This window comes from Cryptomeria japonica, chromosome 2, assembly GCF_030272615.1.
Source record: "Cryptomeria japonica chromosome 2, Sugi_1.0, whole genome shotgun sequence".
Classification (NCBI taxonomy): domain Eukaryota; kingdom Viridiplantae; phylum Streptophyta; class Pinopsida; order Cupressales; family Cupressaceae; genus Cryptomeria; species Cryptomeria japonica.
The window spans coordinates 247063488-247207666 of record NC_081406.1 but is presented as its reverse complement, the minus strand read 5'-3'; the positions used below and the strand labels follow the sequence as shown (position 1 = coordinate 247207666).

At 37.1% G+C, this 144179-nt stretch overlaps 1 protein-coding gene across 2 annotated transcripts; it reads left to right on the top strand.

Moving 5' to 3' along the window:
• Positions 1-50534: 50534 nt before the first annotated feature.
• On the top strand, positions 50535-130690 carry LOC131035025 (amidophosphoribosyltransferase, chloroplastic). Of its 2 annotated transcripts, none has more exons than XM_057966665.2 (3): positions 50535-52702; positions 71833-71977; positions 130293-130690. In XM_057966665.2, the coding sequence occupies exon 1, from the start codon at positions 50909-50911 to the stop codon at positions 52613-52615; it is 1707 nt and encodes a 568-aa protein (XP_057822648.2). In that variant the 5' UTR covers positions 50535-50908; the 3' UTR covers positions 52616-52702; positions 71833-71977; positions 130293-130690. The 2 variants fall into 2 exon arrangements, with proteins under 2 accessions (XP_057822648.2, XP_057822647.2); XM_057966664.2 differs by lacking the exon at positions 130293-130690 and adding an exon at positions 129752-130077.
• Positions 130691-144179: the final 13489 nt, after the last annotated feature.

Sequence of the window (144179 nt, the reverse complement as noted above, 5' to 3'; positions counted from 1 at the left end):
TGAAAGTGACACATGTAGTAGGTCTACAATAGGGAGATCAACAAGAGGTCAAAAGATTAGAAGAAAATTCAATAAACACATGAAATTTTTCCTTGCTCAAGGGGGGTCATGTTCTTATGATCTTGAGACCAAAGGTGACATTGAGGTGCCACTGAGGTACAAACATCTACAAAAACAATGGGTTCCCAAGGAACTTCCTCCAATAAACACCGATTTTTGTGTTAACGATAGGATATATCGCATAGCACCTTCGTCGTTACATGGTTTAGGCTTATTTTCCATGGACGGCATAAAGGTCTATTACAATAAAGTTGTTGAATTGATGGAGTTTGTTGGACCTTGTTACAATTACAATAATTGGATGCAGATTGTTAAATATAAAAAAGTATGTGTAGGTATGCACTATCAGCAAATTATATACAACAGAAAGATAATGATCAAAGTAAATGAGTGGCTGTATACATTGATGGTCGGCCAAAAGCAACAGGGAATATCGCAGGTTTTATAAATAGTACGCGACCTGGGTCAACTAATAAACAACCCAATTGCATATTTGAGGCGCGTGAGGGAAATCATGTATTTGTATGTGCGATAAAATCAATAAGTGTAGGCGAAGAGCTTCTAATCGATTACAGTTTGAATCGTATAGATACAAACAAAGTTAATATCATGGGGGTGGTACGTACTATATACCATTTAAATTAACCAACCTCCAATTAATGAATCTAATATACCATTTTATTATGAAGTTTTTTTCCTAAGTCTATTGGTTTAATTTTGCTAACGTTTTTTATATTTTTTCTTTGTCACGGGGCAACATGGATCCATCACATATCGCAGACAGGGATATAGGTTGCGACACTTCTACCGAGTAGGTAAACCTCATTGTAATTGTACAAATTAGATAAAAGCAAATTGTTACATTATTATGTTCTTTTTTTTAGTGATTTAGACTAGTTTTGTAATTGTTAATGATATTCTTGACACAGATGGATGTTTGGGGAAAGGGAAAGGGAGTTGTAGTACTTGAGCACCTCTCTAGGGATGTGGAATCAATAGGGTTAAGTGATGATGACCCTGAAGATTCCACACACCCTATGGAATTCATTAAAAATCCTCGTAGAAAAATTACTAAAGAGATTGTTGCTTTGGCAGCCATGCATCCTATTACTGATGAGATACGAGAGAGGGTAGAATTATTGATTCAGACAGCAGAAAACTTGCAAGTAAGCAGTAATGAAAGCTTTAATTATAACAAAAGTTCAATAATGGTTTATATTTTATTCTCTCTTATGTCATTAACTAAAATATATATGTATTGTTTTTATAGCAATTTATCCGCCCTCATGAAAGTCGTTGCCATGATCAGGGTGTTGTGGGTTCTTCAGGTGATGACGATTTTCTTATATTATCGCTTGATTGGCTTATCACTCTGAGTACCCAAAACACATCATACTTGATACTGTCAATCTTCAAAATAAAGGTTCATCCTTGTTTACAATTCTTGCACTTTTCATATATTTAATGTTTGATATATTTAATTTATTATTCTTTAGGTGTTGTCAATGTTCCTGTACAAATGTCGTCACTGCCTCATCAGAGGTTAGCCTCACCTATATTTTTTACTATAATATCGGCAACACGTAGCATGCAGACATCCTCTACTACACGTCATATTGGCCCACCCACTATTGGTAGATCCCTCTTTTGCTCTATCTTTTGTTATATGTTTATTTCCCTTCAAGCATTCTTTCTTGAATTCTAAAGCCATTTCAAAGTGGATTCATTTTTTGCAGGAGGAGATGCACATGAGGATGTGCCAGAGGTGACTACTACTGATAACATACCATCATTTCCTGGATCTTCTCGTATTGCTAGTACGGGAACATTGCAGGCCACATTGGTGGTGAGCGACGAAGAAATGATTCCCTTAAAGATACAAAAGGTTCCAGGTACTTTAAAAGTATTATTATATATACTCTAATTGTAATTTACTTTATGATCACTCGTTTTGGACTAATGATCCCATGATTTTTTTGCAGGCAATGATATTTTCTATAAACATCTTAGTGACATTGCATTGCAGATATTTGGGCTCACCATACGTAAAAGGTGGTACATCATATGTGAACTAACCCTAATCCACTATTTTGATTTCATATCATTGCTAGAATAGTTTTCCTTTGATCCATTTCTTGAAATGTAATAAATGTAGTTTCAGTTCATTTCTAAATCTAACAGGTTTGTTTTTGCTTTAAAAGGTGGAATGACCAAGAAAAAAGTCTAAAAGATGAATTGACAAACCAAATGGTTGAGTGGTTTGGAAATGACACCTTTGACAAAACCAAGCTTCTTGAAAAAGCTGGCACATATCTAAAGTATGTGAGGGACCAATACAGGACCCATTTAGAGAGGAACCTAAAGTACGAGCATCCCCCCATGATTCCAAAGAGGGAGTGGAAGGACCTGATTTTGGATGCCAAGGAGAGAATTGAAAGGAAAAAAGGAAATACACCACCAGACGCCAGAAGAAGGTATGGGATACTATTAAGAATGTAATTATGTACTAATTAATTACTCTTTATATTTATATAATCTAACATATTTCAAACTTTTTATAAACAAAGTGACACGTCAAAGGCAACCAAGGCAAGACAAGAAAAGCATGGGCAACACAAACTCGACTCTGATGGTTATATGAAACTTGTTACACAAATTGTAAGTATCTCATGTAAAAGAAATATTGCATCAAAATATTAATAAATTGCAAACGATTTTTTTTAATCAAACAATGCAAGCAAAATTCACGGTACCAAGCAAAAATTCGGGGCTCTGAATTCAATAGAGTGCCCACAAAAGATGACAAGAGAATTGCCTACCAGCAAGGCTATTCAGCCGTGGCTGGTCGGCTATGAGAATTGAGTGGGCATACACAACATTCGAGTGCATCCGTCACACAGGTAAATATGTTAAATGGAAATTGTTTCAAATGGAATACTCTACCAATAATCTAATTGATGTTGAGTTCCAACATAAAGTGACTATATTTGTTTTAAATAAGCAAGCAATGATAACAATGTGCATGACATTGGAATGCAGTCTACTAATCGTGAAACACCACCTGCACATGAAGGTCCGGATGTGCATCCTAGTAGTGGAGGTATTCATTTGCTATTCAAATTTATTTATTTAGCTATTAATACAATTAAACATCTTAATTTGTAATTAGAGTAGTAATTAATGTAACCTTTTTTGTTAATATTTTAGAGCATGTAGTCGGTGGTGACCAAGTGGAGCATGATCTGGGTACACAACATCAGGAACGTGATGTTCCCCACTCAGGTAAAGAGGACCACTATTATTCCTTTAAACAAATATAATTGCAATTGGTGTTCAGCATTAATGCAACCTTTAGTATTTCAACTCTAGATGATCTAGAGGGTGTTCAGCATGTTGAGTTTGAGGCTAGACAAAATGATGTGGCCCCATCAGGTAAAGAGCACAACAGTTATGTTCTCTAAATTAATGAAATACTTGTAACAATAATTTTTTTTTTTTTAATTTAACCCATTTCTTTGTTATTGCAAAGGACCCCCCTTCGCTTCAGTGTCCTCGTCCTCAGTATAGGACTAGGCATACATCGAGATCACAAGCAGTTGGCGAAACATTTGCAGAGGAGGGAAATGATGAAGAAACTGATGTTCCACTTAGTCTTTTCATAGCTTGAAAGAAAAAATAAGAACAGAAATGGTTGTAATGTAACTTATTTGATAATGACTGATTTTTATGTGTTAGTGAATGTAATTATGTTCTAATTAATGGTTATGGATGATATGTGTTAATTAATATTGATGAATGTTGCGTGTTAATTAATGTTAATCAATGTTATGTGTTAATGAACGTTATGTGATATTAATGAATGAATGCTATATTTTATTAATGATAGAAAGATGAATGAATGAATGTTATAAGATGTTAATGGGGAATTTAGAGTGATGTTAGGGGGGAGGGAGGGGCCAAATGAGCTTCCACCTTCACGTGGTTGGCCCTGTTAAGTAGATAATATTAAAGTATTCTTGAAACCAAGCAAAGCTCAACAAGATAACACACTTTTCAATATTTCATTATGTTGCACAGTTAATCTTATTGACTAATGTATATTGAATCTTAATTGCAGGGTCCAACAGAGCCAACACGAACAACAACACCACAAGTTGTTGGGTATAATAAACTCCCATATTGTCTTGTATGTACCCGAACAATATGAGTTGCTTCTAGTGTTGATATTCAAGGCGAGACTACAAAAGTTATGAATATGCCTCATCCTTGTAAGTTTTTTTATTACTTGTCATTTTCTTTAGCATTTTGTTACTTCATGAATGAGATGTTTTCAGATGTCTATTCCATGAATACCTCTCTATTATATGCTTCATGATCTCTCTTTTGATTCAACTCTTTATATGTCCTAAAATTGTATGAGCCTAATAGTTTCTACTCTTGTTGATAGTTTGGTGGCTCTGAACAATGGCTCCTTCGAAGAAGCGTGATCCTTGTAATTTTGGCCTTCCATGATGTGAAAAAGAGGTTACGTTATGAATAATGGTCCAGATGATTTAGGCATTTCTTATTATGTTGAGTATGAGTAAATATGGGCTTCCTTGGCTATGGTCACTATTTTGTACTAACTATTGTCATTTAGTGTGATTTGAGAATGGACTTCAAGTAATCATGAGGGTGGAAACAATATTCAAGTGTAAGGGGGTATGCGGCCTTGACCAAGGGATGAAAGTATCAAGAAAGTACAGGTGATTCATGTGTAGATCAATGTATCATTCACCTATTAATTCCTAGCAACATTCTCAAATAAACAAGCAAAGAGGTATGTTGAGTGCATATATATATATATATATATTATGTTGTTATGATATAAGTAAGATATCAAACATGTAACTTAGATTGATTTGCAATTTCATTCATAAATATTAGATCTTCCTTGCAATTTCATTCTTGGTATCTCTATCAATCATGTTTCTAAATGAAAATCCTAAACCTGTCTCATTGATGCATGGACATATAGAACATTAATGTTTCTACACAAAGGATTGTAGGAATTGCTTTCAAAAACTATCAAAAAATTGTTAAACCTTAATAGTCTAAGAATCCCTAAATTCATTGGTGAGAGACCTTCTCAAGTGAAAAATTCTAGTGAAGGTTGTGTAACATTATTTTGAGAATGTATGGCAGTGCATGAAGGTTGTATAATAGTGTTGGGAGAATTGATAGATGATTGACAATAATGACTGTGACAGCCAAGTCACTTAGGACAATCGGCAAGATATGATTTGTTTCCACTTATTAGGGCCTCCAAACCCCTTTAAAAGTTTCCAAGGATCACTACAACCCTATCTCAGATGTCCACCACATAATAAGATTATTCATTTCATCATACTCCCAAAAACGCAGTCTTCATTTGTTCACTTGGACAGCCACACACTATCTAGGGACAGTCATAAAGGTCTTGATGATTTTCCCTACCCAAGGGCCACAATAGATTGTAAAGGGTCTGCACTAACCCTCTGCACCCCTCACTACCTTCCTCCAAACACAAAGGGGGTCTATCTTGCACTTACAACTTCAAATATGCCCTTGATGTTGCACTAGGTCTGATACATGACCAATATCATACCAACAGTCACCATTTGCATGTGCCACTGAATCTTGGAGACCTACAAAGCATGAAAACATGAAAGATAATACCAATATACATGTTCTTTTGCTTTGGAGAATATGAAGTATTGGTAATCACAATGTACACAGATTGGTTTTAGTAGTAAATCCATAGAAGTAACCTTTCAAAGTAGTGCAGTTTCATTGTAGTCTAGTATGGCAATGTGAATATCACAACCTGTATGTTTCTTGCAAAACCTCAAAAGCATAAGTTATTACATTCAGATATTTGAAAGTTGAAAAGCCAGAAAGTGAAAACTTATGTAATAGTTGTGCAGTTCTATGAATTTGTATTACAAGCTTGGGGAAGCATGTTGAAGTTACTTTCAGATACTACACATGTATTCTTTATTGTATGCCTTTACTATGATACCACAACTGCTTCCTTATTTGAACAAAAGTTTGTTTAATCTTAAGGAAATGAATATGAATTGTATGAGAGGGCATCTGTTGTTTTCTTTACTGTATTTCTAAGAAATATTTTTACTAGTGTTTGTATGCTACTATTGCTTTGGAGGGGTCCTCATTGTATAGGTTCATTTGGAACTAGATTAGATTTGCTTTGGTCTTTTTGTAAAATTCAGATTTTGGTCTAACCACTTCTATTTTAGAAATGATAGAGGATAGATTTACTAATACAAACTCCTTTATCCTTTCATCCTCTAGACTTGTTGTATGCCTCCTTTCATCCAAAATGTCAGACATACTTTTGGGAATCATGGATGATAGTTCTATCAATGCCTTAATGTAAACATCCATGTACTCAACAATTGCTTCTTCTACAACCCTCTAATCTTTATCATCAAAATTTTCATAATATATAGGCACATTCTTCAAATTTTCATCTTTGACAATTTCATCAATTATTTCTTGCAAAGTCATTGGGGGAAAAATTCATAAGTACCTTCAATTTTGTTGGATTTCAGATCTTCATCTATCTCAAAATTTTGCTTCTTTCTCTCTCTGGCTCTACTAGATGAATCAACTTCATCTCTTGGCTTCTTGGTTAGTTGGGCTCCACCAAATTGAGGCTTCTTCACCACTCTAGAATAAGTGGTTGTCTTCTTTACTTCTCTGACCTCTTCATCAGATCCAGTTTCTTCCTTTGCAGCTACATATTTTCTTGTTGGTTTTTCTTTCTTTCTCTTCTCTGCTCCACCGGTTGATGTTGTTTGTGGCTTGGATGGAGGAAAAGGCTTCTGCACACAGGAGGTAGGTGCAGACTTACTATGTCTTAGCTTGGCCTTCTTGGGAGGAGTGGAGACTAGTTTAGTCGTGGGATTAACCATGTCTTCCTCCTTCAATCTGATTTTCTCTCTAGCCCTTTGCACAACCTCCTTTGATAACTTCCTTTCTTACTTTTCTTCCTTGTCGGTTTAATAAATTTCTTGTGCAAGTCAAGATCCTTCTCTTTGTATGTTTCAAACCTTTTTTTTCTCATCTACCGGCTAACTCAACAGGTGTTGAGTATATGCATCGAGTGTATTTGCATACACCTCATACACCAAGGGCATGGTCCAAACAGTTCTCGGCTCAGCTGCCTCCATATGACATTGGTCCTTATCAACCATAAAGAAGATTGTTTTCTCATATTTTTCAACTATATCTTTCAGAATTCTCTCTTTGTTTTGCATCATGGCTTGAAAGGATTTAAAGTAACCCCACAAAGCATATTTTTGCGCTACATTATCACCCAAACCCTGCAAACCATCCTTGATTTGGACCGCCATTGGTCTATCATAAGCCCATTGAACCTTTCCAATTTCAAGGATCTCATTCAAGAAATAAAGTGCTATATAAACAATCAGAGAACCAAATTTGAAAACATGTTTATTGTATTTCTTTGTCTTCTTCAGATTGCTCAATAGCTCACTGAGAAGCACTCCACATATATCATACTTCTTTTCCTCCTTAAGCATTTGATAAGCTGCAAATATGGCAGTATCGAATACTAAGTTTTGCATGTTGGATTGATATACCTTATATCTCATTACCATTGAAGTGAATCTCACATCATGCTCTATTATATCGTTGATTGTCATCAACCAGTTGTCATATTGGGATCTGGTAATAGTTGTCACTATTGTGTTCTAAACTTTCCTCAGACCAGGCATCTCATCGGTTGCATTCAAACATGTTACCACTTGAATGGCTTGCTTCATGATCTTATAAGGTCGGTCCACCCATATGAACTCATCATGGATTCAGGTCAATTATATCAAACCAATTTGGGTTCATTAAACACCAAAAAATGAATAAATTGAATAAAACCCTTATCTTCAATGTCTTAAATTCGGGCTTTAGATTTCCCATTCCATCCATCATATGCTTGGTGTAAAGTGATAGAATATACGTATTTCCAAGCTCCTTGATGTTGTAGTGGATGTATTGTTGGCATAACTAAAGGTGTTGGCACAATTGGTTCATTAGTTAGTATTGTCATTGATCACCAACACTTACCAGTGAATAAGGCGAAGCTCATAGGCAAGAAGATGTGGTAAACCTCAATGATTTACTCATGGTTGCAAACAGTATGGAGGATTCAGTGCTTCCCATATATGCATCATTGACACACTTAAGTAGTGTGTTGTTAGAAGGCTAATCGGTTAAAGGGAAAACAAAGTAGCCGATCGGTCAGTCAAGCACCCAATATATATTGAGATCGGTTTCTCCAAACTAGCAGATGAAATGATGATGCAGTCACAAGAGGTGACTCAGATTGTAGTTTAGTAGTCTTATGCACAACCGGAACACTCTAGACAGATAGGTGATCAGTCTAATTGATGATCAGTGACCGATGGCAAAAGGTGAAGAGTTACACCAGTGAATCGGTGATACAGGTTGAAGGATGATATCCTCTGGGATTCTTAGAGTGGTGACCGATAAGCTGGATGCGATGACCAAAGGTGAGTCAGTCATAGAGAGATATCATTAAACAAACGGATAGTGAATTTTACTACAGTCAACAATCAATTAAGGAGATTTGTGTGGATTTTCTAGTTCATAATTAAAAAGACAGAACACGACCCAGAGGTTGGTGAAATTATGAGTTGTAGAGGTAGTTAAGGATGAGCCATTGGCGAAATTGATGGAGAGCACGTAGAGAGAGTGCGGGAAGATTTGGAAAGTTTTGAATTTCAAATCTACTGAGTTTTGTATAAAGGTTTCTGGCAAAAACCAAGAAGATTGATCATAAAAATTGTGAAGTGCAATTCTGAGGAGAGGCAATCTAGCAAGATGAGAAGAGGGCATAACTACTAAGTGAATAGTAGAGTGGCGAAGAGAGTGTGAAGAGATCGAATAGAGTGAAGAGAAGAGAAAGAATGCAGAGCACCAGAAGAGTGCAAAGCAAGTGTGATATAGAACATCGGTAGAGTGCAGAGCAAGGGTAACCGGTGGTCAAACTGAAGAGCTTCATTTGGATCTGATTAAGCTAAGAGTAGCTTTTATAGCAGATCATTCTCTCTATTGTTTTCTAATAATACAACAGTTAAATCCCTTAACTAGGGTGGACTTTAATAGGTATCTTTGTTAAATCTCTTAATCGGGTGACATCTTAAATGATGATTCTAAGTCCTTTAACAAGGCTACCTCTAATAGGGTAAAGGTTCTAACTGGCCTTAAAGAAAATCCCTTAATCGGGTGGCACCTAACAGTGTCTTTGTAATCTCCTAACAGGGATGGCTCCTCACCGGGCATACTCCAAAAGAGTGCAGATTTTGTGAGTTTTTGCTCACACCGTGGTTCTCTCCCTTTTGGGTTTCCACGTGATAAATCTTGGTAGTCTTGTGCGTTACATTTTTTGTGCATGTTTCTTATCAATACTACTTACTGATAAGTGTTAAGTTTGATTGAGAAGTTTTGATTAAGGTTAAATCTGTAATAATGAGTATAGTGTTGATTCACCCCTCCCCTCTCAGCACCAATTGGGACCAACAATTGGTATCAGAGCTCTAGTCCTTAGATTCGGAAGATCTTAACAGCTTAAGGAAAGATCCAAGATAACATTGCAACTATGGATATGATTGCTAGTACTCTATCTGATAACGAGTATGTTGAGGTTCAAGATCTGAAAATAGCTTATGAGATGTGGAATAAGCTAAAGACTATCTATGGAGGAGATCCTCATGTACAAAAGGCTAAGGTGGACAGTCTGAGAGGCAAATTTGATGAGATGAGGATGCAAGAAGGAGAAAATATAGAACAGTACAACAAAAGACTAAATGATGTGGTAAATTCCATTAGCAGTGTTGGAGGAAAACTTTAAAAAGATGATGTGGTCAGCAAAATCCTAAGAACCTTGCTATCACAATATGCCATAAGGGTTTCCGCAATTCAGGAACTCGGATCTTTGGGAATAGTTAAAGTTACACTTGACTTCCTAATCGGTAAGCTAACTGCCTTTGAACTTAGCAACTATTATAGCAATATGCCTAAGATTGATGTTGCCTTCAAATCTTCCAGGTCACTTGCTCCAACAATGAGAAGAAAAGAAACTAGAAGTAGTTCTATTGCAAGAATGGGTCATTCTCATGAACATGACAACTTGTTATTTGAAGAACAAGAACAAGATGAGCTTGAGGCCTTAATAGCAAGAAGGCTTCCAAGAGGAAAAGGAAAGTACAGAGGTAAACTACCCCTGAAGTATTTCTCATGCAATAAAATAGGTCATATTGCATCCAGATGTCCTGAAAATGATAGGAAGGATAACTTCAAAAGATACAAAGAGAAGAGCAAGGAGTTATATCTTGCAGAAGGAGTTACCGATGAAGAATCAAAAGGATCTGATGGAGAAGGGATTGCATTTGTAGTGGTAAAGGAAGATAGTGTTCTATGCTCAAATTCATCATTGCTAAATAGGAAATAAGGAAAATCATGAATCCCTTAACTATCTAAGCAATTCAAACATAAAATCAATGAAATAGATGCAAAATAGGCTAAAATTAAACAATATAAAACTCCCTTTTGTGCATCATGGCTTCCATTGTTCTTCTCTTCTTTGTGGTATGATGGCTCTCAGATATTGCATTGGCAACCTGTAATTGACACAAAGATTCAAAGTTCGTGATTGTTGAGAATGGAGATTGAATGCTCAATTTATAGATTTTTGGAGAGGATTGATTGAAAGGTGGAACAAATTGATCAAGAGGTGGAACTTAGGTGAGCTCACATGTTGATTGATAGTTGAACTGTTGATTTAGAGGTGAAAAGAATAGATTGAATAGATTAAATTGAGTCAACTGGTTGAGAAAATGCTAACTAAAAGAAGAAAAAGAATGATTGGAGGAAATTAAGAAGATGACAAAGAAAGCTTTATTTAGAAAAGGCTAACTAGAAGATGGAACAGAGATTGGAGAGATAAAGTTTTAAAATAATTAATTGATTGAATTAATTAATTTAGCATGTGCTTGCACTTTGACTTAGATTTTCAATTTAATCTTTGCATGAGATTTTAATTCAAATATTGAATTTATTTTATTTAGTATTTGAATATATTTAGAACTTGACTTTGATTTTCAATTTAATTTTTGCAATCATGCACATGTATTTGAAATTAGAAGAATTTGAATTTAGAATTTGAATTTAGATTAGAAGAATTAATGAAATTAGAATTTGGGGAATTGGAAGAATTTGAAGAATTAATTAGTTAATTAAATAATTTAAAGAAACTATTTAATTATTAGAAATGAACTTTAATTTAATAATAAAGATTATTTAAATTAAAGGACTAAAATCATAATTAATTAAATGATTAAATATTTAATTAATATTAAGAAAAGGGTTGAATGATTAAATGACTAGAGATAGAAATTGAAAATTAATTTATTTAAATAATAAAGATTATTTAAATTGGGGAATTAATCATAATTAATTAAATAAATATTTAATTAACACTAGAAAAATGGTTAAAATGATAAAATGATGATAGAATTGAAAATGAAACCAATTAGTAAGATGATGAGGAAATATGAAATTAGAAGAATAAGATTAATTAACTTAATTAAAGAATTAAAGAATTATTTAACTAATTAGAGGAATAATTAGTACATGATCAATGAGACATTTTTAGGTGTCTACAAATAGCACAGAGGAAAGTGATATGGCACTGATTACCAGTTCAAATTGGTGTGGAGATTGGGTAATTAACAGTGGTTGCACTCACCACATGACTCGTGACAGGAAAAAATTCCTCAGCATGGAGGATTGTGATGGAGGACTGGTGAGATTTGGTAATGATGCTCCCTGTGCGGTAAAAGGTAAGGGATCTATTGCCTTAAATGGAAAAACCAATTGTGAAGATGTTTACTAGGTAGAAGGGCTAAAGTATAGTTTGTTAAGTGTTGCGCAACTTAACAATAAGGGTTACCGGTTGGAGTTTAATGAAGGAATATGCAAAATAAGTGATCAATCAGGAGGTCTAATTGCTACCGGTAAACAAACCAAAGATAATATGTTCTACCTAGACACCACTGTAGGAAGTTGCCTAATGGCAAAGGTAGAAGATAGTTGGTTGTGGCATAAAATATTGTGTCATGTTAATTTTGATAGCATAGAAAAGGTTAGTAGAATGAAGTTTGTAAGAGGTCTGCCTGACATTATGAAACCTGAGAATGCTATGTGTAAAGATTGTCAACTAGGAAAGTGGACCAGATCTAGTTTCAATAGCAAATCTTATTCATCTGAGAATGTGCTGGACCAAGTGCATAAAGATTTGTGTGGTCCTATGAGGACTAAGAGTTTCTATGGGGACTGGTACTTCAAGTTGTTTGTAGATGATTTCTCAAGAATGATGTGGGTTGTATTCTTGAAAGAAAAATTTGAAGCCTTTCACATGTTCAAGGTCTTCAAGGCTAGAGTGGAGAGAGGAACCGGTAAGAGTCTGAAATGCTTGAGATCAAATAGAGGAGGAGAGTTCACCTCTCAAGAGTTCATAGATTACTGTGAAGAAAAAGGGATTATGAGGCAGATGTCTGCACCTAGAACACCTCAACAGAATAGAGTTGCTGAAAGAAGAAACATAACTCTAATTGATTGTGCAAGGACTCTGATGATACAGAAGGATATTCCACATGTTTTCCAGAGAGAAGCAGTGAGTACTACTGTGTATACCTTGAACCGGATTCAAGTGAAGAAGGGGACAAATAAGACTCCCTATGAGTTATGGTGTGGATACTCACCCAATGTGAGTTACTTCAAGGTATTTGGAAGTAGGTGCTACATCAAGAGGGATGAGTACTCTAGAAATTTTGATCCTAAGAGTGATGAAGGAATCTTCTTAGGTTACTCCACAAAGAGTAAAGCATACCGGTGTTTGAACAAAAAGACTAATAAAATTGTGGAGAGTGCAAATGTCAGAGTGGATGAGTTCTCTAAGAAAAATGAATAGGACAACAAGAATGAACCAGAGGACTATCAAGGATTTGCTTACACTATACCAGACGAAGCTGTTGTAGAGAATCCTAATGTAGCTACAAATGAGGAAACATGTGAAGTAGAACTTGCACAACCGGTAGTAGATGCCCCAAGAAATGAACTAGTACAACCAAGGTATGTCAGAAACAATCATCCTACTAACAATATTATTGGTGACAAAAATGTGGGAGTATTGACTAGAAGAAAAATAAGGGAGAGTATATGTATTCTCTCTAAAATTGAGACCAAAATAGCAAAGGAGACACTAAAAGATGAAGACTGGATCAAATCTATGGATGAAGAACTAGAGAAGATTGAGAAAAATGAAACTTGGATCCTTGTGCCCCGATCGAGAACAAAAATGTAATAGGCACCAAGTGGGTGTTTAGAAACAAAATGGATGAAATTGGTCAAGTAGTAAGAAACAAAGCAATATTAGTCTGCAAAGGGTATGCACAGGAAGAAGGTTTGGACTATGGAGAAACCTTTGCACCGGTGGCCAAACTGGAAGGAGTCAGAATCTTGCTTGCTTATGTCACCTACAATAAGTTCAAGGTCTACCAAATGGATGTCAAATCAGCATTCCTGAATGGTGTTCTAGAGGAAGAAGTGTACATTGAGCAACCAGAAGGGTTTGCTTCAAAAGATGGAAGAGATGTGGTCTGCAAGCTGAAAAAGGCTCTGTATGGGCTAAAACAAGCACCAAGAGCTTGGTATGAGAGGCTACACTCATACCTGATAAGTATAGGGTTCATTAGAACCAGTGACAATAGTAACTTGTATTTGAAGACTGGACAAGAAGGAAAACAACTGATTGCAAAAATTTTTGTAGATGATATCATCTTTGGAGGAGATGATGAAATGAGAAGAGGTTTTGCAGAAGAAATGAAGAAAGAGTTTGAAATGTCCATGACTGGTGAAATAAAATTCTTCATCGGCCTACAATTCTCTTAGGTAAAAAATGGTATATTCATTAGCCATACCAAATATATAACATAAATTTTGAAGACCTTTGGAATGGAAGATTCCAAACTTGTTGGAACTCTAATGGTTACATGTTGCAAGCTCTCAAAAAATGATGAGTCCAATGAAGCGAATGAGACACTATACCGATCCATGATCGGTAAGTTGCAGTATGCAGTGCACAATAGACCAGATATAGCACAAGTAGTTGGCTTGGTTGCTAAATTTGTTGCAAATCCAAAAGACAATCATATGGTGGTGATTAAGAGGATATTTAGATATCTTAAGGGGACTGATGAGTATGGTCTTTGGTATCCACATAAGGGAAATTTCAACTTAAGTGTCTTCACCAATACAGATTGGGAAGGGAACATTGATGGCATAAAGAGCACCAGTGGAGGTGCATTCTTTCTTGGAGATAGGATTGTGTCATGGATAAGCAAGAAACAAAATCATATCTCTCAATCCACAGCTGAGGCAGAGTATGTGGCTACTGCAATCAACTGTACACAGGTAGTATGGATTAAGCAAATCTTGGAAGGTATCCAAGAGAAGGTGACTGAACATGTGGTGATACACTGTGACAATACAAGTGCCATTAACATATCAAAAAACCCGGTAATGCACTCTAAGACCAAGCATATTGCAATAAAATATCATTATCTTAGGGAACAAGTGCAGGAAAAAGAAGTTAGACTGGAATATGTGCCAACCAAGGAACGGGTTGTAGACATATTCACCAAGCCGCAACCTAAGGATACTTTTGAGTATCTCAGAGGTAAGATAGGGGTAATTCACCTGCATACTCTAAGGTGAGTGAAGATCATAACAACATCAATCCAGTATGATTTTCTTGAAGACTCTATGTATTTGGATTGATGATTATGGACTACTCTTGTTAGGGGGAGCAGTCATTGTAGTATGTGCATTAGGTTATCTTGATCACACCTTTGGCATTGTTATCAAAGGGGGACTGAAGTCAAATGGAACATGAAGGAAGATGAAGTCATATGTGACATGAATGGAAGCCAGTGAAAGGGGAGTAAGATCTTTACTCAAGTATAGCGGAAGCAGAAGTGATTGTTTGTTAAAAGAGAAGTTTGAAATGTTTCCATCAATGCAAAAGGGGGAGATTGTTGGCATAACTAATAGTGTTGGCACAATCGGTTCATCAGTTAGTATTGTCATTGATGACCAACACTTAGCGGTGAATAAGGCCAAGCTCATAGCCAAGAAGATGTGGTAAACCTCAATGATTTACTCATGGCTGCAAACAATATGGAGGATTCAGTGCTTCCCAAATATGCATCATTGACACACTTAAGCATTGTGTTGTTAGAAGGCTAATCAGTTAAAGGGAAAACAAAGTAGTCGATCGGTCAGTCAAGCACCCAATAGATATTGAGATCAGTTTCTCCAAAGTAGCAGATAAAATGATGATGCGGTCACAAGAGGTGACTCAAATTGTAATTTAGTAGTCTTATGCACGACCAAAACACTTTGGATAGACAGGTGATCAGTCTAATTGATGATCAGTGACCAGTGGCAAAAGGTGAAGAGTTACATCAGTGATACAGGTTGAAGGATGATATCCTCCAAGAATCTCGGAGTGGTGACCGGTAAGTTGGACACGATGACCAAAGGTGAGTCAGTTATGGTGAGATATCATTAAACAAATGAACAGTGAAGTTTACTACAGTCAACAATCAGTTAAGGTGAGATTTGTGCAAATTTTCTGGTTCGTAATTTAAAAGATAGAACATGACCTAGAGGTTAGTGAAATTATGAGTTTTAGAGGCAGTTAAGGATGAGCCATTGGTGAAATTGATGGAGAGTGCGCAGAGAGAATGCAGGAAGATTTGGAAAGTTTTGAATTTCAAATCTTCTGAGTTTTGTATAAAGGTTTCTGGCGAAAACCAAGAAGATTGATCATAAAAATTGCGTAGTGCAATTCTGAGGAAAGGCAATCCAACAAGATGAGAAGAGGACAAAACTGATAAGTGAATAACAGAGTAGTGAAGAGAGTGTGTAGAGCTTAGATAGTGTGAAGAGGAGAGAAAGAATGCAGAGCACCAGAAGAGTGCAGAGCAAGTGTGATATAGAACACTAGTAGAGTGCAGAGTAAGGGTAATCGGTGGTCAAACTGAAGAGCTTCATTTGGATCTGATTAAGCTAAGAGTAGCTTTTATAGCAGATCAATCTCTTTGTTGTTTTTTAATAACTACAAGAGTAAAATTCCTTAACCAGGTGGACTTTAACAGGTCCCTTTGTAAAATCCCTTAACCGGGTGACATCTTAAATGATGATTCTAAGTCCTTTAACAAGGCTACCTCTAACAAGGTAAAGGTTCTAACTGGCCATAAATAAAATCCCTTAAACGAGTGGCACCTAACAATATCTTTGTAATCTCCTAATAGGGATGGCTCCTCACCGGGCATACTCCAGAAGAGTGCAGATTTTATGAGTTTCTGCTCACACCATGGTTTTCTCCCTTTTGGGTTTCCACGTGATAAATCTTGGTAGTCTTGTGTGTTACATTTTTTTGTGCATGTTTCTTATCTATATTGCTTACTGATAAGTGTTAAGTTTGATTGAGAAGTTTTTAGTAAGGTTAAATCTGTAATAATCAGTATAGTGTTGATTCACCCCTTCCCTCTCAGCACCGATTGGGACCAACATGTATGCCCTAATATATCTTCGTTATGTAGCATGCCATACAAGACAAAGGAAAAAGAACCTTATGAATCATCTTCAATGGATTTGAATGATGCCTGTTGAATACAGGCCTTGCTCTCTCAATAATCTTAACCACCAATAAATTTGCAACACCAAATGCAAATGTCATTTCACAATTATGGTATAAAAAGATAGCTCATAAATGGATAATTACCTTTTCAAATTCAACCAGATGTAAGGAATCTCTAATTGATCGCTTCAAGCTTGGTTATCACTACTCAATCTTGTTCACCTTTCTCTTCTGCTCTTACTCTTCATTCACAATGTGAAGAATGAATGATTGAATTTTTTTTTATCCATGGAAAACCTAACTTTAAGTTTTAATGAATGCGCAATCCTAAAATCTTTCGGATACCCTGTATCTACAAGAATTCATCACCGAATACTTAGATAGGCATGGAATCTTTTGGATATCAACAACACAACTAATTTCCATTGTTTTCAACCATCCTCAACTGGTTACAGATCTCTGAAAGGGGTTTTTAAATATTTGCATGAAAAAGCTTCCCCCTAAGGTCAAATGCCTTAGTTATCGGATGAGGTTCCAACATCGGAATCAAGTGTGGAGTCATTCTGCACATTGGAATCTTCCTTCTTAACCCACATCTTCTTATGTTGATCTCTTATCTCTTCCGCTTTAGCTTTTCCCTTTTCATCTGATTTGTTCTTGTCTACCAAAGCATTCTTGCTTACATTCTCACTTCTGCAATATTTTGCAATGTGATCGGGTTTGTTGCATGCACGAAAAACAACATTTCTCTGCACAGGCCTAAAGTTCATCTGATTTGGTCTCATCCTGCATTGGTTAGAAATATTCCCAAACATTCCACAAGCATAACATCTCTTGTTCTTAAAACTATTTATCACTGTTCTGCACATGTTTGACTTATAACCAAAATTGTTGCATATGTAACATTGACCAGTAAAGGTAGGACCATTATTCATCATGTTATTCATCATCCCATTATTCATCTTACTTCTACATTGACTTGCCATATGACTGTATTTTCCACAAACAAAACATTTACCATTGAATTTATAGGCATTAGGTTGTCTTACCGAAGGTTTCTTGTTCTTCTGATAATTACTTTGTCCAGAACCAGAGGAATTTCTTTTCTCAAATCCAAGTCCTCGCATGTCTCTGACTTTCCAGCATCTCATCTAACCTGGCTGAACTAGCTTTGAATTATTCTTTGTACTCATTAGCAGTAGAAAGATCATCTCTTTGAATTATGATCTTCCTTTCAAGTTCTAGCCCATCATTCTTGCATTGCACCAATTCAAGTTTCAACTGGTCATTCTCATAGGTCAATCTACAACATTCATCAAATTTATTCTTCAATAACTGAGTCATATTTTTTTCACTCTTCTTCCGGTCTTCAATCTCCTTTGTCAACTTCATCACAATGGATTGCATCTCATTCTTAAAGGCTACATTATTTTTAGCAAGCTTATCACATTCATTTGTCTTGTCTTGTAGGACTTGATTGTCAATGCTTTGTTCTTCTTTCTCCTTCAGTTTATCCAACAATTATTTTATCTTCTCTCTTGATGTGCTCACTTGTTCTTTCAGAGTTTCAATAAAATTTCCAGCTACTTCCAAACTTCTCCTTAAGCTCCTCTTCTCTTTCATAGCTACATCAAGATCTTCAAGTGCCACAGTAAGCTGCGTCTGCAAACCAGAGTCCATTGATTCAATCTTCTAGATCTTCCTCAAGTTGTTAGGCTTCTTTTGAGGAACTAAGCTCTGATAAAATTTTTTGGAATGAATGAGCACTGAGAGGGGGGGGGGGGGGGGGGGGTGAATCAGTGTTGTGTAATTTGCAAACTTATTAACCTGATTCTTAAACCACAAGATGCATAAGGTTAAAAGTGAAATGCATAAATATAAAGCAATTAACCACACAACCATAACACCAAGATTTTTATGTGGAAACCCAGAAAGGGAAAAACCATGGTGGGATTTTAACCCACAATATTATTATACTATGACCAAAAGTATGATAATATTACATAACGGGAATGCACTTGCATTCAGGCACACTGCCTAGAACTCACTGCTCAAATACAAAAGGGCTACAACCCGGAGGAAGGCTCACTGGCTTACAAGATATTACAATTGATTATAAAAATGAATGATAGCATCTACATATGCCAAAATGCAATTCCCGGTAGGCTCAGATTGTCTCCTACAACTAATCTGTCATTTTGCTCTGTTATCCTGCTCTATCACACACCAGAGCACCAAACCTTCAATCACATTCACCAATCTTTTTAAATTCGCTCATACAGACAACTTTCGCTCATAACATTACATCAAATTACTTATCCACATGAATCTTATATATCTGCACCAACAAAAAGAATCATTTACCATGTCGGCTTCCAAAAACCACGTAACACACAACCATGAAACGTGTATCACCAAGTTGGCTAAATTCATCCACAAATCCAAGTGCGAACCGAAACAAGAAGATAATAAGCTTCACATAAGTCGGCCCAATCACCTTGAAGATGAAATTGATCACCAAAATCAACCCTAAGATTCTACAACACACGTTACACCTAAATAGCTTTGCTCTAACTGAATTACTGGATACCAGACCTTAAATCTTACTCACAAATCAACACCAAATATCGGGATCACAAAATAATGTCTCGAACCTTGAATCAACTGCCTTTATCACCACAACTAAAACTATCCAATCAAAATCAAGATATGCACATTCCATCAGTTACTGTGTTCCACCTTCCAAACTTATACCTTATGACTTCCAGTAAATCAAAACTATGTACACCGGATGTGATTTCTGAATTGAATTGCCATCAATGACAACTCCTAAGCACCAATCATGCATCGATATTTATTGGAACAATGTCTCTTGCCAACATAAATGGTTTATGGTGGCTTTGATGAATGAATTGGATTGAGAAATGTTGGATTGTGATGAAGGATTTGAATGTGTAGCATGATAAGTAGGTGGAACATTATGATTGATAGGTAGAGGAGATGGTTGGGAAACAAATGGAAGATTGGTTAAAGGTGGCATGTAGGAGCATTTATTGATAGGATTCCCATTACTAACATGTGTAACATTGAAATTTTGTGTAGAGGTAGCTAAGATAGAAGATGTATATATAGGCACATTAGGCAAAGATGTAGGAACATGAGTGGAAGTCTCAGCTTGATTTTGGGGATTTGAGTGGCCAAGTACTTTGGCACAACTTTTAAATGTCATAATATTTTCCTCTACAACATGAGATATACCATGCAATAGATCCACACCATGTTAATCATTTTGATTCAACCTCCTTAAACCTTCAATCAAGAAGATTACCTCTCCACTCAAGTTTTCTTAACTCACAAATTGTTGAAGCCCTTCCAATTCCTTGTCAAGCTTCCCCAATTTTTCAATATTCACTTGAGTTGAGCATGAAGGGAAGGATTCTCAATAATTTTAGGCATGTTAGATGTTGGATTGAAAGAGGATTCATCCAAGATCCTAGGGAGTAAGTTAGTCAACTCAAGCTCAACATCCTTAGTGTTTAAACTTTGGGAAGACATAACTCTATAACTTCTTCTCATCGGGATTTTGGATCTAAGACAAAGGGTAATGAAATTCATACACAAAGAAAGAAAATCTAATCAAATAGATTTATACTCACAATGCCTCTTATACAGTTGATAATGCAAACAAAATAAGTGATTAAAAAATATAATATCTCAATATAATGATCAATTAGCCACTCAATTAAGCAAAATGAACTATAGAAATGATATATTTCAACAATTAATGTCTCTAAATCTGAAAATGATAGGTAATAAAACTTTAGATCTAAACATCCAAATCAGAAATACTGTAATGAAAAATTTGGGTTCACAAAAATGTTGAGTGGTAGAATGGAGTTCACTAGTTTAAACATGCAAACTAAGACTCAAACCCATTCACATCAATCCACTTTGGGTAAACAACCAATAGGCCCAACTACAAACCCTTGAGAGAGTTGGGCACAATTATGTGGTTTTCTTTGTTGAGATGTAGATGCATTAAGATAAGATAGAATGGTGAAATGCAAGAACCAAGGACAATGATGCAAAATTGAGAGCAATCAACATGAACATTAAGCTATAGAACATATATTTAGACTTTGAGTACATATATGGAAACATGGACCAGAAAGGAATTTGTGTCTACAAATTGAGCCTGAAAGTGTTGGACTATGTGGTTGGGCATAGTTCAAGAGGTCTTTGATGCAGATGTTGAAACTAGGATGTTGCTCAAAATATATCCCTAGAATTTTGTTAGAAAAGTGTCAGACACTTCAAACTTGTCTAAAATGTCCATGGTTTTCTACTTCTTCAAATTCTGGATCTTTTTGTCTCAATTTGCACTTTTCAAATCTATATTCCTTCTCTGGAAAACCTAGAACCTACACACACAAGAGTGAAAAAAATGGGTGTTGGGCTGATAGAGGTTTTCCTAGGTCAAACCCTAGGTTTGAAATTAACCCTATAATGAAGAATAGATAGAAAAGAGAGCTTACCCTTGCAAGGCAGAGGCTAAATCTAGAATAAAATGTTGAATTGAAATTATATACCTTCATTCATGAAAATCCCTTACCTCGAAGTCTTTATGAAAGGTCGATGTAACTAAGTAGGAACTCATACATGCCTTCACATAAACTTGATCATGAATGCCATCTTGAATACTTGGAAATCTAGATACTTGACCTCTTCGTCACTTCCTTGATTGCTTGATCTGATGAATACTAAGAGGGGGGGGTGAATTAGTATGCCAAAAATCTTTGTACTAAAACACTTACACAGTCTAATGATAAACCGGCAAAGCAGTCTGACAATCAAACCAGTTATCACACATACAAACCAAAATGTGAATAAAACATTCACCCACAAAAGAAATACAACCATAACACAAGATATTTGATGTGGAAACCCAACTGGGAAAAACCACAGTGAGATGGAACTCACAAGTCACTATTTGCACAATAGAAACCAGACCGGTTAAGGTCTTACAATGTTCTTCACCAGAACAGATCCTGTTAGGAATCTCAATCTCTGTTAGGAGATAAGTCCAATTAAAGACTACCTTGTTAGAGGACTTTAGATTCACATGTGTGAACCACCTTGTTAGAGGATTTTACAAAGGCTTTGAGGCCTACCCGGTTAAGGGCTACAGACTTGTCAAAGATGTGAGTAATCAACAAGTGTTTGATCTATCTACTAGCACAAATTGCTTGGTTAGATCCAGTATTGCTCACAGCTAATGCATTCCAGCATTACTTTAGTCTCCTCTATCTCTCTCTCAGTTACAACTCGATCTTCTATGATAAGATCGCTCTGCATTTCCACCTTAAACCCTAGCTCAACATAAACCCTATTCGCAACTTCTTCAACAACACAAAAACCCTAGACATGATGTCCTTTTAAAGGAATTTGATTTCATGTCAGTCCAATAGGTTTATATTACAATTTCCTAGGTTTAGTGAATCTAGACATACTCAGTAACACGACACAAGAATCACCGTCGATGTGTCAACACCGTCAAACAATCGGTGGATTGGTAACTCATCACAAAATGTCGGTTGGTAACTCATCACAAAATGTCGGTTGGTAACTCATCGCAGAGTATTACCGGTTTATACAAAATGTCGGTTTCCGGTTTGACAAAAATGAAGACTGGTAAGATTGTGTTGTGCCGCTTTGCTTCCTTGTACCGCTTGTGATCTATGAACCGCTTGGGGTCGACATGCCGCTTCAGACCGGGAAACACATTCTGCAAAATCACTACTAGTCTAAAGACTAGAATACAATATACCAGTTGGAACAAATACCAGTTGACCATGAGCTCATACATATAAAGGGGATCTCAATACAAGTGTGTGTCCATCAATGATAATCACAACATAAACATCAAAAATGCCAGCAATCTCCCCCTTTGGCATTGATGGCAACACTTAGGAAAATAAAATTGTGACATCTAAGTGTTTTACAACAAGAACTTGCCATTAACAAAATTGCTCCCCCTAAGCATATACACTATCCCTTAATCAACAGAGTGTATAGCAATTTTGCATTTAGAGCATAATCATCAGAGCATATAGCATATATCACAACATATATCAAAATTTGAAGACAGATACTTCTCCCTCTAATATACTTCTCCCCCTGATATATCAAAATTTTAAAACCATATACTTCTCCCCCTTTGCCAACAATGACAAAGTACCACAAAAAAAAAACTATTTCCATGTATATATAAGAAAAGTTTATGACAATAATAAATAATACTTGTCAAAAACCGCTTTGTAGTCCTGCAAAAATTGTTTCATGGAAAGAGACCAGGACTCAAGTAGGGAGGTCGCTACTTCCTTCTCTGTCTGCATTTGTGATACCTGTTCCTCCATTATTGTGCTCAGTTCTTGAGTGACTGTCAGGGCATCCAGATTCAGATAGCATTTCTAGAGAATTTGCAGTCATGGAAGTAATACCAGTTGAAGCTCCTGCAAATCCCTAGACCTTGTGCTGATCTCTTGCTCTATCTTGGCTGACTGGATCTGGAATCGGTGAATGGTTTGCCCGTATGCTGCAAAGGAGTCGTAAGGAGTCTTGAATGTGCTTAAGTAGGACTGTAAGTTCATTTGAAGTTGTTGCTTCTTGGCTAGCACATCATCACATAACAGATGAGGTTGACAGATTTTGCTGAGTAGCAAGTTTCCCTCATCCAAAGCACTCCTTATGTCCTTTTGATCCTTTGACAGTTCAGTCCTAAGCTCATTCAATTTCTTCACCAGAGAAACATTAAGAGCCTTTTGGTGCTCTTTCTTTACATTGGCCTCAGCTGCTTCTTCTAGGCTCTGCACCTGATCATCCACTACAGTACACAGAAGTTTGAGTTGTGCTAGTGATGAATCAGTGTCAGGAAGATTAGTACTGGGGATTAAACCGCTAAGTGTGTCAACAGCTGCCTGAATGATGTCTTGTTCCTTTTTCCTGCTAATGATCTCAAGGCACTCTTGAGCAACCTTGATGCTTTGCATAAGCTCTGACTCGCTTGCAGATTGGAGATCAATAGGACTAGAAAGATCAACCGGTGAGGGTTGACTTCCGGTTGCCTTTGGAGTCTCCAACTGAGAGCTTTTTGTCGCTTCGCATTCCTTGGCTTCTTCAGCTTTCTTCTTTTCCGCTTCTCTTCTCTTCTCTTCTTCCTTGTCTTCTTCTTCCTTCTTCCTCTTTTCTTCTTCTTCCTTCTTCTTTTCTTCCTCTTCCTTCTTCTTTTCTTCCTCTTCCTTCTTCCTCTTCTCCTCTTCTTTCTTCTTCTTTTCTTCATCTTCCTTCTTCCTCTTTTCTTCTTCTTCCTTCTTCCTCTTTTCTTCTTCTTCCTTCTTCCTCTTTTCTTCCTTGTCCTCTTCTTCTTTCTTTTTCCTTTCTTCTTCTTGCTTCTTTTTCTCTTCATCTTTTCTTTTCTCCTCTTCCTCTTTCTTTTTCTCTTCCTCCTTTTTTTGTTTCTCATCTTCATCCTTCTTCTTTTTCTCTTCCTGTTCTTTTGTCACTTGCTGTGTGTCCACAGCTTGTTCACCACCCTGATCGGCCTGTTGCCCCTATTTAGTTCCCTCAGAAGGTATGTCCTGAGTGACATCTTCTATATCCAGGGCATCGACATCTATGGTGTCGATTGGTTCCTCCACCAGGTTTCCTTCCTCATCAAAAACTTCATCCGGTTTGGAAATAACCGGTTCCTTTTCCGCTTGGAGGTTGGCCATTCGAGCTTTGTGAGAGCTGATAGCATGGGCCATGTGTTGATGTGTATCCTTTTCTACATCATCAACTCTCCCTTCCAACAACCAAAGTCTTCTTCTCCTTGTGAAGAAGAGACCTTTATTTTGATCTAATACATCAATTAATTCTGAATTTGAGAGTTCGGGGAAGTAATGTGCAAAAATTTTCTCCCTAATCTCTTGTTCCTTTTTAATGGCAATGCGCCATTTGTTATCTAATGCTTTAAACAATGAATCCGGTGTCTAATATTTAATCTCTGATGGTGACTGATCATTTTTGCATAAATAAAGAATGATTTCCAACACTACTTCATCTTTTTCTTCACTGTTGAAATCATCATAATAATCAATTAAATCATGAAGTAACTTTCTCCTAATATTCTTTACTGTTCTTTGACAATGTGTCAAAGGTTTGTAAGAGGAGATATCTATATTTACCGGTGCAGATGTTGTCGGTTCATTCTTCTTCACCTTCTTGGTTTGTCTAGCCTTCTTTGGCTGTTCATCAGACTCAGTTTCTTTGGAGTCCGGTTCATTTGCCTTAGTCTTCCTCTTTCTTTCGAAGACTTTTGCCGGTGTTACCTGCAGTTTCTTCTTTGCCAGTGACCGCTTGGTCACTCTTGAAGTCTCAGTGGTAGCTGGTGCTGATGCCACAGGCACTGCCTTAGCTTTCTTGGCTGTCGGTTCTTTTCCCTTTTTCACCGATGGTTCTTCAACCGGTGCGATCCTCTCCAAGTAGGTTCCGGTTTGCTTCGCCTTTGGATCAAGAGGCGAGGCAATAAGGGTTGAAGGATACCCTTCCAGCATGTCAAACATGACCTCATAGCCCATAGGCTCCACTTCCTCCATTCTAGGCTCAACAGCCTCCATTAGACATTTGTCCACCTGAATAGTGAAACAGATGTCATCTTCATACTTTTTCACTATGTCACCTGAGATTCGCATCCTCTGACTCATCTTTCTTCTGAACTCATCAAAGTATTTGTTCAATATCTCAGGGTAGCTGGTTCCAATGGCTTTCACACTTTCCTTTATCTGCTTGGTTACCGGTTGATCAAGGGACCACTGGACATCTCCTACACCCGGAAAGTAGCCTTGGAAATAGAAAAATAACCCTACCAGTAGTTCTCCAAACTTAAATCTCAGTGAATTGTCCTTTTTGGTTGCCTTTTCATACCGGTGCATAAGTCAAATGATTTATCCTCTATAATCATTCGGTAAACGACATTTACCACTGCAGCAAATACAAAATTAATCCTACTGGCTGAGAATGTTTTGTAGCCTATCACCATGCAGGCATATTTTACCAGTTCATCCTTGATAGGATTAACTATCATACCTCGTGAATCACTTGTCGAACCGGTGAGCTTGGTCATTTCCGTTTTGCTTACCGTTCTCAGGGTTGGCACTTCCCCTATGTTACAAAAACCGGTGATTGCATGAATTGCCTCAGGCGTGATATCATGCGTTCTCTCCAGGTACATCTTCTCACCATGGACTCTGCTCAAGATGATTCTGATGTGATCCTCTGTGAAATCTTCCAGAAAATACACCGCATTATGGAGTTTCTTCTTCTCTAAGATACTGAACTCTGGTTTGATCCTTTTGTCCTTTCCGCAAAATAGACCTAATTGAGTATGAATGGCTAAGGACCCTAGGTCTTCTATCTTGCAATCAATATAGTCTGAAATTCCTTCTTCGACTATGACTCCGGCTGGAACTTGTGACAAAGCATTATACTTGAACTTCCTTTGAATGAAATTTTCTGACTCAATGGATGTGCTTGAACTGGTATGAGATGCGAAAGCCATTGAAGAGTATTTCAAGAACACAAAAAATACCTTTCTAACGCAAAATTAGGGCTTCCTGATTATGCTTTACTTTGCTCTCCGTCGGATGCCAAATCACCGCTTTGAGTTCTCCACTACTGCTTGCAAACTATATTTGAATCTCTTTCAAAGCTCTCCAATTTCTCGAAATCTAAGCTCAAATCGCCTTTTCTTCACTCTGCACTTGAAAACTTTTCTTCGCTCGAAAACAGATAGTGAGAAATGATTTGAAAAATGCATTTATACATGTCTCTCACCTACCATCATTAATCCTCCTATATTAGGGCGTAAACCCTAATTTGCCTTTTTACCATTTCCGGTCTTCTGCCAAGCGACAGGTGTAGCATACCGGTTAAGGTCTTTTACCGGTGTTAACCGAGGGTTCGAAAGCATTCTTCCATTTGCTCCCCCTAAGCCTTTGAGGCTTAGTTTGTCGGTTCCGATATTTCCACACTAGGTGCAGAAACCGGTTCCTCCTCCAATAATACTAGTTTCTTCTTCCATATTTTCTTCATGTCTTCTTGAACTTTTTCAACATCTATTTCTCCTTCCTGGGTGACTGGTATATCATCAGATATACTTTTTCTACTTCTGCAGAATCTTGCAATGTGACCTGGTTTGTTGTAGTGATAGCAAACAAGTCCAAGTGCTCTCCAAGGTCCATTGTACATGTTTCCATTCTTCCTTCTGCATGTTGCAGCAGTGTGACCATGACCATGACATATCATACAACTTTCTCTCCATCCGGTTGCCGCTTGATGACCACCGCTTCTTGACTGATGATTGAAGACATTAAACTGGTTGTGGTTCCGATTCATAAAAGATTCAGGACCAATTCCTTTGGTCCTTTGAGGATATTTTCCAGTGTTATCCATTACAGACCTGCATTCAAATGCTCTATGCCCAAACTTGTTGCATGCATAACAATGACCATTGAACTTATTGGATCTAGGTACATTGTTGATAAAATAAGGAAAATTATTGTAGGCTTTGCTCCTACATACATTGGCAGTGTGTCCTTCTTTAAGACAGTTAAAGCAAACAGGTTTGAATTTTTGCTTACCTTTTCCTTTGAGTGTCGGTTTCTTCTTTGATGCTTCAGCATTTGTTCCTGAGGATTCTCCTTCCTCATGTCCAGAAAAACCAAGACCATTGGTATTCTTTGCTGGTCTAAATGACTCAAGCTTTTGCTCTAGCCTGACTGTACTTTTGCCAAACTTAGCTAGTATTTCCATTGATTCAAAGAGTTCTTTGGAAATAGCAGTGTCTGTCTCCATAAGACTTGCATTTTCAAAGATGACAATGTTCAGTTCTCCTTGCATGTCTTCTTTTTCCATTCTACTCTCATGAAGGTGAGCAGTTAGTGCACTAATCTCATGTTTCAACTTGGAGATCTCATGATCTTTGTCTTTTACCAGATCTTCAGCTTTTCTCCGGTTCTCAAGCTCTTGGCTAAACCGAATAGTCAGTCCTTCCAACTCCTTTCTCAAATTGGAGTTTGAATCATTCAGCTTATTCACTTCAGCAATCATAGCTTCCATGTTAGCTTCATCTTCAGAACTACTTTCAGATAGTTCCATCAGCCTCTTTGCATGTTCTCTTCTTTTTGCTTGAGATGCCTTGTATTTGACCATAAGATCATCATAGGCTTGCTCAGACTTAGTGAGCCGTTGAGTAAGTTCCCTCAATGTGTATTCCCCCATATGTCTTTCCAAGTGGTTAAACTTATAGAAAGGTTGGCTCTGATACCAATTGATGAATACTAAGAGGGGGGGGTGAATTAGTATGCCAAAAATCTTTGTACTAAAACACTTACACAGTCTAAAGATAAACCAGTAAAGCAGTCTGACAATCAAACCGGTTATCACACATACAAACCAAAATGCGAATAAAACATTCACCCACAAAAGAAATACAACCATAACACAAGATATTTGACGTGGAAACCCAACTGGGAAAAACCACAGTGAGATGGAACTCACAAATCACTATCTGCAGAATAGAAACCAGACTGGTTAAGGTCAGACCGGTTAAGGTCAGACCGGTTAAGGTCTTACAATGTTCTTCACCAGAACAGATCCTGTTAGGAATCTCAATCTCTGTTAGGAGATAAGTCCGATTAAAGACTACCTTGTTATAGGATTTTAGATTCACATGTGTGAACCACCTTGTTAGAGGATTTTACAAAGGCTTTGAAGCCTACCCGGTTAAGGGCTACAGACTTGTCAAAGATGTGAGTAATCAACAAGTGTTTGATCTATCTACTAGCACAAATTGCTTGGTTAGATCCAGTATTGCTCACAGCTAATGCATTCCAGCATTACTTCAGTCTCCTCTATCTCTCTCTCAGTTACAGCTCGATCTTCTCTGATAAGATCGCTCTGCATTTCCACCTTAAACCCTAGCTCAACATATACCCTAATCGCAACTTCTTCAACAACACAAAAACCCTAGACATGATGTCCTTTTAAAGGAATTTGATTTCATGTCGGTCCAATAGGATTATATTACAATTTCCTAGGTTCAGTGAATCTAGACATACTCAGTAACACGACACAAGAATCATCGTCAATGTGTCGGCACCGCCAAACAATCGGTGGATTGGCAACTCATCACAAAATGTCGGTTGGTAACTCATCACAAAGTATTATCGGTTTATACAAAATGCTAGTTGCCGATTTGACAAAAATGAAGGCTGGTAAGAATGTGTTGTGCTGCTTTGCTTCCTTGTACCGCTTGTGATCTACGAACCGCTTGGGGTCAACATGCCGCTTCAGACCAGGAAACACATTCTGCAAAATCACTACTAGTCTAAAGACTAGAATACAACATACCGGTTGGAACAAATACCGATTGAGCATGAGCTCATACATATAAAGGGGATCTCAATACAAGTGTGTGTCCATCAATGACAAATCACAACATAAACATCAAAAATGTCAACATGATCAATTAGAATTGAATGGGAAACTTGTAGAGAGATGTGATTGAGATATGTTTTAAATGAGGGGATAAGAAATGATTTTATACCTAACCTCAATAAATGTGTTGAAAATTACAATGAAGGTCGACATTGTGTATCTTTTCTTGCTCAAATTTTTTTGATCATTAGAGGGCTCAAATTTAGGCCCCTTTTGCTTGGACTATGGTGCCTAGTGCCCTATTCCAATCATTTTGGATTTGGAAAAGGTTGGGAAGAAAGAGGAGAAAGCAAAGATAATAGATTTGGTACTAGTTTGAGCATAATTAAGCATAATCAAGGCAAAGAAGGGAAAACACAAAGGTGAGACCCAAATGAGCATGAAATTGTATGAGGATACAATCTATGACACTACTGGTAAACTGATATAACTTGAACTTCTCTAGACTATGTGTGACAGGGGTGAAGGTGAGAACATGGTTGAGGTAGAGGTTGTCTATCCTTTTGGCAACAATCGACATGATGGAATCTACACACACACGTAGTGTTATGCATGATTGATTTAAATGACTAGCTAAGCAAAAAAAATATTTTTAATATCTCTTTAATTGATTAGTTGAAATATTTACTTATTTGATTAGAAAAATAACAATGCTATTCATTGAAATAATATAAATCAATTAAAATAAAATTAATTTAAACAAAGAGTTTTAATTAAATAATTTCAATATTAAATGAACTATTTATTAATTGAATAGATATTTGTGAAATAGAAAAATGTAAATTATATTTTAATTATTTTTACATCTTAGATTTTTTAATCTAAATAAATAATTTAAAACTGTGTTTGTTTTAGAAAATAGTTTCCAAATAAAACATTCCTGAGACTGGAGTCTTCAATACATTCAACAAATCAATGGAGAGAGATTTTTTTTTGAGATCTTTTCTGTTTTTTTTACTGGAGAAATAAATTCTTAAAAAAGAAAAGAGGATACACTATTTTTTAGATGGAAGGGTATTGTTGGGACCAAAGAGGGATTGAAATTCATTAGTCACGAACCAAGTAAGCCTCTTGGCATTTTAATAATCTTTGTATATGCTCCCTTTTGATGCTTGTGAACAATAGATTTACAAAATAAAATCAAGTGATAGGTGGCTAAAACATTTGCTTTGGCAAACCAATCTATATAAACATTTTAAATATAAAGGTGTGTAGAAATAAGCTTGTGATGAGCCTCAACCACTCATGGTGGAACACGTGCAACTAAAAAACTTTTGGGCATTATTGCCTATCTTTGAAAAGTCAATTATATATTAAATTTTTGGACTTCCTCTTAATTCTTTTCATTGTTATTGTGATTAGAAGATAGATAGGAATGATCATGTTAGACAATTAGGAGTGAGGAAATAGAATAATCTTGTTCTTTAGAAAAAATATTTTTAAAAGTATCTTTTGATTAAAATTAGCTTTTAAATGTTTTTTTTATTAATAAATTTTCTTAATAAGATGCATTATTTATGTTGAAGAATTTACATAATGAATTAATTAATGATGTAAATAATTTAATGATTAAGATTTATTTTTATAGTTATAAAGGACTTGTGATTTTTGTTATTTGTATTTATATTATATAGGATATATATTGAAATCTTAGACCTAGAATATAGTTTTATTTATTAGACTGTAATGGATAGAAAAATTAGCGTTTCACAAGTTAGGTCTTGTAAACTAGGAAATGACCCAACTTTCCAAACAATACATTAAAGGAAAGAAGAACTCAATTGATCCAATGCAAGAGGATTGAATGTAGATCAAGTTTTTTTTTCCTTTGTCTAATTAAAAAACTAATTTGAATATATTTAAATGCTAGATCTAGGGTGAATAATGAAACATTGACATGAAATAATAGAAAAAAATGAGCTACAGATGAGAGAGACACGAATTTAGTCTCTACAAAAGAATTAGAGAGTCGCCTATGACAGTAAGTTTGGCCTAAAAGTGCGGGACCATGTGGTAATTTGTGTCTTGGTCCTTGATGTTGAAAGCAAAGAAATTGGAATGTTTTGGAATTAGTATGTTACACGGAATATATTCGCATAATCTTGTCAAAAAAAATTAAGACCGAGGTGGTTTTTTCATCCTAGTCCTCTGATTTTCGCCTCTACAAATGTTAGATCTAATCGTCGTCATCTTCTCTGTTGAAATCTCTATCCATGGCTCTTGGATTTGTTGCCTCAAATTTGATGCAATTGACAATGGATGATGATGCAATTCTCTTAAGATGTGATCACAAGTGTTGATGCAATAACATGACTTGACATAACATGAACATGAATAACCTAATCAAACACACATTCTTGCATGAAGATTGATGTACATTTTCTACTCTGTGATTCTTAAAGGATATGGTGAAATGAAATGCTACCTTGTAAGATTGAGAACTTGATTTTGGTGCACGAATGATGTGTCTAGATGAAGTTAGATCAAAATGAATAAGAAAAAAAACTCATATATAAGGTTCTCAAGGAATTTTACCGAGTAGGCCGACCTCCAATGGTCAAATTGAGACACCAAGGCGGGGAAATGCACCAACCCATTTGAATTTGGTCATGTTTAAGGATGAACAAGACAAACTAGATGCCATGGTCCAAGGACTAGGATGCCTTGGGTGCCATACTCCACCAAAAATAGGGCAAAATAACTAGAGATTAGGGTGCACGGCTTGAGGCATAGGTTTAGTTCTCCATGCAGACTGATGACGTACAATTTGAGGTGAAAAAGGCCAAAAATGGACCTAGGAGAGAGATAAGATAGGACATACGAAGGTAGGGGCACAAAAGGTGGTGTAAATTGTGTAGGGTTACAATTTACGATGCTACATCTATCCCCCACTTTAGTGAGAGTATTAGCCTATGCACAAACTCATAGTAAAGTAGTAGAAGGAGATAAAGAAATAAGTAATTGACAGCAAGATCACAAAGAGGTAAGACATCACTAAATTCGAGGGAACAAGCCCCCATGCCTAGGATCTTAATTCATACATCATATGCAAGGACACACAAAGCAAAAAGACAATGTCAAAAAGATACACAAAAAGACACAAAAGGAGTTTGTACTAAAAACAAAGGCTCCAAGTCAGCTAGTTGAAGAGACCTTGATAATCAAAATATCTCAACCACTAATATCATTCTTGAAATGGTATAGAAAGAGAATAATTGGTCACATAGAAGAGCAAAAGCATGTATCAAGAGATAAACCATGATCAAAAGACTAGCAAGGTATATTATGCTTGTGGCTTCATGGGGGAGAGAAAGGGAAAGCATGAATTACACAAGCTATCAAGTTGTGTTATGCTAGGTGATCCATAAGAGGAAAATGTAAGAAGGAACATGGATTTCATGGGCTAGCAAGCTGGTGTTATTCTAGGTGATCAAGAAAATCACATTCTCACGGGACAACAAGTTGTGTTATGTTGTATGATCCATGTAGGAAGGAAGAGTAGAGTAGCAAGTTGTGTTATACTAGATCCACTCATCCTAAAATGAGAGAAAAAGGAGTTGAAAGGTCTAGCAATTTTTGTCATGCTAGTCAACTCATCTTGCCAAAATGTCATCTAGTTTTAGGAGTTAATCATCTCGTATAAGACTTTTCTAGTTTCAAGCATGCAACAACCTATATTTGATATGTAATAGAAAATGTCTAGTTTCAAGAATGAAATTTCTCATCTAAGACTTTGGTCTAGTTTTGAGCATGTACATCCCTTCTATGACATATAATAATATGTAATTAGGAGACTGTATATATATGCCTCCCCCATTAAGATGTCAATATAGCCTTATTTTGATTTCTTAAGGAAAACATAGAAACAAGGATACACACCTTCGTCACCAAGGAAATATCCTCTAAGCAACAATGAGCATAACTTGAAGCTAAAGAGGCATAACTCTTATGAGCAAGGAAAAGATAGTTGTAAAAGAGATCTCTTGCAACAAGTGTAAAGGGATCATTTTGAGGAACACACATAGGAAGATATTTATACATAAAATATCTACCTTCAAAAATAAAGGAGATCTTTAATAGGGATAACATATTTGGAAGGAGAAGGAGACTAAGAATACACACCTTCTCCTAATGCTAGGAAAAAGTCCATCTCAAACAAAGAACGAGTCCAACCAAAGGACATGTATGTACTTACATGGAGGACCACTCTATGCATGAAATGACCTCAAGTTATGAAAGATGCAACTCAATAAAGAAAAAATACAATTCTTGAAAAGGAGAGAATTAAAATATTATTCTTGCCCCCCAAGTATGGATACAAGGATACATATTTAACACCAAAGAAAGATCATTTATAAAAGACACACTCTTCTAAAATAAGGAAAATATCCTCTTCAAGGATACATTTTCCTATAAGAGGGATGGGATCCTTAGCAGGTATATGCATGTCCACAATATAGAAGGGTTTATTTTAAAAGATACAACTCAATAAATGGAAAGTGGTTCATTAAGAAATAGGAAGATTTGATGAATGATAATAGAATTTCATCACTAAGGAAGAGGTCCTAATCAAGGATACGTGCTTCTAAAGAAAGGATAAGATCCTCATCAGAGATACTTATTCCAATAAGAGGGAGGGTGATGCAGCCATAACCAGTAAAACCCTCAAAGAGAATCAACCGGCTTATACAACAAGAGTAACACAACAAAAGCAGCAAGAAAACATAACAAGATTACATAAACAGATCGTATTATTGCTTCAAAATCTCCGAAAACCATTCGGTTATCATCGTATAATCATCAAAGAACATCCGGTAGTTAACCAGTTATATGCAGGCTATCAACCAGATACAATCCAATCCAGGACTCTAAGAATGTCGGATCACAAAATGCAAATCTCAATCCTCAATCTCAATTCTACGTCATCTTCCCCTACAAATAATTACGTAACATATTTATACCCACCGGAACATATCCGAGTTGGACTCATAAGATTACATTTACCAATTTAGGAAAATGAAACGTGTAATTAGGCCAACCCTAAGAATTAAAGAAATATTTACGGAAAATAACAAACATGAAGTGCGGTTCAGCAAGAAGGTCGACCACACACCAAAGAACATTGGACAAGACCCAAGATAGATTCACACGCCAAGAATTGTGCCAATTATTTGCCTCACCAATAGGAACAATAACCAGAGCTAAAATCTCAACCCAAAGATTGGTCATTCATTTTGAGTAGCTATTATTTCTATGACTGAAGTTCATTTACTTGTCAACCCAGGGACGTATTACTTGAAATGGGTATGCATTGTATATGCACTAAGTTCCTGTGATAGTCATTCTGCACTACTGCAACAACTAAGTCTATTTGAAATAAACAAGCGAAAACATATCAACTGAGTGGCTACAGGAAATCTTAACATCAACAGAAGATTCTAACTAAATAATTGTTAACTAAGTTCAGAGCTAACAAACAGGAATTACTCTGTCTGCTTTGGCTGCAGGAACAGTCACAAGATCTGGTTCCAGTGGTTGCAAGAACAGTCAGTCGCTAGAACATCTACTGCAACAAAGAGAAAACTTAATCTAACAAACACACAGGAATACTCACCAAGTGGGCCCCCTTGGATGAGTGTATCTAGACTTCAAAAATGATTTTATATACTCATAATAACATAGATTTTATTAATTATTTTCAAAAGCTGATACAACACATGAAATGAGAGAAATGCTTCAAGTTTTGGAAAAACGTTGTCTAACCTCTTAGAAGAGGTGCAGGTCTTTATTTATAAGAAAACTATATAAAACTTCCTACTATCTAGATCATGACCATGAAATGAGGCGAAAAACATTTATGACTGCAAAGAGAAGAAGTTAATCCACAAAAAACATGGAACTCAGCTAAATCGTAGTTAAGAATATAGCATGGCAGTGTTTACTAGATTGATGTTTGTTGAAGACGAACATAAATGAATTTGGTATTGCCTTGCTATTCCTTTACCGATTCTTATGCACACCATCTTCTCTGTTGTTTTGAATGTTTAACTACCCTTAAATGTCTCCAACTGCTTTCATGACGTGATTCTCCATCTGGCTTGAAATAACCGCTTCTGCAATAACTTATTTATTTATGCATTTAAAAGTTAGAACATACAAGCATACATATATATCTATTTTCATTAATCATAACACTTATACATCCACACGTGATATTACCTATAATAATCCGCATGGCAATAGGAATAATAGGTCAAAACAATACAAGGTTTAATGGGTTTAGTTGTCATTCAGAATGCACATAGTCAAACTTTAATACATCACATGACTTAAACACTATCCCAATATGCAACTTAAAACATAGCAAAAGCTTATCAGTTATAGGAATAAAAGAGATATTATTTTAGCTCATCACCAGTAATGAAGGAAAGCCAACTAGTAAGCACAAGAACTGTCCTGGAACCCAGAAACAGTCAACCGGAAGCGATAACTGGCCAGAAAAGAACCCAAATGAACTGAAAATATGGAATTAAGCACATGAATCGGCCTGGAAACCGAAAATAAGATCTTCCACGAAGAACAAGCAACTATCGGTGCCAACCAGTAAGAACACATAAAACAACATAAAGAACTAGACAAGAACAAAACTGAAAGGAAATATTTTTGGTTGATGCAAGATTGCTCATCGACCGGGGATGCTCCTGCATTAGACAACCCAGGTAGAAAAAGATGTTTCATGAGAGGCAACTCATGAACATCTAAAAGGATTCAGAATAAAGACTCCATGCCCATTTCTCATCCAAACATCTTCTTTATCTGCCAACCTCTACTTTAGCTCCTCCGGTGCCTCCACCGGCTTCTCTAACCTCTGAGATCTATACATTGTCTCTATTTACTATTCTCTTTCTTCTACAACTCTGATTTACTTCTGCTACAAGACTTCATTCGGTTTGTCACCATAAGCTCTCTATCATCCGGTTCCATTTGTCCATTAGGCTCAAATGTCAAATCCTTCTACAAACTTAGGTCACCCTCCGGTATAACCTCTACAACTGGTTCCATCAGATCTTTCTTCAAACCTTTCGGTATAACCTCTGCCATCAGATATTTCTTCAAACCTTTTGGTATAACCTCTACCATCGGTTTCTCAGTACTACAACTTTTCTCAGGACTCAGATTCTTTACCTCCTTCTCTTTCTCCTTCAAAGAAATCAATGTGAACTTCTGCCCATCCTTCTCAATAGTGACCAGGTTTCTTCTACAATCATAAATAGCTCCTCTATCATACTGCCAAGGTTTTCCCAACAAGACATGGCAAGCACTCATAGATACAACATCACACAAAACCTCATCTCTGAAAGGCCCAATATTGAAATTCACAAAACATTGCTCCTTTATCTCTATATTTTGATCATCTTGTAACCAACTTACCTCATAAGGACATGAATGCTCAAGCCTCTTCAATCCAAGCTTCACAACCATCTCCTCAGATACCAAATTGTCAGTACTTCCACTATCTAGAATAACCTTGCAACACTTACCACCTGATTTACACACAATCTGGAAAAGACTCTTCCTTTGAGTAGATTTGGTATCCTTTCTTCTGAACATAAGGGATTCTCCTTGGTATCCTTTCTTCTGAACATAAGGGATTCTCCTTTCTCCGGTGCATAGTCAGATTTGGTACCTTCACCTTCTGGTTCCTCATTTGCCACACAACTTCTTGCCATTCCCTGTTTACATTCATAAAATCTATGTCAGGTTTCTCCACACGAAACATTTGCCAGGAAATTCTCTACCGATACTGCTACTACCTTTCCTCTGAGATTTCTGCTCTGGTTCTTTACTCCACTTAGGTTTTGATTCATCTTCCTCAACGGGTTTCTTTAGATTGTCACTCATCTGACCTTTGAATTTCTCCTTCCCTCTATTCAATTATCTTCTTCTCATCTTCTCCTCAGCCTTAAAAGCATGATGGTTATCTTCTTCAAGTGTGGAAACCCTCAACATACTCATTTCATCTCGAATGTTAAAAGCAAATCCACTTATGTACCTCGCCGCCTTTTCTTTGTCCATCTCTCTATGTCCAAATCTAATCACCACCTTGTATAATTCCTTAGTATATTCCTTCACAATCATGTTTCTCTATTTCAGGTTCTGTAACTTCTTGAACAATTCCAATTCATAGTCTCCCGGTATGAACTTGGCCTTCAATCTTGCAACCATTTGTCTCCATTGGGTGATCTTCAATTCACTGGATTTCCACTCTATCTTTCTGCAATTTGTTCCACCGTAAGGAAGCATGCCCTTTCAACTTAGTCTGTGCCAACCGAACTCTCTGCGGGTCCTTGACATCCTCAAACTTGAAGTAATCCTCCAACTCTCTAATCCAATCGATCAGATCCTCCGGGTTCAGTGTTTCAAAAAAGCTAGAAACTTCAACTTTATGAACTTTACTCGCTTGCGCCATTGCTCTCAGGAATCTTTCCTCTCTTTCATCTTCTGGTCCTTCAGCTTCCTCAAGCTCTTCACCGACTTCATATTCATCCTCAAAATCAGGGTTTCTCTACAAACTAGCAAAAGTATTTCAAATTTCGTTCCTCACTTCATTCTTGAAGTCTTCCATCATCTGCTCTACCATTTGGGGGTTTGTCCATCTAGGCAGCATCTCCTCTTCCACTCCGGTGAACTGCCTCAGCTCGACGATCTGACTGCTAGTTTCAATTGCCTCCCCTCGGTGATCTATTGAACACATGTGCAACTTGCCTCCAATCAATGATCTATCCACCCAAAGGAATGCCTCAATGTTCGCAAACAATTCTTCCACTAGCCAGTCCATAACCAACTCTGATACCATGATGCATTCATAACCGGTAAAACCCTCAAAGAGAATCAACCGGCTTATGCAACAAGAGTAACACAATGAAAGCAACAAGAAAACATTGTTGGCATTGACAAAACCGGTTAATCCAGAGAACCGTTATATGCACTGAGATTTGTCATTGATGTCTAACACTGACCGATGGAGTGGTGTATCTCAGTAGTAAAGGTGATGACTTATAAACACATGGAAACAACATAAGAGACAGATGACCAAGGTTCAATCAACTCAAGAGAAGACAAACTAAGCTAACCAGTCTGTCACTTAAGAAGATCGGTGTTGAGGTCAGATCTTTAGGTTGGTCATTTTGATGACGACGAAGTCACAAAAGGTGACTTAAACAAGAAGGCTTGAGGTTGTATGCAAATCGAAACCTCATTGGCAACCAGGAAAATAGACTTGATGTAAGCACAACAACTCGACAATCAAAGGATGAATCGGTAATGTAGAGAGCAGTGGTATACCGGTACACTAGTGAGGCAGAAGGAAGATAGGTGATCACCATAAATCTCGGAGCGATGATCAGCTATTCAGTTGCGGTGGCAAAAGGTGAGTTGATGATCTTGTGTCTATGCCAAACTAAAGGTTGGTGAAGTCAACTTCAGTCATCATGCAATTAAGCCATGATTACTTGCAGATTTTCTGGTTCGCATTTATAAGACTGAACCCGACCCAGAAGTCACTATTTTTGGGGGATGCGGTGGTAGAATTGGTTGAGTAGTTGGCAGAATTGTTGCATAGTGTTGAGAGCAAGAGCGGGAAGATTTGAATTCTAAATCTACCAAAATCTATGTTTGCATTGATTAAGAAAATACCTGAAGGTGACGAAAAATAATGTCTAAAGTATTTTGAGTTCATTCAAAATATTCTTGATCGTAAAATTTGCAAAGTACAGATCATGTGCAAGGCGATCCAAAAAGTGCAGAGTAGAATGTGAGGAAGTACTAATAGATTTAGTAGAGCAAAGAGTGTATGAGGTAGACCGGCAGAGTGTAGAGCTGAGGGTAAGAGGACTGACAGAGTGCAGAGCCAAGGGTCAAAGAACCGGCAAAGTGCAAAGTCGAAGGTATAAGCAGAAAATCGGTGTTGTGCAAAGTAGAAACAACTGGTATGGATAGAGTATGATTTTCATTGTAATCTGATCAAGCTATCAGTAGCTACTCCAACAGATCATCTTTCTGTTGCTTTCTAACCATTGCAACTCAAAATCCCTTAACTAAGTGGACTTTAACAGGTCCCATTGTAAAATCCCTTAACCGGGTGTCATCTTAATTGATGATCCTAAGACCTTTAATAAGATCACCTTTAACAGGGTAAAGGCACTGACAGACCTTAAATAAAATCCCTTAACCAGGTGACACCTAACAGTGTCTTTGTAATTTCCTAATAGGGATGGCTCTTCACCGGGCATACTCCAGAAGAGTACAAATTTTGTGAGTTCCTACTCACACCGTAGTTTTCTCCCATTTGGGTTTCCACGAGATAAATCTTGGTGTCACAATGTATCTTTTCATGCATGCATATTCTTCTGCAGTAATTGTTTATATTGATGAGTATTAAGTTAGTGTAGACTTGAGTTAAAAGTTTTAATTGTACAAAACTGGTAAAGTGTTGATTCACCCCTCCCCTTTTAGCACTGGTTGGGACTAACAATTGGTATCAGAGCTCTGGTCTTTAGATTTAGAAGAAGCTTAACAACTTAAGGAAAGATCCAGGATGATGCGAAAGGAGGGTCCTAAGTTCCCTAATGAGAATTATACCTTATGGTGTGGCAGAATGAAGCTTTAACTAAGAACCCTAGGATAAAATTACTGGAATCATGTAATCACAAAGTACAATGAACCTTTAGGGGTTCTCATTCTAGATTAGATCAAAGAAAGGCAAGACAATACTCCTGCTATGGATCTGATTGCTAACACTCTTTTTGATAATGAGTATGTTGAGGTTTAAGATTTGAAAACAACTTTTCAGATGTAGAATAAGCTGAAGACAGTTTATGGAGGAGATCCTCATGTTCAAAAAGCTAAAGTGGATAGATTGAGAGGAAAATTTGATGAGATGAGGATGAAAGAAGGAGAAAATATAGAACAATACAATAAAAGGATAAAGGATGTAGTAAATTCCATCAGAAGTGTTGGAGGAAAGCTTGAAGAAGATGATGTGGTTAGCAAAATCTTGAGGACTTTGCTATCACAATATGCCATCAGAGTTTCTGCAATTCAGGAACTCAGATCCCTGGGAACAGTTAATGTTTCGCTTGATTCACTGATTGGAAAGTTGACTGCCTTCGAACTGAGCAACTATGATAACAATGTACCAAATATTGTTATCTCCTTCAAATCTTCCATGATGCATGCACATACAAGGAGAAGAGAAGAAACCGGAAGTAGTTCTACTGTAAGAACCGATCATTCTCATGAAAATGATAACTTGTTATTTGAAGAACATGAACAAGATGAAATTGAAGCTCTATTGGCAAGAAGACTGCCAAGAGGAAAAGGAAAGTATAAAGGTAAACTTCCCTTGAAGTGCTTCTCCTGTAATAAAATAGGTCATATTGCATCCAGATGTCCTAACAATGATAGGAAGGATAACTTTAGAAGCTACAAGGACAAGAACAAGAAGGAGTGCTATCTTGCAGAAGAAGGAGTTACTGATGAAGAATCAAAAGGATCTGATGGAGATGGAATTGCATTTGTGGTAGTAAAGGAAGATAACACATAGGAAGGTGATATGGCACTGATTTCTAGTTCAAACTAGTGTGGAGACTGGGTAATTGATAGTGGTTGCACTCACCACATGACCGGTGACAAAAACAAATTCCTTAGCATGAAGGATTGCAATGGAGGAATGGTGAGATTCAGAAATGATGCTCCTCGTGCAATAAAAGGTAAGGGATCTATAGCCCTAAATGATAAAACAAATTGTGAAGATGTTTATGGGTAGAAGGGCTAAAATATAGTTTGTTAAGTGTTGCACAACTTAACAATAAGGGTTACTAGTTAGAGTTCAATGAAGGAATATGCAAAAAAAATGACAAATTAGGAAGTTTGATTGCTACCGGTAAACGGTCTAGAGGCAATCTGTTTCACCTAGACACTACCATAGGTAGTTGTCTAATTACAAAGGTAGAAGATAGTTGGTTGTGGCACAAAAGATTGTGTCATGTTAACTTTGATAGCATAGAAAAAGTCAGTAAGACAAAGTCTGTCAGATTTATGCCTAATATTGTGAAACCGAAAAATGCTATGTGTAAAGAATGTCAACTAGGAAAGTTGACCGGGTCTAGTTTCAACGACAAATCTTTTTCATCTGAAAATGTGTTGGACTTAGTTCATGCAGACCTGTGTGGTCCTATGAGAACCAAGAGTTTATATGGAGACCGATATTTCATGTTGTTTGTGGATGACTTCTCAAGAATGATGTGGGTTGTATTCTTGAAAGAAAAATTAGAAGCCTTTCACATGTTTAAAGTCTTCAAGGCTCGAGTAGAGAGAGGAACCGGTAAGAATATGAAATGTTTGAGATCAAATAGAGGAGGAGAGTTCACCTCTCAAGAATTTATGAATTACTGTGAAGAACAGGGGATTATGAGACAGATGTCTGCACCCAGAACACCTCAACAAAATGGGGTTGGTGAAAGAAGAAACACAGCTCTTATTGATTGTGTGAGGACTCTGATGATATAGAAGGATATTCCACATATCTTATGGAGAGAACCAGTGAGCACTATTGTGTACACCTTGAACCTGATACAGGTAAAGAAAGGGACAAATAAAACTCCCTATGAATTATGGTGTGGATACTCACCTAATGTTTGCTATTTTAAAATATTTGGAAGCAGGTGCTATATCAAGAGGGATGAGTACTCTGGAAAATTTGATCCCAAGAGTGATGAAGGAACCTTCTTAGGTTACTCCACAAAGAGTAAAGCATACTGGTGTTTGAACAAAAGGATCGGTAAGATTGTGGAAAGTGTAAATGTTAGAGTAGATGAGTTCTTTGAGAAAAATGAATAGGACAACAAGAGTGAACCAGAGGATTATAAAGGATTCGAGTACTTTGCACTGATCGAACCTGCTAAAGAGAATCCTATTGTAGTGGAAAATGAAGAAGCTTGTGAAGTAGAACCTACACAATCGGTAGAAGAAGCTCCAATAAATGAACTGGTACTAGCAAAGTATGTCAGAAACAATCACTCCGCTAAAAATATCATTGGTGACAAAGATGCAGGAGTACTGACTAGAAGAAGAGCAAGAGAGAATGCATGTCTGCTCTCTATAATTGAGCCCAAAATAGCAAAGGAGGCTCTAAAAGATGATGACTAGATCAAAGCCATGGATAAGGAACTAGAGCAGATTGAGAAAAATGAAACTTGGATTCTAGTACCCAAACTAGAAACAAAAATGTAATAGGTATCAAATGGGTGTTTAGAAACAAAATGGATGAAACCGGTCAAGCGGTAAGAAACAAAGCAATATTAGTCTGCAAAGGCTATGCTCAGGAAGAAGGTTTTGACTATGGAGAAACCTTTGCACCAGTGGCCGGGCTGGAAGGGGTTAGAATTTTGCTGGCCTATGCTACTTACAAAAATTTCAAAGTTTACCAAATGGATGTCAAATCGGCATTCTTGAATGGTATTTTAGAGGAAGAAGTATACATAGAGCAACCGTAAGGGTTTGCATATGAAGATGGAAGAAATATGGTATGCAAGTTGCAGAAGGCTCTATATGGGCTAAAACAAGCACCAAGAGCTTGGTATAAGAGGTTGCACTCATATCTATTAAGCATAGGGTTCAAGAGAACCAGTGATAACAGTAACCTGTATCTGAAGACTAGAGAAGAAAGAAAACATCTAATTGCTGAAATATTTGTAGATGAAATTATCTTTGGAGGAGATGATGAGATGAGTAGAGGTTTTGCAGAACAAATGAAGGAAGAATTTGAGATGTCCATGGTCGGTGAGATAAAAAAATTCATCGACCTGCAAGTCGCACAGCTAAAGAATGGCATATTCATCAGCCAAACTAAGTACATAAGGGAAATTTTGAAGAGTTTTAGAATGGAAGATTGCAAATCTGTTGGAAATCCAATGGTTACAGGTTGCAAGCTCTCCAAAAATGATGAGGCTCATGAAGTAAATAAGACACTTTACCGATCCATGATCGGTAAGTTGCAGTATGCAGTACATAGTAGACCGAACATAGCACAAGCCGTTGGCTTGGTTGCCAGATTTTCTGCAAATCCGAAAGAGACTCATATGGTGGCAGTCAAGAGAATATTTAGATACCTAAAGGGGACTGATGAGTATGGTCTCTAGTATCCACATAAGGGAGACTTTAGCTTAAGTGTCTTCATTGATTCAAATTGGGCAGGGAACATTGATGACTAAAAAAGCACTAGTGGAGGTGCATTTTTTCTTGGAAATAGGATTGTGTCATGAACAAGCAAGAAACAAAATTGCATCTCTCAATCCACAACTGAGGCAGAGTATGTGGTTGTTGCAATCAATTGCACACAAATAGTATGGATCAACCAATTATCGGAAGGTATCCAAGAAAAGGTGACTCGACCAGTAGTGATTCACTGTGACAACACCAGTGCCATCGACATATCCAAGTATTCGATGATGCATTCTAAGACAAAACATATAGCTATCAAATATCACTATCTAAGGGAATAGGTTCAAGAAAAGGAAGTGAGGTTGGAGTATATACCAACAAAAGAGCAGGTGGCTGATATCTTCACCAAGCCACTACAAAAGGATACCTTTTAATACCTCAAAGGTAAGCTAGGGATGATGCCCCTACCTGCAATAAAATAAGTAAAAGGGGTTCTATATCAATCTGGTATGATTTATTTATGAAAAATCTCTAAGACTAGATTGATAAGTGTGGACTACTTCGGTTAGGGGGAGCAATCTCGATTAGTGTATTGAAATACATCTTTAACATTGTTGTCAAAGGGGGAGATATGATTATTATTTGAGCATTGGTAAGTAGTGATTGAGCTAAAGTTGCTGAAACAGAGTATTACCAATGTTAGGGGGAGATATTCATTACTCAGAGCATAAGTAATGACCGGTACAAAAATAAAGAAAGAAATAAAGAAAGTACATGCAACTGATAAGACAGAATCTGAAGTGTTGCCATCAATGCCAAAGGGGGAGATTGTTGGCATTGACGAAACTAGTTAATTCAGAGAATCAGTATATGCGCTGAGATTTGTCATTGATGTCTAACACTAATCGGTGGAGTGGTATTGGTGGAGTGGTGTATATCAATAGTAAAGGTGATGACTTGTAAACACATGGAAACAACATAAGAGACAGATGACCAAGGTTCAATCAGCTCAAGGGAAGACAAACTAAGCTAATCGGTCTGTCACTCAAGAAGATCGGTGTTGAGGTCAGATCTTCAGGTTGGTCATTTTGATGATGATGGAGTCACAAAAGGTGACTTAGGCAAGAAGGCTTGAGGTTGTATGCAAACTGAAACCTCATTGGCAAACAGGAAAAGAGACTTGATGTAAGCACAACAAACCGACAATCAAAGGTTGAACCAGTAATGTAGAGCGCAGTGGTATATCGATACACCGGTGAGGCAGAAGGAAGATAGGTGATCACCATAAATCTTGGAGCGGTGATCGGTTATTCAGTTGCGGTGGCAAAAGGTGAGTTGGTGAGCTTGTGTCTACAACAAACTAAAGGTTGGTGAAGTCAACTTTGGTCATCATGCAATTAAGCCATGATTACTTGTGGATTTTTTGGTTTGCATTTATAAGATTGAACCCGACCCAGAAGTCACTATTTTTGGGGGATGTAGTGACATAATTGGTTGAGTAGTTGGCGAAATTGTTGCATAGTTTGCAAAGGAAGAGCGAGAAGACTTGAATTCTAAATCTACCAAAATCTATGATCGCATTGATTAAGGAAACACCTGAAGGTGACGGAAAATAATGTATAAAGTATTTTGAGTTCATTCAAAATATTCTTGATCCTGAAATTTGCAAAGTACAAATCATGTGCAAGGCGATCCAAAAAGTGCAAAGTAGAGTGTGAGGAAGTGCTAATATATTTAGCAGAGCAAAGAGTGTATGAGGTAGACCGACTGAGTGTAGAGCCGAGGGTAAGAGGACTGATTGAGTGCAGAGCCAAGGGTTAGAGAACCGACAGAGTGCAGAGTCGAAGGTATAGGCAGAAAACCGGCGTTGTGTAGAGCAGACACAACCAGTACGGATAGAGTATGATTTTCATTGTGATTTGATCAAGCTATCAATAACTACTCCATCATATCATATTTATGTTGCTTTCTAACCATTGCAACTCAAAAACCCTTAACCAGGTGGACTTTAACAGGTTCCATTGTAAAATCCCTTAACCAGGTGTCATCTTAATTGATGATCCTAAGACCTTTAACAAGGATACCTTTAACAGGGTAAAGGTACTGACAGGCCTTAAATAAAATCCCTTAACCAGATGGCACCTAATAGTGTCTTTGTAATCTCCTGTAGCGTCCTAAAATTGCGACACTTGCAATTTCGACTGCATTTCGGTCTTCACGATGGCGACGCAACACGCAACCTGAATGGAGATCCCGAAACCTGATTATGACACTGAAAACTGCATTTTTCAAGCACCCTGGCCTGAACCTCCTTGCACCCTGCCGTCCCGGGAGGTGGGACCAGAGTGCCCAGCGCCCTGGTCCCCAGGACCAGGGCGCCCAGCGCCCTGGTCCCCAGGACCATGGCGCCCAGCGCCCTGGTCCCTGGGTCCTATTTTGGGCTCGGTCTCCTTTGGACTTCGGGTCTTTTTGTTTGCAATTTGGAAAATAAACTTTCCTGGTCGGCCTAAGGTCAGGAAAATCAGTCTATCAGTCCTAATTGACAAGTATATAAACTACATTTTCCTCTTTCATTCGACATGATGGAAAAAGCGTGGAAACTATACTCAAGCATTCAAGCATTCAAGCATTCAAGCATTCCTTCAAGCAATTGATCATTTCAAGTCTCCATTCAAGGCTAAGTGTTGCATTCAAGACAAGGATTCAACCATTGAAGAGGAGATCACATACTACTACAACATACAACATACAACATCTAAACCTTCGCACATAAGGATACAAACATCCTTAGAACAAGGTATTAGTACTTGTTTTACAATCATTTACATTTACAGCACTTGCTCATTTCTTGGTTAATTCCAAAACCGGGGTTTGACCTAAAGGCAAACCCCTAATCCCTAACCCCCCAATCGTCTTCGCTTTTCTGTGTGTAGGTTGCAGGTACGCGGCTGAAATTGAAGATCTGGAATCCTTGTGCAGAGACGAACAGATCCCCCTTCGTTTCGCGGATTTTTCAGAGGACCGTGGCGCCGGGCGCCATCGTCCCGACAACTTTTGCTCAAATTTGCAGGACAGCGCCGTATCGACATTTTACTGCTAATTCCAGGTCCGCAGCTTCATACTGTATTCCTATCTCAGTTTATAAGCGAATCTTTGTCACTTTCTATGCATTCCTAGCTCAATTCCTTTATCAATATTCTTTACAAAAGAGGGTAGCCTTGCTGTCTTGACCCTTGAAATTCATCTAGCATCCAATCTTGCATTATGTGGGATTGGATCTTATGAGTTTCAACCCCTCTTTTGAATGTAAAGTCTCTCCCCTAAGTGAAAACCATCGAATCCTAGCGAACCTCCCTTCTCTCTCCTTGGAGTTGGAAGAGGGGAGAGCAACTAGGGTTCGATCGCGATTTTCCGCTTTACATCTCCTAACAGGGATGGCTCTTCACCAGGTGTACTCCAGAAGAGTACAAATTTTGTGAGTTCCTACTCACACCGTGGTTTTCTCCCAATTGGGTTTCCATGAGATAAATCTTGGTGTCACGGTGTATCTTTTCATGCATGCATATTCTTCTACAGTAATTGTTTATATTGATGAGTATTAAGTTAGTGCAGACTTGAGTTAAAAGTTTTAATAGTGCAAAACTGGTAAAGTGTTGATTCACCCCTCCCCTCTCAACATCGGTTAGGACTAACAAACATAATAAGATTACATAAACAGATCATATTATTGCTTCAAAACCTCTGACAACCATCCAATTATCATCATATAATCATCAAAGAACATCCGGTAGTTAACTGGTTACATGCAGGCTATTAGCCAGATACAATCCAATCCAAGACTCTAAGAATCAGTCGGATCACAAAATGCGAATCTCAATCCTCAATCTCAATTCTACTTCCTTTGCCCCTACAAATGATTACATAACATCATATTTATACCCACCGAAACATATCTAGGTCGATCTCATAAGATTACATTTACCAATGCAGGAAAATGAAACGTGTAATTAGGTCGGCTCTTAGAATTAAAGAAATCTTTCTAGAAAATAACAACCACAAAGTGCGGTTCAATAGGAAGGTCAGCCACATGCCAAAGAACATCAGACAAGACCCAAGATAGATTCACACGCCACGAATCGCGCTGGTAATGAAGGAAAGCCAACTGGTAAGCACAAGAACTGTCTCGAAACCCATAAACAGTCAACCAAAAGCGATAACTGATTGGAAAAGAACCCAAATGAACTAAAAATTTGGAATTAAGCACATGAACTTGCTTGGAAACCGAAAATAAAATCTGCCACGAAGAACAAGCAACTACCGGTGCAAACCAGTAAGAACACAAAAATCAACATAAAGAACTAGACAAGAACAAAACTGAAAGGAAAAATTTTTGGTTGATACAAGATTGCTCATCGATCAGGGATGCTCCCGCATCGAAGGGGGTCCTAAGCAGGGATATACACTTCCTCAATTAAGAGGAGCTCCTTATAGAAGACATATCCTCAACAAAGGGAAAGTTTATTCTTAAGAAGGATAGATGTTTGAAAAATATTCTTTTCCCCCAACATAAAGACAAGATAAAATACAAAATAGGCTATTATGTTGCTACCAAAGTATGACTTCACTTGAAATTGTACCAACATGAATGACAATGAGCCCCCAATAGGTAAGCTACTAATGTCACATAGTGAGGAGCAACATAATAGCCACTAATATTATTTAATTACATGATAGATTGTATAAAGAAGTTGAATATGACATGTTAAATTCTCTATAATCAATGGAAGTAAGACCATACATGATATGATAAGCACAAAAGAAGAAATTTGTATAGTCAACCTGTTGAGTTCCATAATTTGTAAAGGTAAAAAAGTGATCAAATGGTCTCTTAGGAATGCTAACAAGATTTGGTCTTCTTTAAAGAAAGGAAAGTGATTAGGTACTATTCTTGTGTCATGTGAAGAAATGTGTGTATAATATCTATAGGGACATTGATTTCTATATCATGTCCACTATATTCTTGTTTAGAAGGGATGTCAAAGTCAATATTGCAATGCATATGAAATTGTAATGGAGAGGGATTTTCATCACAAACCTTATTAATATTGGTAGTGTAAGCATATTGTCTATATAAAGCCAATTTCGAGGCACTAACAAGGAGTAAAATTTCTACTTCAAATATTCAGAGTTCCAAGCCAACAAGCATATTTATGTGTTAACATTTATTTATTTTAATCGTTCAACCATATGCAATCCTAATTGCTACTACCAAATGTGGTGCAACATGCTATAATAATTTTTATTTAAAGAAAAAATCTTCAAACTTCTTAATCATTTGATTGACAAGTGTGTGTGTATATATATATATATATGACCATTTGATTTTTTTATAATATAAGATCTAATTATTTAAAATACTTGTCTTGTAATTAAAGTATAAATTAGAACAAGATTAAATAATTTATTTCCTTACAAAATGTTGTAATTTTTATTTAAAGAAGAAGTGCTTAAAGTGAATTATCTCAATTTCTTCTATTAAAGAAGGAGAATAAAATATGTTTAAGTGATAAAAAATAAAAATATAATTTTAAGGATAAATAATTAATTTAAATTTAAATTCTAAACAACTAAGAGTTAAGTTTAGATATATATTTGAAATTGATGAATTTGAACTTAAAATAAACTGAATGTGTATTTTGGATTCATAGTTTGATTTGATCATGAAAGAGATTTGATATATGAAATGTAAGATTAGGTTTGTCAAGAATAGAATGTGATCTATACATGTTTTGAACTTTAGAATTATGAGGAGACTCAAATCAAGATTATAGGAGTGACTTTAAACCTCCTAAGAGTGCTTGAACCCTTTTTGACAGCCCTAACCTCTTAACATATTAGGGTTTTAGTGTTTGGAAAAGATGTTCACCTATGTTTGTACTTGCAAATAGAAGTTTTGATGGCATGTAGAAAGACTATCGAAATTTGTTATATCAATGGAGAATTCATTTGCCTTCCTCAATTTAATCAAATCTCATTGAGTGATTCAATAATTTTGTGATAAGTTAGAATATACACTACATAACATATATAATATATGCACAAGTAGTTGATAAAGAAGCAATATAATAATGCAACGAATGTAAGTTGAGTACAAGATTTAGGTTTTTTGTAATAATTGATATTAGAACTAGTATAAATTGTGATGACTGATGTATTAAAGATGACTATGCGAGAGGCTTCACTAAGTCTAAGATTTTAGTGTATAGTAGTGATGATTGTATTGTGATTCTAGATACAAATGACCTAGAGATGATGTAGTTTCATACAATTCCTACAATTTATTTAAAAATATTTATAGATCTCTAATAATAATATTAAGTTAAGTCGATTTAGAATCATAATAAAAATTTAGTACAAATTAAAAAGATGAAAACATCTCAACAATTCTTTTAAACAAAAAATATATTATTTTAAAAAATTAAGCTGTTGGCTCTTAGTCGAAGAGGTTTAGTCTAAGGTTCGTGCTCCCATATCAGATAGCTAAAATAAACTTCTGAATGAAAAATCCTTCGTAAAAAGATCGAAATTAATCTAAACAAAGATAAAATAAAATTATTTTTGAACGAAAAATAAATATACCAAGTAGAAAAAAATCATACATTACAACTTTATACTGGATACAAATCGAACAAAATCATACATTAAAACTATATGCTTGGTACCAGAAATACTCAAATTATAGAAAAATGTGAAGCTATGCACTTTCCAGTCAATACCAAAATGAAAGCTCACACATGGCATGAAGGGACAATGCCACCCGGGCATCTATACTTGTACAGAACTTGCTAGATTACACGGTCTAAATTAATAAAACTACTTTATTCTTCATCAATCCATGCAAGCAATCGTTTATATTTAGAAAAGGTGCAGGAAATCAACGTGTTCGGTCTAAATTAATAAAACTACTTTATTCTTCATCAATCCATGCAAGCAATCGTTTATATTTAGAAAAGGTGCAGGAAATCAAGGTGTTCTTTCAGCCGCCGGCCAAGATTTTAAAGAGGCGCTATCCGCCAATGCATTCAAAAATCGAGATGCCCAGACAGTCAATCCACAAAACAAATTTCCAGTCAAAAGTTCACCGTGGATTTTGATTGCTCTTAATGGCGATCATATAAAAAGAAAGCAGCCCAAAAAATTTATACTCCCACCACCCTTTCGCCTATAAATACTATCAACAGTCACCAACCTCTGATACACACAATCCCAAGATTACAGCTTTGATTCAGAGCTACCGTTATGTTTGTGCAGAGTTGCAGAACCCATATGGAAGCCGCAGCGGCGACCGGCGGCGCCGGTCGTAGTGGGTCATTTGCCAGGACCCTCCCTGTGGTCACGCCATTAAAGTTTCCTGGAGCATTTGGCAGAAACAGTCGTGGGTCTATGTTTTTCTCGCGCGCAGTCCATCATGGCGGTGGGCAACGGAAAAAAATGACAGTGGCGGCGGGGGCTGAGCTTCACCCAATGGAAAGGCAATGGCATGGCGGCGCTGAGCCGCCAGAAGACGATGTGCTGAGGGAAGAGTGTGGCGTGGCGGGGCTTTACGGTGAACCAGAGGCGGCGAGGCTTTGTTGCCTCGCCTTGCATGCTTTACAGCACCGTGGGCAGGAAGGCGCTGGGATCGTAACTGCCCCGGCTGGGGACAACGATTCCGGGGCTTTGAATTCCGTCACAGGGCTCGGCCTGGTCTCGGAAGTCTTCAATGAAACGAACCTCGGCCTCCTTGTGGGCAACAGTGCCATTGGCCATGTACGCTACGCAACTTCTGGGGCCTCTGTTCAACACAATGTTCAGCCTTTCGTGGCGAGCTACCGATTTGGGTCCGTTGCAGTGGCGCACAACGGTAACCTCGTGAATTACAAACACCTGCGCTCCGAGCTCGAGTCCCGTGGCTCAATCTTTAGCACCACTTCTGACACTGAAGTTATACTTCATCTCATTGCGCAGTCGAAAGCCGCTTCCTTTGTTTTAAAGCTTGTGGAAGCCCTGGAGCAGCTTCAGGGTGCATTTTCGCTTGTGTTTCTGACAAAGAACAAGCTAGTAGGAGCGCGGGACCCGCATGGATTTCGGCCCCTGGTCATGGGAAGGCGAGCCAATGGTGCTGTCGTTTTTGCTTCGGAGACTTGTGCTTTGGACCTCATTGAGGCCTCATATGAGCGTGAAGTCTTTCCCGGGGAAATCATCGTTGTGGACGAGAGTGGCATCAGTACAATGTGTATGATGCCGCAGAAGCCTCGGAAGGCCTGTGTTTTTGAGCACATTTATTTTTCACTCCCAAGCTCGGTCGTATTCGGGAGGTCTGTGTATGACTCAAGGTTTTCTTTTGGGCAGATTTTGGCGCAGGAGTCCCCTGTGGAGTGTGATCTTGTAACTGCAGTACCAGATTCCGGCATGGTTGCAGCACTTGGGTATGCTAGCAAGGCCAATGTGCCCTTCCAGCAGGGGCTGATAAGGTCTCATTATGTGGGTAGGACCTTCATTGAGCCTTCCCAGAAGATTAGGGACTTCGGCGTGAAGTTAAAGTTGTCCCCTGTTGAGGCAGTGTTGAAGGGCAAAAGGGTAGTTGTAGTTGATGACTCTATTGTGAGGGGTACTACTAGTTCTAAAATTGTGAGAATGATCAGAGAAGCAGGGGCAACGGAGGTTCATGTGAGGATAGCCTGTCCTCCAATAATTGGGTCTTGTTATTATGGTGTAGACACCCCAAGGAAAGAGGAACTGATATCCCACAGGCTGAGTGTTGAAGATACTTGCAAGTTTATAGGTGCAGATTCTCTGGCTTTCTTGCCACTCCACAGTCTCAGAGGGATGCTGAGAGACGAGGCGCCATCCTTTTGTGATGCATGCTTTTCTCACGCCTATCCTGTGCCGCCGCTTGATATCTTGAACCCAGAGCCTAAAAATGCAGAGGAAGACATTCTCAATGAACCTGTCTGTGTTTCATAACAGTGGAGAAGAAATGTACCAGTTTTGAATATGTTTGGAAGTTCGACCCAAATGGTTTGAACCTCGGTTTGAACAATTCGTTTACAGGTAGCGTGATCTGTTTTTTGTCTCTTTCTCCCCTCTTCAAAAGACATTCACTATTTTTATGTCAAGCTTTGGGTTGGCGTAATTTTGCATCTAAAAAAATAATGTAAATGGAGAATAAGTATGCTCAGGCCAGACTAAATATTAGTTGGCGTCTTCTGGAATCGGGCTTTGTATATTGAGAACATTGTGATAACGAAAATACATAATGCAACAATTCAGACAATTTCTACTGTGCAATGGTTTTGTAAATTTTATATGCTACGTGGATGATTTACATTCAAGATTTTTTCTTTCATTTTTTTCAGTGTCAGAAGTAAGATTGAGCCTGTTTATCTAGTTTAATTAATGTACATATGGTCTTTTTCATGTATACGAGTATTTGTTTCTTTTAGTGGTCCTACCTAGATCAATGGCCTTGCATAGACAGATTTGTTTCTGCATTGTACTTCTATCTAAAAGGTTTAAAAGGTTGAGGGATAATATTAGGTTGTGCTTATTGAGCTTCAATATCATTAGCGAAAACTAGCAGCTAATATTCCATTTGATTTGCATGAAGATTTTATAATTTACCTTTTTAAAGCATCCGTCAAATGGCCATTTTTTTTTTTATCATAGTGATTTTCCAACATTATTATTAGCAGTATCGGAAGCAGTATTGTCTTGTCCGTTTGTCAAACCTGTATATAGAATATTTTAGCCTATAGGCTTCCTGATGCTGAAGTTTTTGTTTCTATCTTGATATATTTCCTAATATGTGATTGCTTCTCTCCCAAGTACAGTTATCTATGAGCGTCATTGGACCAGCCCTTTTACACAACATGCTAGGTTTCAGGCATCTATCTTTTTCTCTTTAGCAATATGTGCCACGTCTGCTCTGCACATTACCCTTGTAACAGCCGTTGCATAGAATAAAGTATGCCTGGTAATTTGGTCAGGATCTTTTTCCCAAATGCTTAATTGTACTTGAGTAAAGACCAGTCTCCATTGCACAGAATGCAACCGAAGACAACACATTTTGAGTTTATAAGCTTGAAAATCTACCTCTATAATATCTAGCTAATACGTGCCCTTTTTTTTAAAAGAAGTGGGTAGTCACACTCACCGTGTTAACCAATTATGAAGAAGGTGATAAAAGCACCCAAGTCCATATCAACATGAAAGAGTCAAAGGGAAGAGGAAATCTTTCGAAGTCCATGATCCTCCACAGAAACACATAACACAAAGGTTAAAAGGGCCAAAGGATTTGTGTATAGAGGAATTTTGTGCCTTGTACTGATCATAAAAACGCCTTCGGCTGAAGCTGCATTCTATGGATAACCTGTGTTTTGCGATGTGAACACTTTGAAGGCTAACAAAAATGTTAGAGGGCCATTGAATGTGTTAGTTCTAAATATTCAAAGAATTTGTACTTCGTACTTAGTGTAACTTAGGGAATATTTTGAAGTACATGATGCAGATTATCCTCAGGCCCTGCAAGATTAATAATCACATACCACGTATAACAGAGGAAAGAACAGAACAAACAATAATAATAAGGCTGCATAGACATGAGAAACTTTTTGAAATCTTTATTCTGAACATGGAAGATTAATCAATACATCTCCAAATCTGAATCCTACGATTCCTTCAATCTCTTTTTATTTAACAATTAACTCTAAGACTGACTTCTTAACAGAAAGATCAACCCCTGAAATTGCTTCCTATGAGACATGCCAAATAACAGCAACTCTTAACAGAAACTAATCAGATCCTAAATTCACTCCTTTAAAGACTCATAAAATAGCAGCAGACTGTGGAGTTAATTGGCAGTTAGCGTTCTGATTTTCAGGAGTCTGTTTGCATCATTCTCCCCTTCTTTTAAAATTTTGAACCTCCTGGTTCAAAGCCCAATTACATGAACACACCTGAACAATTAAAACACTAAAAATCTCAACAACTGCATCAAACATCCAGGAAAGAGTTTGGAATAAATGATAGAACCATCCTTCTAACTTGAAGAATTCAATCCATGGTGTTCCTTTCCACCAAATTAGATATCTCTTCAAATCATCACATTTTTTCTTCTTTTGCTTTCAACCACTTGTTGGGATGTAGATCCTCCTCCTTTGCCAGTTTATCTTCCTCTTTTCGCAGCTCCTTGAAGGCTTAGGAGTTCTCCTCCATTGAAAATTATCATTGCATTTTACACCATTAGTATCACTTGCACATAAATCATTTGAAACAAAAATAAAGTTAAAGGAATAAAAATCCCCCACATGTGCTTTCTCCTCTTCTGCATTCTGCCATTTAGGCATGCCTTCCATTTCATATTTTGTGAGGTGGTTTTCTTTTAGCTCAGTGTGATGTTGTTCACAAGACAAATCCTTTTGGACATTGTCTTTGATATCATAGTAGCAAAACTAGTTTGGGGAAAAAAATGGCAAAACCAAAAAGTATAAGATTTTTTGAAAAAATCAGCAAAAAATCTGATTTAAAAAAACATAAAAAATTGTAGAAAAAGAGGCTAACTATTTTTAAAAAGACTTAAAGGGCATTTCCATAGCATAGAGATATAAAGAGCAAATAAAATAGAGTCTAACCCATGAATTGTAGAAAATAATTTTTGGTTGTTTATATTCATATCGCTGATTACATAGGCAAATATTTAGTTAAGTTTTAAAGAAGGTAATCACCAAATAAACCAAATAGCTGTTTATGGCTGAGATCAAATATTACCTAAGTCTATGAAGTAACTGAGATCAAAAGTTAATAGACAAATAGTAAAAGTGGAAGCAATTTTGAAGTGATCCAAGAATTTCATTGTGATCGAGGCAAGGAGTTTTGTAGGGTTAATTCAATATTTTAGAAAGCTTATCAAATCATATTCCACAATTGCAATGCTTTATATCTGTAAGAACCCTGCTGGTTCTAACTCTCCTGAAATACTATTGCTGATTTGTTTTGGATTTTCAAGGGTTTTTGAACAATTTTTAAATAAAAATAATAAGTGCACCAGGCAAGAATTGCTCATATAACTGAATAGATACCAAATATGGAACAATTGAATCTATATTATGCATTAAGTAACTGCTGCAAATGAAACTAATGCATAAAACATACCCGTAGGTCCTCAGCTTATTTTAAATAAAGAATTTTGGAGTTTGCTAGCCAAAACTAGGAAACTGACCAAAATTGAAGTACAAGTCCAGAAAACAATTTCTCCAGGCCAAAAATGAAATGAATCCACTTGATTATGCTGGGCGTTGGGAATGGTGCAACTGGATTGCAAATTAGAAAGGCGTTTTAGCCTCCCAATCAAAACGTCCCTTTCCTGGACCCCACGTGCCAAGCCTGAATTGTATGGCCAGCAACTGGAAATTGTACGACTGCTTATTGAAATGAAATATGCTACAAAAAGGGGGGGGGCGTCTAACCTGATTTGCCCTTTTTTTATTGGAAAATCTGCAATATCTGAAATAAAGAATCTCTGTTGAAGCACAATAAAACTCCTGAATGAAGCTTTCACAATTTCAATAATTCAACTGATCTTCCACAGCCTCACAATCACAGATCCACGAAGAATTTCCGTTCTCCAATGGCCAAACCTTTGATTCCCTTGTCAAGGAATTCCGCAGAGCAAAATAGACGCAATGTCAAATAATCAATAATTTGTTTGAATTGCCTTCAATTCCCTTATAACCCCAAAAGCACAAATTCCAAGAAGGTACGCCCAAATGCATTTTTAAATACATTAAATGTATTTAAATCACTTTTCAATAGTTTAAATTCATCTTGGACGCACTTTTACATATAAATGATTTAAAACCACTTTTAATATTTTAAGCGACCTTTTAATTTTTTATAAAGTCACTTTTTAATATTTAAGTGCCTTATAATTTTAATAAAGTCATTTTATGACTTTATAATATCCATATAAGTTAATTAAATAATTTAACCACTAAAATATTAATATCTCCCTCAATATTCAGTCTTTTGACGTGTCGTCAGAAGTTGGGGTCAACACTAAATAACCCCCATGTGTCCAGGTGTCTTGACTAAAAATATCACAAGTGCCAGATTGACTTACTCTAAATAGTAAGTCCCTCAACTAAGCCCATACACTGACTGCAAAGGCCCTGGAACTAAAACCAAGACTGAACTGAAGAAGGAGAACTGCTACTGAGACTCTCTATCCCGAATGTTAGCCTACGAGAGTCCAAATAATAGGCTAATCCCTCGAACTCTGATGCTCACGAAAACGGGGACATTACAATATCATAGCAACAAAAATCATTTGGTGAAAAAATCAGCAAACCAAAAGTATAAGATTGAAAAAATGGGTAAAATTTGGATTTTAAAATATCGTAAAAAATTGTAAAAAAATAGGCACAAACTACTTTTTTTTAATACACTTGAGGGCATTTCCATAGCATAGAGATATAGAGAGTAAATAAAATAGAGTTTAACCCATGAATTGTAGAAAATAGATTTTTGTTGTTCTATATTCATATTGCTGATTACATAGGTGTAGCGTCCTAAAATTGCGACACTTGCAATTTCGACTGCATTTGGGTCTTCACGATGGCGATGCAACACTGAACCTGAATGGAGACCCCGAAACTTGTTCATGACATCAAAAACTGCATTTTTCAGCACCCTGGCCTGATCCTCCTTGCACCCTGCTGTCCCGGGAGGTGGGACCATGGCGCCCAGCGCCCTGGTCCCTGGCCCTATTTTGGGCCCGGTCTCTTTTGGGGCTTTGGGTCTTTAAATTTGCAAATTGGAAAATAATGTTTCCTGGTTGGCCTAAGGTCGGGAAAATCAGTCTATCAGCCCTAATTGACAAGTATATAAACTACATTTCCTCTCCCATTTGAGGGGGTCGGAAAAGAGGAAATAAGCAAGAACAAAAGGCAAAAGCGATATTCAGACATTCAAGCATTCAAGCATTCAAGCATTCCTTCAAGCAATTGAGCATTCTAAGTCTCCATTCAAGGCTAAGTGTTGCATTTAAGACAAGGATTCAACTATTGAAGAGGAGATCACATACAACATACAACATACTACATACATTACACCTTCGCATGTAAGAATACAAACATTCTTACAACAAGGTATCAGTACTTGTTTACATTACAAACATTTACATTTACAACATTCTCATTTCTTGGTTAATTCCAAAACCGGGGTTTGACCTAAAGGCAAACCCCTCATCCCTAACCCCCCAATCGTCCTCTCTTTTCTGTGTGTAGGTTGCAGGTACGCAGCTGTAATTGAAGATCTGGAATCCTTGTGCAGAGACGAATAGATCCCCCTTCGTTTCGCGGATTTTTCGGAGGACCGTGTGCACGCCGGGCGCCATCGTCCCGTCAACTTTCGCTCAAATTTGCAGAACAGCACTGTCTCGACATTTTACTGCTAATTCCAGGTCCGCAGCTTCATCCCATATCCCTATCTCTGTTTATAAGCGAATCTTTCCTACTTTACATGCATTCCTAGTTCAATCTTTCTATCTACATTCTTTACAAAAGAGGGTATCCTTGATGTCTTAACCCTTGAAACTCATTTAGAATCCAATCTTGCATTGCGTGGGATTGGATCTTGTGGGTTTCAACCCCTCTTTTGAATGTAAAGTCTCTCCTAAGTGAAAACCATCAACCCTAGTGACTCTCCCTTCTCTCTCCTTGGAGTCGGGGGAGGGGAGAACGACTAGGGTTCGATTTTTCCGCTTTACAATAGGTAAATATTTATTTAACTTTTTAAAAAGGGCAGTCACCAAATACACCAAATACTTGTCCAAGATCAAAGATTAGCCAAGTCTATGAAGTAGCTAAGATCAAAATTTATCAAATAGAGATCTAGCTATTGTTAGGAATTCAGTTAAAGTGGAAGCCATTTTGAAGTGATCCAAGACTTTTGTTGTGATTGAGGCAAGGAGTTTTCTAGGGGTAGTTCAATATTTGAGAAAGCTTATCAAATAATATTCCACAATTGCAATGCTTTATATTCCTTGATGGCAATTGATAAGTCTTCTAAATGGGGTAGAATTCAACAAAAGGCATTGGTTTTGGCAATACCTAGCTTGCAACTGCTATTTTAGGTAGAGATAAATTTTAATGATTGTGTGTTGGAGGCTCTTTTATTACAACTATGTAAGATTGTTTGTTGTCATTCATATTTATTTCGTGGAGCACTTTGGATATATTGCTCACATAATGAATTGTATGTCTTTGTTTGAGCAAAAATTAACAATATCAATTAAAAATTAAAAATTATATATCTATATCTATATATATTGTATATGTCTTTAGACAATTAGTGTTGTGGTAGAAACACTCCATTGGTGAGGCAGCCACCAAGGTTCAAACCCCTACTGAGCCATTGAGCTTGTGGGCTTTCTGCCTTTGTTGGGTCGTTGAGCTCGTGGGTTTGAACAAGTGAAGTGTGGAGAATGATGAACCCCTAAAAAATGGACAAAATAACAAACTTTTTCAACATTGATTTGACGTTGACTCTGATTTTGTCTCAGATCAACCCTATTTCTAAACAATTCAGTAATTTCACTAGTTTTTCCAGGGTTTACAAGTTTTTATAATGATTTTTTTCACTTTATTTGCCAATTTTGGGGGTAATTAACATGATTTTAACGTGATTAAAATGCAAAAAATCATTGACAATTGGTCAACAATTGGTCAACGATTTTTTTGTGAATCGAGATTTTTTTTGGGAATAAATTGGTTAGCTCCAGGATTCAGGATTATTCGGGTATAATTGTGATTTTTTGTAGACTATTCCTTCGATACCATAGTTGTATATATATCTTTACTCTCTGCCTCAATCATCCTTGTTCCTTCCTCAAGGAAGTGATGATCTTTTACTCCATTTTTCTCACTAATGGAATCCTCTAGACATTATTCTAGTTGCTTTTGGCAAGTTGTGTTCTTTGAAAATATTAGATCTTTATCACATATTATGGGACTCCCAAAGATTTCCATCTTTGCTGCAGCTTCCTGTCCAATGTGTACTGCTTCCACAACTACAACAATTTGGGCCCCCTCTTGCGATAGGATGCATTCCTTCTCATTGTAGTCTTTCAACTCTTCTCTCTTTGCATTCTTCAATGCCTTCCCCTTCTTCGGGGTTAACACAAATCAATAGCTCGATCAAACTCAAGTATCTCTTTATCTTCATCCCATTCAACTATTTCTATTTTCTGTGACTCTTGGAAGATCTCATTCAAGGGTTTTTTTACTATGTTACCCTGAGTTTCTAGGACAGGTAGTCTCTCAACTCTTCTCTCTCAGCATTCTTCAATGCCTTCCACTTCTTCGGGGTTAACACAAATCAACAGCTCGATCAAACTCAACTATCTCTTTATCTTCATCCCATTCAACTATTTCTATTTTCTGTGACTTTTGGAAGATCTCATTCAAGGTTTTTTACTATTTTACCCCGAGTTTCTGGGACGGGGGTATAGGGAAATGGGTTTCCAAGATGTTTTTTTTTACCAAAGTAGGGGACGGTATATATATATATATATATATATATAGAGAGAGAGAGAGAGAGAGAGAGAGAGAGAGAGAGAGAGAGAGAGAGAGAGAGAGAGAGAGAGAGAGAGATCTAAAATTTTAAATTTTAAATATATTCATGAATTATATATATATATATATATTTTATTGTGCAAGTGCTATCATTAATTGGGATAGCTCCTTATATTGCTGGAAAAAGAAGCTTACATATAGTTTCAAGCATCAGACTAGACTAGCCTGTGCTTGCTAGACATGACTTAAGACACCCAAACTAGACTGCCTTATATCCAGGCACTTCTCTAACTTAAAACAAAGACACTTAGCCAACAAGCTAGTTACATGTGTCCACCAATTGCTTGGTATATCACAACCGCATATTCACCTATATTGATGGCATTGTGGGTGGATTTCTCAGGAAGCCACCAATCCACGGATTCAGTCAATCTTCTGAAAGGCGCCATGTTCCTGTTAAACACAGCACATTTGAACACTTCCTATGCATTCTCCCCAAATGCCTTTATTCGCTTGCGCTCCTCCTTCCATAGCTCCCGTCTGGCCATCTCACGTATGGTATCACTGTTAACGGAGCCACCACTGGTCCCTTCATCAGTTTCCTCAGTTTCATCCTCTGACTTCGAGGATAAGTAATTTTCGAACTGGAAATACACCTTCAAAATGCTCACTTTGACTCCCTCTTCCAGACATAATATGGCATTAGCAACATTGTCTGCAATGAATGGCTTCACGAATCCATCAAAGAGTTCGATTGCACTTTCCCCAGAATCAATGACATCGACAAGGGGCATAAGGACCGCCTCCAGCACGAAGCATCACACCAGTGTCTCTCAAAATTGAGAGCGATGCCTATTAGCCCTCAGATAGCATCATAAACGTAATCTTCGGTGATAAACAGGTTTCTTAGTTGTGTTCCCAGCGCATTTTCACAATTGACACAACTAACATCTCCAAAATGAGCCATCTGCAATAGACTTTCCTTTGTGTTCACACTGAAAATAGCGCTCTCGACAACTGGGTTACCTATCTTCTGGAAAGCATTTATAGAAAGAGGAATGTTACAGATCCCAATCATTATTGCTCCGCCAATATCTACCATATTCTAGTTCTGCACTGAAGCACTCCCGAAGTGATGAGGTGTCCCGAACTACAGACGGTACTTCCCAGGGAGTCTAGCTGAGACTTTTCCATGTGATGATTCTTTCTACCGCCAAGTTTCAGATATCGTGACCAGAGTGGTGATACCATCCTTCCCAACTATCGGAGTTGTACTAATCTTCAAACTTCCGAGGCATAAATCGTCGCCACCTATAGCCTAAGATCGGGTGCTAATCCATATAAAGCTGGTTTATTACCCCAGGCGTCACAGGTACCCCTTTGTCTTTGAACTTCGTACCCAAGTTTGGAACCATACACCCCAGATTTCGAGGCACACCAAAAAATGTTGTCATCTTTACTAGAGGCCGGTATTTTCCCGTCTTTAATTGCATCCCAAAGTTTCTCACATAGTGTAGGGTTACCAATATTGATTTTCTTCCATATTCTCAGATCGTTTATGTCCTCGCGGTTTTCCATGTAATTGCATACAAGTTGTCCTATGCAGTTCTCAACCAGATTTATCCACTCATCTTCAAATGATTCTGAGAGAGATGGAAACCCGTCCCATGAGTCTCTCCAAAACAACGTTGTTCTACCATTACCAATCTGCCATGAAATATGCTCTGTGATAATGTGTCTTCTATCCCATAAGAAATTCCACGTAGCCGAGCCCCTTTCAAAATTGGCCACTGTGAGAATTCGGTTAGGGTCTTCCGAGTCAAGATATTTCTTTTGGAACAGTCTGCACCAAAGTTTTTGGGGTTCTTTGCACATCTTCCAGGAGAGCTTAGCACCAAGGGCAGAATTTTGCAACTCCATTTTCCTTAAGCTAGCTCCCCCATCTTCCTTAATTAGGCACAATGTATCTCAGTTGATAAGTGGAATTTTCCTGTTATCTTTAGCACCATCCCAAACAAATTTTTTGAGCAAATTGTTCAGACTTTTTCCTGCCGTGAACAACATTTTGAAATAGGACATGCTGTATATTGGAATGGCAGATAAAACCGATTTGATCATGGTAAGTCTACCTGCTTGGGACAGCCACCTATTTTTCCAATTTTCTGATTTAGACTGACATGAGTTAATAACATCGTCCTAGATTTGGGATTGTCTGCATCCTTTCTTAATACATATCCCTAAGTATTTGATCGGGAGCTTAGCAATTTTTATATCCAAGTGTTGTGCAGTTCTGCCCTGGGCCATCTTATTAGTGTTAAAGAAGAACAATTGAGATTTTTCTTTATTCATAACTTGACCCGAGGCCATTATGTACTCCTCTAGTGTGTTCTTGATGCCTATAGTTTCCCGGATGGATGCATCACCAAATATGATGGTATCATCAGCAAATTGGGAATGTGTGATTGCCTCAAATTGCTCATGAGCTTTGATTCCTTTCCAAATGCCTTCACTATGCCTCTTTTTTATTAGCCTCCCTAAAACTTCCGCAATAAGAACAAAGAGTGAAGGTGATAATGGATCTCCTTGTCACAGACCATTTGTGACTCCAAAGAACCCACTCAAATTACCATTGACAAGAATAGAGAAGTTTACTGTGCTAATGCATAATTTTATGCATTCAAGCCATTTAACTGGGAAACCAAATTTGGCAAGGACATGCATAAGAAAATTCCAAATCACCTTATCATAGGCTTTGGCAACATCTAATTTAAGAATCATACCTTTCAATTTTTCTTTATGGTGTGAGTGTACGACTTCCGAAACTAGGATGATGCTGTCCGCAATTTCCCACCCCGAAGTAAATCCATTTTGGTTTTCAGATACTAGCTTTGGTAGCAACTTCTTCAATCTTTCAGCCATTGCCTTTGATATTATTTTATAGATAGTGTTGCATAAGGATATTGGGCGAAAATCAGACATGGACTCACAATCCTGTTTCTTAGGAATAAGATTAATAATGGTGTGGTTGGTCTCTTTTACAAACCTGTGCTTTTTTCGGAATTCTTCAACCACATTCCAAATATCCTTGCCCATGAAATCCCAACATTTTTGAAAAAGCTTTGCCGTTATGCCATTTGGTCCAGGCGCCTTATGGGGATGAAGTGAAAATGTGGCAAGTTTAATTTCCTCCAACGAGTAAGGAGCAAGTAGCATATTGCAATCGGAGCTAGTAATCAGGGGTTTAATGACATCCTCAATCATGGGTATTGAATAAGATTAATAATGGTGTGGTTTCCTGTTTCTTAGGAATCTTATTCCTGTTTCTTAGGAATAAGATTAATAATGGTGTGGCCTCCTGTTTCTTAGGAATAAGATTAATAATGGTGTGGTTGATCTCTTTTACAAACCTGTGCTTTTTTCGGAATTCTTCAACCACATTCCAAATATCCTTGCCCATGAAATCCCAACATTTTTGAAAAAGCTTTGCCATTATGCCATTTGGTCCAGGCGCCTTATGGGGATGAAGTGAAAATGTGGCAAGTTTAATTTCCTCCAACGAGTAAGGAGCAAGTAGCATATTGCAATCGGAGCTAGTAATCAGGGGTTTAATGACATCCTCAATCATGGGTATTGAACTTGAATTATCTACCTCAGAGCTGCCCAATATATCCATATAATAATTGAGAGCGATTAGCTCAATATCTGCGGCCGAAGTTTTCAGAACCCCATTCTCATCCTTAATCGAGCATATCTTATTATTGATCCTTCTAGCCTTAGAAGAAGCATGAAAAAATTTAGTGTTGAGATCCCCCTCAGCTATCCAAAGTTCCCTAGATTTATCTTTCCAATATGGTTCCTCCCGCTTCAAAATTTCCATATACTGGGCTTTGAGTGTTTTCTCCAATTCGAACTCCACATTGGTCATGCCAAATTGCATAACCCGATTGCCAATTTCTTCTAGTTTTTCCTCAATTCTACTTTTCTCTACAAAAACATTTTTGAAGGACACCTTGTTCCAATCTTTAATTTTATTTTTCAGGAACTGAATTCTTTTGACAAATCTAAAGCCAGGGGAGCCAGAGTAGATGTTGCCTTCTTGCCACCAGTTTTTTCAAATTGTGAAGAAACTTCTCATCCCGCCACCACTTGCTTAAGAATTTGAAGTAGTTCTTATGTCTGCAAGTATCCTGAGCAATGGATAGTGATAGTGGTAGATGATCCGATCCAATTTGGGGCACAATTTCAGTTTCTAATGAGTAGTTGCTACTTATCCACCATTCGCCAACCAAGAAACGGTCCAACCTTTCTGATATATTGGCAAAGTTTAGCCTTCTATTAGTCCAAGTGAATCTACCATTCTTAGGTATGATATTGGCCAACTTGCAGTTAGATACAAATTCTCTAAAATCATCCATAACTTTCGAAGGTTTCTGAAGACCACCCAACTTCTCATCAATGTCCAAAAGAGCATTGAAGTCACCCGCAGCTATGACCTTGCCTTTTTCCAACATACTAGCTTGGTTGGCGACCTCATTCCAAACATTAAGTTTTTCCTTAGTCTTAATAGGTCCATAGATATTGAATAACGGATAGGAGATATTGGATTGCTTGCAGACAATGATGCATGCCATCTAGTGATCAAACGAAGTAATGGGATGCACTTCAATTTTGGAGGGGTTCCACATGATTCCAAAGCTCCCAGTCGAACCTCTGGCATCTTGAAAAATGCGTTCCCACTTAAAACAGTATTTGATGAACTCATCCGCCTTTTCCTTACTTAGTTTTGTTTCCTGTAGAATATATACTTCTGAATCGAGCTTGGCCAAAGTCCTTTTGACCAAGCGTTTTTTGTCAGGGGCCAAACAATCCATGAGGTGATCCTCATCTTCCCCCAAGGGAGGGAGGGCTTTCCTCCCTTGGTAGGACTCAAAAATTTCAGCATACTTACAATGCCCTTCTCATTTGCCCTCTGCTCCCTAACCGTCTTGTGGCTTTTCCTTCCTCTTGTGCCTTTCGCTCCTCTAAGGACAATGTTTGCAGACTGGTTGATGCATCTTGGTTTCACTGTATTTAGTTGATCACCATCACTACCCGACTCAGATGTATCCGAATCAGACTCCTGCAGTACCTCCTCAGTTGTGGGGTATTTAATTGGATTCATTACTATGTCATTATTTGGGATGGTGTTGCTATCCAATGGGATGTCTTGAGTAGGAATCTCCGCGCTTACATCTTGGTTTGGACCGATGTTGATGGATTTAGGGCCTTCTAAAAGCAAGGTTTTAGGCTCCAAATTTTTCTCTTTTACCTTCCATACCTGTTTTGGTTTTTTGTGAGGGCGTTTAAAGGCCTTTCTCACAAATAGTCTGCATTTGTCGGCATTGTGAAGTTTACTTCCACATCTCGTGCAAGCGCAAATTTCTTTTTCTACTTCTATGTGCTGTTTCCATTCACCATCCGCACTGAGTAGCATAACCGAAGAGAGAATTGTCTTCACGGCTGCTATTTTGAGTCTGGCATATGTGTATAAATCTCCCTCAATGATATCTTCATCAATTTCCAATAAAGTACCAAGGGATCTTCCGATCGTTTCCAAACATGCCTCGCTCCAATATTCAATCGGTAGGTTGTACAATCGGATCCATACTGGTTTATCATACACCGCCAGCGATGTAGGGTCAAAGTTCGGAGATCAGTGCTGAATATACAGTGGGTGATCGTCCAAAAACCAGTTTTGAAGGCCAATGATGTTATCTCTATCATCTTCTTCGGGAAAAACGTCGACGGAGAAGCCCTTGGGTAGAAATTTTATCATTATGTGCTTCCCCCAATTGTCCTTTACCCAAGCGTGGATATCTTTTCTTGAAAATTTTGGCCCTACAATTTTTGCGATAATCGCATGTCGTTCAAAGATTAGTTTTTCATTTTCGATGTTTTCGGTTAGGTCAATTTCAATACCGCAGGATGAGGCCTCCTTTCCTGGATAATGGCGATGATTTAAATTTCCTCCGATGTTGTCAATGCTTCCTTCTGACTTTGCCTGCTCATCGCATGGCACTCCATGATTTTTCCAATCAACTTCAAGTATTCGCCACTTAACAGGCTTTTTCCGACCCGCGTCTGCTTCTTCTCCTTTCTGCTTTTCGCATGCGGCCTTCTGAATTTCGCTCGCCATCCTGCTTCAGAATCATCCCCAAAAATGACTCCTTTCGCATGATTTGATTTGGCTCATGAATTATATATTTATATAACATTGAAACACTGTAAACATTCATCACAGCAACATAATACCATTTATAAATCATAGCAACACAATTCTAATGATAAACTAAGTAGATAATGCCCAGATCTATGTTACCCCTGAGTTCCTGAACATAATACCATTTATAAATCATAGCAACACAAGTCTAATGATAAACTAAGTAGATAATGCCCAGGTCTATGTTACCCCTGAGTTCCTGAATATTGCTCAGATATATATTATCTGAATATTACACAGTTATGTATTTTGGAGTATGCAAATTGGTGAAGTATCAGTATGGTGAAATTATTAAATTGATGCATTGCTGATTGCTCAAATCTGAGTTTCATTGAATTACAAGCTGGCTGCAGTAAGCAATAGTATGAATTTTTGAGCATGCATTTTTGTTGAAAAATCTGATAGAAAATTGTCTGCTGAATTGTAAGGCAGATCTGATCTATGGAAAGATTTATATTCTAATGATAAACTAAGTATATAATGCCCAGATGTGTTTTTGTGTATCTTCATTGTCTATTTGTAATTCTGATGCAAATATAAAATTAGGGTTATTGCTGCAATTTGAATTCTTCATTGGTTTGCAAATTTTGTTGGGTATCAAATATGATATCGATTTTAATAGAAAAATGATATGATATCGATATCATATTTGATATGAATATCGCTTCCATTGATTAATATTGATATTAAAATTTAATTTAATAATTTAATAATTAAATTATTAATTCCATTGATTATCGCTGCACTTCAATATTAAAATTGTTATTGTTTTAATATAAAAAATAGATTTTATAATTTTTTTTTTATAATGCCTCTTGTCGCTGGAAATGGTAGTTTGTCCCCAGGATGGTTGGGGGATGGCTTGGCTGTCCCAAGTCATCCAGGGGACGGTCAACAGTCTCCAACCACATCGCTGACCATTTCTGAGTTTTCGGAACAATTTCCAAAATTTTTGCTTGATCGGGGATGGCTTGGAAATGTTTTCGGCTGTCCCCCTGTACCCGAAATCGTTTTTATTTCCGAAACGTGTGCCTTTATGGTGGAAAAGTTTTTCCGGGTAAATCTACTAATATTTTTGCTAACTCTTCAAGGGATTCTATCTTTCCTTGCTCTAATAGTTCCACACCTTGCCTAATTTTTGACTTAATGACTTTAGTCTTTGAGAATACTCATGCCCACAAAGTGAATATTTATTTTTAATATTCTTTTCCACCTTCTCACAACTTTTTAGTGTCCTTGATGTAGATTTCTTTGTCTTTGGCTTCTTATTGTTGCATGCCTCATAATCTTCCAACATGCACCATAACTCCTCCAATTCAAGCTTTAATTGTTGCAATTCCTTTTGCTGGTCCTTTGTATTCCATCAAGTCCATCTCATCTTCACGTGTGGGAAAAGTGGCTATCCAATCTATTTCTAGTTTTCGAAAACCATCCTTAATGGACAAAAATGAGGATGCCACGCTGAAATGTTATTTCTGGATTGAATTTGCGGAAGTGAAGAAGTTGCTTTGAACTTTGGCTTTTAGGTTCTCTACATCCATGTTCTTGTCTCGAACTAGTTCCTGCTCAAGCACATCGGAGACTGACAAAGAACTTGTCATGGATTTCTTTGATTGTTTCTTCTTGGTCAAGGAATTCTCCAAGTTTACCAAGGCGGACCTTGTGTGAGAGCAAGAAATTTCCTAACATTCCAAGACGAACTTCATGTGCAGACATGGACTCTATCATCTTCCTAGGGCGGACCTCACATGCCACCAAGGAATTTTCACTAGGGCTGGATGGACTTTCATGATGACACAAGGGATTCCTTCCATCCTAGGGGCGGACTTGGCACTTGCCCAAGGAATTTTTTTCTAACCATCATATTTGATTTTAACTTTCTGCCTTAATCCACCAACACTTAGTAGCCAGTTTTTCGAATTTTATTTTCTCTCCAAGGTATCAATACTTAGCTAATTTTCGGAATTTTTCTCCCCAAGGTATCAACACTTAACCAATTTTCGTATCCTCTCCTTGGGCAGACTTGCTACTTGGACAAGGAATTTCCATCATGTTGGAGCGGACTTCATATGAGATTAAGAAAAATCTTCCATACTTAGCCAAATTCCTCACCTCCTCCTTGAGCGAACTTCCTTCTTGGTTGGAAATTTTTCTGTCTTCATAGGGCGGAGTTTGCATGCTATCAAGGAATGTCTACATGCTAGGGCGGACTTCACATGTGCTCAAGGAATTTCTCCTTCCCAAGGTGGACTTTGTGTGTGCTTGAGGATTTTCTCCTTCCCAAGGCGAACTTCATGTTTAGACAAGGAATCTCCATGGTTGGAGAGCAAACTTGACTTTGAAGCAAGGAAATTCCTTACTTACCAGGGCGAACTTCACATGCCACACAAAATTTTCTTTTTGTCGAGGGTGGACTTTATGTGAGGCCAAGGAAATTTCCAGTCTAGATGGCGGACTTCTCTGGAATCAAGAAATTTTCCATGGAAGGGCGATCTTAATGATTAAACAAGGAATTTCTTGATCCAAGCTCCAGACTTAGCCATTTTCTCGTGATTTTCAATTAGCTTTTTGGAAATTATCCTTTGGATTCGAAGACGGTTCCATACCCGCTTTGTTCTGGGATGAACTCTCTTTGACTCGATATTTTATTGACTTGATGACCACCCATGACCTCAAAAAAAGCAAAAAAACCAACTTTTCTATTATTAGAAAAAAAAAAACAAAAAAGCAAGTTCCCGGATTGATCCCAAAATACCAAAAGCAAAACTTTCTAAATTTAAAAAAAGCAGAAAAAGCTAAAAATAGGAAGTTGTCAGAATTGATCCTGGAAAATTGCGATTTTACTCCTTCAACTCGTGTGAGCACATCCATAGCATCAGAACGTTCTTTTGACCTCTCTTTCACTTCATTGATTTTGATGACTCCAAATTTTGAAAAACTTGACTCATTTGTGAAGGCAAGAGACCGAAGACGAAACCTTAAGATGCCAAAACACCATCCTTAAAAGAAAAAACAAAGGGGGTCCCCATTTGCAATGGGGCGATGTGTGGAAACGTCACAACACATCTCTTCAAAGAAATGAATACAAATTCAGAAGAAACACCTGCAAGTTAATGCCCCATATTTTCATGCATAACCAATCATCAAATATATAGATGCAACTACTCATTAACTTGGCAAACTTTAACACATTTTCCCTCTCAAAAGATCTTTTGTGTGCTCTGATACCAAACTGATGCAGATTATCCCCACACCCTGCAAGATTAATAATCACATACCATGTATAATAGAGGAAAGAACATAACAAACATCAATAATAAGGCTGCATACACATGAGAAACGGTTTTTTGAAATCATTATTCTGAACATGGAAGACTAATCAATACATCTCCAAATCTGAATCCTACGATTCCTTCAATCCCTTTTTATTCAACAACTAACTCGAAGACTGACTTCTTAACAGAAAGATCTCCCCCCTAGATTGATTCCTATGAGACATGCCAAATGACAGCAACTCAAACAGAAACTAATCATATCCTAAATTCACTCCTTCGAAGACTCATAAAATAGCAGCAGATTGTGGAGCTAATTGGCCATCAGTGTCCTGATTTTCAGGAGTCTGTTTGCATCAGTACATACTATTGACTCCAGAGGTGCATGTGGTGCATGACTCCACATTGTCAAGATTCTAGCAGGCAAGTATATTGGCAGAGGATAGACATGTTGGCATCTAGTCAATAATAGCAATAACAACTTTTGGAAAATCTACAATAAGGAACAACCATGTTAGTTGGCCAACTAATGCAATGAATATACATCTGTCATCAATTGCCAGCGAATGAAGCACTCAGTGGACTCTGCACAGGAAATCTAGCATCCCAACAAGCTCACTACATGGATTGCATCAGTGGATAAAACAGCACCTGTGGTGTGCCTGTACAATCATATCTCCAAAATTAGTTGATTGTATTTTTGGTAGCACTCATGGCAGTTATTATTTAGCTTGTTGTAATTGTCAATGTATAACTGTTTAACAGGTACTTAATTTTTGGATTTCCCAGCAGGTTTCGAATAGGATGGCACTTATCAGGATTATGAAATAGTCCACAATATCTGAATAATTATGCATAATTGAAGAATTTGTCTTATATCTAATAATAATAATATTGTTTTGGAGAGTAACAACCAAGGGTTGGTGCCTTTGGCTTGTAGGCATTGCCATTGTAAAATCCACTATTAAAAATTGCATTCCAATTTTTTCATCTTTAGTGTCCTATATTTCTGGTCACTATGGATGGTTATGATAGATGATAGGTTTCTATCTTTTCTGTTTGAACACTTGGTGTTAAAAGTAATCTTATATTGGTAAACATGTTGAGGCTGAAAACTAGCAGACAATCAATTTATTTTCATATATTATAACAGTAACATAGAAGTTTCAGCAACTTGTGGTAGGGAATAGGGAAGGAGAAATGAAATCAGCAACATATATAAGACAAATTTGTTGATCAGAAAAATGGTGCAACGAGAATCATTTGCATTGCATTGATAGTAATCAGATGCCTATCGCTGCAATTAGTGTTGAGGGTGTATAAACTCATTTAGGGCAATTGAAAGTATTGGAAGGTCTGCTTTTGGGTTTATGAAACAACCTTAGCTTCCAGGAGGAGGAATAGTTGATTGGTTATACGTGAAAGCAAAGGTCTTACTTCTCCAAAGAAGAGTAAATATTCATCAGACTACAAAAGGTAGAAGCAGCAGCTTAAAGCACTTGAATCTGTCCATTCAAATGAGGACTTGACAACACATTGTTTAAATTGGGAATATTATTTTTAAGAAGATGATATACTGGAACCTTATAGTTGCAGAAATCTTGAAATATCAACATTTATTCTGATTAATCTCTGCTCGGGTTTGCTGCCAATTTCCCCCCCTCTTGTTTTTCAATCAATCTGTCAACCTAGTTTTTTGGTCAAAAAAGTGAGATTTAATAATGATCAATTCCTGATTAAATTGCAATTTTATTAGGAATCAGGTGATTTTGACAAATTTTGAAATGATTGTAATTACTTCAAGAGGCATCTACAGTGAAAGCATTCTTTCCATGTACATAAAAACCTTGCAGGTTTAAATTGATGTGTTACTGGTCTTCATCTATTACAAATGTTACAATCCTGCAGTGGTTGAACATCTTACTGGATTTCACGTTACAATTATGCACTGGCATTATGTAACTAATGAGAATGGATCAGCAACTGTTTCGATTTGTGGTGTTACATATTTTCTTTTATTGCCAATGAAGATTGTATGATGTAGCAGTTTGATGTTTGTTTTCATATTTGGGAGCTCAGTTGGATTCAAGGAAACTAGGTAGTGGCTGGACATAGGAGCTCAGTTGGATTTTCTTCTTCATGATCAAATACTCAACTAGCAGCAAAGTTCAAACTCACTTTGGTGCTGAAGAATGGCTTCTCTTCTTGCAAATGCCTCTTTCAGGTACTCTTTCTCTAGCCCCAGATTCAAACTTGTTACTTTCAACAACTTCTTGTCAATGAAAATATCTGTTTTTGTAACTCCTGTATAGTTTCCCTTAGTAAAATACAATGCATTATGATGTGTTAATTTCACACATCGTATTTGTTTTTCAGTATTGAGAAACAGTATTATTAAATGTAGTTAATAAACTTTATGCTCAATTTAAATTTTTTAGACATAAAAGTTTAACTATATTATATTATGTCACTGGTATTCGTATATGAAAAGCAGGAATGGAATAGAATAGTTGAGTTGTTGTACTTGAAATCATTGGGTTGGGAAGGCCATGAATTGGTCTCCTGCATCTCATGTATTTGAAAAACATCTTCCCAATCAACGTTCTATTAGCCTTATCGCTGTCTTGAGTGCTGGTCAACAACCTTAGAGGCAAAGTGTCATTGAAGCTGTAATGTCCCCTACTTTGATCATAGCTGATTCTTGCCCAAAGTAACAATTCCATTACATAATTTGTTTTACAAATAATATTTCATAGGAGCATTTCATCCATTATTGAATTTAAGATAATCAATTAACATTAATGAAATGATGAATAACAACTATATTTGAATCCAATCCATAGTTTCTTTTCCAATAGCTAATCATAGTAGAGATTACAGAGGAGAGCATGTTAGGGCGCCTGGAAAAACAATTCATCACAAGTAAGCCCCAGAACATGCTCATACCACCCTTGGCCCCAATTGGCAGGAACTCCCGTCCATCAAACATGGGGTTGGTGTACTTACATTGTGAGAACCTATACTGCCTTTCCCTAATATGTTTCCTTGCTAACCCTACTCATGACTGCTATTTGGAAAATAGAAGATTAAACCAAGAATTATTTTAATATAAAGAAATCCATTTATTCACTACTTAAACAATATATATGTATTCATTTTACATAATAAATAATTTTTCTTACATAATATACGTATCCATCCCTATGCATACCACTATACATGTACATAAAATATATTTATATTTCTATGCATACCAGTCTAAGTTAGACTTCTGCTATTAATTGCTGTCGATATATATCTCTAATCTGTTCTGCTGAATGCAGATTGCAGATTATAATGATTTTGATCCTTGATCAATGCCTTCTTGGAGTGGTCAATACGTTGTATATATATATATCTCTCAACCCAAGGTGGAGAGTCATGTCCTTTTTAAAGTCACAACCCTCTTCCCTTCATAAATTGTTTTTTGCCTTTTTCACAAATAAATTGCTGGAGTTTGGGTGAATTCACACCTTATTAATGTTTAATAATATTTTAGACTAAACAAGCTGTTGTGGTAATAATGTGAGATTGCTGCCGTAATTCACTCACTTCCCAATCATTAATGTTATCATACAAATATGTGCCTATTAAAGATTGCTGTATATTCACCGACATGTGTATTAGTGTGGGGTCAAATTGATCATCTTTTCTTTTCTGATTGTCTGGATTTGATTAATGTTACAGGAAAATTGTGAAGTCTTGAAACAAGACGATTTTCCTTTATTAAAGATGGTGCAAACCTTTGTTGTCATGGCGGAGACATGACAGCCCTTCCTTCCCAAGATTGCTTACCCTCAAGCAATTTTAAATTTGGGTGATCAAAGATTTCAACTCCTTCCCAATGTCTTTTGTGGGTAGACCTTTCCATTTAACCAAGTAATCCGAAATTGACTTGTTTCTCAATCTTTTCTCTCGCACATCAAGAACGGTTTTGGGTTCCAAAATTAGCTTGCCTTCATCATCGAGTGGAGGTAATTCCAAACATGGAGTAACGTGTTGTTTGAGCACCTTTTTGAGTCGGGACGCATGATATTGTGAATCCTGCTATTTGCTAGTAGTTCCAATTTGTAGGCTATCTCTCCTATCCTTCTCAAATTCTTGTATGGTCCATAGAATCGAGGTTTGAGTTTCTTGGCTCCATTGACCTTGATTGATGATTGCTTGTATGGTTGTAATCGTTGGAAAACCAAATCCCCAACTTCAAATGTCCTTTCGGTCTTGTTGTAGTTGGCCTAAATCTTTTGTTGGTTTTGTGCATGGTGTAGATTATCCTTGAGTGTATTCATAATATCCATGTTTTGTTGCACAAAGCCCTTGGTCCCTGTTACACGACTTTCTTGGAGGGTGAAGCTCCCCAAAAGTGGTTGCCTCGTATCCATACAAGGCCTTAAAGGGGCTCATTTTTATCGACATACGATGGGTGGTATTATAACAATATTCCTCAAGGTGTAACAACTTGATCCATGCATTTTGTTGTCTTGTTACATAATTCCTTAGATATCTTTCCTCCTGGTTTTTTACAATCTCCGTTTGTCCATCAGTTTGGATATGATAGTTTGTGCTTGGTGTGAGTTCTGTCCCTGCTAGTTGGAAGAGTTCTTGCCAAAACAGGCCAAGGAATCAGCTGTCTCTATCATTGACACTGATTCTAGGGAGGCCATGTAATCAGAAAATTTATTGGAAGAAGACATTGGCTACTTGAGGAGCCCTATAATTGGTGGATAGTGGATATTGCCATGAAATGTACATATTTGGTAAGGCGATCTACCACCACTTATATGTAATCTTCGTCTTGTGCTTTTGGAAGTCTGGTTATGTAGTCCATAGAAACATTCTCATTTTTAATTATGAATGGGTAATGGTTGTAGGAGTCCTATTTGGTGGGTTTGTTTTGCTTTATTGTTGTGGCAAGTTAGGCATTTTTGAACATGTTTGAGGATATCTCTCTTGAGACCTTTCCAAGAGTATTTCTCTCTTGCTTATAAGTTTTGTAGTACCCTTGGTGGCCTGCTACAGGATGGTCATGGTATTCTCTAATGATCTTCTCCTTCATCTTTGAGCTTGGTATAAGGTATACCCTATTTTTGTATAGGATGAGTTCTTCTACCACCTTATATTCTTCATTTTGTATATTTCCTTCTAGGATGTCATGGGCTTGTGGATCTTTGACATACTCAGCAATAATGGAATTCTTCTTATCTGCAGAGATAATTGTTATGGAGTGTAGATGGGCTCTTCTTGAAAGGGCATATGCTACAACGTTATTTTTCTCTTTCATGTATTTGATATCAAGATTATAGGCTTGTATTTTACTCACCCATTTTTGTTGTCTATCATTTAAATCCTTTTGGCTTAGGAAGAATCTTAGGCTATTATGATCGGTTTTTACATTGAATCTCCCACAGACTAGGTATTGCTTAAATCCTTTTGGCTTAGGAAGAATCGTAGGCTATTATGATTGTTTTTAACAATGAATCTCCCACAGAGTAGGTATTGCCTAAATCCTTTTGTCTTAGGAATAATCTTAGGCTATTATGATTGGTTTTTACAATGAATCTCCAACAGACCAGGTATTACCTAAATTTAGCTAAGGCATGCATGATTGCTAGCATCTCCTTGTCATATATGGAATAGCTTCTTTCGGTTTCCTTTAGTTTTCTACTTTCAAAGGCTATAGGATGTTTGTTTTGCATTAATATCGCTCCAATGCCTTCGCCAGAAGCATCATATTCTAACTCAAATGGTAATTAAAAGTACGGATTGCTAGAACGGGATAGGAGCTCATTACTTCCTTAAGTTTCTCAAAAGCTTGTGCCTTTTCATTCCAAGAGAATGCACCCTTCTTGGTTAAGCCGGTCAATGGGGTTGTCAATTTGTAAAACCCTTGACGAATCTTCAGTTGTAGCTGCGAAGTCCCAAGAATCCCCTTAGGTATGTTAAGGTCCTTGGCTTTGGCCAACTCCTTATGGCTTCAATCTTTTCCTCATCAATGCCAACATCTTCAGCATTGATTTTGTGTCCTAGGTATAAAATTTTCTCAAATCCAAATTCACACTTGGATAGCTTAGCAAATAAGGATTGTTGTTCGAGTATTTCCAGCACTTCATCTATGTGTCGTAAATTTCCCTCCCAAGTTTTGCTATAGATTAAAATATCATCAAAGAAGACCAAGAGAAATTTCCTTAGTTGTTTTCTAAAAATGTGGTTCATACATCATTGGAAGGTAGCTGGGGCGTATGTTAGGCCAAAAGGTAAGACAAGAAATTCAAAGTGTCCAAAATGGCATTTAAAAGTTGTTTTGGGATATCTTCCTTTCTTACCCTTATTTGATGATACCCTATACATATATCGATTTTTAAGAAATATACTGCTCCATGAAGTTCATCGACTTCAGGGATGGGGTATCAGTTTTTTATGGCACTTTTTATTAAGTGCCCTATAGTCAATGCACATTTTCCTGGTGCCATCTTTCTTTTTTACTAGTACTTAGAGGAGGCCAAAGGACTAGAACTAGGTTGGATATGCCCCATTTCCAACAATTCTTTTATTGCTTTCTCAATATCTTCTTTATATCTTTGTGGATGACAGTTGGGTGTGGTAATAAGAGGTTTTGCCCCTCCCTCCAATTCAATGGTGTGCTCAAAGTCTCTCTTTGGAGGAAGCCCCAGAGGAATGTTGTCAAATACCTTCTTATGTTTCTTTAAGATTGGTTCGATATCAATTTGTATAGTTTTGCCTTGGGAAGAGGTCTTGTCAAGAATCATGCATTGGGCAGTCCACTCCCCTTGTCCATGCCTAAAGATTCTTTCCATTTTCTTGGATGAAACTATTCTTGGTGATCCATCGGATCACCCTCGTATAAGGACTTCTTGCCCATTATGTTTGAAACAAAGTTCCAATTTTGGAAAGTCTAGGTAGAAACGTTCCAAGGAGTGCAGCCATGGGGTCCCCCAAATTTACAACAAAGGAAATTTCTTTGATGGGGTGCCTTCCCAAGGTGATGTCTAGTTGTGGAATTTTTTTAGTACATGGGGTAGTGGTTTCATTAGCCAAGGCTACTTTAAAGCCCTAAAAAATTTTGTTCTCTATTTTTATTCTTGTAACTAGGTTCTCATTGATAAAGTTGTGAGTTGCCCAACTATCCACTAGGGCGATTACTTTTTGTCTTTTTAGAACACTTGTAATTCGGAAAGGGTGGTGTTTGGATGCGATGGTGGCTAGGGTTCCATGCTCTTCCTCATCACACTTCCTTTTCTTGCTGGATCTTCCTCTCCTCCTTCACCTACTTCTTAATTGGATAATGCTTCTATGTTGTGAAATATCCCCAAATCTGAAAGTATACTTTTCTCAACACTGCTTTTCCACTATCTGATATGTTTTGTTTGGTGAATTCAATTCCAAATATTGCAATAAAATATGAAGCATTGGATAACAAAATATATCTGATAATTGGATTATCAAAATACCTCAGAGAACAATCTGAAAATGCCTTTATTGATAGCAATAATTATTCACAGGAATAATTGATATAAAATTATATTAATGTATAGCTGTAACGTGCCACGAATTCTAAACTTAAAGAAAATAGATATCGATCTTTATTAAGATAAAAAGCTTGAGTATTTCAAATAAAACATAACTGCTTTAGCTGAAAATGAAAACCAACTAACTGCTCATGTCAATTACTTACCCTTGAAGAGTATGATTCATGTTTAGTTCATTAGAAGATTAGCTTACCTTCAGTTGAATCAGTTAGAATTCTTATTATGCTGAAGAGCAGTTAGTTAGTTAGTTTTCATTTTCAGCTGAAGCAGTTATGTTTTATTTGAAATACTCAAGCTTTTTTCTTAATAAAGATAGATATCTATTTTCTTTAAGTTTAATATTAGTGGTATGTTACATATGGTATCCAAGTTACCAGTTCAACACTGAACCTTGGGCTTGCCACCTAAAAACAATAAGGTAGAAAAACTGAAATGAAGCATTTTGGTGAAACCAAGATGTGGGTTCAAACCATTAAATGGAAAAGGGTTAGTGACCCAACTATCAATTGACTATGGATGACCAGAACCATGTATGAATACTATTGATGTTCATTGCCATTTGATAAGGAGACTTCAGTAGAAGCTGTCCAACGACTTTGGGAAGAGAGGTGTAGATGGCCCCATTAAACTAGAAAACAGGTGTTTGTCAACTAAAATCACAACTAAGAATGTGACTAAGGAAAGAAAAGAGACATAAGGTTAGAAAGATCCTTGGGACTCCATTCTGGGATATTGTCTCATTCCTTCTAACATTGATGATCAAAAAGAACTATCACAAGAGATAACTCTTAGATAAGTGAATAATTTTGTAATAATTATCAAATAAGAATGTAAACTCTTGGGCTTGAGTAATATTAGCTAAATTTTGTTGTGCATGCAAATTCTGAAATTGGGAGAATAAAACTAAAGTTTAGTCAATCATGGAGAACCTGAGGATGCCAACAAACAACCCTTTGGTTACAGTGGGTCAGATCCTAAACTTGATAATTGAAACTTAAGCTAGGACAACCCTTTGGTTAAATTGGGTCAGATCCTAAACTTGATAATTGAAACTTAAGCTAGGCTTGTGAACCTAGAAAGATAGATTGTGGGCCAACAAGAATCCTAGTTTAGGGAAAATACTTGGATGATCCAAAATCAGAATGTAAAGGGGAATCAGTTAGCAATTGAGCTCTCTAATGATATGAAGAAGAATAAACCATCTAAATTGAAAGTTTAGTATATGAAGATACTGTTGTCATTTTATGACACCCTTGGTCCATCAGTGAGAACCGATTAGAGATATGTTCTATGGACCAACACTGCCCCAGTTGATCAAGGACAAAACCAATGGAATCATGAAATGTTAAGTGTTATCTTGTCGGGGGGCAGGTTCCAAGCCTTTCCTTCATGACCCTGGAATCCCGGAACCCCTAGGTTTTGTTGACACGTTTTTTATGACAGTGTCGAACACAGAATAAAGTTGCCAAACGGTCACTTCACTCTCTCTTGATCAAAGTGCGATTGCATGCTAAGATTGCAAGAAGTTCAAACAATCGACTCCAAGGTTCCTTTATGCTATGGATGCGACTCAGTTGGCTGATGTGATTGCTGGTAATCCAAGGGGCCTTACGTTTCCATCATTCTTTCACTTCTTTGTTGTGGCGGGAATTCCATCATCGGATATGACAATTCTGTGATGCTGCTGCTTCGAACGGACTAAAATGAACTGAAAGTAAAAGGGAAAGGGTTTAGAAGGATCTAAATCTACTCCTAAGGGTAGTGATAATAATGGATAGTGCTTTGGTGGACAATTCCAAATAAACCAAGCTCTGCTTCGCCAAGATCAACTACAACTCCGCAAGAACCGGTGCAATCTTCTGGGGATGCTAGAGGATTTTCAAATCGAGAGAGAACATTTGAATACCCAAAAACGGCACAATCCAAATGACTATCCACAATGGAACTTAGCACAAATTTAAGGGGGCTTAGACTAACTTTACATTGCAACTTACAATCAGCAAGATGCAAAAATTATGAACCATGGAAATTCATCAGACACCATTACATTCTCCATTGAAATCAAAGCGCTTTACTATTTCTAATCTAAGTGGGGAAGGTGAAACCATGCAAGCTTTAAAAAAATAACTTAAGTGGACACCATCAGAGAACAATGTTTCACTGTTATTATCTCAAAACTTAGGGTTCTTTTACAAATGAGGGGGTCACCCCTTTATATAGGCCTCAAGCCATGATTACATGCAAAACCCTAATTAGGGTTTGCCCTAAAGATTCTCCACTCAAGATGCAACAAGGTGGGAATCTCCAATTAATAACCCATCATGCCCATATACAATTAATTCCATCCCATTACAATTAATTACATTCCAGAAGTGCCCACTATGCAATGAATGTACCTTCATGCAAAAATCGCCCGTGATGCCATAAATGCACCATCATCTTCTGAATGTGACGGTTGCATGCAGAAGGAATATGTCATAATGCCATAAATGTGACAGCTGCATGCAGAAGGAATATGTCATAATGCCATAAATGTGACGGCTGCATGCAGAGAGATGCTTCATTAATTCACAACTGTTGACTTGGCCGCCACTTGGCGAGAAAACCTTGGAGAGAGAAAACTTCAGGAGAGAAGAATTTGATCCATGAAGAATTTTTCTTGAAGTTTCTCGATCTCTCCTTGCTCTGGAGGAGATTTTCAACAATTCTCCACCATCTCCTATTTTTTAGGAATTTCCACAATTTTAGGGTTTTGGTCTAGGAGAGAGAGAATTCTCTCACGTATCCATATCTTCAAAAATTTCTAAATTTGGAGGTCATTTGAGCCCTAAAAATGGATTTTTCCAAATTTTCCCTGGGGGAGAAATTTCTTGTTTAGTTCATCCCCGATTCCTTCCTTGCCTTAGAAATTTTATCTTCAATTCATCCTTGGGTGTGATTTCTTGTTGTGGAGGAATTCACCTTTGGAAAGGAATTTGTTCCCTACCCCGAGGAAGGAAATTCTTCATGCCTTAGCCAATTTTCATGATTTCCAAGAACTATGTCCTGATGGAAGAAATTTGAAACACTTAGTCAATTTTTTACCTTTACTGGAATTCTGTCCTGAAGGAAGGAATTTCCGACACATAGCCAATTTTTTCACTTTCTTGGAATTTCTTCTTCTTGGGCGCAATTTTGACTTGGTGGAGGATTCAGTGAATTTTGTGAATCCTCCATGCCTCCTTGGTTTTGGCGCCTGTTCTTCATCTTGGGCGGATTTTCACCCCTGTGGAGAATTCATGAAATTTTTTCATTTATCCTTGCCTCCTCCATTCTGGTGCCCAATCACTTCCTGGGGCAGAATTTTCACTATGTGAAGGATTCATGGAATTTTTTTGTGAATCCTTGAGACCCTCATTTTGGCGCCCAAGTCCATAGTTGGGCGGATTTTCACCCCTGTGGAGGATTCATGAAATTTTTTCATTTACCCTTGCCTCCTCCATTCTGGCGCCCAATCACTTCCTGGGGCGGAATTTTCACTATGTGAAGGATTCATGGAATTTTTTCATTTATCCTTGCCTCCTCCATTTTGGTGCCCAATCACTTCTTGGGGCAGAATTCTTCATGCATGGAGGATTTTGATATTTCATATACTTTAAGTTGTATTTCATATATATTGTCAGGATGTTTGAGAGTGGTTTCAGGTCCATAGGAATCATAATGCAAATTTTGGATTTTGGAAGATCTTTAAAGTTTTCAGACTTAGTCAAATTTCAGGCCATTTTTGGGTCAAATTTCAGGCCATTTTTGGCCCAGGATGACATTGGTGGATTGATGTGAATTTCTGGACTTGGATGATTTTGCATACTTTCCTCTTTTGGAATAGGAGTTCCAAACTTGAACCATTTTTTGATCCAACTTGTCTGCCTTCTGACTCTTCCGGACTTAGAAATGGTCTTCAGGAATGTTCAGTCTTCAGCGTCTTCAGAGATGTTCAGCTTTCAGTGTTATCCTGTGAAGATCTTGCCAAAAATAGATTTTCCCAAATAGTAAGTGTTTCAAAATGTTAGGGTTTGGACAAAATAGGTCAGGAAAACACTTACTAAAAATAGAAACTACTAAAAATAGTAAGTTTGATTTTTGGCAAAATGACGATATTTCGGGACTCAGTAAAATCCCTAAAAAATAGGAACTTTCTAAAAATAGAAAATTGCTCCTTTTTGGCTCAAATTTTACAGGGAGGTTCCTCAAAGGGTCCTGATCCCAATTTTGCATTCAGTTTTTCCAAAACCCTAAAAGAACCCCCCTAAAATCTAGGACTGAAGGCAGAAACCCTAAAATTGATGAAACAGGTCCTAGACTTCACCAAATTCGCTCAAACAAAAAGTAGATTTAATCAATATGACCCCCAAACACTTGAAAAGCAAAGAGACTGACAAGACTGTTGCGAAAAGACCCAAAAAACAAAAGCCAAAAGACTGGAAGGGCCTAAAAAGAAGGGGGTCTCCATTTGCAATGGGGCGATATGTGAAAACGTCACAACAGGTTCCAAGCCTTCCCTTCATGACCTCGGAATCTCGGAACCCCCAGGTTCGAAGCCTTTCTTTCATGACCTTAGAATCCCGTAACCCCTAGGTTCCAAGCCTTTTCCTTCATGACCTCGAAATCTTGGAACCCCTAGGTTCCAAGCCTTTTCCAAGTTCCAAGCTTTTACTTCATGACCCCGAAATCTCAAACCCCCCAGGTTCCAAGCTTTTCCTTCATAACTTTGGAATCTCGGAACCCTTGAGTTCCAAGCCTTTTCCTTAATGACCTTGAAATCCCGAAACCCCCAGGTTTCGAGCCTTTTCCTTCATGACCTCGAAATCCCGAAAACCCTAGGTTCCAAGCCTTTTCCTTCACGACCTCGAAATCTCAGATACCCTAGGTTCCAAGCCTTTCCTTCACAACCTTGGAATCCTAGAACCCTCAAATTTCAAGCCTTTTCCTTCATGACCTCGAAATCCTAGAACCCTAGGTTCTTGACTCATCTCTCATTGTAAAGGGCCCGACGTTCGACTTTTGACGACTTGCGACACTTCCAGTTGATGTGATGAACACTCAAGGCTCTTAATGTTGCACTGTTGTGACCTAATCACACATCACCCCATTTGAAATGGGGACCCTGTACTTTTTTCGGTCCTCTCAGTCTTTTGGTTTCAGTTCTTTGGGCCTTTTCGTAGCAATACCTTCGATCTCCTTGGTCTGCAAATTGTTTGAGCGAATTTGGAAGTCTGGAACTTGTTTGGTCTATTTTAGGGTTTTGCCCTTCAGACTTAGGTTTAAGGTCTTTTCCTTGGGGTTTTGGAAAATCTGAATGTTGCAATGAAGTCAAAGGCCCTCAAGGAAGCTACCAATGAAATTTGAGCGAATTTTGAGCACTTACTATTTTTAGTAAGTTTCACTGCATCTCGATTGTCTTTATTTGGCCAAAAATCAAACATATTATTTTTAGCAGTTTCTATTTTTTAGTAAGATTCAATTTTTAGTAAGTGTCACCTTGTCTTGGTTTGCGCAGATATGATGTTTTGAAATACTTACTATTTTTAGTAAGTCTATTTTTGGTAGGTCCACCTTAGGCAGTTGTCACAACATAGAAGGCAGAGCATTCCTGAAAATCTTTATCAAAATTCGGAAAGTTGAAAAAGCAAACAAGTGGTTAGAAAAATGGTTGAGTGTGGATTTCTTTCCTGAAGTAGAAAAAACATGAAAAATTTCCTAAGGCAAAGGAATCCACTTCAAAATCCAAAAATTTCATTCCTTGGAAAGGTAAAAAAATGGCTAAGTCAGGGAAGAAAATAAAGAAAAATCCTTTACCTTGGCAAAAATGGATTCCAAAAGAAGAATGGGCCCCAAATTAGGGTTGTGGAGGATTTTTTCTCCTAGTAAAAAATTCCTCCATCCCATGAAAAATTTGCCAAATCCAGGTATGGAGAGCCAAAATGGCCTTGTGGAGGAATTTTCCTCCAAAGGCCAAATTCCTGTAGAATGTGTTTTCAGCGCCCAAGTTTGGGATAGAGCGCTAGATGAGGGGTGTGGAGGAATGTTTCCTAAGGCAAAGGGTTCCTGCATGGGGTGGTTTTAGCACCCAAGGTTGGATGGATAGCGCTAAACAAAGGTCAAGGAGGATTTTCCCTCCAAAGCATTCATTCCTCCAAAGCATAAAGTTCGCCCAAGTAAGGAGACAACACCAAATTGAGGCTTAGGAGAATTTCCTCAAGGTAGAAATTCTTGCATGAGGTAGTTTTAGTGCCTAGGTAGAGGGTGCCAAATAAGGGTATGGAGGAATTTCTTCCAAGGCATAAAATTCCTTCACCTAAGGGAAATTCCACCTTAAGGAAAGGAGTTGGGTGCCAAAGTGACCCCATGGAGGAAAAGCAAAGAAAATGATAAAATCCTCCACATCATGAAGTTTGCGCCCAAACTTGAGGAAGAGCACCAAATGAGGGTCAAGGAGGAAAAGCAAAGAAAATTATAAAATCCTACTTCTAGTGGTTTTAGCGCCCAGGTCAAGGAAGGGAGTGCTAGACAAGGGTTTTGGAGGAATTTATCTCCCAAACGCAAATTCTTGCAGGACATGGTTCTAGCACCCAAGTTGGAATTATGGCGCCAAATCAAGGGGTGAAGGAATTCAATTCCAAAGGCAAATATCCAAAGCATCAAAATTCCGCCCATGCATGGAAATTGTGCGCTAAATTAAGGCAGAGAAGGAAAATTTCATCCAAGGCTAAATTCTTGCAAGGCATGAAATCCATGCCCAAATTGGAGATAGGGCGCCAAAACAAGATAGAGGATGAAAATTCCGAAGTTTTAAAAATTTCTTCCCAAGGATAAAATTGAAAATAGAATTCCAGGCAAAGGGAGAGAATTCAAGACAAGGTAGAAATTCAAAATTCCTTTCTTAGGAGGAAGAAATTCGCCAAAGAAGAAGAAAATTTGCTAAAGATGAAGAAATTCCAAGGCACACAAAAAATTTGGCTACTCTTGAATTCCAGAGCCTTTCAGAGCTTTGAATGAAAAAAAAAATCCTAAAAAATAGGAAAAGTGATTGATTGATTAGAAATCTCCCTCCGAACAAGATGAATTCAAAAACACAAAAAAATTCTTTCGAGATGAAAAATTATCTCCTTGGGAATTTTCTCTCTCCAGAAATCCAGATGAACAAGATTTCTTTCCAAGAGGAAAAAACGACAAAATTCTTTCAGGACAGGAAATTTTTTCGAATTATCCTTTTTAAATCTAGAATGGAAAGATTTTCACAATTAGTGAGTTGGCAACATGCAAAGGGAATATTTTGCATTTATGACACATAACTTAAGAAATTATGAAAATTTCCATTTTCAAACTCAACCTTAACGATGGTACCTGTTTGCATGGCGAGTTGTCAAGGGAAACATGACACATTCTAAATGCAGTTGCCAATTTTAATCTCTCACCAACTTAGCAGTTTGGTAAGGAAATTCTATTTAAACGAAGGATTGGAATTCATTTCTCATGCAGGTTTTTGGAGAAATTTGAAGTTAGAGAGAGGTGGAGAAAAGTTAGAAGCGAAGAATTTATTTCTAAGAAGTTCTTGTTCGTGGAGGTTCTATTTTATTCCAAATTAGGAATTGACATGCAGGGATTCCTTCTTCATCAATTTATTTTGTTTTGTAGGAATAGCAAAATCCAGCAAGGCTGTGGCTACTTCTTGGCAGGCACAGATTAAGAACGAGATGAAAGGATTCCTTCCAGAGTCCAAGGTTATTTTTCAGTGGAAGGAAATCAACGACACCAACTTAGGTACTTTCCAGCTGGGAGCATTGTGGAACTGAATATTTGGAATTGTGGGATGCACTTTGTCAGCCCTTACCATCAAATTTGTTAGGAGCGGAATTGTTTTAGCTATTGGCTTCCCTCCAGCCATTCAATGCCCAGAGCTGATTTTGGAGTGCACAAAGCATTATAATTTTGAAAGAAGAGCAATTTTGACATTAGATGGCAAACTTTTGGCTAACCTAACAGTCAATGCAATTGGAGAGACGTTCAAGATTCTAGCATTCCAATCCATGACTTACAGAACCAAGGACAGAGCTGCGATGATATATGATGTTGGCGTGGAAAGATGTGCTGAAATAATCAACAAAGTCTGGATGTAGAAGTCAAGGCCACATATTTCCAAGATGCCCAAACAAGTCACCAGTTTTGACCTCAAGCAAGAATATGCTAATCTCGTGATGATGTTAAGTAGGATTATGGGAAGTCCACATGCCTTCATGTTCGAAACATGGATGTTTTTCTTCATTAGTGAAGTGATGGAAGGCAACGGGATAGTAGATTGCGAAAGATTGATCAGCCACCATGTGCATGAGCAACTAAGGAATTTGAAGGAGAAGCGTACCCAATCTTTTTACATGAGTTCATATGTTATCTATTCATTGGCAAGAATGAGAAAATTTGATGGCTTCCCAGGAAAGGGACCCATGGGATGTGGACCAAGTCAATTGAAGGTTCATGAATGCTATCCATAGTTACAACTGTATAACACTACGTCTTTCAAGTAGTCAGCGACACTTTCACCATGCATTTAACAAGATTATTACAAGGTGAACCCCATACAAGGTTGTCATCGGCAGCCAGGGTGTTGATACAGAAGTACGGAGCTTGGTATATTTGATTTCCAAAGTTTACCTATATCCGGGTTAAAGGATTCTCTTTTCTACCGCATAAGCTATCAAGGTATCTGATAGACATAATGGTGTTGCTGGAGCTCACCAGACAATTGACCGCCTACGACAAAATTAAGAAGTTGTCAACTGAATTTCTTATTGTCGTAGGTGATTATATAGAAATGTGTCTGACATTGGTGATAGTCGAGAATTCTGTAGATGAATTGGCATTTAATCACCTGACATCCCGTACAGCCAAATCCTACAACAAAATAAGGATGGTTGCTGGAGTGAAGTTCAAGCACAAATTCAACCTGGAGGACTACTGGGCGAATGCTAGGGATGATCTTGAAATCAGGAAAAGGATGTTCTCCAGGTTGACTCTTGACATGATCAGACTTTGTGAAATAATTCAAGTGCTGGATCAAGTCAAGGAGGATGGGAATCTAGTCCAACCAGAATTTGAAAATTTGAAGGATAGGCCCATTCAGGCTCCAGATTGGTTGGAATCAGAAATTGATGATCTGGATGTTTTGACTAGACTAGTCTTAAAATTCACCAGGCACTGGGTTGATCAACACATCGTGAGACTGAAGATAGGAAATGTTCGCTTGAGTTACCAATTGATGGGAAACTTGGATTCCCATAGTGAAGCCACGAAGGGGTCATCACAAGCCCAGTTGAAGAAGGAGAAATCCCACAGGAGGGAGGTGAGCAAAGTAAAGAGAAGAATGTTCCTAAGAAGGCATGAACGAGGAAGAAAAAAGAAGTCCAGCTGGAAGAGCCTTGGCAGAAAAGGCCAAGGGTTGAGGAAGCACAATTGCCATCTAGTTTGTCCAATGTGCATGAAGTTGAGATGTTTGCACAAGAAGTTTCAAGGAGTCAGCCTCAAGATGATGTTCTTAATAATGGCCAAGTGCAGGACATGCTCAACATCAATGCTTCTCATAGACCTGTTCAACAAAAGAATCAAAGGCAAGAACTTCCTCCCAATCCAGAGCAATAGGAGCAAGATGGTTTCATAGAGACAATTCTGGAAGACGTCAAAGGCAAGAACTTCCTCCCAAGCCAAAGCAGTAGGAGCAAGATGGTTTCATAGAGACAATTCTGAAAGACTTGGAGGAAGTTTCGCAAGAGCAAGTGCCCATGGAAGTTTAGGATCAACCAACAATCACTCCAGATAGGTTGAGGGAAAGAATGAGGAGAAAGCCGGAAGAAGAAATGGATCCAACATAGGAGTTGGAGAAATTTCTTAGTAGAATGGGCAGACCGACAGAAAAGAAGGCGGCCAAGAAGTTCTCAAAGATTACAAGGGACGAGTTAGGATCTAGAACATTGCATTTGGCTAAGCCTAGAGTTGATAAAGATAGAAGTGAGATCACACCTAATGAAAATGTGATCAGAGAAGTCATTTTAGGGGAAGCTTCCGCAACACAGGTGGTGGAAGATTTTGATGAATCTTCCTTAGCAATGAAGGAGCAAATGAAAAAGATAAAGAAAAGAATAAGAGGCTTAAAAGTGAAAATAGAGCCTTGTGTGAATATGTGCGGAGTTTTAAACTTCCACTCAAGGAGGAAGATCCATTCTTTGTGGTTCCCTTCTCTCTTCCTAAAGAATCTATTGATGGCGCTGAAGAAGGAAAAGAGCTCAATGCCCTAAGGACTGGGTGGAAGATGTCTTCGCCTCAGTTGGGAAATTTATCGAAGACTTGGCTCAAATCCAATAGAGGATTTAGGCTACCTTGAACAAGCTGAAAACGATAGATAATTCATAGGAGGATGTGCATATTTACCAGGGCCTGACTATTCTGCGACTTAGAGCATTAATGAAAATTCCCAGGCAGACATTGATTAATGGGAAGGTTGTCGAGGAAAGTGAAGTTTATGACTTCCCATGGTGATTTTATGCCGTCTGCATTGGAAAGGAGTCTTTTGAAAGATTCAGCAGGGAGTCTACATCTTTGAGGGACTCAGTCAAGAAAATACAAGGAGAAGTCCTCAATGCAGTTGAGGCATTATTTGCTAGAAGATTGACTGAAAATGAATTAACAGTTGACTTCCTGAAGGGCAGATTGCATGAGTATTTCTTTGTGGAATCATTTTCCAAGGCACATATGGAAAATGTTTTCTTGTTTTCCAGCACGATGCAGAAAACTTAGGAAGCAACGATAGATTGGGAGAAGTTTTTCTCCAAGTGCGAAGAAGATATTTCCTTGATGGAATTCCAGATGGAGAATGTGCCAAGTGTCTCCATAGGAGAATTGAAGACTAGCCTTGCAAGATTAATTGCATTTGCCATTAATGAGCGAGATAGTGGTCATCCATTTTTGGACGAGAATCTTTTGACCGCATAAGGGATTGGCGCATTCATTGCTGGAATGTTTGACCAAGTAGCGGAAAAATGCATGGTAGCCATCATACTTAATGAGGTAGTGGAGCATCTTTTGCATGCAACCGATTTTGGAGGTGATGGTGCATTTATTGCACAGTAAGCGATTTATTGCATGATGAAGCATTTATCACATTAGGCGAGTTTGAAATAAGTGGTGCATTTAATGCACAGTGGACGCCATTTTTGGTAGGAATGTAATTAATTGGTAATGGGCATAATGGGTCATTAATGTTTATTCCCACCTTATTGCATCATGTGTGTGGAATCTTTTGGGTCAAACCTTAATTAGGGTTTGCATGTAATCAAGGTTGGAGACCTATATAAGGGGGTGACCCCTTCATTTGTAAATAGAGCAGATTTTATGAGATTGTTGTGATAAGCTAATGAAGTGATAAACTGTAATACATTGTTCTTTGATGGTGTATACTTTTCTCATTCCATAGCTTGCATGGTTTCACTTTCCTTCGAGTAGATTTATTTCAAGCACTTAGGTGAACGAAGTTGATTGCAGTGTTATAAGGAGAAGATTGTATACTCATACCTTTTGTTGATATTTGATTGTTATCAACAGTGTAAGGTTGGACTGAGCCATTTTATGTGTGCATTTAGTTTGAATTATTGAATGGATATTGTTCTTTGATGGTATTCATTGATGATTTGAAATCTTTTAAACACAACCCTTGAAGATTGCACCCGCTTCATGTAGTTGTCTCTATGTGGCAAAGTGAAGTGTGGTTGATCCTATCCTAGACATTGCTATCTATTGAGTTCCTAGATTTAGAGTAGCTTTCCTTAAACCCTTCCTCATTTACTTTCAGCATTTTCCAATCGAAAAATCCTAAAAAGAGCCATTCATAGCCAAATCATTCGCGAAAAATCTCCTTGAAAGTTATAAATTCGTTTAAATCTTCTTCGAACTGTGTGTAAGTCCCGTTAGATTACCAGCTACATCACCACACTAGCCTATATCCACAAAAAGTTGCTAGTACGCAGTCGGAACCTTGGAGTCATAATATGATCTTGCAATCTTAGCATACATTTGACTTTGATCAAGAGAGGATAAGTTAGCCGTTGGGAATCTTTATTCTGTGTTGGGCGTGGTCACAAACGCACATCAACATGCACCAACCCTTGCGACTTGTCTACTTTCATTCATGGAGCTACAAGGGCACATTTAATGCTTTTTTGTAGGATTGCCATCAGATGGAGTCCAGGGCCATGCTTATTTATGGTTACTTGATGACCTTCAAGTCAAGATTGCATGCTTTGACTTTGGAATGTCAAGGAATCCACCTTCTAGAAGTACTTTTCTTCTTGGGATTGCTTTGTCAGGGTATGGCCAAGTTGCTTGCATACACACCATGTCAGGTCTGTGCACCTCCTTGCCTTCTCCGACTGACATTCTTCTATGCATGCCAGGGTCAAGGCTTCCTGTCCTTGACTACTGGTCTCTCCTCTATGATTAGTTTGCTATATATAGGCTGTTAAGCCTCATTGTAAAGCTTTCCCTCCCTATTGGCTTGAGCTACTCGTTGCTCTTTCACTTCTTTTGAAGATTTGTATATTTTCTTGCATTTTTGAAATTGTAAGTTTGGCCATTGGGCTGAGAATGAATTGAAATGATCATTCTTGCCTCTCTTCAACTTATGCATGTTGTGTATGTTTCCTTACCTTCATTATAAGTGTATGTTTTGTGGCTTTCTCTCATGTATATGTTGTGTTAACTTGTTTCTTGGTGTGATTTGTGGGAAACCTTCTCCCCTTTGACACTCAACAAATTCTAACCTCCATACATGCGTTTGGGGTCCTTCACGCAACTGAAGTTTGTGCATCTCCAGGGTATTTCAATTTATTCTTTGTGTCATTTCGGGGTGGGGAGAGGAACATCTCTTATCTTGGTGTATCACCTCCTTTCATTTTAACATTTCCTTCTCCCCTTTTCCTCTGCAAGTTGTTAGGATAGATTTAGAAGTAGAATTTGGAGTGTTGAGTTGGTTCAACACCTACACTTGGATTGAGAAGGAAACCGGCCTTCTCCGAAGATTCAAACCCATTGTGCAAGATCCCACACTTTGGGGTTGTTTCCATGTTTCATGACGTTACTGAGTTGATAGCTCAACAAAGGTGCAAACTTTTGTGACAACAGATACCACTAAGGTTTGGTTAGCAGTAAAGGAGAAGTACCTTGAGATCCGAAATTACTTTGACAATATCAAAGTCATATAGAAGCTTATCAATTGTTGGATGAGGTAGCTACTTGGAGGGAAACAAAAAGGCTAAGATAGGATTGAAAATAATTGAAAACTGTTTGAGAGCTTTTTGTAAGAAATTTCAGTTGAGAGCTCGACTAGAGCAGTGTTTGTTTAAAGCCAGGGTTGAACTTTCAGGGTTCACCATAGAGTTCAAGTTGTATGTGGCAACCATAGGTTCTTATGATGTGAACCTAGGGATGAATTGGTTATGTAAACCATAAGGCCAAAGTAGATTGCTTTTCCAAGACTGGAATGTTTGTTTGATCTAGGAAATAGAGTACACCTTCAAGGAATGCAACATGAAGTTAAAGTGCGGCAAATTTCTGACATGTAGTTGAAACGAAGCAATAGGAAAGGGTGTCAGGGGTTTGTGGTCAAAATGGAAGAATTCAGGGAATTTGAGGAAGTTATATATCAAGTGATATGATGATGTATGAAATGACCATGCATAACGAAGAAAAGGGTATGAAAATCAATAAGAAGGAAGAATCTTTTGTAGAAAGATAACCTTACCTTTGGGATTGTCAAGATGTATTTTTTGAAGAAATGTCGAAATTACCACCTAAGAGAGGGTTTGACTTCTCCATTGATCTAGTGCTAGAAGCTGAACCTGTATCCAAAGTCCCTTATCACATTACAACCATAGAGCTTATGGAGTTAAAGGCATAGTTGCAAGAACTTTTAGTAAAGAATCAATCTGAGCCAGTGCAACGCTTTGGGAAGCCCTAGTAATATTTATAAAGAAGAAAATGGAACTCTACACCCGTGCATTGATTACCAAATGATGAAGAAGGTTACTATTAGAAATAAGTATTCCTTACCTAGAAATGATTATCTATTTGATCAAATGCAAGGGGCTGTAGTAATTTCCAGGATGGATTTGCAGTTAAACTATCATCAACTGAGATTTGAAGTGGGGGATATACATAAGACAGTTTTTAGAACACAATATGGGCACTATGAGTTGGTTATATTAACTTTCGGGCTCACCAACACCCCAAGAACATTTATGAATGTAATGAACAGTATGTTTAGGGATTGCTTGGACAAGTTGAGTTAGTATTGCTTGATGACATTCTAATCCACTCTAAGAATGAGGAGGAACACTTCCAACACCTGCAAATAGTCTTGCATTGACTTCGGAAACACAAATTATGTGGAAAGTTATCCAAGAGGGTTTTTTTTTTTCAGATTGAAGCACAGTACTTAGGGAATATTATTTCCAATTTTCCACTAAAGGAATAGCAGTAGATCTGGAAAAAATAAAGCTATACTAGAATGGCCTGTTCTGAGAATGTTCAAGAGGTGAGAAGTTTATGGGGTTGATAGACTATTACAAAAAATTCGTAATAATGAATAGCTCAACATATCACTACACTGCAAAGGGAAGCTTTTTAACATTTGGAAGAGAAGTTAACAATTGCAAATTCTGAAAGTGCCAGATTCTGAAGGACATTTTGAGGTTGTTACAGGTGCATCCGTAGAGGGGTTAGGAGGAGTTCCCATGCTGAAAGGGCAGGTAATTGTTGATGAGCCAAGGAAGTTGAAGAACTATGAGCAGAACTACGCACCCCACGATCTTTAACTTGCAGCTATTGTGCATGCTCTCTAGATGTGGCGACATTACTTAATGGGAAAACCATTTGAGCTTAGGTCAGATCACCAAAAATATATATTTACCTAGCCTAATTTGAATGTTCACTAGAGAAGATGGTTAAAGCTAATATCAGATTATGACTTTGAAATCAGTTATATCAAGGGTTCAACATTGAGTTAGATGGACTTTTGAGATATAGAGGAAGAAAGTATGTACTAGACCCTTCGAAATTAGTTTGGAAGGAGGTACACTCGGCACCCTAATCTGGACATCCAGGTCTTACTAAACTTTTGACAGATATTAAACCTTTATACTTCTAGAGGTGAATGAAAAGGGATGTCGCAAGAATCATGGCAAGTTGTTTTATATATCAAAGGGTGAAAACAGAACACTAGTATTTGTTGTGACCATTTCACACATCACCCCATCAAAATGGGGACTCCCCTTTTTTTTAAAGTCCTAGTCTCTCTCAGCCTAGCGTCTCCCATGCAAGTTTGAGTGAGTAGGGTTAAGATGGTCGTCAACACGATTGCCCAAGATCTGCAATGGCAAAATAGTGAAAGGGAGAGGTCAAAATTGAGCATAAAGAGAAAGAGGTATTGATGGAGGAACCTTTCAAGATCAAACCTAATCGACAATGCAGTTGTTTCCTTTATCATCCAGGTCACTTATATACGTTATAGTGCGAGGTGGCTTTCGAAGGCAAAATTTGGCTAAGTACCAAAAAATTCCCTTTGCTCCTTGGTTGGAGTGAATTTTGCTTCTATTGCTTCTTCAGCGAAAACCTCTCTAAGATCCCCAAGTCACCAAAATCACCTTTAATCATCATGAGATGTCTCAATTTGAGAAAATAGTGCAAGGCATGATCATCAACCTTGAGTTAGGTCAAGTGTATAGGCAATTTCCTTTGCTCCCTAGTTGGAGTGAAATCTTCTTCCATTGCTCTTAGTTGAGAGCGATGTGAACTTCTTGAGTGAATTTGGAGGAATGAGCGAGTTTTGAGGGTTCAAACATCATTTTGATCATAAAGGAAGTGAAGTCTATCATGGTTTTAACCAAGGAATGAAAGAGATTACATTTAAGGGGCACTTCCATGCTCCTTTGTAGGAGCGAAAATTACTTCCATTGCCCTCTTTTTAGACCGAATTTCCCTTCCATTGCCTTGGGTTGAGGGCGAAATCACATTCAAGGTAAGAGTTGAGGTCTTTTGATGTATGGAAGCAAGATTAAGATATAAGATTTGATAAAATTGAGTTCAAGGATGCATTTTGAGATGACCTTCCATTGCTCAAGACTCAGAGTGAAAATCACTTCCATTGCTCCTCAGTTGGAGCAAAATCCACTTCCTTTGCCCTTGAGTGAGAGCAAATTTGATCCTAAGACCCCATATTGAGCATGATATGACGCCTTTAATTTGATGGAATTAAAATTGATGGGTGAAAGTGAGTTAGGCTTCAACTTGAGAGCTATTTCCATTGCTCCTTAGTGAGAGCAAATTTCACTTCCTTTGCTCTCTTCCAGGAGCGAAATTTTCTCTAGAGCCTTCCTCAATGCTAATTTGATACATTCACACACTAGGAAGGTAAAATCTCAAGGTCTAAATTGATGCAACGACAAGTAATTGACAAAATCAAGCTAGAGGATGAATTTGAAGATTATTTCCTTTGCTTCTTATTGGGAGCGAATTTTTGTTCCTTTGCTCCTTCTTAGGAGCAAATTGCTTATAGAGCCTTCCTCTAAGTTGATTCGATACACTTGAAGCAATGGGAGGCAAAATTTGATTAAGTATGAGAAGATTTACTTTGCTCCCTAACGGGAGCGAAATTTACTTCCTTTGCTCCTTGTTAGGAGCGAAACTCTTCCTAAGGTATTCCTTGAGGTCAATTTGACACGTTTTCACATATGGATGGCTAAAAGACTAAGGTTTGAGTCGATGGAATGAAGGAAATTGAAGGAGATTGAGCTAAGTATCCAAAGTGCAATTATTTCCATTGCTCCTAGTTGGGAGCGATTTTCACTTCCATTGCTCCTACTTGGGAGTGAATTTGTCTTCCTTTGCCCAATGGTAGAAGTGAAATTGCTAGCAAAGTCTTCTTTGAGGTGTATTCGACTCCTCCACGTGCATAGATAGCAAATTACTCAAATATGAAGCGATGGGGGAGCGAATTTGAAGTCATTCCCATTATCTTCTCCTTGGAGAAAATTTTTGGCCAAGTATGGAATAATTTCCATTGCTCCTTGATTGGAGCAAAAAATGCTTCCTTTGCCTTATCTTTAGAGCGAAGACCTTTCCAAGGCAATTTGATGACAATTGCAAACATTTTGCATGGAAGAAGTGATGATTTTAAGACATGAAAGGTGAGAATCTAACTTGAAGATTGAAATCAATAAACTTCCATTGCCTAAATTTTGAAGCGAAATTGTCTTCCATTGCTGGTGATCTAGAGCAAATTTCCTTTGCATTGGATGTTTAGATGTTAGATTTTATGCTTATGTATTGACCATGAACTGACATAATTATTTTATGTATGAGATATATCATGTGCTCGTTTTCATGTATGTGTATGAGTCTATATGGGGTGTGAGGGGATGGTCTTCCATCACTCACTTCGGAGAGACACGGAATGTCACGACTCTCCTCCACCGGTGTGCCTATAAATGTTGGATATATGTATGTATGTTTTCTCGGTGATGGTACAAGGCATCGACTCCACCTAGTTCTCAGGTTTGAGCATGCCTACATAATCTTGATGGAAGCCGTGGGAGATAACATAAGGTTCGATATTCATACCCTTAGCCTTTCTCGGTTTTAGAGCAGTGTCTTTTGCCCTTTTGTCAACCTAATCGGAGTGCCACATAGGCAATTGTCCGATGTCCTTGGTATGTTGTTTGTGTCTGCTTTTGTTTCGCATATGAGTTTAATGTTTTATTGTATTAGTAGTTTCTGATTATAAGTTTATTGAAGGGTGTTATTTATATTTAATATGAGATTATTTAATTACTCTTTCTTGTGTGTATTAAAAATAAAATAAAATATGTATGTATATATCTATGTGTGTGTACATATATATATATATATATACATGTATTGGAATATTAGTTCCTTCATACTTTAGTAATAAATTAATATTATTATTATAAATAAATAAATTTATATTAAAATTTTTTATAAATAAATAAAAATATAAGCTTTATTGGTTAATACATTAATGTAAATGTTTTTAATAAATTAATTTAATATTAGTGCTTTAGTTAATAAAGTAAAATAAAAAGCTTCATTGTTTTATTAATTAAGTGGCATTTAATTCAATAAAATAATTTAATGACATTCAAATTAAAATTCATTAAATTTTTTTCTTTCGAAAATGCTATTTTGGTTCTTCCCTAGGGTATCATAACGTCATTACTTAATTGCAACATCATTAAGGTGATATATAACAACTAACAATGATCTATGACTAATTTTCCTTACTACCACCAATACTCATTTCACCATTACCACCATAGAATAGTAATCATATAAATTCCTTAAAACATTTCTAACACAATAAGTTCATTAGATATCAATTCATTAAATAATCCTAAACTAACAATACTAATATCAATGTTTCCTAATCAACATTACATAAGTCATAATTCATATTACATCATGTACAAGTGATCATTATAAATATACATCATCTGCTGAAATTAGAAAACCGTGATATACAATTGCTCCAAGAATTCATAGTACAAGAACTGTAGAATAGTATAAGCATCCAACACGTTCACGAACATCCAATGCAGAGAAAATATCCCAATGGAAGAAAAGGCATCAACCACCCGACCATGTGGAACCAAAAGGAACCACCCCTCATGCCCGGAGAATGATACAAGGCCCTACACACACTAAGCTTAGACTGACACCTAACTCCCAAAGAATAATACCAAATAACATAACCCAAGAATATCAACACAACACATAGGCTCAAATATAAAACAAGACAAATGCCAGAGACTTCCATGAAACAAGGTTAAGACCAAGGACACATATGTAGGGAGAAGTGTCATCGCATGTTGACAACTAGAACTCCAAGCATCCTTACGTGGAACCTCTAGGTAGGTGACACTCATGCAGAACCAACTCAACCTCTCATGAAGACAAGGGAGTACAGTCGTGCCATCAAGGCCTTCCCAATCTCATCCTAAACTTGTACTAGCACTCTAGGTTATGAGTGGGGCACCAAAACATATTATTATCTTATTAATGTGAATACTACCCAACCCCTAAACAAATTAATTAAGGTTATCACTTATTTACAAAAATTCCCATGAGGTCTACTGGTAGTCCTCCAAGCATCCTTACAAGGAACCCTCTTGGAAACGACCCAAACACCCATTGGAAGCCACTTCCCCTAATATGCTCCTGTGATATGTCACATAAATGCCACAATATGCATAATCAAATGTTCCCATAGAACAATTTGAACCATCATCTGATTTCAAGCACAATATAATTTCCAAGAAAGCATATCATATACAATATCACAAATTCCATCCAAAGGAACAATAAATCATTTTGGAAAAAAAACAAAAAACATCACAATAATTTCAAGTCCAAAAATCAAGTCTTTGGTTTGACATAGACTGGCAAAAATAAAATCAAAATTCCTAAAATAATCCAAATATCAAAATCACCAGAATAGCGCATATGTTGAATCTTTTAGTGCGCATTTACTTAATTAAACAACACTTTCACAAATTAGGTTAGTGCATATAACAATTACTTCAACGCTTTTAAAATACAGATTAGCGCTTACATAATACAAAATGGCGCATTCAATAAATAGTTTGGCGCATACGACGCTCAGTGTAGTGCATATAATAAATGATATAGCGCTTATACAAAAAGAAATAGCGCATCTAAAAGATAAGTAAAATGCGACATAAATTATATAAAGTACATAAACAAATTCCGCATAACATAAAACAAGGTTCAATATAATTGAATAAATCCGAAAAGAGGCATATATCACTCACAAACAAAATAAATAACTCCAATCAAAAGATTCATTCGTAAAAGACAGATTCCTCAACAAGATTTGAAACCACAACTCTCATAAGCAACCAATAGAACATTGATTTAGAAACACAGAAAACTCATGCAAGAAATAGAATTCAACAAGAACCAATTTAGGGCCAAAATCCTCTCACACAGAAATAATAAGACATGATTGACAAAAACTCAAAAGCCGACACTTCTCAACACTCAGAATTAGATCACAGGTAATAAAAGATTCATAATTCAGCTACACACACAATGGAAAACTTATTATGATTTAATACAAGCATGGAAATTAACACAGACACAAATTCACAACCCAAAATCAACCAATATTTCTCATATACTGAAAACAAGGTTTCGGGAATTAATTTTTAGAGAACAAATCTTCCAATACACTAAAGGCTCAAACACTAATAAATCTCTGCAATAAATTGGAAAATCCCCACATAAATAAATATAAATTCTGACTATAATATTTCCCAATTTCTTTCCAAAACCCATAAGACAATTTTCCAAACACGAAGAAGATAATCTTTTCTTTTCGAAAATAGAAGATATGGAATTTAAATCAAATACAAAAGAAATATTTCTCCAACCTGGAAATTAGAAGAAAGGTCTTAAAACTGAGAAAACAATTGAAGATGCAACCACAATCTAGAAATCGCCCATGCAAATCCACAACGAACAAAGAAATCTCCCAATATGCGAACCACAACGAACAATTGCACAAAAGATCTCTTGAAAAACCAAAAGCAATTCTTCTTTTCCAAATTCACCAAAAATTCTCCAAAATAATACATACAAAACTTCCCCCAAAATTTTGGCAATGATTAATAATGCCAATAAACCCCTTAGAAATTCTAGTGTGAATTTCCTTTGCATTGGAGTTGGAGCAAAATTGTGTTCCTTTGTTTCACCTTGGGAGCAAATTACCTCTTTTGGCCACGACTAGTAGTTCAAACACAATTTTGGCGCCAAAAGAAAAATTCAAAATTCAAAGAGGAAAATGTTTAATAGGTGGTAAGTTGGCCTTTTAAGTAATTTATATTCTTTTAATTTTTCCAAACCAGGTCAGCCTACCTAGGGAGAGATACAACCTTTCCTTTAAGCGCCTATAAGAAGGGATTCAAAACATTCATTCAGTCACCGATTCAAACAATTCTTCCTTTCTAATATGCGAATTTCAAGAGCAGGCAGCAAATTTCTATTAAGATTGGCGAATTCAATCAGCATAAAAGGCGAATTTTATCATTCAACAGTGAATACCATCTACAAGAAGGAATATCAGTAATGAATTTGTCTTAGGAAGCAACAAATTCATCACTACAAGGGCAAATTTGTTCATACGTCCTCAGCAACAACAGGCTCCTCAATCATATCATTTGATCATTTGCACCAATTCAAGATTAAAATTATCAAAAATCAGAGGCAAGTGTTGGAATCAAGGAACACTGAGAGAGGGGGGAGGAATCAGTGTTCTGCCGGTAAATAAAATTTCAAACTTATTCTCAAACCACCGGAAGCAAATGCAAGAAAGTAAAATGCTGAAACACAAGATAATCAACCACAAAATCATAACACCAAGGTTTTTATGTGGAAACCCAGAAAGGGAAAAACCACGGGGGAATTGGAACCCACAATATTCATATACTGTGATTAGGAGTACATAAATATTACAAAAGGGGAATGCACATGCATTCAGGCTCGCTACCGAGAGCTCACTGCTTAAATTACAATATGGAAGTCTCACTGACTTACAGATCATTTACAATGAGAACTACAATGATTGAACTCCAAAATAGCATCAAACAATGCCTGGATGAGTTCTGGTTAAGTGCAAAAAGTCTGATTGTAATGCCTCTGCAACTCTGCTCTGTTCCGCTTCTCAGTCAGCTACCGGATCAAGAATGCGCATGTGAAACTGCACCAAAAGGTTTCTCGATCACTACTCGCTCATACCATGCTTTAAAGGATCTTCTACATTGGTCATATATATCCGCAATCACAAAATAAAACATTCACAAAGTCAGCCATCCATAATATGCAATGTAACGTGTAACCGGGTGTCGGCTTAGACCGGATCTCTTAAACATATGCGGATCAACCAAATGATGTCTAAATTATTTCTATATGTCGACCCTATCATACCATGCACAAATCTCACCACCGCAATCACCTCAAAGATTCCAGACCAAAACTGCTCTACTTAACCTGAAATACCGGTGACTGCCTACCAAATTACTCCCTCTACCGGTTACCAAAATCCATAACTACCGGATAGAATTTCCAAAGAGAGTTGCCATCAATGACAACCCTAATCCATTATCCATGCAATGGTATCCACCGAATGAGTGTCAATTGCCAACAATCTCTCCCTTTGGCATTGATGGCAACACTCTTGAAAAATGACTAAGTGTCAACCTGTATGCCGGATCAAAATTTTTAAGGCTCCCCCTTAGACCAAAAACTCAAAACTTGTATCAACCAAAAACTATATCATTCTTTGTACATTTTTCACTCTACACTCCCCCTTTGACAACAATGCCAAAGATGGGGTAAATATCGGATCTTCTATACATACTTGAAGATATCTGAAAAAATGGTCTTCAAAAATCCTAAGTGGGTACCCCACCCAATCTTCAAGTTGTCCAAAACTATAATGAAGGCACTGAAAACATAATCATATATCTCCACATCTTTCAACTCAGTCGGAATTGGTTGTGCCATTGTCTTCATGCAATCAACTTTATTAGTCAGCATGGTGTCCATTCGGGGAGCAATAAGGTTCCGGAGCTCACCAACTCTCCTCGGTATTCTCTCCTTTTTTGATCTTAGGCTCGAGATTTGATCAATTAGAGTCGTCACTTGACCTTCTATGCTGCTAGTAAGGGCTACATTGGAGTCAAATGACTGAGATATACTATCAAGCTTGCCTTGGCAAAAACTGATCTGCTTGTCTATATCTGATGTGAATTTAGGCAGTATAAGGCATGACTTGTATATCTTTCCTCCTTCACTCAATGCCTTGGAGATAGTCTGCAATCCTTTATTCAATCCGACTTTGTCATCTTCAATCATCTTCCGAAAACTCTGCATACGCACCTCCTTGAATCTGTCCAATACTTTCTTGGTGGTTGCCTTTTCCAATGAATCAAAATTGGTATTGATGTTGTTGATTAACTGTAAGAGTCTGCCGGAGGGGTTGGAATTTGGATCTAATTGCAGTTCCGGTACCACCTTTTGTAAAATACTTACAGTCATCTCAATCAACTTTTTGTTCTCAGTCTCAGATTTAACCAAGTCCTGACTAGCTTGAGCTTGGATTGCTGCAACAACCATCAACCTTTCAGCTGGAGACATCTGTCCAATGTCAAGAGGTTTATCAAAATTAATGGAGATTTGAGGTAGAATCTTTTTCCCTTTGTCCTTTAGTGTGTCAATTGCCATGATTATCGAGACATCAATAATTTTCTGCTTTCCCTTACTGACCTCATCTCCCTTCTCCTATACCTTGTCCTCATCTACTTCTTCTTTTTCCTTTTCTTTTTCTTCAACCTGTGCACCGGTGTCACCACTTGGTGTAGTATTATCTTTTGGTGTCTCCTGGGCCGATTCAACTTTCTTTTCCACCATCTCCAGGTGGTCAACCGAAGGATTTTGACTGTCCTCTGCATCAAGGGTTGTTTTGACCTAATCTTTCGGATGAGAGGTATCTTCCTTCTAAGATTCATCATCATACTTGGGGTTGACTTGCTACCGATTGTTCTTTAGGAACTTTTTCCATATTTCTTTAGTTTCTTTTCTAACTTCCTCAACCTTGCTAACCATAAGCCTGTTTACCTTGTTTTTGCTTCTGAATTCCTTCTTGTTGGCTAGCTCCATGAGTCTATCAACTTCTTGAGAGATGCAAGCACTGATATTGACCAATTCACTCCTCATCTAATCGGCTTGCAGTTAGCCTTCTAGCATCAAGAATGTTATATAAATCTTTTGGAATACTGCATTCTAACTCAATTAATGATTTGCTGAAGTTATGCAAATGCAACACAACAACCTCCTCAATTTCCCTCTGTTCATTCTCATCAAGATTTTCATAGTATGCACTAATGTTCTTGAGATTACCATCATTAACTATTTCATCAATCAGTTCATTTGCAGTCAATAGGGGAATAATGGTATATTTACCTTCCACCTTGCCGGATTCAAGGTCTTTATCAAGCTTAGTCCTTAGCCTTCTTCCTCTTTTAGGCCTACCAGTGAGAGAGGGTTTCTGATTTTGTCTTTTTGCTTGGCTGAGCACCACCAGATTGTGGTTTCCTAATCACTCTGACAAATTCTCCTTTCTTCTTGGCTTTTTTGGCTTCCTCATCTGACTCAGTCTCAGATGCAACAGGAGATACAACTACATAAGTTCTTTTTGGCTTCTACTTCTGCTTGAGCACTCCTTTTCCGGATGAGCTTTGAGCTGTTGATGACTTCACCGGAGTGGGGGAAGACTTAGTCTCCTTAGGCTTTGACTTGGAGGGAACTGGTTCAATCTTAGGCTTCTTTGATTCCATCTCTGCCTCTATCTGAGCTTTCTTCTCCTTAGTTTTCTTGATAGCTTCTTTGGTAAAGCCCATCTGTTCAGCCACAACCTCTGCCATTTTTGTTACTTTCCTTTTCCTTTCGGGTTGAGTGAACTTATGCAATTCCATATCTTTTTCCTTGAATGTGCCAAACTTCTCTTCTTGAGGGTCAATTGGTTTGCTCAAGAGATGTTGAGCATAGCTTTTAAGAGTTTGAGCATCAACCTCATAACCCATTGGCATTATCCATACTATTCTTGGTTCTATAGCCTCCATATGGCATTGGTTTGTGTCCACCATGAAACATATAGTATCTGCATATTTGTCTACCACTTCTTAAGGGATCCTCTCTCTATTCTTCATTCTGCCTTGGAAGGTTTTGAAGAAACTCCACAGCGTAGCTGTCTGATTTTCTCTATTTCCCAATCTTTGCAAACCTTGTTTGATCACAGTGGCTACCGGTAAGTCATATGCCCATTGGACCCTGCCTGTCCAAGGGATTTCATTTGTAAAGTATAGTGCTAGACAAACAATCAAAGAACCAAATTTGAAGACATTCTTCTTGTCTGTTTTGATTTTCTTTAGATTGCTTAGGAGCTCTTCAAGAAGAATTGTGCACAAGTCATACTGCATATCCTCTTTCACCATCTGATAAGCTATATATATCGCAGTACCAGAGACTAAATTCAACCTGCTAGATTGATAAACTTTGTATCCAATAATCATTGATGCAAATTTAACATCATGCTCTATGATATCATCAATTGTCATTGACCTGCTGTCAAATTGAGCACCACTTACTTTTGTGACGGTTGGGTTTGTGACCTTCTTCAAATTAGGTTTTCCACCGGTTTGATGCAAACATATAACTGCATGAATAGCCTGCTTGGTTATCTTGTAGGGTCTGTCCAACCATATGAATTTATTGTGGACACGGCTCAAAATGTACCTCACCCATTCATTCTCATCAAACGTCAGAAAATGAACGAACTGCATGAAACCCTTCCTTTGTAACTGTGCATATTCTGGTTTGGGGTTTCCAACTTCATCCATTATGTGATCAGTATATAGGGTCAAGATATCCTTACTTTCGGTTTCCTCAATTGTGCAGTGAATGTATGCCCTAACATCTTCAACATGCAAAACTTAGTATGGAATGGACGAAAAAGCACCATTGGGATCATCCTCAACAGACTTAAATGGATGTCTTTTGAATTGAGGCCTTGCTCGTTCAGAAATTTCTACTACCAAAGGATTATCAACAGAAGAAGATGCCATTTCCAAAATTTTAGGGTTTAAAGGATGAATGCGCTTCGGTAAATACCTTTTTCTTCTGTCGGATGCACAAGAACTTCCTGTTGGATTACCTCAAGCCTTCTAGTTGCCTTGAAATCTGGTTCGCCTTGCTTTGCAACTTCAACCCTTCGCTCGCAATGTGAGAAATGATTCACATTTTCCCCTTTTTAACTCCGCAAACCCTAACTTTAAGTTGAAATAAATGTAATTGTGAAGCTCAACCGGATGTCCTGTTCAACATAATCCAATCAACCGGTTTTTATAATCATCTCCAAGCGTCTGCAATCAACCTTGATCGATCATAGATCTCTTTAAGGGGGTTCTGCAAGATTTTTTATGAAGATGCCACCCCCTAAGGTCAGATGCCTTAGTTACCGGATGAAGATCCTGCACCGGATTCAGGCACAGATCCATTGTTTGTCTTGGATTCATCTTTTCTGACCCACATCTTCTCATGTTTGTTTTTTATCTCTTTTACCTTCACCTTGCCCTTTTCATCAGCTTTGTTCTTGTCTATGAGAGCATTCTTGCTTCTACAAAATTTTGCAATGTGACTGGTTTTGTTGCATGCACGGCAAACAACATTTCTCTGCATAGGTCTGAAATTCATCTGGTTTGGTCTCATCCTGCATTGGTGAGAGATATGTCCAAACATCCCACAAGAATAACATCTCTTGTTCTGAAAATTGTTCATTACTGCTTTGCACATGTTTGACTTGTGACCAAAATTATTGCTTATGAAACACTGACCGGTAAAGGTAGGACCATTGTTCATATTATTCATTCCATTATTCATCCTACTTTTGCATTGATTTGCCATATGACCAAATTTATTGCAAGTGAAACATCTACCATTGATATCTTATTGGAGGATTCTTGCTCTTCTTATGATTAGGCTTTGCATTGCTTTGTCTAGAACCAGAGGATTCTCTTTTCTCAAATCCAAGTCCTCTCATGTCTTTTCCATGTCTCTGACTTTCTAGCATCTCATCAAGCCTTGCTGAGCTAGCATTAAATTTGTCTTTGTATTCATTTGCAGTAGCAAGTTCATCTCTTAGGGCAACAATCTGTCTTTCAAGTTCTTGACCATTATTCTTTGATTGTTTCAACTCAAGCTTTAATTGATCGTTTTCATAAGTAAGCTTGAAGCATTCATCTGATCTGTCTTTCAATGATTGAGTCAAACTTTCTTCATTCTTCCTCCGGTCTTCAATCCTCTTAATCAACTTCATCACAATGAATTGCATCTCATTCTTTAATACAACATTCTCTCTAGCAAGCTTATCACATTCATCAGCTTTGTCTTGATTTTCCATGCTTCGTTCTTCTTTCTCCTTCAGCTTGTCCATCAACACTTTCCTCTTGTCTCTTGAAGTGTTCACTTGATCCTTCAAATCTTTAATGAAATCTTCTGATGCATTCAAGTTTCTTTTTAAGGAACTTATTTCATTTCTTGCTGCATCAAGATCCTCAAGTGCCATACAAAACTATCTCTGCAAACTGAAATCCATTGGTTCAATCTCCCGGACCTTCCTCAAGCGGTTAGGCTTCCTCAGAGTAAGTAGGCTTTGATACCAATTGTTGGAATCAAGGAGCACTAAGAGGGGGGGGAGGGGGAATCAATGTTTTGCCGGTAAATAAATTTTCAAACTTATTCTCAGACCACCGGAAGCAAATGCAAGAAAGTAAAATGCTGAAACACAAGATAATCAACCACAAAATCATAACACCAAGAATTTTACGTGGAAACCTGGAAAGGGAAAAACCACGGTAGGATTGGAACGCACAATATTCATATACTGTGATCAGGAGTACATAAATATTACAAAAGGGGAATGCACATGCATTCAGGCTCACTTCCTAGAGCTCACTACTCAAATTACAATATGGAAGTCTCATCGACTTACAGATCATTTACAATGAGAACTACAATGATTGAACTCCAAAATAGCATCAAACAATGCTTGGATGAGTTCCGGTTAAGTGCAAAAAGTCTGACTGTAACACCTCTGCAACTCTGCTCTGTTTAGCTTCTCAGTTAGCTACCGGATCAAGAATGCGCACGTGAAACTGCACCAAAAGGTTTCTCGATCACTACTTGCTCATACCATGCTTTAAAAAGATATTCTACATCGGTCATATATATCCGCAATCACAAAATAAAACATTCACCAAGGCGGCCATCCATAATATACAATGTAATGTGTAAGCGGGTGTCGGCTTAGATTGGATCTCTAAAACATATGTGGATCAACCAAATGATGTCTAAATGATTTCTATATGTCGACCCTATCATCCCATGCACAAGTTTCACCACCGCAATCAGCGCAAAAATTTCGGACCAAAACTGCTCTGCCTAACCTGAAATACCGGTGATAGACTACCGGATCACTCCCTCTACCAGTTACCAAAATCCATAACTACCGGATAGAATTTCCAAAGAGAGTTGCCATCAATGACAATGCTAATCCACTATCCATGCAATCCATTGGATGAGTGTCAAATGCCAATTGTAAGTGTTTCATATTGATTAATAGAAGGTCAGATACAGGTCTAATTAGAGTCAAATATTGATCTTTTATTAAATTTTACCTCTTAATATTGCTAATCGATTAGTGCAGATAGGTGTAAGGAATCAGTCTTATTGAGCATTTAATTTCAGATTTATTTGTCTAAGATTGATTTGAATCAATATCATAAGCTATCTACTATCATTCCTAAGCTATCTATTATCATTTTTGCACACTCTTCACCATAGCCCTAATCCATACAATTCTCATAGCTGAAGAATGGCAGCACCTAAGCTTATTGGAGCTGGAACTCGTCAAGCGCTCATCAAGGAATATTCGAAGAGCGATGCATTGGAGACCAAGATCACATCTCATTGGAGCAATATAGGAGACACAAACCTTGGGAAATTTGATCTCAAGAAGTTCAGGGGCTCGTTGTACTCAAGCCAACCTACTGTGACAACAAGGAAAGTGATAGATAGTGGAATAGTGAAAGCATCTAGCTTCCCTCCCGCAGTGCAATGCTATGAGTCGATGATTGAATGTGCCTGGCATTACGATTCTCACACGAGAACAATAGTGAAAGATGGAACAATGCTTACTTACCTTTTAGAGATAGCTATCAATGAAGCCTTCCACTTACTTGAGCCAAGGGACATGATCTACAAGAGCGTAGAAGGAGGTAAATCAGTTTATGATGATGATCCTGAAGCATGTTCAAAGATTATCAACAAGTATTGGCTATTGAAGAGTAGAGCGGGCAAAAGCAAGATACCCAATAGATCGCATAGATTTGATTTCAAAGAGGAATTTGGGGATTTCATCACTCTACTCAATCGACTTGTTGGTGCACCACAAGCCTTCTACTTCAAGAACTAGATTTTCTTCTTCATCGAGATAGTCACCAATGGATGCAATTAATTGAGCGAGATTCATCAACAACAACTTGGATGTTCAACAGAGAAGACTAAACCGCACTAGGACGTTCAACATGAGTTCCTATGTCATCTACTCACTTGAGAGGAATTATGAACATGTGGGGTTGATGTATAATGGTATAGTTGGAAGAGGACCCGAAGAACTAAGAGCATGTGAAGCATATCTACAACTACACCATCCGACAAAGCATCACTATAGGAGGGTTAATGATGCCTTCACTATGCATATCACGAGGACCCTTCAAGGTGGAACCCATCAAAGGCTATCTCCAGCAGCACAAGCATTGATTCAACAATATGGTGCATGGTTATTTCAATTTCCGAAGTTCACATATACAAGGATTCAAGGATTTCCTTCTTCTCCACACATGTTGACACGCTATCCGACAGACAAAATAGTGCTACTTGAGGTGATAAGACAGTTAGCAACATATTTTAAGGCATATCGACACAAACATGGATCTAGTATTTCCTTTCCTATTTCACTTGGTGATTCAATTGAAGTTTGTCTTTCCTTACAAGCAGCTGAGAACGCCAAAGAAGAGTTATCTCTCTACTTACTCACGCCATTCACTCCTAGAGATAACTTCGATCCCTATGACAACGTAAGGAAGGTAGCAGGGAAGAAGTACAAACACAAATGGCAGTTAGAAGACTATCAGATGAATGTTCAAGGTGATGTAGAAGTGAAGAAAAAGATGTATTCTGAGCTACCTCTTGATTTCATCCGGAAGTGCAAGATATTTAGTGTTGCTGATCAAGCACAGGATAGCGACAAATATCGCCAATCCACCTATGCCAAAGAAAGCAAGGAGATCGAGATCAATTGGGTTGACATGGAAGTCGTAGATTTGAAGGAGTTGATGAAACAAGTCTTGGAATACACTCGCAGATGGATAGACATTCAACACCAAAAGTTGAAAGAGCAAAATATGATTATGACATTCAAGTTAGAGACAAGAGTAGATGATGAAGAAGAGGCAATTGCGAGCGGAAGCGCTTCTCAATCAACTCATTCTAAAGGTTTGAAGAGAAAGGATGATCATAAAGAGAAAGAAGCACCAAGAAAGAAGCATAAGTCAAATTCTGGTCATCCTTCCAGCACTTTCTCCAGGCGTGAAGAAGAGATGAAACACATAAAAGGCAAAATATTGATAAGGAATCGAGTCATGGAGTGGATGAGTCAATGGAATCTACAATTCATAAGATCAAAGGGATCTCGCTCCTCACATTCAAGTGAATGATGAAGTTGGAGGAGAAAAGGATGATGAAGTTGGAGGAGAAAAGGATGATGAAGCAACTTCCCCTCCTAGAGATGAGTTGCTGAACAAAAAGACGCAAGTGGGAGAAGGAAGATCATCTATCCCTACATGGCTTAAGGAAAGGCTTGCTAGAGAGGTGATAGCAGTTGATGAAGAATCAGTATGTGATTTGGATAGCCTCCTAAGTTGAACTCAAGAAATCACTGAAAAGAAGAAAGCCACGAAGATGTCTAAAGGTGATAAGAGATGATTCAGATTCCCGAAAGATACAAATAGCTACTCCGATGGTTGACAAATATGAAGATGAAATCATTGTGGAAGAGTATGATATGGAGACTATTGATCTAGGTCCAATTAATCCAGAGCAAGCCATAGGTGATGTGAATGATTCAGTGAAGACACTCAATGTGATATGCTTAGAATGGAAGTAGAGAAGAATAAGAAGTTAGAAAAAGAGAAAGTGCATGGAGAAACTACTTCCAACAGTTCAAGGAGCCATTGAGGCAGCATGGTCCAACAGTTAGACCACCACTTTTGCTTCCTGCCGTATCAGTGGATCATATGGAAAAGATGAGGAACTATGCACCGTTAATGGATACCTGGATAGAAAATTCTTTCACGAAGGTGAATAAGTTTGTAAGAGGTATGATGAAGACTCTTGGTAGGGTTATAAAGGTTCTTGAAGGAACTCATACTCTCATAGAAGCCTTTGATGCATTTGTCCACACTAGAGACATCACTATCCCCGTTCTACAAGAAATGAGGAAGACATCTAGAGAAGTTTTGGTGAAAGAGAAAATAATGAAAGATGGACCTACACCGAGCTTTAAACAATGGAGTAGCCTACTTCGCACAAAGAAGATTGTATTTGAAGATATTGGCAATGAATGCAGTCAAGTTCAAGATGTTGTGCACCTCATTCATGATAAAATAGTGGAAGTAGCACAAATCATCTTGGAGAGAAAGATTGATCTTGGCATAATTATAGACGCTAGAGTTAGAGGAAAGAATAAAAATTATCTTCCATGAGAATGATGGAATGATCACCGAAAAGCAATTGGAAGATATGCATACGTTCATGGTGCTTGCTAGCAAGATAAGAGATCTTGAAATTGAATGGGAGGCTTCCATCGTTGCATTCTTTGAAGAAGTCATTCACTAGGAAGAATAGTTGAAGAATTTGCCAGAAATTTCAATAATTAAGATAGAAGGCATGATGACCAGATTCATTGAATACGCCACGAAAGAGAAGGAGAAAGGGAACAAAGGTCTAGATGACAGTTTTTTATGATCCTATGTGGCAGATTATTTTCCTATTGGAGGATGCTTCTTTGATTTTGTGTAAGTTCATGTCATTTTCTCATTGGTTGGTATCATCATAATGCTTGTCTTGATAGGGTTTATTTGTATCAAACCCTAATTAGGGTTTAGGTGGCAAAATATCGGCTCTTGATATTTATTTGATCTTGGCCCTTCATTGTATTTGGGAGTGCTATATAAACCCCACTCATTTCATTTGTAATCATTAGACATTAGACAAGAAGAGACATTAGATAATAGACATTAGCTATAATAGATATAGGAGTTTAAGAGAGATAAGACGACTTGAAGAATTGTTGTTACTTTGCTATTGGGTTAATAAAACATTGAAGTTATGGTGTTTTTATTCATCCCTTGAAGATTCTTACATGGTTTTTCATCCTCTCAAGTCAATCTTTCATATTGATTTAAATATTTAGATTGAATGATGGAATGTTGCATATGATTTATTGTGAAACTCATAATCCATACCACTAGCCCCTTGCTGATTGTAAGCGCGCCTTGTGTGGTCAACTGGAAATATTGAAAGTACTTAAGTTCAATTGTTGCTTAATCATGGATATGCATTCGATTGATGGTGTCTATGCTTAGCAGCGATTTGAAAATCTTCAAATGTCCTTAGAAGATTGCACTAGTTTTGGTGGAGTTGTTCTTGTATGGCAATACTAGGACTAGTAGAGTTTCACTTGAGTCGTCCTTCATCCATCCATTCCTAGGAATAGCTTAGTATCTCTCAACCTTCATCTTTTGCACTTTTTTTTGATAAACTCTAGTAGTAGTAGTAGGAAAGAGCCTCATTGAATATCATTCGAAGAAACCAGTCTTAGAGAGATTGAGCATCATATTCTAAGAAGTTACGTAAGGCCTCTTGGAGGAACAACAATCACAACGACCAATTGTGCTTATCCACGAGTCAAGACTTGACATACAAGAACCTTGTAGTTGTCTCAAGTGATCCTTAAGTCAATCTTCAACATTTGAGTAACTTTGTTCAAGAGAGGATAAGATACTTTTGGGTATCTTATTCTGTGTTAGACTGTGCATAAATAACACATCAACAGTATCTAACAGGGTTGTTGCAGCCACATGTTATTCCAAATAAGAAAAGGGAAATCATGAATGTGGATTTTGTACAAGGCTTACCCATGTCATGGAATAGACAAAATGCAATTTTAGTGGTGGTGGGTAGACTCACCAAGGTAGCTCATTTAATACCAGGTAATTTGATCGATGGAGCACCCATAATAGCTCGGATGTTTGTTCAAGAGATTTTTTATTTACATGGGGTACCAGAGAAGATTATATTTGATGGGGATGCGAGAATGACATCTAGGTTTTGGCAAACCTTGTTGTAGCTTTACGAACCCAATTAAACATCAGTTCAGCCTACCATCCCGAGACCGATGGTCAAACAAAAAGAGTGAACTGAGTTTGGGTGGACCTCTTAAGAGTGTATTGTATGGATGAACAATACAAATGGGAAGATTTTCTTCCTCTTGTGGAATTTGCTTATAATAATTCATATCAATCAGCCATTAAGATGGTGCCCTTTCAAAGCACTATACGGGAGGAGGTGTAGACTCCTATTAGCTAGGACAAGCTAGAGGATAGGATAACCTTGGGTTCCGAGATGCTCCCAGAAATGGAGGAGCAAGTTAAGATGATCATGCAAAGGTTAGCAGAAGCTAACGATTGATAGAAAAGCTATGCAAATGCAAAGCGAGTTCCCAAACAATTTGTGGTGGGAGAGAAAGTTCTCCTGAGAGTTAAACCACATAAGAGTTCAATCCAATTTGGAAAATCCTTTAAGTTAGCACCGAGGTATGTGGGACCCTTTGAAGTCCTAGTAGTTGTCTATCCAGTAGCCTACAAAATTGCTCGACCTCCAACTCTCGCCCGATTGCAGTGTGTTTTTCATGTTTTGTATCTTGAAAATAATATTGCCAACTTTGATTAGAGATTGATTGGAACCTCTTGTAGGTGTAGGATCTAGAGGTGGCCGGATTTTAGCCACTTAAGAGTGCTCAAAATACGTAAGCTTCGCTTATGTAACTGCAAGGTTATACAATATAAAGTCCAGCGGGACCAACATTCAGAAGAGAATCCCACTTGGGAGGATTGATGAAATCCTTCAGAAATTTCCTTATTCCTTCAAAAGCATTTGAAACTTTTTTTGATGTTTGATTTTATCAAAACTATTTCTTATGGATTTTAATAATAAGAATGAATCATCGAGGATGATGATTCACAAGGGGGAAAGTATGTTACATCCCTATTTTCATTGATGGTTCTATTTTGGATGTTGCAATTGAGATTGGTATGTCATTAATATTTTATTTCTTTTCATACATGAGATGTATAATCATCAATGAGATGGAAATATTGACATGAATAATTATTGTTGATAATATTTGTTGTGTATGTTTGGAAATTATGAAAGACAAGATTTGCCTAACTATTTTCATATAACCAAGTGGATGCAAGAGCAACTACATCCTCAAGAGGGAAGGAGAGTGTCATCACGGAGAGGAATGTATACTTCGAAAGAGGTCAAATTTGTCATCAAGCTTGAACCTAGAGATGAGTTGTCCTTGGGGTTTGTCGTAATCTTGGTACCATGGGTAGAATTGTCATGACCTTGTCAGTTAGGTGGTCTTGGTCTATCTCTTGTAATTAATTTAAAAGAAAAAAAGATATTATCAACAACTTCATAATTGGAAGGAAAGGAACTAGAATTATGAATGTCATTTGAATTCAATCCAATCCTTAATATATGTAAATACATATTAATATATCAAAATTGAGGAGCATTATCTAAATAATTCAGCAATCCTTATTTATCAAGTGCGTTTGTTGAGATTGGGGGAAAACGTAACGTCCACTCCACCACTCGCAATAACGTCTCCAAGAGCACTTGTTGCTTAGCACCGGAAGTTTTGAAAAGATTTCATTTATTTTTATTTACAGGGAGAGCGTGATCACATGGAAAAGGCTCTTGAATGATTTTCAGAACTTTAGTTTCATTATTTTTGGGAAAAACGGAGCAAAATGGAAAGAACGACTCTCTCTTGATATCTTCTAACAACCACTACAAAGTGGTAGCTCCACAAGCTTGAAAGGTTAGCAGTGTGCAACAATGACAAAGAAATGTTGGGGAAGAATAGCGGAAATCAATAATAGTTATGACTGCTGCAAAACTAGGAGAAACATGGCCTTCTGGTCTCTCGCTCATCGCAAAGAAATGTCAGTGGATTGTAAAACGGGGGGGTGATCACAAGGAGTGCTAGAGTGGAATGTTCCAGTAATTGAGATATTCTATCACCAGCCATTGCCTAGACACATGCATGTTTATTTCATTCTGTATTATGTTTATAGCAGAGCCAATATTGTCATAATATATTCCTTAGCATCGTGCATTAGATTTCTTGCTATTATATGTTAAGAATTGAATATTTATCAGCATGCATCAGTTTCATTGTAGAAATCATTATGATGACATAAAGACATTAGTGTTGGATTCAATGATAGTCCCACAGACATTGAGATTTGAGGGGGGGGGGTGAATCAGTGTCTAATCGGTGTAATGAATATTTAAACTTATTTATAACTTTGCAACCCAAAACAGTGTACTGGTAAATAAGAATAAATGCAGTAAACAGAAATAACAGAGACAACATAGAAACACACCATAACACAAGATATTTTAACGAGGAAACTCGGTGTGGGAAAAACCTCGGTGGGATTTGTGACCCACAATATTTACTCACTAGCCAATGAATAAATACTACTTACAATAGAGGGGCTTGCACAGGCAGGGAGGCCAACGGCCTAGAGTTCACTGCTCAATGAAGAGTCTCACTGACTACAAAATGGATAATTAAATCCAATACAATGTACTGCTCAAAAGAGCATCTCTAATGCCAGGTTCAGTACCGGTTTAGGCTCAGATAGATACCTTAACCAAAAACCTTCGCTACTACTAAACAACTATCTTCTACCATACATCTCTATACTTCATCACAAAATGATCTATAAGATCTCATACATATATGAGTCTTTACAATATACCATGTCGGCTTACAAAAGATAATTATATTACAATAAACAAAAGTTCATCCCATGTCGGCTGGAGTGCCAGTATGCTTTGTTGCCGATGTAATCTAAATGCCGGTGTAAGCGCCTGTCGGTGTTGGTGTCTGCCGGTGTATTATATATGTGATGCCAGGCATGTAGAAACCTATTGCCAGTTGGTTGCCAGTTGGTTGCCATCAATGACAACATCAACTATTCTCATTAGAGTGTAGAATGCCAACAATTAGATCATAATCTATCATTAATTACTGTGCATTAAGAACCCGAAATATGGGTCATCTCACTTGAGTGCATATACATACTTTGAATTTGACATAACGACTCCGAGAAGGAATCTTAGAGCAAGACAAGAGTTTGAACATCAATAACCTGGAAAAGAAATATAAACCTATGTGAAGGCAATCAGTTTTTGTTTTTCATTTATAAATACTAATCTGCGACATGGACCCCTCTTAATCAATGCTTATCATCATACTTTGGAAGTAGAAATACCAGATAGAAGAATTAACTATACCCATTAATTATCATTCTTTGCGGCATGCATCAAATGAATGCTTATAGTGATTTAAAAACAACTAATTTTGCAGTTAAACCATAGAAGAATGTCTCTATTGAGTTGAAGTCGTAAGAAAGAAAAGCCATTTCACCTCGTGGGTAGTTGAGACTGTTTGGGACTAGGGATAGTAAGCAGTTGGCTTGTCTTGAAATGTGTATAACATAATGATAAAAGTTAATTAATTAGAATGATATCTAAATTGTAATTATCTATTTAATCTTTGTATTCTCTGGTTAGCTGATAAGAAAACTGAAGTTATAATTAAATGGAACCCATGTTGATAGTTGAGTTTGTTAGAGTCAGTAGTACAATAGTTGGTGGGTCTGAATATGTTAGAAACCCATGAAGGTCGTTGTAGACCATTAATGCTAGTAGACATGAGACAAATTATATAACTATATGATTATGTAAGCCAATGGGTTAGTTGTACCTAGATGTTATGTAACTTGTGAGTTAGTTGAATTCCAGTAAGATCAAGTCGAGCAAGGGTGGTGAATATTGATAGCGTGTTGAACGTGCTTGCAATGTTAAAACCTTGGCCAACATAAAACAGATACACCTACTAGTCAAATGGTCATACTAGTTAGGGGGCATCTATAGTGTGTGACCGACTAGTTGTGTGTAGATTCTAAACACTTGGCTCAGATGGCAAGATGGTAACTAGATCTAGTCCTTAGTTTGCACCCTCAAGATGGGTAGAGCCACTTCTAGTTGGAAGGATTGTGGGTCTATGGTTGGATGGAAAAGCCCTTGATGATGCTCTTCCTCTTCTAGACTATGCCAAGGCTTGTTACAAAAAACTCTAGTTGGAAAGCTTAATGGTTTGTAATCTCTGAACTTATTCTCTTTCTTTTGAAAAGTGAAATTGAAGCAGTCACCAGTGAGGAGGGACCTCAAAGAGATCAATCCGAACCGGTCAGCAAGAGTAAACACAACGAAAGCACAAATATATGATGGAGGCAATGCAGAATAGATTGTATTATAACATGAAAATTGATTACAACCAACCGGTAACAACCGGGTTACAAAATTCGGCTCACAGGCCTGCTAAAACATGCTCAAAATACAGAATAGGTCACAACTGGGACCTTTAATCTTACGATCTATCTTCTATGCACAATCTCACTACTTGATTCTTTGATTGATATTACATTCTAATGCGCAATTACAATTATATATACAATCCAAAGGATCCGGTCGGCCCAAAAAGGGATCAAAACCCGAAGAACAAGACCTAATGTGTAAAACCAACAAGGTCGGCCTTCACCAAGAGATTCCTTCGGAAAATCCAAAGGATGAAGTGTAGATCGTGGGAAAAGGTCGGCCACACGCCAAGTAACATCAGAATCAACGCCCAAGGCTTCGCAAGCTTCAGAAGGGATTCCGGTAGATCACCAAAATAGGTCTAGGCAACCGGTAACAAGAAACTGTCAAGGAAACCGATAGCGATATCTTGCCGGAAAATGATCAAAATGCGATGTGGTTTGGGATTAAGAAAGATGATCAAGTCTCCAAGTAGAATCCAACTCCACAATATTCGGCGAGCCAAAACCGGTACACACAGAAAGAAAAGCTGAAACTGCAAACAGAAAGCAAAACAAAAAGGAAAATGTTTTTGGTTGATGCAAGATTGCTATGAACCGGGGATGCTCCTGCATCAGAAATGATCATGTTAAAATACTTACTCTTGAAGATTATGATTCGTGGTTAGTCCATTTAGAAGATTAACTTCCTTTCAATTGAATTAGTTAGAATTCTTATTTTGTTGAAGAGCAATTAGTTAGTTTTCATTTTCAGCTGAAGTAGTTATGTTTTATTTGAAATACTCAAGCTTTTTATCTTAATAAAGATAGATATCTATTTTTTGTTAAGTTTAGAATTAGTGGCATGTTACAATAGCGTTTATAATGCACTAACATTAATTCAACAAGATTACTCACAGGTGAGAATGTGCCCAGCTAGTGTTATGATGAATGCACTGAAAATCTTCCTTCAAGCAGATATGCCTTAAGAAGCTCCTCGATAATAGTTGAGCCAATGACCCGGTCAATGACACATTTCATGCAGCCTCTGTTCTCATTCATCACAAGTGGGACCCACTGTAAAAGGAATTGCATCCAGGTGCTAATGATTCCACAAGCTTCGAGTACAACATTAAGCTTGGACTCCCGGATAAAATATTTGAATCGAAGCAGCAAAAATTAACCCTTTAATATATCGTACTCTTATGAAACTCATTTAGATAATATCGACAAATATCAGTTGAACACCTATTTCATAATGATCACAAATGTTATATAATTGGCAGATATAGTCTTATACTCCCACACGGCCAAAACAATTAATCCACGAATCATTCACAATGTCAATATTATTATATTCAATATGCCCATCCTCCAAACCTTAGCAATCGAAATATTCACCTAATATTTAGCAGCAATTACTCTAGACTTTTCCTATAATCTTAAATAAATATCAAACTTGAACCAAGGTCCCAATAAAGAATCGGGTCCCACAAATATCAGCTACTCTTTCAATAAACTGCAATTAAAATATTCAGAAGAAGATATCCTTATTTTCTCATGGGAATATAAATTACCTCAGAACTGCAATTAACCTTATTACTGCAAATTTGTCTCTAATGAAGACTTCACAAATTTGGCCCGGATGTAGACTCCGTCACGAATCCACCCCTTCAAAAGAACCAGGTCTTTGTTTAATCCTCTTGTCAAATTCCTGAAGGTTTTTGTCTCTAGAAATCATCAACGTTCATTAAATCAAAAGCATCCCCTTGCTACAACCCAAGGACCTCCTTATAAAGCCCTCCAAGAAACATCTAGAAGATCAAACTGACTGGAAAACTTAATTAAATAAAGTGGCCTTATAATAATATTTAATTATTTTATTGTTATTTAATTAAATTAATTAATAATAAGTCATCGTATGGATATTTTATTTATATTTTGATAGCTTAATAAAAATCAATTTAATTAAATGTCACCTTAAAATTTGGGGACATTACAATCCTCCTGGCCCAAACATTGCTTGTCCTCGAGCAATTTTTTGTTGTACCACCAAGATCCCAAACTAGCCATATGAAAAATGCCACTGCTCCACTTTGATGCAACCCGCAGTATTGAACCTTGTAACTCTGATATTCTAAAACCTTCCCACTATCAAGCTGATTAATGGATTCCAAGTCACCACGCTGTCCCATTCATAAAAAATGAGGAGATAGAAGTATCTCAAGAAGCTATCAACAACAAATAACTCTCCAACTACACATGAGCTTCCATGGATGTGCAAAATACCCCTCATAGGTGCACGAAAAAACATATCAGCCCATCCTAGGCTGCTGATGCAAACCTGAACAGCACCCATGAATTTGAAAATCAGACTCATGATGATGTAAGAAGTGCTTATACTGATCAATGATGAAAGTACTCATCGTTATGCCAACTTCCAATGATAAAGTGATGATCCATGTCTCTCCAAAACACCCAAACCATAGATGGAAGACTCGTGGGACTCGCCACGGACTTGCGAGCCGAGTCCTGACGATTCTTAACAAAAGACTCACGAGTCTGACCTAGAGACTCGCCCAACAAGCATGTTGTTGTGAGGTATTCACACATCACCCCATTGCAAATGGGGACACCCCACTTTTTTTTTCGCTTTCCAGGATAGTGTTTCCGTCCTTAGCTATCAGCCTTTGCATTAGAGCGGTATAGGTGGTCAAGAAGCCAACAATTAGGTGGATAGCCTTGTATGAGGTATGAAATGAGTGAGTTTGTTAGCCTTCAGTAACATCTCGATCACATGAGAAGTAAAGCCCATCATGAGTTCAACCAAAGAGTGTGAAAGATTGCTGGTTAGTGATACTTTGAGTGCTCGAGGTTGAGGGCGAAAGCTTCAAGTTCCTCATCAGGGGCAGAATTCACTTCGAATGCCCTTAATAGAGGAGCAAACTTCATGTTTGGGCATAGAGTAGCGAACTTCATGTTTGGAAGTAGGAGAGTGAAATTCATATGCAAAGGTAGTGAGTGAATTTTACTTCATAAATTCCCAAGTGAGAGCGAATTTCTTTCATATACTCGGGAGATGATGGGAGAGCATTTACCTTGAGCTGATCCGATTTTGAGTTGAAAGCAAATTTCACCTTCAAGCACATAAGAGCGAACTTCATGAACAAAGGGGGGGAGCGAACTTCATGAATGGACAGAGGGGAGTGAACTTCATGTTCAGACTTAGGGGAGCGAATTTGTCTCATTTGCCCAAAATAAGATGCCAAACCTCCTAATAGATCATTTCCTTAAGCTGATTTGATGTCTTAACATGCTTAGGAGAGAACCATTTTAGAAGGTTATTTCACGTGCTCCCATCTTGGAGCGGACTTCATGTTCAGGTCATAGGGGAGCGAACTTCATGTTCAGGCTAAGAGGAGCAAACTTCATGTTCAATCTAAGGAGAGCGAACTCCAAGTGCACCATTATAGGAGCGAAATTGCTTGCCGAACCATCTTCCAAGCTAATTTGATGCCTCCACCTCCATGAAAGATAAATTATTCAAACCTGAAGTAATGAAAGACGGAATTGGACTAAGTTTGAGAGGACTTCAAGAGCTCCTCTCTAGGAGCGAAAAACAACTTCAAGTGCTCCTTCATGAGAGCGAATTTTTCCTAGATACACCTATCAGACCTGCAATACCCAAAGATCATATTAAGGTGTGTAAAAGCTATATGCCATGAGTATTTGATACCATACTTGTTTTGTTTTGCAGATATGAAAGGAAGATGATGCAAATTGCAAAGCAACACCTTGAAGAAATGAGAAAGGGAAGATCGCAAGATCTACACCATCATGCAACTTCAAGAAGAAAACTTCATCAACAAGCACAAGAGTATCAAGGGAGGAAGAATCTCAAGTACTTTCACTGCATCAAGATGACATGAAAAGGTCAAGACCTTGAAGTATAAAGAGATATCACACAACTATCTTAAGGTAGGATAGGCAAGCAAGGATCGATGAATGACGCCTCCCATCGTCACACCAAACATCGAGCAAGCTTGTAATGTTGAGTATCAAATCTACCAAGTACAAGTGCAAAGTCGAGGAGTCATCCCAGTCACTATCTCCACCAATCGAAGGAGTTCCACATCAGCATGTCTTGATTCAATGTACTTGACTCGCCCATGATGGCACAAACTTCGAGGCATCTACCCTTATTATCTATTGGTTATGCTAAAATGTTATAATTATCTATTGGCCAAATTGAGTTTGTTGTAACAAACCCTAATTAGGGTTTTCATTGTAAAATCTTGGCCGTTGATGGAGATTTGATCCTGACCGTTCATTGTAGTGAGCTCTCAATATAAATCTCAAGCTTCTCATTTTGTAAAGGTTAATAGCCAGTTGTGAATAGTTAGTCGCAGAGAAATAGAGAAGAATAGAATAGCATTTAGAATAGAAGTTAGATTAGGAGAAAGCAAAGATTGTTGTCAAACCCTTGTTGTAAAGAACAATTGGAGTTAGAGAAGAATAGAATAGCAATTAGAATAGAAGTTAGATTAGGAGAAGGCAAAGATTGTTGTCAAACCCTTGTTGTAAAGAACAATTGATTTCATTGAAGTTATGGTGAATTTGATTTGTTGCTTCAACAACTTGCATGATCTTTACTTCTCAATTTGCTTTCTTGTTATTAAATTGAATGGAGGGATTTGTTGAATGCATTTGTGTGGAATCCGTTTAGTCCATACCACTGGCCTCTTGTTGATTGTAAGTGTGCATTGCGTGGTCAACTAGAATGATATGAACCTAACCTCAAATTGTTATGCATTAACTTGAATGGTGAGCAATGTTTGATGGTAATGATTTGAACATCTTTGAAATGTCCTTAGAAGATTGCACTGAGCTTGTGTCAAATTGTTCAAGTTGATGGTGAGACCTCACCCAGTAGGATTCCATTTGATCATTCACTTATCTTCTTACATTCTAGGTCTTAGAATGGAACTCCCCAACCCTTTATCTTTTGCCCTTTTTTTCAAAAAAAAAAGCATCACAAGATTGCAATATCAGGTGATCAAGTTCCAGCGATTCAAGCTTTCAACAATTTAACGTAAGTCCCCTCGTGATTCCAGCATAATCACATCAAACCAACGAGCTTATCCACACGTCGTGACCCGACATACGAGAACCTTGGAGTTATCTCAAGTGATCCTTAAGCTAATCTTCAGCATTTGAGTAACTTTGTTCAAGAGAGGATAAGATACTTTTGGGTATTTTATTCTGTGTTTGCATGTGCATGAAAAACACATCAACGCATGCCCAACCACATTTTAAAGTGGTTTTTTTAAATTTTTTTTGTATCATTTTTCACTCATTTGGCATTCTTGCTGAAAACAGGTTTGTAGGGTTTGAAAGAGAGGAAACAAGATTAAAGCAGCAAAAGAGATTTTTTTTTTCATTTTCATGTTTTGAAAATAAAAAAAATCTTGAAAGACAAGGGGATATGCTGCCAAATATTTTTCTGTTTCCCTTCCTAACTTATTTCCTTATATTTTTTTCTTGTTTTCGAATGCTTTTTTTTTCAAATGATTCATTATCATTTTTTTGTTGATTTTCCACAAAACCTTGCTTGTTTTTTTATTTTTTCATGTTAAAACAGCAATGGCAAGTTCAACTCCAAGGGCTACCCCAAGGCCAGGAAGACAAAAAGACAAAGCATGGAAGTATGGGATACCAGGAAACAAAAAAGGGGGAGGTCACTTTCCCATTCGTGTTTTGTCCCAGCCATGTAGTGCTTTTGGGTGTAAATAGAATTGGAGTTTATTTGAGAGCTTTCACACAAGGAAAAGAAATAGGTTGACAAAAAAGCGCCTCAATGATCTTGTCTTCATTTGGTACAACCTTCGCCTTCGCACTAGAAAGGTGGAGGCTGTTTTACATGAGGCCATTGACTTGGATGAAATTGATCCATATGGTGATTGGATGGGCAATGAACAAAATGATGGTGATGATGTCCTTACCGAAGAAGATCTTGCAGAAATAGAGAGAGGAGCAACACAAGTAGCAGAAGCAGCAGGATTAGATGAAATGGAGGAGGATGAAGATGAGGACTTCGATTTTGAAGAAGAATCATCTCACCATTTAGATACCTCAACACCTACTGCTACTACTGCTAGTTCAAGGCCTGGAAAATTGAGCTATATTAGGAGAGCAAAGAGGAAGATGTAGTATGCTCTTTAGTTTGTTGTTTATGTTTATAACATTTGGACATATCATTATATGTAATTTTCTAAACATTTATAAACTTATTCTGCCATTATACATTTCAAAGTTTGAAACTAGGAGTATGAATGATGAAATTTCAAATATTAAGTGTTTGGAGATCATCTGACTGTTGTGATGTGTGTAATGTTTCAATTATGGCTCTTATGTTCTCTAAATGCATTAATTTTTTTTTGTTTTTTTCGTAAAACTATGGATTTTTTTTTTTTTTGCCAAGTCCTTTCATGAGTCTGAGTCCGAGTCCAAATTTTGGGCTGCCGAGTCCGAGTTTTCCAACTTTGACCCAAACAACTGCTGCCTTCAAAGTGCTTCCAAGAAAATCTATTTTTGATGTAGAACAGTCCTTACTCAGCAATGTATGGAGTAGTAACCTATGAATTAAGGTTGGAACGCTTCTGCCCTTATGCTCATGCGTACACCATAGATCATATCCCCAGCTGAAACACAAATATTTGCAACTCAAAACTAAATATCTTCATGACAACTTCTCCATACCTTGGTTCATAGACCAGCTGTGACTCCACTTCTCCAAGTGTATACCAACCAAGAGCAAGTATCTCCATTACATGTGTCACAAGTCTTGGAATTAGGGCAATCTTAGGCTTCATAAAAGGATTACGAATGCTCCCATCCAAGTATAATCTTTTGTAGGCTGGCCCCAAATAGTAAGTTCTGCCATGTGAGCTTCTAAAAGAGATTAACTCCTCAAACTCATCATGAATGACCACAAGCCAACCAAATTACTTATGTCTCCCTCTACATATGTAGATATAACACTAATGGCTGATCAACCAAGTGTGTGCTCAACTATCCCATCCTCCTCTATGATTTGAGCCTTCAATGGATTCTCTAAAAGAGGAAACTCATGAACCTCACGATGCAAGGTAGTTATCCCAATAAAATTTTCTGAATAATACCTCTTCTCTAGGTTACACCAATCTGAAAGTATTTCTTGTAAGTGCTGTCTTGCTTGGTTATTCAACCACTTGCTTTCCTATCTCTTTGTAGCCATCCATCACATGTACCTTGTGACTTCTTTACATCTCCCCAGGTCTGATGTACAAAATCAGAACTTTTGTGGCTTGAACCTTCATTACATTCCTCACACAAAATTTGAGTGCCCATATTGGGAGACTCCTCAATACCATCATCCTTATGTGAAGTGGCTGCTATCTCATGGCAAAGGTGAGGGACTGTTGTTGCCAAGCAAAAAATCAGAATGGCAGTCATACCTTTCCATAGTGTGCTCAAGAACCTCAAACACTCCTTCTTTGTTGAAGGTTCATCATCAAATGCTGCTCCAAGAGATGTCTCTAACTGAAGATCACATGGTTCAAGCTTGATTCGGAGCCTCCATCCTCTTGGCTGTCATGTTTGTAGTTGTCCTAAAGTGTGTACCCCACCAAAACCATCCTCCTCAAGGTTGCCTACTGTCATAACTTAAGTACTGCTGTCAACAATCAGAAAATCAGAATTTGCTGAATTTAGGGCAGCATCGTGTTCGATCAAGGAATCGCCTGCTTTATGTTGAGATGTCAAAACACAAGGAGATCTCTTCCATTCTGAATCAAGGATAATTTCTTCTCCAGTTGCACCAATATCATCCCTTGATGGCCCACAAGGAGTATAAACAATCTTTTCTCCTTTGATCATAGTTTGAGCCTTCATTGCAACTTCTTCACTGGGAGGTTGCTCCTCAACAAAGGCTGGCCCAAAAGAAGCTTGCAATTGAAAATTACATGCATCTCCTTCATGGTTGCAAACTAAATCCTCTTCTCTATGAAGATCCTCCATTACTTGCTTAATTTCTACCACTCTTGCATAATTTCCCTCTTCCTTAGGTGGGGCTGCAAAAGATGATTGAATGTCTAATTTGGATGATGAAGAATGTGTCGAGCTCAATTCCAAGCAAAATTTATAAATTTGATTTTCTGATTCTTGAAGGACCATTTGAGTACTCTTCGAGGAATCCATAGTAACTTCAAGCTCATAGGTAAACTTACCAACTTCATCTTCGTTTCTTCTTAATGCATCAAAATATATCTTATTAAGCTATAGGAGATGATCTCTATCCAAAAGTAGGTATAGGTAGTTTGATTTTATCACAACCAAAGTTTCTTTGAGTACCTGTAAGTTTGCAAGAGATAGTTCTCCTTCAAGGCCTTTATGTCCCCCTTGAGCTTTCCACAAATAATCTGCCATTATCTTATGAGTATCATCAATGTGATTTAGAGATGCAATAATCATGTCTTCATTTAACCTCAATTGACCTTCCAAGTGATGCGACTCTTGATCTCATCTTCAAACAAATGTTCTGATTTGTCTTCATAATCGTACCATTCCAACACAACTCCCTTCACAACATCTCTTCCACAAAACTTTGGTTTTGAAGTTAGTCTGTCATCATGCTCAATCAAATGACAATCAACATAAATGTGAGTAGAATCATTTACCACACGCTCTTCTTGAACTGCTGATACGAAATCAAACTGTGAGCAATATGAGTTTCTATCTTTTACCTCATACTTATCAATCCACTCTTTGAGTGTCCTCCATGCAAGGACTGCTGGTCAAACTCAGTAAATCAGAATCATGTTCTTGCATCTTCAATGTGTCTTCGTTGTTCTTTATTGCATCTTCTTCTAGGGTAAGTTGCTTCCGCATAAGTGCTGGTCTATGAGGTGTGTCCAGCTGAAAGTCACATGTTCTAGCTGCCTTAGCTGTCATTAAACTGATCCATACCTGCACTTGCTTAGCTATGATGTTGTTTGCCTCCAACCAACTCCATGGTGAAGTATACATGACAAATCAAACTGAAGGACCTTCTTGTTAGGCAATCTCCTAGTCTCCACAATCAGCTTTCTAAGACAACATACCTCATATGATGTTGACACATATTCCTCCAATGTAATCAGGGGTATGAAGCAAGAAAAATCAATCTCACTAGACCAATTGTCTGTATTACTTTCCTATTATGAACATCATCATTATTCAAATCACAATTTGATTCTTTACCAATAAGATGTAGAGTTGGTTCACACAATGGAAAATTAGTAGGATTCATACCTTTACATAGCTGATCAGTCAATGCGGTTTGGCCAATTCTAGGAAAGCATTTCTTTCAACCTTGTAGTCACCATGAAGACTTATATATTCTCCATTTGTAGGTGCAGCAATTGATGCTTGCTTGACCATATCCTCATATGGTTGATTGTTACCTTTCCCATGATCATTTGTAAGCTGCAGATCATAAGCAATTGACTCCTCGTTCTTTTCTCTCATTTTTTCAATGGTAACTTATGAGTTTTCTTCTGGCTTCAGCTCTTTACTTTTCTCATCCATTTTAGCTTCTCAACAAGCATCAATTCCCTCTTGACTAGGCACAATTTGATCTTCTTTTGACTCTGATTGAGTTCCTGATTCAGGATCCAATTCCTCTTTCCTTTTTCTTAAGTAGTACCTATTAGAAGATTCAGTAGCCTTGACCTCCTCAGGTTCACTTAAGTATTCATAAAAAATTCTAATAACCTCCTCATTCACTAGCATAGTAAGCCTTGCCAAACTTCAATATTCCTGAAATGTTAGTAGATCCTTCATCCTTTGATATTTGGGTCAAATCTTTCAATGAGCTTGCCAATGAAGTCTCATAGGATGTTACGTTTTGATGGCCTTATGTAACTCCTTCTAATATAGGATGGCAAACTTGATGGCATCTTCTTCCATCATGGGGTTAATAGATAGGTATGTATCCAATTTTTGGATGCATGAGTGAGCGGTGACCTTCCCTCACCCATCAAAATTTGGAAGAGTTATTTTGCCTACTTTATGATGTAAGATTCTATTAGGTTGACCCCTTTCCTTTCTAGGGTTAATTCTTGATCCCACTTCACAAAATTCTCTAAATGGAATGTTTCTCCTAGTTTCAGGGTCAAGTCTTGAATATGATTTGGCAAGTTCCTCTAAGTTGTGATTTGGTGCATTAATTTCTTTTTCTTCTCTAGTTGGCCCTTCTCTAGGTATAAAGGAGGGTCTAGTTATTCTTGGTGTTGACCTTAGTGGGGTTCTATCATTTTCAGAATGATTAGAGTTGGCATCCTTCCCATTGGTTTGGTTGGGTCGAAGATTATTGGAAGTGCTGTTCATATTTTGGAGGGTTTGAAGTAGTTGTGCTGTTTTCTCATTTTGTTCCATGAGAGCTTGAGTTGTTTGTTCATGGTGCTCCATGAAGGCCCCCAATTCATTTCCCATTTGTTCGCTCATTGTATTGTTTTGAGTGGAGTTATTGGTGGATGCTAGTTTCTTCTTTTCTCCCTCCAGTACCCTTTGAGCTATTTTGCTAAGTTGCATCAACTATCTTTCATCCCTTAGGCTGGCAGGAATGATGTTCTGATACAAATTGTAATGTCCCCTACTTGGAATATACCTGATTTTTGCCCAAAGCAACAACATGGGGTTGGCGTACTTACATTGTGAGAACCTCTACCGCCTTTACCTAATATGTTTCCTTGCTAACCCTACTCGACTGCTATTTGGAAACAAATATATATATATATATATATATATATATATATATATATATATATATATATATATATATATATATATATATATATATATATATATATATATATATATATATATAATCGATGCCTTCTTGGAGTGGCCAATACGTTGTATATATATCTCAACCGGAGGTGGAGAGTCATGTCCTTTCTAAAGTCACAACCCTCTTACAAGAGACGTCCCTACATAATCTGTCCTTTACCTTTTCACAAATAAATCGCTGTAGTTTGGGTGAATTCACACCTTATTAATATTTAATAATATTTTAGACTAAACAAGTCGTTGTGGTAATAATGTGAGATTGCTGCCTTAATTCACTCATTTCCAATCATCGATGTTATCATATGGATATGTACCTATTAAAGATTGCTATATATTCACCGACCTGTGTATTAGTGTGGGGTCAGATCGATCATTTTTTCTTTGCTGTTTGTCTGGATTTGATTTAGGTTACAGGAAAATTTTTAAGTATTGAAACAAGACAATTTTTTTTATCAAAGATCGTGCGAACCTTTGTTGCCATGGCAGGGGCATGGCAGAAGCTCTGCTCTCTGTTAACCTTATAGTGCTCTTGGCAAACTTTCTTTACATGGTCCATAAGTTCGTGCTCTATGGCATGGTTCAAAAGCTGCCAACACAAAATGAAATCATTTCATCTTTCTTTTGGTATAATTAGTAATTTTTCTACTTATAAATATGATCGTGTTCACCTGAATGAAATCAGTACTCTCACAGGCAAACGATCAAGGATTGAAATGTTTAGTGCAGTGAGCGGGTTTCTTTATTAAATTTATTAGTAATTTGTATAGCTTTAATCGTGTTCTTGCACAGCAAAAGAAGTGGGTAAATGGGAGGAAAGAAAGGCTCACTTTGATTTAGAGTGAAGTTGACATAGTTTTGTATATTATTTTTTAAATTTTCAAATAGCATGACAACGACAAAATGGTGAGCCCCTCTTCATTTTAAATGTTATCTACGGTATCTACTAAAAAGACTTGTTTCGCAACAAGAAGGTGTAAGCAATTGCAGTTGTGGGTGCATAAATTCTACTGCTTATTTTTTACTCATCTTCACTACTTTTATCTCTGTTACATTATTGTCCAATGAATTGCAATACGGGAAGAAGCAGATTGATGTAGAAGCTGTATTATACTGCAATGGATATTGAGAATGTGCCAATAATAAGTTATGTGTATTCTCCATGTTTTTCATGTAACATTTTAGGTAACTGTGGCTGTCTAATTTCATTACCACAATTTAATTTGTGTTTTTTCTGGTGTGCATGGCTGTATCTAGAAGGTCCACCACTCTTTTAAAAATGGATATCTCTTGGTGTATTTTACATAAATTTTTAAAATATATGTATGCTAGTTTAATTGTGCAATTAAATTGTGTAAGAAATTTTTTACACAGTTGAATCTAGAAACAATTTGCAATCAACAACATGGACTGTGGAAATCTGATGAAACTAATTGTGCTATTAAATTGCAAGCTTTGTTTATAAAACCTGCATTTCAGTCAATCATGCTCATTTTAAAACTTTTTTTCAAGTTTTCAACAACTATTTTGGCAATTAAAAAAGAAAAAGAATACACTAACCCTAATCCTAACCCAATTATTTCCTCATTAATTAAAAGAACTTTATCTTTTTGTTTGCTGAGTTAATTCTTAGAGGTTTTTGTTACTTGAAGAAAAGAAGAATGAATGGCCAGTAATTAAAGCTGAATTTATTAGAGAATTCAAAATGTGGGTAACCAACACTTAATAAGGACAAAAGGGAATCCGTCAAGAATAAAGACCATATACTCTGAATGGGGTGCTATGGACTTCAAAAGTGTTTGAGAAGACTATTGACTGCGCTTTACTTTTAGCTGCTATGATATACTCAAATGCTGGATGTAGAAGATTACTCACTTGCAGTCAAATAAGCAAGAAGAAAAGTGTAAAATAGAGAAACCAGAATTGGTGCCTGAAGTGTCTCACGGAAGGATACTGAGGAAGAATGTTAAAGCTTTGCCCCATTTGTGATGCCAAAACTCATGAATCAAATTCGTCTTTAAGGTAAATTCTCAAGAAGAGAAGCAAATGTACGCTGATGAAGAATGTTAAAGCTTTGCTGTTTGTGATGCCAAAACATGATATGAAGGAGTGCCTGTTCATCATCTTTAAGGCAATGTCTCAAGGAGTCAAGAAGCAAATGTTGTTGGCACAGCTACTGCAGTTGAGGAGTGGATACAAAAAACAGAGAAAATTCAGGATTATGTGTATCCACAAGTAAAATTTCTGTGTGAACAGAGAAAATAAACAAGGCTTGTTGATGAAAATGGAGGAAGCGATTCAACTAAGAGCTCAGCTCCATTCTAGATGAACAGTTATAAAAACTTCATCCATCAGAGCCACATGCAAGCACAACTCAGTTTTATATGGTTCCTCATCTAATTGGTATATGGGATGGTATTTAACAGAGAGCACCATGTGCAATATTGTTGTATCATCTTCAATGCCAGTCAATACACCAGCAATAGAGGCACCTGGGACTGCAGAATACTAATAGCAACCCTTGCAGGAGGAAGCTATGGCCTGTGAAATTTTGAATCAGTAGTGGGAATAAGTTATAGCTATTGACTGAGCCAGGCACTCTATAAACTTCCCTAATGATAGCATCCTTCATTTGAGGAAGTTCTCAGGATGGGCAATCGGGAGACATAAATGGAATGGTTTATTAACTTGTAAACAGCATGTCACTTGATTATAGTAGCTATCCAGGCAGTGTTTGAAATATAACAAGATGGGAACTTATTCAACAAAAACTACAAAAATGCTGGTATTACAGATTGGCAAAAATTTAAATGATGAAATTATTGTATTTTGAGTTGTTTCAACTTTCACTTTCAATGGGTAGTAAACAGATGTGGAGTAGAATGTGCATGCTGCCAGAGGGATACCATATAGTGTAGGATAATTGATTGTAATTCATCAATTTCTTCCTCTTTCATGAAATCATCCAGAGTTTTATAAATACTTTGCAACCTCATTTTAAGTACTGTGAATATAAATGAGCACATACTTCGTGAGCTTGTGCTCATGAGAGAGAGAGGGTGTATATGGCTGATATTTAAGATAGGGACCATGAAGTACGTTGATCAAGTTACTGGAAATTTGCATTTGGAGTGATCTTTGGAACAGTTCTTAGTTTTGCATATTTTACAATTGGACGATCCAAGGGATCATCTCAAATAGGCTTGTTCCAAAACATCAGAACATGTTAAATGATGATAATAGATCATAAACACGATTTTTGTCTACATTTAGAATTTTTAATCATCCATGCTATTTGGGAGTGATGATGATGACAAATATGGTACTATATCTGAGATCTTGAGTGGAAATTTGTTACCATCAATATACCTTTTACTAAGAGCAATCCCATGGATTGTAGCTTTTGAACTTCTGTTGATCCAGCCATCCTGGTTGTATGATTGGGGAAAATCAAGTAATCTCAGTGCACAAAGAGGGAAACATGTAACAATGCATGGTCCAAAAGTGGAATCCTGCCAGAAAGTTGACATTCAGCTAAGGAGGACCAAGGCACAGGCAATCAGTGCAGTCAATGGATATAGAGAATAATAAGAATATGTAAACTTCAGAATCTGAAAATCCAGGTTTCCAATATTTTTACAACGTGCATGTTATCTATGAACAATAATGATGATGACATATATATTGTAACATCTACGAGCATTCTGATTGGCACATTTCCATAGCATCCTGATTGGTTCAATCCATAGCAGCGGCCAACAAGAATCTTTTTCTCAAATAACTCAGCAAACCAAAAGCCTTTTTTTTTTTGGAATTAATTAGGATTGAATGGGGAAAATATCGGGTTAGTGGTAGGGAAAATCAGAAAAAAAATCTTGCAGAAATTGAAAAAATCATGGACACCCTAAATTTTTTAACCAATAACTCACCAAAAGACTCTAGATTATCACGATTTAATTGCATGTTACAATTTTATTGGTCAAAGTTTCAAAATATTTGAGTCAGTTTTTCATTATATAATGGTTATTTCAGGAAAAGCTCGACATCCTTACAGGAAACGAGAAATCACGATTATCAGAGATTTTAAAGATTGTTGCTTGTACTACATTTCTGATGCTGGTTTGAACATAATGAAATATTTGAGTGCAAATTGAACAAAAGAGTCATGGTAGAAAGGCCTGGAGAACCAAGGTACAGACAATGACAAATCATCTTGCGTTTGAAGAAACAAGTCTGGAATCAGAGAAGCAAATGAACAGAGAAATATAATGTGATTAATTTGGATTTCATTAGAATCTGAAGATGAAGAGCTGTTTGCAATTTAGAGAATAGTATTTAATTTTTTTTTCTTCATAATATATGCCCCTTGTATGGTGAGGTAGCACATCTGTTCTTATGGATATGGCCGATCTTGTAGTTTCAGTTGAGGTTTTAGTTTTTTTGTATGGCGATGCAGTTTTGAGTTATTTAGAGGGGTTTTGGACCTCAATTTTTGGTTGTAGAAATTCTCTTTTGATTTATCAGTGTGCTTGGATTATTTGTTCCTGCGATTGACTGCAACTCACATTTACAGAATTAACATTATTATCAATTCAACGCAATGGAGGCAACCACTAAAAAGATTTAACATTTTACAACAGCCTGTGAAGCAACGGAGGCAACCATTAAAAAGATGGAACCCTGCACAACAGAGTGTAGGGCAATGGAAGGGCATAGCTTAATATAGCTAAGAGCACATTTATATGGAAGGAATATAATATGGAGAATTGGTAAAATACGTGCACCCAACCCCCCTGCCATATAATAAGAAAGCATCACAAAATGCGCATTCCTAGAAAAAAAGATCAATTCAGTTTGCCTACGAAGCTGGTTTGTTACAACTGTGGAATGATATATATATATTTTTTGGTCACAGCAGATTTTGGCTGCTCTGCAAGTTTTAAAATGTTATAGGGTTTTGTACCTTTTTAAGTCTAGCAGATCTCTTTTCCTTTATCGTGCACATTTATAATTCATGTGTATACTCCCTCACCATTTCCAAGGTGTTCAATCTCTGTAATGGCTGCCTCCATTCTGCAAATATCCATTGATACTAGTGTGATAAGTAAAGTTAACAACAATGGCCTCTGAGAAAGAATATAAGCTAGCTTTAAAGTTTATGAGGATACTCTCAAGATAACCCTCTTAATATTTTAGAAATACAAGATTTTGATTATGCATCTAAATGGCTTGAGAATTTTACATTGGTGAGATTGTTTGGTAAAAAGATGCCTAAGAGTTGGATATACATACAATTAAAAATGATCCTATCAATATCTTGGTTTGCGTTTATTTGGGAGTATTTTGTTGGCTGATTATATTGGTGTCCTTTTTGCTTAACACTGTCCCTTGATTTGTCCTATTTTCTCATCATTTTGGTTGTTTCATCCTCAAAATTTAATAAAATTTTTGCTTCTTCCTTCATCCCTTTGTTTGCATCCTTTTCTCCATCCCTATTTGGTTAGATCATTAGCTTGAATAATGATGTTCTTATTTTCCCTGTATTTAGTTTGTTTTATCAGATCATATCCTATTTAGGAAAGTTTTTACTCAGATGGGTCAATAACTTGTACTTCCCTATTTAGGGAAATTTTTACTCAAGTGGGTTATAAATGTAACTTGTACTTTGCATGTTTAGTGGAAATGTATCACACATGTGATTGTCTCTTGTCTCTTGTTATTTTAGGTTGGTTGTACATTTACATCTTATGTACCTAAGAGTAAGTTTATATAGGGAAGTTATTATTTGGGTGGGTTATACATGTACTTTCTTTGTTTGGTGGAGATGTACTACACGTGATTAGTCTCTTCTTATTCTAGGTTGGTTGTACATTTACATCTTTTAGTAATGTATGCTTTATATATGTATCTTTTGCTTTCATATGAGCAATCTAATCAATCAATCTCTCGTCTTGTTTATTTGCACATACGAATTTTTAATAAAATATTATTATTCTATCATATTAGTCTTTTGAGTTATCACTAATTAGCTTTAGTTCTTTTTTAATCTTGGGTAGCTACTTTCATAGTTGAATCTTACATGCTATATTGTTTAGAGTTAGCCCTCTTTAAAAGATCTAGGTTATAGATCTAAGATTTTCTTTAGAACTTAGCATGTTCTTTCCTTACATCTTTGGGTAATTTGGAGAATTAAAAAAGCTTGAGAGAAAGATAAAAATTGTGAGTTATTTGTTTTTGTGGGTAAATGGACATCATTATATTTTTATGTTCATTTGTAATTATGTTCATAGATTTTGAATTTATTGATTTTGGTGTTTATTTGGGGTCTGGATTGAACTAGATAGGTGAGATTTGCAAGGGTTTGAAAGATCAATTTTTTTATTTATCGAGTATATACATAACACTTATATTTTGCAATATTTTGAGTCAAATTGACTTTCCTATATTATACCCAAAAGATAAACTATCCAATCATCAAACTCAAAGCACTTTGCTCCAACATTGAGGAAATCTTTTGCCTTTATAATTTTTTTTTTTGGCATTTTGCAGGTCCACATAACTACCTAATAGTCACTTAATAAATAGTGAAAACTAATGATAATGAAGATAAAGTTGATCTAAACTAGGAGTCAGACATTGGTTAATTTTTTTTCATTTGAAACACATAATGATTCTACAATTGTTACATTTAGGGCGAGTCCATTTATCATACTTGGCATTAAACTATAAAATGTAAACGTTTGACATTATATGTACAAGTAAACACATCATGAAACCACACCCAAAATTTGCAAGAGAGGTGTGCGCAATATATGAGTCAATCTACTTTTTCAATCAGTAGATCACACAATAGGTGAATACGTTAACACTTGCATTACAAGCCCTCATATGTTTCCTTTTAATAACTTGGAGGAGAAATTCACTCAATTACATAATAACACCTTTATATATAATGATTATACCCATTTAAATCATACATTTTCATCATACAATCATTTAACCATTTCCAATTTGTTGCTTGAAGTGAAATAAGACAACATTTAAACACATTATCTTTTTTGATCAAATTCAAAACTTCACTAGATTCCTATTAGAACAACAATTTGATGAAAAATATATTCTTAAACTTTGTTAATAATTATCTTCATAAAGGTGCTCTCATTATGCCATCTTAGTTTTAATGACTTAAAATTTTGAAGATCTATATATTTTTTATCTTATGTGCATTCTTTGTTTAGTCTTATTTATTGTCGAATGTTTGAAGCAATCTTTAGTCTTACAAGCACATCGATACTAGCACATCCATTCTTGGCTCACTATTTCAAATACTTGATGATAGTAGGTGTAACCAATCTAAACTCCAATAATAAGATATTTAAGGAGATGTGAAAATATAGCTTGCCATTTATAAGTTGGCCACACAGATTCAAAGATAACATTTCACATATCTTCTTAAGGGCACATATAGCAGCAATTTTTCCTTTGTTTGGACTAGTAGAAGGTAGTTATAAAAATTTCACAATTGCATCTTTCTATAACATGGCTCATTATTTTCATGTTTACGATTTCATTTTCTTACAATACTTCTATCTCATTCAAGCTTTTTTATAGATAACTATAATCTAAGAGCTTTCTAAAGCCAAAATCTTTTTATTTTTATAGATGGTTAGAATAGCCAAGTATATAAAGAAGAAAGTTGCGAATAATCTTCCCATGGGGCTCTTTCTAACTTAAGATTTATAAGTTGACTACACAAGCTCAAAGATAACATTTCACATATCTTCTTAAGGGCACACATAGCAACAATTTTTCCTTTGTTTAGACTAGTAGGGGGCAATTATGAAAATTCACAATTGCATCTTTATGTAGCATGGCTCATTATTTTCATGTTTACCAACTCATTTTCTTACAATACTTCTATCTCATTTAATCTTTTTCTTAGATAACTATAATCTAAGAGCTTTCTAAAGCCAAGATCTTTTATTTTTCTTAGATTTTAAGAATAGCAAAGTATATAAAGAAGAAAGTCGTGAATAATCTTTCCATGGGTCTCCTTCCAACTCAAGATTTTGGTTTTTCCTATGAGTCACACTTTTGCATAATTCAATAGATATGAATTAATGAAGAAAATTGTTTATTGAGTTACTTTGTTTTGGATATTTTGCTTTATTATTCAAACTCTAGACCGTTCCTTCTTTTCATATGGTTTTATCTAGTTGCATAGATGACATTTCACAAAAAAATGCATACTTAGTAGAATCCATTGTCTAAAGGGTTTTTGTGTTTTTTGAATGATTGGAATTCATAAAGTTATTGTAGAATTGTTTTAAAAAAATGAGAGAACTACAACTTTGAAAACACACAAGTAAATACAAATTCACAAAATATATCATTAAATTTTTGGAGGCATGGTAAGAAGTAAAATAACGATCTTAGCCTAAAGTTTCTTTGACACCCATAGAATAAAAACTAATCTCATATGAATTGACTAAGGTTAGTGTAATGGTGAAAAATTAGGGTTTCCACAACGAGAAGGATGAAAACAACTAATTTTATGACTTAAAGACCATTACATTCGAAAGAGGGTGTCCAATCCAATAGATCTAGTCACAAACCAATAAGGATTAGGATTGGGAATTCTGGTTGGATTGGGGGTTTTGATGATGTAAATTAATAAACCCTTTTGTAAGTTGAATTGTCGAAATTAGGGTAAAAGTGCTGCAAATTGAAGAAAATTTATGTAAACAATAAGTTGCAGTTGCAGGATTGAGCCACGAACTTGGATCTAAGCAATGCAAGCAGATTCAGATCTATTCCTCGAAAGAGCTCCCAAAATGTTGGGACTGTGGTGCTCGTCGCCTTGGTCCTATGAACTTTTCACATTCTAAAGGGGGGTTGATTTGTCATTATAAATAATATTTATTTTGAAGATCGCAACTCCGTACTTGTTCCTGCACACAGAAAGAAGGGGAAATAGGTTGGGAATAGGGGTTTGCTTAAGTCAAACCTCAATTTTGGAATTAACCATGAAATGGAAATGAAAGATAATTGAATTGCAGTTTAGAAATGTTCTCCTTTTGAGGGAGATGTTGAATAATGACTGAAACACAAAACGATATACCTCCTTGTGAAGTTTTGTTTGTGTCCACACAGAATTAGGGTTTTATGAAGTCTTCAACAACATGGAATATGAATGTCAACTCCAATACTTGAATCTTGACCTTAATGTTGCTCCAATGCTTGAAGGAAGACTGATTGCTTTCTCACTTGACTTGAATGCTTGATTGCTTTATGTCAAATTGAATTTCATGTGTGTGTTTATTGTCCAAATGAGAGGGGAAAGCCTCCTTTTATACTTTCCAGTCGAAAAACATTAATTTTTCAACATGAGCCGACACAGGGCTTGGTTTCCTGCTCGATTTTTGAAATGGCGAAGGGGCCCAAAGCAAGGCGTGACGCCTTGGTCCTACCCAATTTAGGGGCCAAGACTAAGGGTTTAAATGATGTACAAGGTCAATATGAAGTCAAATTTGCATGATACAAGCACAATCAGGTCCTCATCAGGCCTAGGAGCGGAAACGCTAAGGTGAGGACCTAAATGTGATCAAAATTGTAAGGGAGTACTTGATTTAGGACGTTACAGTTAGCTAACACTTATAGTCAAGTGTAGTTAGGATAAGTACCATGATTGAAATTTTTATAATGGAATTACATATGTATGTAATTTTTTATAAAATGATAATTTGGAATTCTTGCTAAATATAAGCCATCCAAACTTTTACAACATTTAAAAATGACATATTCATTAGGAAGTTAATGGCATTCTCCATTAGATTTGCAAACTAACTTATCTGAATTTAGCAATCCATGAATCTCCAAATGAAATTTACAAATAAAATATATTTGTGTCTTTCTTTTAAATCCAATACAAAGTGTGGATAAGACTAGGAACATTCAAATCAAGAATAGTATATTGAATTAAAAGCAATATAATATGATACATAAAGTAAATTGAGATAGTAGTCAAACACAACATACCAACAACTAGCTAATGACAAATTCATGTATGAAACCAAACATTAACTTGGAAGAAACCCTCGTAAGTTTCCATGACAGCTATACATTCCCAAAGCAACCCAAATTTTAAATTAAAAACTATTCTACAAGCCAATCCAGCCATCCCTGCAAAATAAAATAGATCTAGTAGAAAAGAAAGAAGCAAAACTTGCAAGCAAAATAGAGAAGAAAATCAAAACTGAATGAATGCAATCATCTTCATTTACATTATTACAAATCTGTATGAATTACAAATGATATATAGATCACAGGAGCATAAATTATGCATGAGATGCATGAAATTTTTGGAGATCAACAACTGTTTGCATGAAACATAACTGGAAGATGAAGAGGGAGTTAAAAACAAGAACTCCTTGGTTAGCTTAAACATAAGCAACAATGCAAATCACAATCACCGTAAATCATGGGGAAGACTGCATGTTAAGTTGCACTAACACCCCCCTTAAGTCTAACTAAGGAGAGATATGGGTCTTGGCAACAAAGCTTGATTAAGAACCCAATTACAAAGAAGAAAGGAGAAAACCCAATTGAGAAAAACTCTTAACCATTATTCGAACTATAGAAGAAAGCTGCAATTGCTGATGAAAAACTGCAAATAAATCCACACTACAACAGGTTTGTATCAAAGTCATAGAAACCACTGCATGAGTACCTTTGGGATACTTTGAAAAATAGCTGTACATATTCTGCATTGTTCAAATGGATGAACAGACAAGTACACGATCTCTGAATACAGAAACTGATCATATGAAGATAGGAAGATATGAATCTGCAGAAATGTGCTCGAAGTTGAAGAACTGCAAGGATGTCCTCCAGTTGGCATGATGCCATTGTTTATCCAATGTTCAGTATTGTCCCACTAGAAAGAAACTCTGGAAGCACTCGAGGATGCGACTTTGGAATCTTATGTAGTCAAGAACCCTGCTAGAAAGAATCTCTAGGAGCAAACAAAGCTGCAACATTGGAATCTCATGTAGACAGGATTTTAGAACAAAAGAACACTTCTGGCTACCAATAGAAGAAGAGTGTAGAGCTTAGTAGTTAATAGCAACTTTAATCTTCTATTTTATTCAGGAAGAGTGCATGTATCTAAAAAAATAGATCTATATCTTCCTCCATGATGATGACAATCTTCACAGAAAGTTGCCCGATGCTTCTTCTTTCTAGCAATCCATCTCTGATACTATGAAGAAGTTGAGAAATACAACTTCAGAGATCCCAAGAACACCTGCAAGCAAAAAATGTGTCACAAGAGAAGAATGGAGGCAAAAAAGCAATAATGACTTTGAAGAAAAAGATTATCATTTAGAGAGGGAATAAAAAAGAAATACAATACAATCCTTATAAAAGGAGATTATGCAACGCTAAAGGGATAATGTTATTTAATACAATATTATTAAATGCCTAAGTTTAGCTTAAGTGTAGAGGATAATAGACTAATAATTAAATAAATAATTATTAGCCACAACATGATAACTCTAACACCCCCCTTAAGATGAACTTAGGGAGTAGCTAAAAATAACTAAGGACTAAAAAATGCATGTAAACAAAATGCATGAAAGTAACAATGGGTCCCGGCAACTAGGCCCGATGAGGTACCCAAGTACAAAAGATCTCTCACAACTGGAGAAAAGGAGAAAACCTCACGAGAAAAACTCCTCTCCTAAAGAGAGAAATACAAGTGAAGGACTGAAGAAGCCTCCAAACAAGAGAATGTCCTAGAAAAAAGGAACAAAGGATAAACATGAAGAACGCCACTGAAGCATGAAGCTGCAAACACTGTCGAAGAATAACTATCGATCTGAAGAACTTCCACTAAAATATAAGATGATCAGGTAGAGAAGACTATAATCTGCATGAGTGCCCTCAAATAACACTATTCGAATCAGATGGCAAACAAAGACAAACAATTGAAATCGAAGATACATATGGCAAAAACACCAAAGTCTGAAGAGCTGATCGATCAAAGATGGAAGGCTACCTCCAAAAATAGGAATGAAAGAGTGTCCATATTGTAAATGACCCATCTCACCGAAATGCATAGGTAACCAGCCACTGCATCCGCCTAGTACATAGGAACAAATACTCAATACATAGCTTACTCCAATGAACCAAGGAAGCATTAGAACCAACAAACAACAAGAGAAACCCCCCCATAATGTTGTTAAGGGAGATGTGATAGGTACACTGAAACTGAATGCCAAAAAAAACTGCATGATGAAGAACTAGGAACATCGAGAGTGCAACAGAAAGTACAAACACATATAAAGGCTAGTGTCATGGAAGGAACACTCACTTGACACACATCATGAGGCTAATGTCGTGGATGGAACACTCACGTGACAAAGGTAGATAGTAAACAAAGGCAAACATAAAACCCCCACATGACACTTTATAATGGAGTGCAAGTACAATAAGGCACAAGATGTGCAAGATCCCAAGCATGCAAGGCATTAGTGGCACTTTATCTAGTGCGATTACAAAATCATAAGTGCTTACAATGAAAGCTCAAAATGTAAAAAAAAACATAAGACTAGAAATACATGAAGAACATCCAAAAAAGAGTCATCGCACACAAACTAGAAGTTTCCATGAGCTCATATGTCCAAGTAATTCACCAGAGTGTGAAAACACAAAAAACTAAATAAAATGTACTTGGAGTAAAATCTAGAAAAAATGCATGGATGGTTGTGAAGAGCTCTAAAACACTGTCCCAACACCACTGGAATCGTGAATGATGGAGAAACTGGTGAAAAAATACGAGCTCAAGACTGAAAATAACACCTCTGACTTCAAATGGCTATAGAATGTACCAGGAGAAAAACCAAGTGATGAAACCTACAAATATGGAAAGTAGACAAGATCAGCTTTCCGAAGATATCTCGTTTGCCAAAAAATGATATTGTATGCCCAAGTTATGGCCAAAAAAAAAAACCCCCCTCTTTTAGGGCACAAAGAGGGTCACAGGGGCAATGCAAAGGCTTCAATACTGCTGACGTCAGCAAAATATTCCAAAAAATATTCCCTGCCTGCCAAAAAAATTTCGCCAAAATAATTCGGCGGTTGCCGGAAAGTCAGGAAGGGGTCTGAAAAGTTGCATGGTGGCCGGAAAAAATAACCCAGCGACAGGTGGCATGGAGGCGGTGGAGCGGGGCTTCTGCGGCAGCGACCCGGAAATGGTAGGCGTGGGGGGTACCAGAGGACGGTTCGGAGGTCGTATGCTGACGATGGTGGGGCAGGGTCCACGCCCTGCTGCAAGTCATATGGACCTGTAGAGGCCGTTGACCCCACTTTTACTTTTTAAAAAAAAACTTTGGTTTAAAAAAGGTTTTTAACAAAAAAAAAAATCAGTTAACCCTTTTTTTTTTGAAAAAAAAAAAAAAATGAATTGATTTTTTTTAAATACCATTTTTTCTCGAATTGCATGCAGCAGTCGTACGACCGTACATGCAAAGAGGGAGAACAAGACCCAAATGCCCCTGTCACTGAAAATAGTCGAATTATATATCAAAATTCATGGAATCGGCCTCTTGAAGCCAACCATGACGTCTATTTTTGCCCAAATTTCTCCAAAAAATAGTTGCCCCCCTGGATAAAAAAAATTTGAATCTTCAAACCCTCACAGATCTGGCCCCGTAAATAAAAAATTGACAAACAAAAGGTCAATCTTTACTATTTGACACATACCCATTTCTATGTTACTTTGATGATTGCAAACCAAGATCGTATGTTCTTTTCCTTATTTTCTTGATGTTGCTACCTATTATGTAAGCAAAAATGAATGCAATGTTTTCATCAAAGTCCTAACTTTTAAGCAAATGCAATTGACTTAACAAGTGTAAGTCAAATTTCACGACCTCTACAAGCATTCTCCACCATAGCCTTCCATGCAAATTGTGAAAACATCTTCAAGACACATGGGAGGCTATTTTTTGAGTTCAGATTCTTATTTTTTTCTATTTTTTTTTCAAATAGTTTTATTCCTTTTAATAAAACAAGAGCATTAGGTAATAATATTTATTTTATTTTATCCTTCTATATAATATTTAATCCTTTAAAAAAGAGAGTAAATAGGATGTCTTTATTAATGTGGACACCTAAATTTATTTTTTTGTTTTATTTTGTTGTTTTAAAGAGAATAAATAGGATGGCTTTATTGTTTTTTGTTTTATTTTGTTGATCACTTGCTATCACTTGTCATCAATTACTTTAGTCATAACTTAAGCCTCTCAATGAGATCAAGTGATTGACCCCTTGTCCCTAGTGAATGCCTATTGGAACTTTTCCACATGCTTTAATAAATCCTTAAGGTCATTTTGTTAAGTGCCTCGATGATGGTCCTTTCCTTGTGCTGAGTTAGCATCTAGTTGTCACCTTTTTATGGTAGAAAACACTGCCATTGGTGCCTAGTGACTTGTCCAACCACCAAATTTTGATCTTCGGGTGTTGTGAGAATGTTTTAAATGTTATTGTCAGAGATGCTAGGGATGAAGATAAGGCTTATGCTTGTTTAAATGCTTGTAGGTTCCTCTTTTGTCTCAATCCCACCCAAGATCATAGATTTTGTGGGTGTTTTCCTCCTCCCTTGCATTTACATTCAAAAATATTTAATGAAAGACATGACTAAGATTGAGAGATATCCTATCATGCTTCCTTGGTCACCCAAATTAGATTTGAAGAGTCCACTTATTTGCGCATGATTGGTTGCACCAAGGGTTAGGGTTTCTTGATCTCTCATGTGCCCTAATTTATTCTGATTCCTAGAAGATGAATAAAAGAGGACATAGGATAAAGTAAAGAGAGCGAGGAGGGATCATTTCAATAGCTTGTAGAATAGTGATACTCATAGGAAGCCTTAGGGTTTCAATTTCTAGTTCTAGATAGAGGTATTTATGGTATTGTAATGATCTTGGTTTATCCCAATTATGTAATAAACACTTGAAATATTTGTATTCTATTTTATCAATGGTAGAATCAATTTTAGTCGAATGTCTTCTTGATTGTTCAATTCTATTTCTAAAGAATGTGGTCTACTTTCTCAACTAGATGCTTATAAAATCATTACAATGATATTGTATGGTATATTTTCAACGTAATAAGGAAGTGCATATGTATGCTCAAGGATTACCAAGTAGATTCACTCAATATTTTGCAATTATCTATTGCTTTTCTAAATGTATGTGTAGAGCCCAGCTTTATGGTATATTTTCAACATAATAAGGAAGTGCATATGTATGGTCAAGGATTACTAAGTAGATTCACTTAATTAAGCTATCACCTTTGGTTTTAGTTATTGTATCTTTTGAATGAATTCAAAGATTTCTCAATTTTACAAAGGCATTGATCAACCACTTGTTTTCTCTCCCCCATAGTCCTCAACACACTCAAAATCATTCAAATTAAAATTCTTTCGAATTTCATTAGTTTACTATGTTTTTCAACCACGTTTGAATATGCATAACATCATAAGGGGTTATCTTAAAATGTATTCTGGGAGACTTATATAGTAGGCCATTTGTTTATAAGATGCTTATCCTTATATGTCCAAATTAATACATAGGTATATTGTGACACTAATATTGGGATATATTGTCAATTGGGTATATTTTGCATTGAGTGTTTACTTTGTTAATCATCAGCCCAACAAATACTTAAGGGTTTCCCAAAGCCTTATGCACAAGAAATACCCCAACCTTGGTCCAATTTTTCCAAGTTAGACCCATACACCTAATTTCAAAGTGTAACTACTCCAAAACTAGAAAGTAAATATCATTTTAATTATTGATTTGATCCCTATGGCCAAGGAAGGTCCATGTAACAAACTGCAGACACGTAAAATTTGTCATCTTAAGCTTGGGTGGATCCACTTTATTTTTCATGTACTATCCACTATTAATATTTATCATTTATCATATATTATTTTATTTAATATATCCATCTTCATAAACATATGCATAAGCATCTGCATGACTCATTTATGCTTCCTCATCTACCCATTTGCATCCACCTTACACATGTGGTATTAAAACTTTCAAGCCTTATTATTTATCCCATATTCATCCCACAACATGGACTCACCCGAAGAACATCTATAAAAACCAAGCCTCTCTCTCATTCTTCCATCCATTATCTTGACATCTTGAGCACAAATCTGTTATCTTTGCATTTTAAGTATTGATCTTTTATCCTTTGCATCTTTGTTTTCTCATATTCTATTTTTTATATCATTTTCTTGCATTCTCAAATCTCCATTTCCTCATAGCCTTTTGCATAAGTGCTTCTGAGAGCAATAATGTTAAATGTGAAATCTTGAGGAATAGGAGGGCAATGGAGTAGAGTTTGATAGCATGCATGCGTATTAGTTTAGATATTTTTATGTTGCATGCATGTTTCTTGCAGGTACTTCATTGTTAGATGTTGGAAGCATTTTGAATCTTTGATTCAAATTGCCCATTTCCCTCATCTTCAATTGGCACACTCGGTGGGACAACCTCCTGTCCATTTTGATCTAGTTTTCACTTGATTGGGTTTATCTTTCATTCTTTTATGTCATTTTGATGCAATATGTATTTTGTTACAACTATGAAGAGATGATGGAAAGGATTGTTGAATCTAGTTTTTCGCAAGGATTTCAATGAATCCCTTTGCTGCAAAATCTTGTGATCATTGCACGAGACACATTTTTTTTAGGATTAAAACAACTTGAGTGTTGGACTATGGTCATGTTTTGAACAAAGCATCCATTCTCGCTTGTCAAAGATCATATCTTGAAACTTCTGACATTGTTTGATGCAGGACGCTTGATGAAGACTTGATTTTGAAACTGATTGTCTGTTAGTTTAGTGAACACTTCAATTCGTGCTTTGAAATTTAACTAGTATCTTTTATGTCTTGAGCAATAGGATCTTTTTGTTTTACCTTTTAGAGGGCTTGCCTCCCGAGAAGCCCTTAAGGATCAGTGATAGGGAACGACCCAAGTGGTAACAAGGCTAAGGCCAAGCCCATCCAAGCCACTATAAATAAATGTATTTATGAGGAAACTTGCAGGTAATAGGTGTCGATGTGTCATACCGACGTATGTCTCCCTTAGTATCTGTGTGATGCGTAAAAACCCACAAGGGATGGGAGGCCCCATTAATTTGAGTGAAACGCCACATATATGACCACGTGAACGGATGCCATTACTAGAAACTCATTGTTTTCGGAACCTTACCTTCTACTTGTTGATTCAGGTGTTGTGATACGTGCATGTTGAAGAAACCCCTCATGTGCCCTTCAATTTGAGATAGTAAATTTCTTGGGAAGTGATGATCTAAGAAATTTGAAGCTTGGTATGCCCAAGAAGTGAGTGTCGTGGAGTGGAGCCAGTGCTACCAAGCTTCTATCTATCCAACTGAATATGGTATTTTATTGCAAGGGGATTCAACAAGTATTGTCCTGGTCAGCCTTATGATTGTGCTTGAATGTGTTTTTATTTCAAAAGCAGACAAACATTCTGTGTGCATGTCTTGCATGTGTGTTACCAGTAACATTTCCAATCAACAATCAACACCACACTTGAAATTGAAATACTTTACAAAAACCTTGGTCTAAACTTTCAAGTATCCATCCACATTGTAAAACCAAAACCTTGCAAAATAAATATTGAACATTGAACTCGTCCTCTTGAAACAATCATTTCAAGTATCTTGGGATATCATTTTCTAGTTTTGATCATTTTAGGTCTTTGCATAGTCACATCATTCTAGCTTGCCACACCTTTCAAGTCCTTGCATATCCTCCACCTAGTCACACCTTTAATCCTTGCATATCTCACTTAGTCATACCTAGTCCTTGCATATTGGTCCTTTCATATTCATTCATCCATTCATATCCTTTGGTCCTTGCACTCATTTAGTCATGTCCTTTAGTCCTTGCATATTAGTCATATCCTTCAATTGCATCCTTAGTTCTTAACCATCATTTCTTAAAACAAAACTCTTGGCTTGCACTTAGGTCACTCTCTTTGGTCTTAAATCAAACATTGGCTATCTTATCACCTTTTACCACTTGAGGTTCATCATCCTTGAATTAGGGAAACATTTTAGCATCTTTGAGTTGGCTGGTCCACTTGGAGTTCATCATCTCCTACTGAGCACACCCTCTCTTGATCACTTGTCCTTGTGTCTATCCATCATAGCACAAGTAATACCTTGCATCACAATTTTCTTCAGACCTAGAGTTGCCTTGAATTCTTGCATTTATCATATTAGGTTCATTGTTGGCCATTAGTACCTCATTTAGAGCATCATATCATAAGTATCCTCTCATATAGTTCAGTCTACATTTTTAAAGTTTGCATTCCATCTTGAGTCTCATTCATCATCCTAGGTCAAAGATTAAG

What these genes read in the sequence shown, in the direction of transcription:
- LOC131035025 (XM_057966665.2), top strand. Translation starts at nt 50,909, where the DNA reads ATGTTTGTGCAGAGTTGCAGAACCCATATGGAAGCCGCAGCGGCGACC.